This window comes from Oryx dammah, unplaced genomic scaffold (assembly GCF_014754425.2).
Source record: "Oryx dammah isolate SB20612 unplaced genomic scaffold, SCBI_Odam_1.1 HiC_scaffold_29, whole genome shotgun sequence".
In the NCBI taxonomy this organism is placed as follows: Eukaryota; Metazoa; Chordata; class Mammalia; order Artiodactyla; family Bovidae; genus Oryx; species Oryx dammah.
Genome location: NW_024070213.1, coordinates 18,592,949 through 18,737,127, shown reverse-complemented (window position 1 = coordinate 18,737,127; position 144,179 = coordinate 18,592,949). Strand labels below are relative to the sequence as shown.

Genomic DNA, 144,179 nt, shown 5'->3' with positions numbered 1-144,179 from the left:
TCTATACAGTATGTTAAAACTGAAGATGCTTTGACATAACTCTTAAGTGATTCTCACAGCTTTAAGGTGATGCAGTCAAGACAGACATAATTATTTCCACTATATACTTGACTTAGAAAGGTTACAGAATTTGCTTGAATTCATAGAATAATTGAATAAGGTAACTGAAATTTGAACCTAATTCAGTTCTTGTGCTAAAGTCCTGTTTAATCCAATGTATTATACTGCCACCAAGGGGTACGAACTTTTATTAACATACATCTGTAAATAAACAGGTTATTTCCATTCTTATGAATTTGGGAATATTGACAATCTCTTTACTTGTCTATTAGCAAAGTAATTTTTTCCTGTGTACCAGGGATGCTCTTCTTTAACGTTCACATATTTCTGAATTTGTATGATTTTATGCTTTAGATACACAAGGAGAACTTAATTATATGAAAAGTTTAACATGTATAGTATTTATTTTATCCAAGGTATTGTATCCTAAAATTTATTAACCTATTATTATCATTCTTACTTTAATAGGAATAATAATCAAGATTTCCAGGAGAAATATTACTAACCTCAGATATGCTGATGACACCACCTTTACAGCAGAAAGTGAAGAGGGACTAAAGAGCCTCTTGATGAAGGTGAAAGAGGAAAGTGAGAAAACTGGCTTAAAACTCAACATTCAAAAAACTAAGGTCATGGCATCTGGTCCCATCACTTCATGGCGAATAGAGGGGGAAGCAATGGAAAGAGTGACAGACTTTCTTTTCTTGGGCTCCAAAATCACTGTAGATGGTGACTGCAGCCTTGAAATTAAAAGACGCTTGCTCCTTAGAAGGAAAGCTATGACTGATCTACACAGCATATTAAAAAGCAGAGACATTGCCAACAAAGGTCCATCTAGTCAAAGCTATGGTTTTTCCAGTAGTCTTGTATGGATGTGACAGTTGGACTATAAAGAAAGTTGAGCGCCGAAGAATTGATGCTTTTGAACTGTGGTGTTGGAGAAGACTCTTGAGAGTCCCTTGGACTGCAAGGAGATCCAACCAGTCCATCCTAAAGGAAATCAGTCTTGAATATTCATTGGAAGGACTGATGCTTAAGCTGAAACTCCAATACTTTGGTCACCTGCTGTGAAGAACTGACTCATCTGAAAAGATCTTCATGCTGGGAAAGATTGAAGGCGGCGGGGGTAGGGGAATGGGGTGGGGGAGAACGACAGAGGATGAGATGGTTGGATGGCATCACTGACTCAATGGACATGAGTTTGAGCAAGCTCTGGGAGTTGGTGACGGGCAGGAAGGCCTGGCGGGTTGCAGCCAAAAACAACAAAAGAGCAAATGGACTCAATATTGTAATAAATTCAATAAAGACCTTATAATCAAAAATATCTTAAAAAAAGAGAGACAGAACTTGAATACAGGAGAGCAATATCATGTGTGTACTCATTTTTTAATACTTTGCTGAAATCAGGTAAATACCCTTAAAGTAAATAACAACACATGTCTCAAAATGATAGAGACTTTTGGTGAAGAATGATTTGTCTACTCTTAGAATTTCTCAGTAAAATACTCCTGAATATATATGACTTATGGAAAGTCCAGTGTGTTAGTCACTCAGTCATGTCTGATTCTTTGCAACCCCATGGACCGTAGCCTGCCAGGCTCCTCTGTCCATGGAATTCTCCAGGCAAGAACACTGGAGTGGGTTGCCATGTCTTCCTCCAGGGGATCTTTTCAACCCAGAGATTGAACACAGGTATCCTGCAATACAGGCAGATTCTTTACTGTCTGACCCAGCTGAAAGTCCTGGAAAGTCCAGCATGGTGCCATAAATTAAAATTTAAATTGCATATGTGTCACAATATGTCAGAAATTTCTAGAGTTATGCAGTTGATGGGATATATTCATCAAGTTCCTTCATGACTGGCAGTTTTCCCACTTGAACCATGTCACACAGAGTTTGGGGAAGTGACCTAAAAGTAGTTTTTGAGCACTTCTAACCACAGTCTTTAAACTAGGCCTGGAGGATTGAAGGAGAAACTGCCCAGATGAAAAAAGCTTTGTTGACTTAGGAAATGGCATAAGGACAGTGCAGAAAGTCAGTGAAGAGCCCCTGCTTGAACTGAGGATTCCTTTGCACACTTGCTTCACCACAACTCTGAGATGGAATAAGTAAGTCATAGAATTCTCACAACTGAGTGTAGAAGACAGCTCATACCTCCATTTAGAGAGCTGGAATATAGATTTCAGCAAAAAGCCCCTTTGCTTGGGCTTGGTCTTGTCTGTGCTACCTGCCTCCTTCTCTGAACTGAATCCACAACTTATGGTCTTCTACTGGCCTCAAGAGGCTGCTCAAGTTTACCTGTGGAGAAGAGTAGCAACATTTGGTAACACCATCAGTAAAAATTTTCATATCACTACATGATCAAACTGTTCTCCAGTTTTATATTAAAGAAGGTTGACAGCTCTTTAATGAAAACATCCAAAAACTGAGGGCTCTCCTTTCCAATTTAATAGCATCCCATTTCGTAGCAAGATATAACTCAATTCAATGATGAGGAAACAGAAAAAAATATGCATTTTGTGAATACACTTTTCTGTGCAGATGACAAATAACATTATAAAAACAAAAAGAAGAGATATGTTACTCTGAAAAGTATGTATTTCAGCTAACCCCAAATTTGAAATTTTTGAGTGTTTGGAATACTTGAGATTAAAAAGAATAGACATCAAAAATTTCAAAGATAATGCTGAAAGGAATAACAAGTGAACACTCTCCTCAGATACTAAACATGTTTCAATATTTAAGCAAGTTTTCTATGTGAATCTGACATGAGATAGATAAATGAAACAAAAGAGATAATCTATAAATGTGTTATTTTATATTACTATTAAGTTTCTTTTAAAGATGATTAAATAAATTGATGGAGAATAAAGACGTTGCTCAGTGTCTTGAGTCAAATGGGTGAAAAATCTGTGAAATAAAATATTTTAATTTTTACTAAACACCAAAGTCATTTCTGGAGAAGGCAATGGCACCCAACTCCAGTACTCTTGCCTGGAAAATCCCATGGACAGAGGAGCCTGGTAGGCTGCAGTCCGTGGGGTCGCTAAGAGTCGGAAATGACTGAGCGACTTCACTTTCACTTTTCACTTTCATGCATTGGAGAAGGAAATGGCAACCCACTCCAGTGTTCTTGCCTGGAGAATCCCAGGGACGGGGGAGCCTGATGGGCTGCCGTCTATGGGGTCACACTGCCGTCTATGGGGTCACACAGAGTCAGATACGACTGAAGTGACTTAGCAGAAAGTCATTTCTGAATGAATGAAATCTATACATGGCTATAAATTTAAAAGGAATATTCTAGGAATACCAGTGCCTTATACTTGTCAAGGGAAAGGCTACCCACTCCAGTGTTCTGACCTGGAGAATTCCATGGACTGTATCGTCCATGGGGTGGCAAAGAGTCAGACAGAACTGAGCAACTTTCACTTTCACCGATGCCTTATAAGCTAAGAAAACATTAAAAAAAAAAAAAGTTGATGTATGGCAAAACCAATACAATATTGTAAAGTAATTAACCTCCAATGAAAATAAATAAATTTATATTTTTTAAAATTGCATAATAGAAAAATGGCTCACTTAACCTCAGTATATTGAACTATATAGATGAAAATAACTAAATTTTTAAATGGAACAAAAAGTATCAAGAATTTTCAGGACTATTGACAACGAATTAATACTTCAATTTTTTTTAATTTATTTGTCTACTTTTGGCTATGCTAGGTCTTCATTGCTGCAGGGGCTACTCTCTCATTGCAGTGCAGAGGCATCTCACTGTGGTGGCTTCTCTTGTGGAGCATGGGCTCTAGGGCAGGAGGGTTTCAGTAATTGCGGTTCCCACGCTGTAGAGCACAGGCTCAATAGTTGTGGCACATGGGCTTAGTTGCTCCGTGGCATATGGAATCTTCCTGGATTAGTGATTGAACCCTTGTTTCCTACAGGCAGATTCTTTACTGCTGAGCCAGCAGGGAAGCCCCAGTACATCAGTTATATAAAGAACTCAGGCAGGATATGAAGGGACCAGGGGATTCCCTGATAGCTCAGTTGGTAAAGAATCCACTGGTAATGCAGGAGACCCTGGTTCAACTCCTGGGTTGGGAAGATCCTCCAGAGAAGGGATAGGCTACCCACTCCAGCATTCTTGGGCTTCCCTTGTGGCTCAGCTGGTAAAGAATTTTCCTGCAACGTGGGAGACATGGGTTCAATCCCTGGTTTGGGAAGATCCCCTGGAGAATGGAAAGGCTACCCATGCCAGTACTCTGACCTGGAGAATTCCATGAACCGTGTAGTCCATGGTGTTGCAAAGTGTGGGGCACAACTGAGCAACTTTCACTTTCACTTCATTTTCTGTGATATCAGTGTTATAAATGTGTTAAGATTCATTTTGGCCAACCTGGATGCTCAGACAATTGCTCTTTTTGTTTACAACTCTTCCATGATCTCCCTCCCAAAGATTTATGTTTAAAGAGAAAGTTTCTCTGAGTTAAAAAAGATTTTCTTTTAATGTTAAATATTCTGTCCTTGCACATTATTCTTCTGCTTCTGGAACCTCAAAACAAAGTTTCTAAATAACACTTACAAACTGAAAAGAGAAAATTAACATCCCAATAGATTTATGGGAAAAAAGTAAAAACAGAAAAAAAGAATAAAATGGGAAATACAAATAATAATTCAATTGATGAGGTACAACTCAATTTTATTAATCAAAGACAATAAATCATACTCTCAGTGAAGTTATATCTACAATGTTCTATCAAATTAACATGAAAATGATGCTAAATTGTATCCTTTAACTGTTCTGAAATAGTTTGTGGTCATGTAAGTTGTTTTAAAAATAATTTGGCAATAACTAAAGTGATAACAAATCATTACTTATTGTTTAAGTAATAACTGACTATTAGTTACTTAGGATTTTAAATGTTTAAATAATTTGGCCAAGAAGTTATACTCTTAGGAATGTGTATCTTTGTAAAGATTTATTTGTTTATTGGCTGTGGTGGGCCTTTGATACTGCACCCAGACTTTCTTTAGTTGTGACGCGTGGGCTCAGTCATTGCAGCTCAAGGGCTCTATAGTGCTGGCTCAGTAGTTGTGGCACATGGGGTTATTTGCCCCACAGCATGTGGGATCACCCTGTACCAGGGATCAAACCAGCGTCCCCTGCATTGCCAGACAGATTTTTAACCACTTGACCACCAAGGAAGCCCAGGAATCTATAACTTTAAGAAATCATAAATATAAAAACAATTTGCACAGGTACATTTATTGTCTCAATAATTATAAAAATAAACACATGGAAATACTCTGTATCCAACAATAAGAGAATGATGAAGTAAACTATGGGAAATTCAATTGATAGAATATGATGCAATAAAATAAAATTATTGTTTCTGTTCAGACACTCAGTTGTGTCCAACTCTTTGAAACCCCATGGACTGCAACATGCCAGGCTTCCCTCTCCTTCACCATCTCCTGGAGCTTGCTCAAACTCATGTCCATTCAGTTGGAGATGCCATCCAACCATCTGATCATCTGTCATCCCCCTTTCCTCCTGCTTTCAATCTTTCCCTAACATCAGGGCCTTTTCTAATGAGTTGGCTTTTTGCCCCAGGTGGCCAAAGTATTGGAGCTTCAGTTTCAGCATCAGTCCTTCCAAAGAATATTCAGGATCAATTTCCTTCAGGATTGACTGGTTTGATCTCCTTGAAGAGCAAGGGACTCTCAAGAGTCTTCTCCACCACCACAGTTCAAAAGCATTAATTCTTAAGATAACTACCCACCCCCCACTGTAGAATGATGAAACTTAGAAATTAAAAATCAAATAATGTTGTGTCCAATTAGAAAATTATAAGATGGCCTTGGCTTTTTTGTCACTGTTTTGGAGATTTTCTTTCATTTTCTTTTGGTCACAGAGTGGCTTTGATGAGGTTGATGTCCTCTGATGTTCCCACCTCTCCAACAGAAAAATATCCAGTCCTGACTGTGACTGCCACGTCATCTCCTAGCAATGTCAAGGTCTAGCTATTCCTGTCAGCTGGGGGCAGCATTTCATACATTTCGAAGGCAGCTTTTGTCCTTCTCACAATAAGAGAAAACTAGCTCCAGGCGAACTGGACACCCACATCAAGAATCTGACTATCTGACTGGAAGATATAAAAGACTGTGTACAGGACATCTAACTTACTAAAAGTCTCTCAGCCAATATTTACAGAGACACTTTCCAATGAGATAATGTATGTCTTTGGTCAAGATTCCCTTTTCCCTAGAAAACACTGATTGACCACCAAATAAATTTTCTATCTTTTCTTACTTTCTCACTGGACTATCCTCCTTTCCTGCACATTTATTTTTTCCCTTAAATACTGAATGTTAGAGTAACATTCTTTTTCATGAAAAATTTCATATTTGACTAGTTTCAAAGGCTGTGACACTGTATTTTTCTTGCTTTTAATGTTTGAACCCTAGTAGATGAGGCTGATGTAGAGGCTTGTGCAGGATTCCTGGTGGGAATACTATTTATGATTATTCTAAAGAAAATGAAGTAAGTAGAAATCTAACAATATGTCTATAAGATGTGAGTCCTAATAATTACAAAATGGTAATAAGAGATGGGGCTTCCCTCGTAGCTCAGTAGTAAAGAATCTGCCTGCCAATGCAAGAGTCGCAGGTTCGATGCTTGGGTCAAGAAGATCCCCTGGAGAAGGAAGTGGAAACCCATTTTGGTATCCTTGCCGTGGATAGAAGAACCTGGTGGGCTGTAGTCTGTGGGGTCACAAAGAGCCAGACATTACTGAGCAGCTTAACAACAATAGCAATAAAAATATATAAGAAGACTTCAATAAAGAGATAGATCAAGTTCATGGAATTTTGTCAATAGTCTCCAGTAGCATGAGGTGGGCTCATGAAATATTTAACAGTTCTCTTGTACTTCAGGAGGCATGTGTCTTAATCATCTATTCATATATTTTATTTAAAGGAAAGTAACTTCTTTTGATTTGACAGGATGGGATTCTTTAGAATGGACTGTAATAAGGAAAAAAAATACATTTGAATATGTATTAGGTCAGATTTTTGAAATGTAAAAGAAATTTGTCACAGAAAGACTGTGACCTTTCCACTACAGAAAGGGTAAAAATTGAAGGCAAAGAAACTCCGAATGGTCATGGAAGAGCAGTTTTTAGAGTTATTGGAGGGATATAGATGTCTACAGGTTTCCAACTGATGCCATCATTAGTTTGCTTTTTCCTATTTTATTTTTTTTTAATATGAGAATGGGGAGGAAAATTAGTTGTTCAATGAATTAATGAGAGAGAAGGAGTTTACCCCGGTGAAAACAACACGTTTCTTCCCACTACTGTATTTTATTCATTTTGAGTAGGGTTAGGAGGAGTATTGACACCTTGAGCAGCTGTGGATGTCACATTGTCTTTTCTGCTTCCACAAGACAAGGTAAAAAACAAACTTGATTTGTCCTGGTAATTTGAAAACTTTGATCTAAAGTGTTGGTTCCAAAATATTGTTTCAACATCGTTTTTGCGTCTTCCAAATTTGGCACAAATGGACTTTGGAACCAGCATCTCTAAGTGACCTGGAAGTTGATTTCAGAAATGAGCCACTTTGCCATTAGTCATGCTCATGGCACTGTGCTCCTGAGACCCCATGACATTTCTGTTTAAATGAGTAGCCATTCTGAATCTGGATGTATACTCTCTTATAATTTCCTTTGAACGTCTTACTTGGGTTTGTAGTCTTGTCTATAAAATGAATGCTTTTTCATATAAGAAGCAGCTGGTATTTTTTATCAATTCAATTTAAAGGAGTCAAAAAATCGTTATTATACAGTGCATCTTGCCTTATGTCCTTTCTACTTGGAGTTGATTCCATTTTTTAATCCAGTACTAATGAAGCTGCTAGAATGTTTTCCTTGTAACAATTGAAACATCAGTTTTACATGTCTGATAGCTTGGTAGGCTGTCAACTTCATGACCACATGGTTATTTTCTCCAACATCCCTACACTGGTTTCTGTTCTCCTTGCTCCATTTGTCATTTTATCTTCTGTGTTAATTGAAAAGAAACAATTCATTTTATCATTTTCTTGGTTTGGTTTCAATAACTTCTATTTTCTTACACAGCCAACTGCCATCTTGTCATATCATAACATGTGTGCATTCTCTATCTATATTTCTAGTTTCTTGGTATTTTTCCCATGGAGTTTTGTAAGGACTCTCCAGTGTAATTGCCAAGGACTGAGTCAGATCATTTTGACATATATCTTACAAAGATACAAAGGGAATACCTTGTGGTATTGTGTCAGAGAATGTTTTCAGCCTCATTTAGGCTTTGCACTTAGCTTATTTTTAGCTACCTCTTAAAGCCTGGATAAGAGCTTATTCCAGATTTCAGCATGCAATGCTAAAATTGTATCAGTCATTTCTGGGCAATCAGAAACAGAAGTAGCACTTGTCATTGTGGACACTGGGCACCTTTCATGATTTGTTATCCCATAAGCCAAGGCAGACATCTGTGTTGGGTAACTTTTCAGGATAATTTGTTTCCAAGTCATCCACAGATTCTACAGACTGAAAGAGAATTCACATGGCTCTTCATTCATGAGTAGTATTTCAGAGGATGGAGATGATGCTTTTTGCTTTGTTCTTCTCAAAGATGAATTTTTTAAAAAAAGATGAATTTTCTAAGAATGTGGTATTGCTTCTGGGTTTTCTTTTCTTTGAAACTTTGTGATGACTGTATTTCCATGAGAAGTAAAGACAAAACATTTCTGAGGTTGGGGTGGACAAGGGTAGACAGTAAAAGTCAGAAAATCATTTTGAAATATGTCATTTTCAGTTTAACAAAGAATCTGTTAGATTGTTAAGAGTTACAGGGAATGAAAAAAAAAAAAGGCTTCTTTATAGATACAGAAATATCAAGCATTAGAAACCATCAATAGTATTCCAAACAACCACAGTAAAATATCCCTCATCAGTTCATTTAGCCTTCAATGAAAATGAAATGTCTGTCAATCAGTCATGTCTGACTCTTTGCAATCTGATGGACTGTAGCCTGCCAGGCTCCTCTGTTAATGGGATTTTCCAGGCAAGAATACTGAAGTGGGTTGCCATTCATTTCTCCAGGGAATCTTCCAAGGGATCAAACCAAGGTATTAATTATTCCACTGGACTTTTGATCAGCAGTTTCATGAAGTTGTTTCTTAATTAAAAAGAGTTCTGGAAATCTTGATCAACACACTAGAAAGATTTGAATATTATCCAAGTAAGCACATTAGAAGCCTGTCCCCAAAAGTCTATTGTTTGGAGGGGGAGTTTGGGGACTTTGAGGTGTCTGGTTCTGTGTTCTTCCATGGGGCTCAAAGGTGCTACTTCTTCAATTCTGGCCTCTAGCTGATTTCAGGCCCTTTGTATAAGCATCAGAATAAAACAGAACTGCCTGTAGATGGATGCTGCTGCTGCTAAGTTGCTGCAGTCATGTCCGACTCTGTGCAACCCCATAGACGGCAGCCCACCAGGCTCCCCCATCTCTGGGTTTCTCCAGGCAAGAACACTGGAGTGGGTTGCCATTTCCTTCTCCAATGCATGAAAGTGAAAAGTGAAAGTGAAGTTGCTCAGTCGTGTCTGACTCCTAGCGACCCCATGGACTGCAGCCTACCAGGCTCCTCCGTCCATGGGATTTTCCAGGCAAGAGTACTGGAGTGGGTTGCCATTGCCTTCTCCATAGATACATTTTTTTTGCTCATTTTACAACAGGTAGAATTGGAGTGGGGCTTCACAGGTGGTACAGTGGTAAAGACTCTGCCTGCCAATGCAGGAGATGTGGGTTCTATCTCTGGGTCAGGAAGATGCCCTGGAAAAGGAAATGACAACCCACTCCACTATTCTTGCCTGGGAAATCCTGTAAACAGAGGAGCCAGATGGGCTATAGTCCATGGGGTTGCAGAAGAGTCAGACACAACTTAGCGACTGAGCACACACAAAAAAATTGGACTACATGGAAGTTGAGTAGTTTGCCCAGGGTCACAGAAGCAATAAGCAAAGAGTCAAGAATTCCCACCAGAAAACCTGGTTCCTATACTATTATCCCAAACAACTAACTGTAAGATGTACCACTACCACCTCCTACACACACACACAGACACACACACACACACATGCTGGTGCTCTTGGCAAAGCCACTTATCTTCAGAGGAGCCTTCCCTGTCTTAATTGAAGCCCTCCCTCTGGCATTTTGAGGTGCTGTTGTCGATGTATCTGCCTCAAGTAAGCCCTGGGAGGCCCATGGTTTGAAGTTGTTCCAAATATGCCTGGAACAAATTTATCTCCAAGGCCAACCCTGTGAACACTGAGGGGCTGAGACAAGATCCCTGCTAGCCATGAGGTCCCCTTTGTACACATGAGAAGAAGTACTTCTTTGGTGGTGAACGTGCTTTTTAAAGTGTGTGTCATCTGTCCCTTCAGGGCTGAGACAGAGCCACCCCAACCCACGGAGATACAGAATCTCTCTGAGTTTTCTTATAATAGATCATGCCTACCACAGTTTTCTTCTATTATGGGTGCAGGGCACTTTTTAAATCCAACATTGTTTGCTTAAAAATTACCTTGTCCACTTCCAAAATTCCAATTGGAGTATTTGGCTTAGAGACAGATAGTGAGGTTTACAACTGGCAGAAGATCAACCATGCAGATTGAAAGATTTAATGATGCTGGGCATACAGGAGTGTCAACACGTCTTTACTGCTTGGAGGGATAGTAGGTTTTCAGTGCTTCCTGTAGAGAGGCCAATGTCTATCTCGTTGACCTTATTTTTCTGGTGAAAGGAGATTTCACAGAACTTTCAACAAAAAATACAACAGGTCAACTTCAGCTGGAAAGAGTGGTGGCTGTGGCTGGGGGCTGCTGTAGTTCAGTGCAGATCACAAGGTTCTCACACATTTGCAAGGCACTGTGAGGGCTTCCCCAACCGTAGCATTTTCTTATCAGAACTCAAGATGTGATCACACTTCCTCCAACCATCAGTCAGAAGGGAGGGTGAGGTTGATTTCATCCCACCAAGGGATACATCTGGCCAGAGAGAGGGTCAGAAGTTAGGGGAGGTCACCCGTGACTCTGACAGGAGGAGTTTTGGGGAAGTGGTAGAGAAAAAGAAGAACACCATACACAAACAAACAAAACCAGACATTCATGTGGGTTCAAGGAAGAGACTAAGAGGAGTAAGTCGAGAGGGGGTTATAGACAACTCTTTAGAAGACATATTTTGTAAAAAAAGAGTACCAAGATAGCTGAAAATTGTAATCATTACAGTGAAATTGTGGTTAAAGGTGTTTAACTCAAAGGGATCCTTAATTTTAGTTCCAGATGCTATTTTTTGTTAACTTATTTAGGAGTTAAATCAGATAGTTTGAAACCATTGACTGTTTTATTCTCACTAGAGAGCCAAGGTCCTAGGTAATGAGACAGGTGAGTTTGGATGGAATGGTCAATGACGGACCAGGAGCTGATGCAGGCACACAGGATCATTGGAAAGAGTGGGCCTGGGATTCAATCTTTGGCTCTGAGTGGCACCTGCCCATTGCCAGCAGTAGGTCTAGTTCTAGGGGGGAGATACCATGTGTCCTGAAATCAGACTGAGGAATTCAGACTACACCGAGGCCCTGCAGAAGGCACTGGGGATTAGAGCAGTGAGGAGCCAGAGGAAATGAGAGCAAGACCAGCTGGCTACTCCTGAACCAAGATCCTGAACAGAAAGAGGTAGAGCCAGCACCAGTGGGTGACGGAGAAGATGTAGTTGCTGATATCCAGGATCAGATCCATGTGTGATAGAGGAGGCATTGTTCCTGAGCAGATGGAACTGGAGTCCCTGAAGGCCCTTAACTGTCTTCTCTGGCTCTGCAAGCCCTGGGGCTTCATTCGTCAGACCCACCATTAGAAAACAAAGATGAAGATGAGGAGTGAGCCACAGCATGGAGCAACCACAGGTCTGTTCCCATGGACTTAGGGCCCAGAACACACAGAACTGATGAAGAGGAGAATGGCTGGAGTACATCTGTCTGCACCAGGGGTTCCTGCCTGGACTCAGAAGATTATCAATTGTCCAGTGGGAAGATGTGGTACAGTAGGTCCTCCAAGCTAGGCAGAATGGCCTGCCTGGAAGCGACCACCCTCAGAGTGGCCATATCTACCTGCATTCCAAACCAGAACCAGCACCGTACTGAATACATCTTGGTTGAAATGTCCATCTCCATCCTCCCTATAGATACAGCCTATGGACCATAGCCTGCCAGGCTCCTCTGTCCAAGGGATTCTCCATGCAAGAATACTGGAGTGGGTTGCAGTACCCTCCTCTAGGGAATCTTCCTGACGCAGGGATCAAACCAGAGTCTTTTTAAGTCTCTCATATGGCAGGCAGGTTCTTTATCACTTGCACCACCAAGGAAACCCATATATATGTATGTATGTCAATCCTAAACTCCCAATCTATCTCCCTCCTCTCCCTCTACTCTTTCCCCTGGTAATCATAAGTTTGTTCTCTAAGTTTTTATGTTTCTGTTTTGTAAATCAATTTATTTGTATCATTTTTTAGATTCCACATACGAGAAATATCATATGATATTTGTCTTTCTTTGCCTGATTTACTTTACTTAATATGATAATCTCTAGTTCCATCCATGCTGCTGCAAATGGCATTATTCATTCTTTCTAATGGCTGAGTAATATTCCATTGTATATATGTGCCATATCTTCCTAATGCACTCATCTGTTGATGGACATTTGGGTTGCTTCTACGAACATGGACTTAAGACAAATAGAAATACCTACTACTATACACCTCCAAAGGAAGGGATTCAAAATGACAAGATTTTTTGTTAAATACCTCTTCTTTACATTGTTTTTTCTCTTTTTTCCCAACTGTCATTTCCTGCTGTGTAGTCTTATGTTTCACCCTAGGCATATTTTCATCCCTTATTCTAATCTACCATTTATAGTTTGTGAACTACTCAAATAATCCAACCCATCAGAATTGTGCATAATGTAACTACATAACTGATTTTGAACCAGGATCAGAATGGTACACACTTCTGAATAGTACTTATTTTAAGAGCTTTATTCTGAGCACAATGTTTCAGCAGGTCTTTATAAAATTAATAAATTCTTTGATGGACTTAAGTATTATTCATATACTTGATTCTTAACTCTATTAATGAGGTTTTCCTCTCAGTTAAATTAATTAGCATAGTGATTAATTTTTGAGTTGTACTCTGTCTCCCATGATGAAATGCAGATCTCCTAATGTGTGAAAGCAGAGTATGTCAGGAGATTGCCCCTGTGGAAGACTCAGCCAATGCAGTTCTATAATTTCTCTGCTACAAACAAAGCTGCAAAGTACATTACTGAACAGGTGCTTATTCTGAGAATTTCTTTCCAGTAGAAAACTACAAGTTTATAAAACATGCACATTCTTCAACTTCATTAGATATTGACAAATTTTTCTTAGAAGAAATTGTAGCAACTTATATTTTCATTAGCCAATAATGAGAATTCTAGAAAATTATTTGTCAGTGACACCTCAAAAACTGGGCTTCTCTGGTAACTCAACAGTAAAGAATCTGCCTGCCAGCCCAGGAGAGGCAGAGTGGATCCCTGGAGAAGATCTCCTGGAGAAGGAAATAACAACCCACCCCATCATTCTTGCCCGGGAAATCCCATGGACAGAGGATCCTGGTGGGCTACAGTCCATGAGGTCTCAAAAGTGTTGGACATGACTTAACAACTAAACAGCAACAACCTCAAAGATTGCCTATCTTTTTATTTCACTTATTTCTTATGGGATGCTTATTAAATGTTTTCTGGCATCTTCTCATTCTATCTTCCAACTTTTTTAAATGTCTCACATTTTTAAAATCTCTTTATTATCCTCAGCTTTAAGTTGCAGTACTTTAATTACCCCTTCAGTTCAATTAGCTATTTATTTGATTTATTAAAGAGTTAATAGATTGTTCATTTCTAAAAGTTCCATTTAGTTATTTTAAAAATGTGAAGTCAAGGTGTCACAGCTGGAGTCTGGTCCAGGAATTAAGCCCTTGAATTCTCCTTGAAAAAAAAAAAAAAAGTTCTGCTTTTGTTTCCTTTATTTTGTAATATATTCTTTCAGGTCATTCCTTACATAATATTGGGTCCTTCTGATTTGAATCTTCCTGTTTGTTGCTTCATTTGACTCTCTTAAACAATATATATATTTAAAATTTCTATTGTGAAATCACCTCAAACGTGGATTTTCCCACATTGCAGAAGTGCCACTCTGGAGGAGTTTTTTTTTTTTAATTTTAAAATAAAATTGGAATGCAGTAATACCTCTACATACAGACAAGTTCTGTTCTGAGAGCATATTCATAAGAATAATTTGTTCAGAAGTCAAAAAAAGTTAGCATAGGCACCCAACAAACATAAGTGGCTATATGATGCTGAACTGTAATGGGTGTATAATATTTTTCAGACAAATAATACATAAAAAACAAGGCTGGTGCACTGAGACGACACAGAGGGATGGTACGGGGAGGGAGGAGGGAGGGGGGTTCAGGATGGAGAACACGTGTATACCTGTGGCAGATTCATGTTGATGTATGGCAAAACCAATACAATATTGTAAAGCAATTAACCTCCAATTAAAATAAATAAATTTATATTAATAAATAAATCATAAAGCAAAAAAAAATTAAGAAAATAATCTTAGTCTTATAGAACATTACCTTGAAAAGTTTAGTAGTACAGTACAACAGCTGGCATAGAAGGGCTGGCATCAAGTGAAACCAGGCAAGAAGTGTTACTGGCTGGAGTGGGGAGAGGAGGTGGGAAACGGTAGAGCTGAAGGATTGCCAGCAATAGGAGATGGAGGGCAAACTGCAGCTTCACGAACACCTGGCGTTCATGGTACAAGTTCTGGTTCCTTGCTGGATTCAATTCTCTCTTCCCTCTTAAAAAAAAAAAAAAACAGTTCGGTGGTGTCTGGGTAGTAATTCTTTTATCATAGATGATATGGTAGCACTTTATTTCCTTCTGAATGGCTGCTACAAACTTCATGTCCCCTTCTACATTTGGGTCCATGCTAATAAAAACTAACAGTGCTTCCTCAAATAAAGAAAAACCTCTTCCCATTTTCTGTGTCATGAATCTCTTAATTTCTTAAGTTACTTCTTCTTCTTGTCTCTCTTCATCCTTACTCCGGGCCTCTGGTTTTATCAGGTCTTCAGTGCGTGTTCACATCTTTGAAAGTTCACAATTTAAAAGTTGGTATGCAGGGGAGTTACTGTAATGTAAAATTAGATCTTTTAAACCGAACAATTTAGTGGTATGAAGTATATCCACTTATACAACCACCATCTCTGTCTATTTCCCAAACGTTTTAATCACCTCAAGAAGAAACCTCATACCCATTAAGAAGTTGCTTCCTATTCTCCACCAGGACATCCAGCCCCTGTCAAATCCCCATCTGTTTTGTGTCTACTGCTTTGCCTATTCTGGATATTTCATACACGTAGAATCATATGATGTGTGACCACATATGAGAAAAAGCAAATACCTGAATAAGGACTAAAACAAATCTAAGTGAGATTAAAATTTGTCTAATGAATTAACTTTTATTAATAACCACATATTTTCTGTTAAAAAATTCTACAGATACAAAAACAGATACTTTAATTAAAACATGAGCAGAGGAGCTGAATAGACATTTTTCTAAAGAAGATATACAGATGGCCAACAGACACATGAAAAGACATTCTACATCACTAATCATCAGAGGAAAATTTCAAAAGCACCATGAAATACTGTCTCATAGTTGTTAGAATGGCCATTATCAAAAAGACAAGAGACAAGTATTGGCAAGAATGTGTAGAAAAGGGAACCCTTGCGCACTGTTTGTAAAAGTGTAAATTGGTACAACCACTGTGGAAAACAGTATGGAGTTTCCACAAAAAGATATAAAATAGAACAATCATATGACCAAGTAAGTTCCTCAATGTCTTGTAGCTCTTTCCATGACAGCATTACAGTTTAACTTTAATGCTGCATATTATTTTCACTTTATGGAAGTATCACTTTTTATTTAGCAGCACTTCTATTGATGTAGATTATGTTTTTTGTAGTTTGAAATTTTATACAGTTAAATGCATAATGAATATGAATAAATCTAACAAATAAGCATATAAATAGATAAATTTTTAAAAGATAAGTTGTTTAATGTTATGACTTTAGAAAGAGCTAAGCATTCTTTCCAATGTTTCCAGCGAGCCTCTATCAAACACCTATGCTTTCAAATCATCCAGCCAAAGAAGCAAAGGAAATAGAGAACACATGTTGCATTCTTGCTGTCTCCTATCCCCTTTAGTAAGTTTTCTTGGTAGGGAAATAATTCCCCATAACAGTTAGGGTTCTCCAAACAAAAGTGATAGTATGTGTATGAGATTTACTTTGAAGAATGGTTCATGTGATTACAAAGGCTGGTAAATTTAAAATCAGCAGGGAAGGTCAACGGACTGGAGACTCAGGGAAGGGTCAGAGTTGCAGTTCAAGTCCGAAGACTGTCAAAATGAAGTAAGAGTTGATATTTCAGTTCAAGCTCAAAGACCATCTGCTGCCAGAATTTCCTCTTGCTTGGAAGTAGTCAGTCTTTGTTTTATTAAGGCCTTCAACTGATTGGATGAGACCCATCCACATTACTGAGGGCAATCTTTACTCAGTCTCCACTGATTTAAATCTCATCTTAAAAAGTCCTTACAAAACTATCCAAAACAATGCTTGACCAAATACATTTGATTTAAATATATTTGGCTGAGCCAAGTTGACACTAATTTAAGCATCACACTCTGTAATAGTGATGGGTCTTCTCACTTCAACAGAGTAGAAAACATAAGTCAAATTCCTTGCCATGAATCATAGCGCTTTCTCCAATTTGAAAAGCAATGGAAGAAGAAAGAAGCCCCAGGTTGAGGCCTCAAGTGACAGACATGTGCAAGTATACACAGAATGCCTCAAGAAGACAGCTGGGTAAAACCCAACACACATTGTCTCTTTTGCTTTGTGTGACAAAAGGGGTTCACTAAAAAAACAATAATTACAACAGACTTTCAGCTGACAATCAGGATTATAAACCTAGAAATCTGAAAAAATTGAAAACACTGAATTTCAAGGAAAGTAGCACTGAATTTCAAGAACAGAAGAATTGGTGCTTTTGAACTGTGCTGTTGGAGAAGATTCTTGAGAATCTCTTGGACTGTAAGGAGATCAAACCAGTCAATTCTAAGGAAAGCAATCCTGAATATTCATTGGAAGGACTGATGCTGAAGCTGAAGCTCCAATACTTTAGCCACCTGATGTGAAGAGCCAACTCATTAGAAAAGACCTGTTGCTGTGAAACATTGAAAGCAGGAGGGGAAGGGGGTGACAGAGGAAGAGATGGTTGTTGGCATCACCAACTCAATGGGCATGATTTTGAGCAAGCTCTGAGAGAAGTGAAGTACAGGAAAGCCTGGCATGCTGCAGTCCATGGGATCACAAAGAGTCGGACACAACTGAGGGACTGAACAATAAAAACAAATGGAAGAAAGATTGAAAACAGGAGCTAAACAGTGTCTTTACTTAGAAACATTATCAGAAACATCTTTATTTATTTGTCAGTGTATAAGAATGGAAATAGAAATTAGCAAGAGGTTCCCTTTTCTCCACACCCTCTCCAGAATTTATTGTTTGTAGACTTTTTGATGATGACCATTCTGACCGGTGTGCGGTGATATCTCATTGTAGTTTTGATTTGCATTTCTCTAATAATGAGTGATGTTGAGTAGCTTTTCATGTGTTCGTTAGCCATCTGTATGTCTTCTTCAGAGAAATGTCTGTTTAGGTTTTTTTCCCACTTTTTAATTGGGTTGTTTGTTTTTCTGGTATTGACCTGTATGAGCTGCTTATATACTCTGGAAATAAATGTTGATCCTTTGTCAGTTCCTTCATTTGCTATTATTTTCTCCTCTTCTGAGGCCTGTCTTTTCACTTTGTTTATAGTTTCCTGACAGACGAATGGATAAAGAAGCACATATATAATGGAATATTACTCAGCCATAAAAAGGAATGCATTTGAGTCAGTTCTAATGAGGTGGATGAACCTAGAGCCTATTATACAGAGGGAAGTAAATCAGAAAGAGAAAAACAACTACCATACACTAATACATATATATGGAATCTAGAAAGATGGTATTGATGAAATTGTTTGAAGGGCAGCAATGGAGACACAGACATAGAGAACAGACTATGGACATGGTGTTTGGGAGAGGAAAGAGAGGGTGGGATGTATTGAGAGAGTAACATGGAAGTGTATATTACCATATGTAAAATAGACAGGCAATGGGAATTTTCTGTATGACTCAGGGAATTCAAACCAAAGCTCTGTAACAACCTAGAGGGGTGGGACAGGGAGGGAGGTGAGAGGGAGGTTCAAGAGGGTGGGGACATATGTATACCTATGGTTGATTCATGTTGATATTTGGCAGAAACCAACACAATTCTGCAAAGCAATTATCCTTCAATTTAAAAATAAGTAAATGTTTTAAAAAATTAGCAATTTACTCTGTATCTTATTTGTGTGTCTGAAAATCAGTTAGAGAGCTTTACTTCCTCATCTGGGCATATACATTTTGTTTTTTAACAAATCCACTTCCTCCCAGTAGTGCCTGGCACTACTGGCCCCCTTGTCGTTCAAATAGGCACATTTGCCCCTCCTTATATTGGAAAACTGCAATGATTGAAGCAGAGTCAATTGGCTGGCCACTGGATACTTTCTCGAGAGTGGAGAGAATAGAGATGGGAAAATAAGCAAACGTTAATTCAGCCTTTAAATATAAGATGCATTACACATGGGGCTTCACTGGTGGCCCAGCGGTTAAGAGTTTACCTGGCAATGCCGGAGATGCAGGGTCAATCCCTGGGTAGGGAATGAAGATCCCACATGCCTCAGGCCAACTATGCTCACACTCTGCATCTACTGAATCTGTGCACCTCAACTAGAGAGCCTGTATCTTGCAAACCACAGAGCCCATGTGCTCTGGAGCCCACACAAGCAGGAAGAAGTCTGTGTCCACAGCGAAAATCCCACATGCTGCAATTAAGATCCAATGCAGCCAAAAATAAATAAAAATTTAAAAATTTAAGTTTATTAAACAAGACACACAAATCGTCTCTTTAATATTAGTGACTATCCTGTAAGATATGTATTATTATCTTTTTTATAACCAATTAGAAACTGAATTCCCCAAAGTGTCATTAAAAACTAAAACTAAGATTCATACCTAACGATGAAACTATAGAGACAGGGCTATATCTATCTTCTTTACTCTGGGAAAGAGAAGAGTGAAGAAATCTTGCTGTGTTGCAGGTCATTTTTTATGTTCATAGACTTAGATTTTCTCCTGGCCTATACATTTACCACTAACTAGTTGATGGGCTTTAATAATCTGGACATATAATAAATCAATCATAGGGACAGTGAATCAAATCTGTCTTACATCTGTAACCATAGTGTTTTTTCAACTACATCCAAAGCGCTCATGGAAATTGTCTTCAGACACGTGTTTTCTGTCCAGAGTTTCAGCAGTATTCTATTTCCTTAAATAACTGAAGACTTCAGCAGCTTTTTCTAAGCTTTTTCCTTTAAAAATTGATGATCTCAATAGCTTCTTCTTATGTTTCATTATAGTCTTCTTACTTCCCTATATTTCTAGTCCTAAAAATTCAGTGTTTTCAGCTGAATTTCAACAGCATGACACAAACATTTGGGTCAGCATTTAGACTCTAAGTTTCTCCTTTTGCTGGTTAAAATAGTGATAGTCTAATATGGTTTGCTAATTATTGAGACATGCTAGTTCTTAAGAAATATAATACTTTTCTTTTCTATAGTAATGATCCCTTTTCAACAACTCACTAGTTAATAATGTATTTGAATCTTACAACACTTTAAGAATTAGACAGACTAAATATTACTATCTCAGTATTGTAAAGGAAGAGATAAAGGTTAATTTTAAGTACTCATCAAGTATCAGGCTTCCCAAGTGGTGCTAGTGATAAAGAACGTGTCTGCCAATGCAGGTAGAAAGAAGATACGGTTCAATCCCTGGGTCAGGAAGATCCCCTGGAGAAGGGCATAGCAACCCATTCCAGTACTCCTGCCAGGAGAATCCCATGGACAAAGAAACCTGGTGGGCTACAGTCCATAGGGTCACAGAGAGTTGTACATGAATGAAACAACATAGCATGCACACATACAAGTATCCACCATGTGTTAGGCAGTGCAGATACCACGGTGTATAAGTTCTAATTATTAAAATTTGCCATCTGTCCAAGGTCAAAGAGCTAATGATAAGATCTAGTTTTCAAAACCTACCAATGTCCAGTCCAGGGCCCTTCAGTTCAGTTCAGTCGCTCAGTTGTGTTCGACTCTTTGTAACCCCATGGACTGCAGCACACCAGGCCTCCCTGTCCATCACCAACTCCTGGAGTTTACTCAAACTCATGTCCGTTCAGTCAGTGCTACCATCCAACCATCTCATCCTCTGTCATTCCCTTCTCCTCCTGCCTTTGATCTTGCCCAGATCGGGGTTTTTCCAAATGAGTCAGTTCTTCTTTCAGGTGGACAAAATGTTAGAGTTTCAGCTTCAACATCAGTACTTCCAATGAATATTCAGGACTGATTTCTTTAGGATTGACTGGCTTGGCCTCCTTGCTGTCCAAGGGACTCTCAAGAGTCTTCCCCAACACCACAGTTCAAAAGCATCAATTCTTTTTTTTTTGTTTCTTTGTTTTCTTTTTTCTTTTTTTAAAATTTACTTATTTTAATTGGAGGTTAATTACTTTACAATATTGTATTGGTTTTGCCATACATCAGCATGAATCCACCACAAATGTACATATGTTCCCCATCCTGAACCCCCTCTCCCCCCTCCCTCCCCGTACCATCCCTCTGGGTCATCTCAGTGCACCAGCCCCAAGCATCCAGTATCATGCATCGAACCTGGACTGGCGATTCGTTTCATATATGATATTACACGTGTTTCAATGCTATTCTCCCAAATCATCCCACCCTCTCCCTCTCCCACAGAGTCCAAAAGACTGTTCTATACATCTGTGTCTCTTTTGCTGTCTCATATACAGGGTTATCATTACCATCTTTCTAAATTCTGTATATATGCATTAGTACAGTGTTCAGCTTTCTTTATAGTCCAACTCTCACATCCATACGTGACTACTGGAAAAGCCAGAGCCTTAGACAGAACTTTGTTGGCAAAGTAATGTCTCTGCTTTTGAATATGCTGTCTAGGTTGGTCATAACTTTCCTTCCAAGGAGCAAGTGTCTTTTAATTCATGGCTGCAATCATCATCTGCAGTGATTTTGGAGCCCCCCAAAATAAAATCAGCCACCGTTTCCACTGTTTCCCCATCTATTTGCCATGAAATGATGGGACTGGATGCTATGATCTTAGTTTTCTGAATGTTGAGCTTTAAGCCAACTTTTTCACTGTCCTCTTTCACTTTCATCAAGAGGTTCTTTAGTTCTTCTTCCCTTTCTGCCATAAGGGTGGTATCATCTGCATATCTGAGGTTATTGATATTTCTCTGAGCAATCTTGATTTAGCTTGTGCTTCATCCAGCCCAGCGCTTCTCATGATATACTCTGTATATAAGTTAAATAAGCAGGGTGGCAATATACAGCCTTAATGTACTCCTTTTCCTATTTGGAACCAGTCTGTTGTTCCATGTTTAGTTCTAACTGTTGCTTCCTGACCTACATTTAGGTTTCTCAAGAGGCAGGTCAGGTGGTCTGGTATTCCCATCTGTTTCAGAATTTTCCACAGTTTACTGTGATCCACATAGTCAAAGGCTTTGGCATAGTCAATAAAGCAGAAATAGATGGGGTTTTTTTTGTTTGTTTGTTTGTTTGGAACTCTCTTGCTTGTTCAGTGACTCAGCAGATGTTGGCAATTTAATGTCTGTTTACTCTGCCTTTTCTAAAACCAGCTTGAACATCTGGAATTTCACAGTTCACATATTGCTGAAGCCTAGCTTGGAGAATTTTGAGCATCACTTTACTAGTGTGTGAGATGAGTGCAATTGTCCAGTAGTTTGAGCATTCTTTGGCATTGCCTTTCTTTGGTATTGGAGTGAAAATGGACCTTTCCAGTCCTGTGGCTACTGCTGAGGTTTCCAAATTTGCTAGCATATTGAGTGAAGCACTTTCACAGCATCATCTTTTAGGATTTGAAATAGCTCACATCCACTAGCTTTGTTTGCAATTCCTGAAACAGTATCCAGGTAACTTACTATCAGCCAATCAGAGAACAGTGTAGGAGCTGATCATGCACCCTGCAACCTCTTTCTGTATCTTCTCTGAAAATATCTTCTCTGAAAGTGTCTTCTCTGAAAGCATCTTCTCAGAAAGTGTTTTCTCTGAAAGTGTCTTCTGTGTCTTCTCTGAAAGGGGTCAGGAAGTTCAAGTTTGAGCATCAGTTTCTCATTCTCCTTGCTCGATGTTTTGTAGTCTACACTACTTTCCTTCACCACAAGGTGATGTCAGTAGGTTGGCTTTGCTGTGCATCAGATGAGTAGACCCAAGTTCAATTCAGTAACACAAGGCCTTTACAGTAGTCTAATAGTCTTGTGAAATATTAAAAGTACCATCTGATCCGCTCTTATTCACACTGCATGTGTATTGTTGAAGTAAAATAAAGTCTTTAACTCTGTCTCTGACGGAGTAGAGAATACTACAGATAACAAATGACAAACATATTGGCCAAATCCAAACACATCTTTCCTTTTCATATTTGTTTTTGAAAAATTCAAGTTTTGCTAGAGAAAGTAATGAGTAATCACTCTGCTCCAGATTTCTGTCCAGAGATGACTCTGAGAAAATATCACATTGAGAAATCTTTGATAGCTAACCATGAGGATGACCATAATGAGTTAAATATTACTTCTATTTATTAAATATGTAAGCGACTTAGCAGCAGCAGCAACTTTATATTATTTCTACTAAAAAAGATAATGGGGGTGGTGATATTGCTTATGGTAATAAAAATAGCATAAAATAGTTTTGGAGGCTTTATTTTTATTCAGGGTGGTATCATCTATTGTGTGGATCAAAATAAACTATGGAAAATTCTGAAAGAGATGGGAATACTAGACCACCTGACCTGCCTCTTGAGAAATCTGTATGCAGGTCAGGAAGCAACAGTTAGAAGTGAACATGGAGCAACAGACTGGTTCCAAATAGGAAAAGGAGTACATTAAAGCTGTATATTGTTACCCTGTTTATTTAACTTATATGTAGAGTACATCATGAGAAGCGCTGGGATGGAAGAAGCACAAACTGGAATCAAGATTGCTGGGAGAAATATCAGTAACCTCAGATATGCAGATACCACACTTATGGCAGAAAGTGAAGGGGAACTAAAAAGCCTCTTGATGAAAGTGAAAGAGGAGAATGAAAAAGTTGGCTTAAAGCTCAACATTCAGAAAACTGAGAGCATGGTATCTGGTCCCATCATTTCCTGGCAAATAGATGGGGAAACAGCGGAAACAGTGGCTGACTTTATTTTGGGGGGCTCCAAAATCACTGCAGATGATGATTGCAGCCATGAAATTAAAAGACCATTACTCCTTGGAAGGAAAGTTATGACCAACCTAGACAGCATATTCAAAAGCAGAGAGATTACTTTGCCAACAAAGGTCCATCTAGTCAAGGCTATGGTTTTTCCAGTAGTCATGTATGGATGTGAGAGTTGGACTGTGAAGAAGGCTGAGCACTGAAGAATTGATGCTTTTGAACTGTGGTGTTGGAGAAGACTCTTGAGGGTCCCTTGAACTGCAAGGAGATCCAACCAGTCCATTCTAAAGGAGATCAGTCCTGGGTGTTCTTTGGAAGGACTAATGCTAAAGCTGAAACTCCAGTACTTTGGCCACCTCATGCGAAGTTGACTCACTGGAAAAGACCCTTATGCTGGGAGGGATTGGAGGCAGGAGGAGAAGGGGATGACAGAGGATGAGATGGCTGGATGGCATCACTGACTCAATGGGTGTGAGTTTGAGTGAACTCTGGGAGTTGGTGATGGACAGGGAGGCCTGCCGTGCTGCAATTCATGGGGTTGCAAAGAGTCAGACACAACTGAGCGACTGAACTGAACTGAATCACTGCAAACACATGAAGTATATAATCATTTAATTAAATTTTAATACACTAAATTTACAAATTTATTCCATTACCTTTTTATGCTAAAGCTAAGTATAGACTCTGTAACCCTTGTCTACTAGTGGCCTTTTATAAAAAAAATAGATTTTTTTTCAATTCTAAAATTGCAAAATCTCCTACTGACACCAAAGGGCAGAGTCACAGATTTCAAAGTTTATGGTGTAACTGAACGAAAGCAAAAGTCACAGATACTATTAGGAAGTTGTTTTGCATGACATATCTTGCTGAGGTTGTCCCATATGTCCTACTCTACATAAGAAATTTGAGACACAAATAAGCAACAGTATAGTCTACACAGGATTAGACAGTTAGCTCCTTGAAAATCAGCCATAATGGTTTTACAGACTATGCCAAAGAAAGCCAAAGAAAAAAAATGACAAAAATTGTCTTTTAAGTGTATTATTAGATGTCAGGCATTGTCTGTGGCAGACTTCCCAAGTGCCTCGTTAGTAAAGACTCCACCTGCAATGCAGGAGATGTGGGCCTGGCCCCTGAGTCAGGAAGATCTCCTGGAGAAAGAAATGGCAACCCACTCCAGTAATCTTCCGTGAGAAATCCCATAGAGAGAGAAGTCTGGTGAGCTATAGTCCATGGAGTCACAAAAGAGTCAGACACAAAAACAACAGCAACATTATCTATATACTTTATTTATAATAGCTTATTTATCCTCAAAACAACCCTATGGAGTCTACTTATCATGCTCATTTCACAAAGAAATTAGGAATAAGAGTTTAATTAATTTTCTCAAAATTCCACAGTTCACACTTTAACTGAGTGGTAAAGTGTACATATGGCTAAATACTGGATTACAATCTTTTTCTAACTCTAGATGGGAAAAAAATGACTGAACACGTAACACAGTATGGTCAGAGAAACTGAAAACTAAAGTACAGATTTTTTAAATTGTATTAAAAAGGATAAAATATTAGATACTTTTTCAATTGGTGATCATTTATTGAATGTTTAGTCTGTGCTAGGGACTAGGCTAGAGACTAAGGATATAGAAAAATATAATACTTTTCCCTCAAATTGCTTATAGCAAGCATAATAAGCTCAAAGATAAATAGAAAATTACACTATCAGGTAACAAATGCTATGATAACTCAGAGGCTGCAACTAATATTCATTAATTTTTTTTCTGAAATATAGAAGTACTTTATAAATTTGTTGGAAAATAAATTTGCTTTGCTAAGTCACTTGAGTCGTGTCCAACTCTGTTACCCCATAGACGGCAGCCCAACTGGCTCCCCCATCCCTGGGATTCTCCAGGCAAGAACACTGGAGTGGGTTGCCATTTCCTTCTCCAATGCATCAAAGTGAAAAGTGAAAGTGAAGTCACTCCGTCTTGGGAAGCAAATTCTAGTGCATTTACAATAACAAGCCCAAAATATTTTCTATGTTGTATATGAACTATATGGCTTTGGGCCAATTTTTGCCATTCCTGATTTTCATCAGATTTCATTATTCTTTGGATTCACATAATTTTAGAAAATTTTGACTTTTTTAGCAATATGCCAATAGCTTCAGTACTGTGTTTTAACTAAAAACAATTTGAGTTTCCTGACCAGTAATAATATTCACTACATACTTAATTGTAGTGAATGGACTCAATGGACATGAGTTTGAATAGATTCTGGAAGCTGGTGATAGACAGGGAGGCCTGGCGTGCTGCAGTTCATGGGGTCGCAAAGAGTCGGACACGACTGAGTGACTGAACTGAACCGAACATACTTAATTAGGCTTCCCAGGTGGTGCTAGTGGTAAAGAACCTATCTTCTATTGTCCAACCTCATTCATATACAAATTCATTTAATCATTACAACAACAATGACTAACCTGAAGCACAGAGTAGTTATTAGAGCTGTCCAAGGTAACAGGGCATCACAAGCAAAAGAGCTGAAATTCAAGCCGAGGCAATGTAAATCTAGAATCTACACTCAAATCTGTGTTCTCAAACTCTGTACTCTCTCATTTATAATTTACCTGGCAACTTAGTGACCTAAGAAGAATTTGATAAAGGATGAACCTGTATGTATTTAGGTGTGATAAGGATAATAAAAGGCATAAAAATATGGGAAAGCCTGAGCATGCATTTCCATAAGCTATTATGGATTTTGTCTTAAATTACCCAAAGTTATACATTTCTGAATTATTCTGTTAACATCAAAACTTCTCAAAAAAGTGAAAGTCTGTAGATAAACAAAAATTGAAATTCACTGACCAAAAACAGTACCCATTACACATATTGCAGCTGTCAGACATATGATTATAGGAGAAACCAAAACTGGATTCAGGATAAATTTATCCAAATGCTTTTTTGAAATCAGACAACTTGAAAAAAATATTGGAAAACATATTTGCATTAGTTACAGACTACTAGAAACATTAACCATCAAAATATTACTCCCACCTAATTCTTCCCTTTTGACCAGGGAGTCAATTATCCTATCATTTTATGAATTTAAAATTGCATCTCCAAAGTTTAAGTGTTCATGGAGGCCAAAACTGACCCCAAACACACAAACTATGGATTAACCTTGCTACACCTTGAACTAGTTTGGTACATTTGTCACAAATCATGAGAAATATCAACACATTTATTCTTGCTATCCAGTTGCTAAGTTGTGTTGGACTCTTTGTGACCCCATGGACTGCAGCATGCCAGGATTTCTTGTCCTTCACTATCTCCCTGGGTTTTCTCAAACTTATGTTCAGCTTGTACATCTGGAAGTTCTTGGTTCATGTACTACTGAAGCCTAGCTTGAAGGATTTTGAGCACTACCTTCCTAGCACGTGAAATGACTGCAATTGTATCATATTTTGAACCTTCTTTAGCATCATTTTTCTTTGAGACTGGAATGAAAACTAAACTTTTTATTCTTGTGGCCACTGCTGAGTTTTCCAAATTTGCTGACATATTGAATGCTGCACTTTATAACAGCATCATCTTTTAGGATTTGAAATAGCTCAGCTGGAATTCCATCATCTCCACTAGCTTTGGTCATAGTAACGCTTCTTAAAGCCCACTTGACTTCAGACTCCAGGATGTCTGGCTCTAGGTGAGTGATCCCACCATCTTGGTTATCTGGGCCATTAAGATCTTTTTTGTGTAGTTCTTCTGAGTATTCTTGCCACCTCTTCTTAATATCTTTTGCTTATTAGTTGAAGTTCATTAGGGTCTTACCTTGTAGCTCAGCTGGTAAAGAATTCACCTGAAATGCAATAGAGCTTGGTTCAATTCCTGGGATGGGAAGATCCCCTAGAGAAGGGATAGGCTACCCACTCCAGTATTCATGGGTTTCCCTGGTGTCTCAGACAGTAAAAAATCCACCTGCAATGCAGGAGACTTGGGTTTGATCCCTGAGTTGGGAAGATCCCTTGAAGGAAGGTATGGCAACCCACTCCAGTATTCTTGCCTGGAGAATCCCCATGGACAGAGGAGCCTGGTGAGCCCAAGTCTATGGGGTCACAGAGAGTCAGACGTGACTGAGTGACTAAGACTGCACAACAGTGCCCATTAGAATTCACTCTTCTGGTTGCATATTCTGAGTTTTGACAGATGAATAATGACGTGTGCCCACCACTACAGTATTATACAGAATGGTTCTCGGAAAGGAGTATGTCAAGGCTGTATATTGTCACCATGCTTACTTAACTTATATGCAGAGTATATCATGTGAATGCCAGGCTGGATGAAACACAAGCTGGAGTCAAGATTGCAGGGAGAAATATCAGTAACCTCAGATATGCAGATGACACCACCTTTATGACAGAAAGCAAAGAGGAATTAAAGAGCCTCTTGATGAAGGTGAAAGAGGAGAGTGAAAATGCTGGCTTAAAACTCAACATTCAAAAGAAGATGATCATGGCATCCAGTCCCATCAGTTCATGGCAAATAGATGGGAAAACAATGGAGACAGTGACAGACTTTCTTTTCTTGGGCTCTAAAATCACTGTGGATGGTGACTGCAGCCATGAAATTAAAAAACACTTCCTTCTTACAAGAAAAGCTATGGCAAACCTAGACAGCATGTTAAAAAAGCAGAGACATTACTTAGCCTACAAAAGTCCTTATAGTCAAAGCTATGATTTTTTCCAGTAGTCACTTACGGATGTAACAACTGGACAATAAAAAAGGCCAAGTGCCAAAGAATTGATGCCTTTGAACTGTGGTGCTGGAGAAGACTCTTGAGAGTCCCTTGGAGAGCAAGGAGAGCAAACCAGTCAATCTTAAAGGATATCAACCTTGAATATTCTGATGGACTGATGCTGAAGCTAAAGCTCCAATACTTTGGCCACCTGATGCAATGAGTCAATTCATTGGAAAAGACCCTTAAATGACAGCAAAAGAGACACAGATGTATAGAACAGTCTTTTGGACTCTGTGGGAGAGGGCGAGGGTGGGATGATTTGGGAGAATGGCACTGAAACATGTATCATATGAAATGAGTCACCAGTCCAGGTTTGATGCATGATACTGGATGCTTGGGGCTGGTGCACTGAGACGAACCAGAGGGATGGTACAGGGAGGGTTGGAGGAGGGGGATTCAGGATGGGGAACACGTATATATCTGTGGCTGATTCATGTCGATGTATGGCAAAACCAATACAATGTTGTAAAGTAATTAACCTCCAATTAAAATAAATAAATTTATATTTAAAAAAAAAGAAAAGAAAAGTCAGTTCATTGAAGGAGAAGAAGGGGACGATGGAGGATGAGATAGTTGGATGGCATCACCGTCTCAATGGACATGACTTTAAGCAAATGCCAGGAGATGGTGAAGGACAGGGAAGCCTGGCATGCTGCAGTCCATTGGGGTTGCAAAGAGTCAGAAAAGACTGAGTGACTGAACAACAGAATGTTTCCACTGCTCCCAAAATCTATGTGCTTAGGACTTATGCATTCTTCTCTCTCTCTCTCTTCCCAACCCAAAACCTTGGTAACCATTAATCTTTTTTAAAAGTATTTATTTATTTATTTTTGCTGCCTGGGTCTTTGCCATTATGTGCAGGCTTTCTCTAGTTTCAGGAGAGCAAGAGCGACTCTCTAGCTGTGGTTTTCAGGCTTCTCATTGCAATGACTTCTCTTGTACAGCATGGGCTCTAGGTGTGCAGGCTTCTGTAGTTGCTGCATGCGGACTCAGTAGTTCTGATGCACAGACTTAATTGCCTTGTGGCATATGGAACCCTCCCAGACCAGGAATCGAACCAACGCCCCCTACTTTGCGAGGCAGATTCTTAAACCATTGGCCTATGAGGGAATAATCTTTTTACTATCTCCTTTGCCTTTTCCAGACTATCATATAGCTGGAGTTATACTGTACGACTTTTCAAATGGCCATCTTTCCCTTAGCAATAGGTATTAATATTTAAAGTTCCTTCATATCTTTTTGTAGCTTGACAGTTTATTTCTTCGGAGAAGGCAATGGCACCCCACTCCAGTGTTCTTACCTGGAGAATCCCAGGGATGGGGGGGCCTGGTGGGCTGCCATCTACGGGCTCACACAGAGTCGGACACGACTCAAGTGGCTTAGCAGCAGCTGCAGCAGCAGCAGTTTATTTATTGTCATTTAACATACTCTATACTATAGATGCACTAGCTTATGAATTCATTTATTGAAGGACATGTTGATTGCTTCTAGGTTTGGCAATCATGAATAGTGACTATATACAATCATGTTCAGATTTTTGTGTGGATGTAGGTTTTCAATTCATTTGGATAAATACCAAGGAACGCGATTTTCCAGTTATATGATTAATATGTTTAGTTTCGTAAAACACTACCAAACTATCCTCCAAGGTAACTGTGCACTTCACCAGCAGTTAATGAGACTTTCTGTTGCTCTACATCATCAGCATTTGGTAATTTGGATTTCGGCTGTTCTAATAGACATGGAGTGGGTGCTTTGTTCTTTCAGTTGCAATCCCTTAATGTAGGTGTCCTCAACCCCCAGGCCATAGACAGAAACCAGACTGAGAGCATACATTGTGTGATTTGAAGCTCAAAATCGGTCTAACTTGGCAGATGTTCAACGTGAAATAAAGTAGCCTATAAATGTCAATGATTTTATATACAGTTTGCTGGTGGTGCTGTTAATACAACTACCTTCTTTTGATTTTGTCTGCTGGATCTGTCCATTTCTAATAGAGGGTTATAGAAGTCTTCAATGATTAATATAACAGCAAATTCACCTGTTTCTCCTAGCAGTTCTATCAGTTTTTGCCGTACATCTTGACTCTATTCTTAGATGCACATATGTAAAGAATTCTTAGGTCTTTTTGGAGAATTAACTGTTTTATAATTATATAATGTCCCTGATAATTTTATCCCTGATAATTTTTCTTGTTTAGGAGTTGCTCTGCATGAAATTAATAAAGCATAGCTACTCCAGCTTTCTTTTAATTAGTGTTCATATGGAATATCTTTCTCCATCCCTTTCTTATTTTTAAATCTACATGTGTCTTTATATATTTAAAATGGATTTCTTATAGACAACACATAATTGGATCTTATTTTTATTCAACTCTGACAATTTTTGCCTTTTAGCTGGTGTATTTAACCATTGACATGAAGGTGATTATTTATAGAGATGAATTAATATTGAATATGTTTGTAAGAATTTTCTATTTGTTGCTGTTGTTCTTTGTTTCCATTTTTGTCTTCATTTTTTCTGCCTTACATGGTTTTAGTTGGGCAGTTTAGATTATTTCATTTTCTCTCCTATCTTATATTCACCTGACTTATTTCTCTTTCAAAAAATATTTTTATTGATTGTCCTAGAGCTTGTAACACAAAATTACAGCTAATTCAAGTCTGCTTTCAAGTAACATTATAAAACCTTGAGTGGTGTAATATCTTATAATAACAAAATAATCCTAATTATATTCTTGTCCCTTATATCATAACTGTCATTCATTCCACTGATGCATAAACTACAAGAAATACAGTTACTATTATTATTTTGAACAAGCTTTTATTAGTTTGATCAATTAAGAACAAAAGATACATTTTTAATTTTCTCTTCATTATTCTTTCTTTAATATTCTTTAAGTAAATCTGAGTTTCTGACCTGTATCATTTTCCTTCTCTTTTTCCTTCTTCTTCCTTCTTTTAGTAATTCTTTCAAGACAAGTCTCCTGGCTACTAATTCCCTTAATGTTTGTTTGTCTGGGAAAGTCTTTATTTCTTCTTAACTTTGAAGGATGATTTCACAGGACATAGAATTCTGGGTTGGTGGATTTTTTTCTTTCAAAGTTTCAACATTTCCCTTCACTCTCTTCTTATTTACATTGTTTCTTAGGTAAAGAAAAGTGGTAAGACGTCTTTTTCCTTTAGTCTTCTTTCAAAAATTTTTCTTAATCTTTGATTTTCTGCAGTTTAACTATAATATACCTAGGTGTATTTGGTTTGTGTTTTCTTGTTTTTGTTTTGTTTTTTTGACAATTGTCCTGCTTGGTGTTCTCAGAGCTTCCTGGATGTATGGTTCAGATTAATTTGGAGAAATTCACAGTCATTATTGATTTCAAATATTGCTTCTATTTCTTTCCTCTCCTTTTGGTGTCCCCATTATAGATGCTGCACTTTTTGTAGCTGTCCCACAGCTCTTGGATTTTGGGGCTTTTTTCTTAATCTTTTTCTTTTAACTTTTCAGTTTTGGAAGTTTCTCTTACTATAGTCTAAACTCAGAGATTCTCTGCTCAACCATGTCTCATCTATTAGTGAGCTCACGAAAGACACTCTTCATTTTTGTTAGTGTTTTTATTTTCTGGACTTTCTCTATTTTTCTTTCTTATAATTTTTATTTCTCTCCTTACATTACCTATTTATCCTTGCATGGTCTCTATTCTTTTGCATTGAAGTCATTAGCATATTGGTCACAGTTTTTTAAATATTTCCAGTCTGATAATTCCAATATTGCTGCCATATCTAAGTTCTGATACTTTTCAAACTGTGCTTCATTTTTTTTGTTTTGTTTTTGTGCTGTAGTATGGCTATAATTTGTGGTTGAAAACCTGCGTTGCAGTAAATATACCTGGTTTTTACCCCTTATTCCTGGCAAAGAACTTCAAACAGCATTATAATTTCTTGAGTGATAGAGAAGTATCTTTGTTATGCTAATATGATTACTCATTGTGGAGGTTTTAAATAGGTTTAGGAGGTTTAGCGTGGGGGCTAATCCCCAGGAAAACCAACTACCATGTGATTAGAGGGTAGAGTCTTTCACCCTCCTGATCTGTGACCTTCAAAGAGAGAGGGAGACTGAATATTACGTTTAATCATGTGACCAATGACCTACTCAGTTATGCCTATACAGTAACACTTGGATAAAACTCCAGACACAGACTCCATGCTGGCATTCTCATGCACCTGGATTCTGCCAAGAAAGGGCATTTTATCCAAGTATTACTCTAGAGTGAAAGTGAAAGTGAAGTTGCTCAGTCGTGTCTGACTCTTTGCGACCCCATGGACTGTAGCCTACCAGGCTCCTCTGTCCATGAGATTCTCCAGGCAAGAATACTGGAGTGGGTTGCCATTTCCTTCTCCAGGGGATCTTCCCGACCCAGGGATCGAACCCGGGTCTCCTGTATTGGAGTCAGATGCTTTAACCTCTGAGCCACCAGGGAAGCATGATTAAATCATTACCCCCATCTCAAACCTAGCTTCTTGTGCCTCTTTCATTTGGCTATTCCTGAGTTGCAGTCTTTATAATAAAACTATTATCACATGTCTAGTACATTCAGTAAGTTCTGAGAGTTGTATCCATGAATGATCAAACCTAAGGGGTTGTGGGAAGCCTTAAATTTGTAGTCATCCAGACAGAAGTGTGAGTAGCCTGTGGACCTGACTTGTGGCTGTCAGTCTTGTTAGGGACATTGGTCTTTAATTTGTGGGATTTGGTACAAACTACAGTTAGTGTCAGAATTGAATTGGATTGAGTTATAGAACACCCAGTTGTGTAAGAACACAAAGCTAGAGAAGATATGCTATAAAAGGAAGCTGGTACTTTCCAGTTCCCAGGCTTCTGCTCCAGTGAGTTGTGGTCTCTGTATCCACCACTGTCTCTCTTCAATTTGTCAGCAATGGTTTTCCATGTAACAGTCCTCTGTTCAATCTAAGAAGAGATACTGATTTTTGGGTTTTCAGATTTTTTCTTATTGTATATATGAGCTGTAGTTCCAGCAAGGTTGGATCAAATCCTCTGCTTTTTTCCCCTCCTTTCTTTCTTTCTTCCTGTGATATGGTCTTACAGATGCAGCCACAATTGAAAAGTGCATGGTAGACCAGGATAATTACAGTCACAAACTTCTAGCAGGAGGATGAAAAAAAGAAGTTTCTGGGAACAACTGAGTATTGGGCAGATAATGAAGAGAGAGGAACTTTGTAAAGAGATCTCTGAATCTTATTAACAAGCTCCTGTGCTCCCCCTGCTCACAGATGCAGAAGTTGCACATTTTACTCTAATGTGCCAAGACATTGAGACCTGAACTCTTCATATTAGACCATTGCTTAAATTCCATATTGGTCATTGGGTGAAAACCCACTTGCGATAAATATCCCCAAACACTATAAAGACTCTGAAAACTGAACTGGAACCAGAGTCCCCAGAAGGCCTGAACCTAGCCAGAGTGACTGCCTGCTTAAGCAAAAAAATTGAATATACTGCATACATTTAAACAAAATCAAGAGTCTCATAGCAAAATGTCCAAAAGACAATCCAAAGTTGTTCAGCATATGAATAGCCATGAAAATTTGGACTCGCATGGGGAAAGACAATCAACAGAAGCTGTGATGAGGTGACACAGATGTTGGAATTATCTAGCAAATATAAGCAGCTTTTATAGTTACTCAAAATACCAGAAGAATGAAGAAATAAATCATTTAACATGAATTGGAAATAATTTTTCCCCTCATCTGAATTGCAGTTCTATCTACTTTTATCAAGGAAAAATAAAAATTTCCATCCTAAATTATGACACCTCAAATTTCCCCAACAGGCAAAAATCACTTTTTCCATTCATTAAATCATCATAGAAAATCTCCAATACAAGTTTCTTCTTTTAATTTCAAGTATATATATATATACACACATACACACACACACACACACACACTAATATTTTTTCTTTTTATAGTACCTGGAATATATTTCATTCTTCTAAGTTTTTACTTGGACTTGCTCACTTTTCTTTTTCTGTAACTGTTCTTTACTTACCTGGTAATGTTTTCTCTCCTATAATCTTCCATGATAGATTTTTCTACCTTATTTCATAATAATAATATGTTACATCTGTATAACACTTTACAGTATGTATTGTTCTCAGTGAAATTAATCATTTCATTCTCAGTTATAAATTTAACCTGATTATATCCTCTTTCTCTTAATAGTCCCCTTTCCTTCCTTGTTAGGACAAGAATTTCAATATCTGCCTATTTTTACACAAATTATAAGCATATATATGACTTCTAGCACTCCATCTCTCATCTTTGAATGCTCTGTACCCATCAACCATTTTCCCTGTGTAGAAACTAGAGTCCATCAGCATCATTACCTTATCACCGCAAATCCCACCTTCATTCCATACAGCCCAACTTAGCTCAATTTGCAATCCATACAGACGGAAGAAAGTCTTTCCTCTACAATATTCATGTCGTTCATTTTGCGTCAGGTTTTCATGAGAGAACTAAGACCACAGTTAACCATTTGATTCAGAACTTTCCAAGTAACTAAAAATGTCAAGTGAAGTTAAATTGATCAAAGACTCACGTTTTTATAAGGTCACTTTCCACACAAAAAATGTATATATATATACATAGCAGAAGGCGATGGCACCCCACTCCAGTACTCTTGCCTGGAAAATCCCATGGATGGAGGAGCCTGGTAGGCTGCAGTCCATGGGGTCGCTAAGAGTCAGGCACAACTCAGCGAGTTCACTTTCACTTTTCACTTTCATGCATTGGAGAAGGGAATGGCACCCCACTCCAGTGTTCTTGCCTGGAGAATCCCAGGGACGGGGGAGCCTAGCGGGCTGCCGTCTATGGGGTCGCACAGAGTCAGACACAACTGAAGCGACTTAGCAGCAGCAGCATACATATATGTAGTAAGTCCCCTATAAGATCTGCTTGAGAGCATGTTCATCCAACTTGTTCATAAGTCAAACAGCCTAGGTACTCAACCAGCACAAATAGCTTTATAGTACTATACTGTACTGTAATAGATTTAGAATAATTTTCAGACAAATAGTACACACACACAAAAAAAAAAAAACACACACAAAAAATAAAGAAAACAATTTTAACCTTATATTATAGTACCTCGTGGGCTTCCCAAGCATGCAATGGTAAAGAATCTGCCAGCTAATGCAGGAGACTCAAGAGATGCAGGTTTGATCCCTAGGTCAGGAAGATGCCCTGGAGTAGGAAATAACAGCCCATTCCACTATTCTTGCCTGGAAAATTCCATGGATACAGAAGCCTTGCTGGATACTGTCCATCGGGTCACAAGAGTCAGACATGACTGAGAGTGACAATATATGATGAACATGTGAACTAATTTACATGATTAGACATGTCAACACGTTTGCATCTTTGAAAGTTTGCAACTTGAAGTTTTGTATGTAGGGGACTTACTGTAACTCATTTATTTTGTAACTAGAGGTTTTATCTCTCAATCTCTCTCACCTATGTCTTCCCTTCTGTGCACCCCACCCCCCATTCTTTTTTGGAAAACACTGTGTTTTTTATTTTTTTCTCAATATCAGTAACACTATACAGAATTTATAGCTGTTTATGTTTATGTTTTGTTATGCTTGTTTTAGATTCTATATAAAAGTGAAGCCATCCAGTATTTGTCTTTCTCTAATAACATTTATCATCGTACCCTCTAGGTTCACCTATTTTATTATAATTGACAATATTTCATTCCTTTTATGACTGAGTAATACTCCATTGTATTCTATATATCACGTCTTTTTTATCCATTTATCTATCCATACTCTTAGCTTGCTTCCATATCTTGGCTATTGTAAATAATGGTTCAATTAAACTAGGGGTGCATGTATCTTTTCTAATTAGCATTTTTTTCCTTCAGATAAGTACGCAGGAATAGTAATGATGGATCACATGACAGCTCTATTTTAAATTTTTTGAGCAATCTCCATACTGGTTTTCATGGTGGCTGCACAAATTTACGTTCCCATAAATAGTGCATGATATTTCCCTTTTCTCAGTCTCCTTGATAGCACTTGTTATTTGCTGTCTTTGAGAGGTGTGCTGCTGCTGCTGCTGCTGCTAAATCACCTCAGTCGTGTCTGACTCTGTGCGACCCCACAGACAGCAGCCCACCAGGCTCCGCCATCCCTGGGATTCTCCCAGCAAGAATGCTGGGTTGCCATTTCCTTCTCCAATGCATAAAAGTGAAAAGTGAACGTGAAGTCGCTCAGTCGTGTCCGACTCTTAGCGACCCCATGGACTGCAGCCCACCAGGTTCCTCTGCCCATGGGATTTTCCAGGCAAGAGTACTGGAGTGGGTTGCCATTGCCTTCTCCACTGAGAGGTGTGAAGTGATATCTAATCTTTGCTTGACTTGCTTTTCCCTGGTGATTAATAATGTTGAATATCTTTTAGTGTACCTGTTGATGATTTGTATGGTTTTTTTTAAATGTTGAGTTGTGTTTTGGATATTAATCCCTTATTTATATTTTGCAAATATCTTTTCCCAATCAGTAGGTGTCTTTTTCATTTTGTTGATAGTTTCCTCTGCTTGCAAAAACTCTTTAGTTTGATGTTGTCCTGTTTGTTTACTTTTGCTTCCCTTGCCTGAGGATACATATGAAAAAATATTATAAAGATCAGTGTCAAAATGTATATTGCCTATGCTGCCTTCTAGATTTATCACTTCAGGTCTTACACTTAAGTTTTTAATCCATTTCAAACTTATTCTTGTGTGTGGTGTGAGAGAGTAGTCTAGTTTGATGCTCTCACATATAAATGTCCAGTTTTTCAAACACCATTTGTTGAAGATGATGCCCCCCCACCATGGTATATCCTAGCCTCATTTGTCATAGATTAATTATCCATATAAGTATGCGTTAATTACTGAGATCTTACTCTATTTAACTGATCTATGTGTCTGTTTTTGTGCCATTGACATACTGTTTTGATTACTATAGCTTTGCAGTACAGTTTGAAAACAGAGAGTGTGATACTCTTGTTCTTGCTCAAAATTGTTTTTACTATTTAGCAGGTGGCTTTGTGCTTCTGAACAAATGTTAGAACTATCTATTCTAGTTCTGTGTGAAAAAAAATGCCATTCATATTTTGATAAATATTGCATTGAATGTGTAGATCATCTTGGGTAGTTTGGTCATTTTAACAATACTAATTATTTTCATTCATACACATGGTATATCTTTCCATCTGTTTGAGTCATCTTCACTTTCTTTCATCAGTCTCTTATAGTTTGCCAAGTACCATGTTTTATAATCTTATTTTGTTGTTGTTTGTTGCTTTTATTTAGTCACTAAGTAGTGTCTGACTCTCTTTGTGACCCCATGGACAATAGCCCACAAGTTTCCTCTGTCCATGGGATTTCCCAGGCAAGAATACTGGAATGGGTTGCCATTTTCTTCTCCAAGGTATCTTCCTGACCCAGGGATAGAAACCTGTTGTTTTCTTTCACCACTTAAAAAAAAAAAAAAAAAAGTCATTTCCTCATTGTTTCCATTGTGAAGGCACTGGTCATTCTTACTATACCTACACTTTTGCTGTTTTTTCTTTTAATTTTGCAGTAATTTTACTATAATTTTCCTAGGTAAGATTTTCAAAAGTCTATCTTGTTTTTAATTTGCCAAGCTCTTAAATTTATAGCTTGATGTCTTTCTTCTCTTTTGAAAAATTATTGGTTGCTATCTCTTAAATTACTGCTTTTGCCTTCCTCCAATCTTTTCACTTCTGAGTATACAATTGCATCTATATTAAGATTTTTTTAATTTATTTATTTTAATTGGAGGTTAATTACTTTACAATATTGTATTGATTTTGCCATACATCAACATGTATCCACCACAGGTATACACGTGTTCCCCATCATGAATCCCCCTCCCTCCTCCCTCCTCGTACCATCCCTCTGGGTCATCCCAGTGCACAAGCCCCAAGCATCCAGTATCATGCATTGAACCTGGGCTGGTGACTCATTTCATATATGATATTATACATGTTTTAATGCCATTCTCCCAAATCATCCCACCCTCTCTCTCTCCCACAGAGTCCAAAAGACTGTTCTATACATCTATGTCTCTTTTGCTGTCTCGCATACAGGCTTATCGTTACCATCTTTCTAAATTCCATACATATGTGTTAGTATACTGTATTGGTGTTTTTCTTTCTGGCTTACTTCACTCTGTATAATCGGCTCCAGTTTCATCCACCTCATTCAAAATGATTCAAATGTATCATTTTTAATGGCTGAGTAATACTCCATTGCATATATGTACCACAGCTTTCTTATCCATTCATCTGCTGATGGATATCTAGGTTGCTTCCATGTCCTGGCTATTGTAAACAGTGCTGCAATGAACACTGGGGTACACGCGTCTTTTTCAATTCTGGTTTCTTTGGTGTGTATGCCCAGCAGTGGGATTGCCGGGTCATAAGGCAGTTCTATTTGCAATTTTTTAAGGAATCTCCACATGTTCTCCATAGTGGTTGTACTAGTTTGCACTCCTACCAACAGTGTAAGAGGGTTCCCTTTTCTCCACACCGTCTCCAGCATTTATTGCTTGTAGTCTTTTGGATCATAGCCATTCTGACTGGTGTGAAATGGTATCTCATTGTGTTTTTGATTTGCATTTCTCTGATAATTAGTGATGTTGAGCATCTTTTCATGTGTTTGTTACCCATCTGTATGTTTTCTTTGGAGAAATGTCTATTTAGTTCTTTGGCCCATTTTTTGATTGGGTCATTTATTTTTCTGGAATTGAGCTACAGGAGCTGCTTGTATATTTTTGAGATTAGTTGTTTGTCAGTTGCTTCATTTGCTATTATTTTCTCCCATTCTGAAGGCTGTCTTTTCACCTTGCTTATAGTTTCCTTTGTTGTACAGAAATGCCCCAATCAAAAGACAAAGACTGGCTGAATGGCTACAAAAACAAGACCCCTATATATGTTGTCTATAAGATTTTTTATTATTGTCCTTATATCTGAATAATATTTTCTCTATTGCTTCTCTGTGCTTCAGTGTGGAATTTTTGCTGACCTACCTTACATTTTTGTAATTGTGTCTTCTGCTGAGATCAATCTGCTTTTAAACCTATTAAACCATCAATTTTATTGCAATTTTTGTTTATAAAATTTCCATTTGATTTATATTTAGGGATTCCACTTCTCTAGTAAAATGCATCATTTTTGTTAACTACTTTCTAGAATGTGTTAATCATAGTTATTTTAAAGTTTGAGTTTGGTGATTCTTATACCTGAGCCATCTATGTGTCTATTATTTATTTATTTGTCTGTTTGTTTTAGCTGTTGGTACAATAAGAAAATTTTTGCTTGAATGTTGTCAGTGTACCTACACATGTATGAAATATGAAACCTGCTTCCAGGAAGTATTCACATTATCCTCTGCTAAGTATTACATTCATTGATATTGAAGCCAATAAAGTTGGCTTTGAGTTGATTTGCATCTATTGCAGTTTCTGCAAGATTTTATCTTCCATTTTTCAACCATTCCACCATTTCTTATTTATCCTAGCACCTGTGGCTAAACCCTCTAGAAATTCCATCTCAGAGCATGGACTATTACTAAAGTTCCTTGTCTTGTTGGAGAGTGAATCTGATTTTTTTTTCTTCTCAAAACTACATGATGGTCAAAATGCCACTCTGCTTGTCACATTTTCTTCTTAGCCTCTTTCCCTGTGAAGTTTAATAATTTGGCAAATGGCTTAAAGGAAAAATATCAAGCTTTCTTTGACCCACTTTTCACTTCAGGATTTTGGTCCTTCAAGTTCATTGGTAGCAATTTTTATCTCACCTAGCAGAGTGCGTGCTGGCCATGGCCCTGCTCAGATTCTGAGCAGGTGATCCTTCACCAAGACACTGCTAGGAGAAGAGTGACCCTCAAAATCTTTATTCACTTTGAATCTTTACTGCTTCTCCAAATTACCTTGAAAATTTTCCAATGCCTTTTTAAAAACTTGTTTGTTTGAATCTAGCTCCTCTAATTCTTCTCAGCATCAGCTTGGCCTCTCTCAGCTTGCTTTATTATAAACAGAAGTACATATGAGCTTTCAAGTTTATCCCTTTTACATATTTCATCATTTTGCTGTCAAAGAGAAATGGAACAAACCCTAGTAAATTTCATATTCTTGGAATTCCCAAATAATTGACAGAACTAATAACATTACTTTTACCATTATTATCATGACATGGTAACATAAAGCTACAGTTTATCATCATTATCAGCCAGAAACATTGATAAAATATTTAAATGTATCTCATATAATTGGTTCAACTACATTGAAGATGAGCTCCTTGAGTGAGAAACCAAGTAAATTTGTTGTAAGTTGACAGCAACAGAGTAAATGGTCTGTTTTGGAAATTCCATTAAGGCAGTAAAAGGTCAGTGACTAAACCAGGTCATGGGATTTCTGAATTAGACACACAGCACATTTATCATGAAAGCGCTGCTTAACTTCTCTCTATTTTGAGAACAAGGAACTGAAAACTAAGTACTTGAATATTCATATGGTTACTCACTTGCCATTTAGAGCATATTTTTGAAAATAATACCTTTGAGTCACCAGGCCTCACTGAGCAGTTTAATAGGAAACTGCCAAGTTAACAGGGTATAAATGATTCATTGTGACAAATTGCAAAAGACAGTGGAATAAGTATATTATGAGAGAACTTAATGAGATATATCTACCCAGTGGAAAGTCTTCCAAGGAAGTGTTAAATAAATTTCCAAACCAATAACTTGAGTAGACATTTGCTATATGAAAGGGCAAGGCAATTGAGTTTGAAGGAGGAAATATTCCATCTGAAGGGAACTGCAAAAGAGAAGAGAATGTATCTGGCTGTTAGGAAACCCCCTAAAATTAAAAATAACTCAACCACACATTAGGAAAGAAAACACATGAGAACATAACTTTCCAAATAACCCAGAGGCTCTTTATTAAATATGTGAATTTTATAATTCCTAAATCTTATTGTCCTGTTTACTTTGTTACTTGTTACTTGTTACTTTGTTATGAAACCCTATATCTGATACCTGACATGACACATAAGATGAAGTGACATTGTTTTACATGGTTCCTGGGGGGCTGCAGTGTGAGGGGAGAAAGTACACAGAGAGTTATTTTAATTTTATTGAGGATAAAAACTTTTTTTATTTTCCAAAAGAATTTAATTGGGCCTACATTTAGGAGACGGAAGTGAGTGACTAATTGAGTGTGAAAAGGTAAGAAAAAGTTCTTCAAGTTACACATTACCACCTGAGAAATGGAAGATTTCCTGCCAGATCAGTAAAAAAGAATGTCACAGTTGTCAGTGATTGTAGCCATCCAATGTGAGCCTGTGAGCACTAAGGGAACTCAGGAAGGAGAAGAATACCTGCCCTCTAACAGCCGTCAGGCTGCTGCCACATTTCCTAAGGTGAACTCCAAGGAACCTCAAGATGTTAAAACACAAAATACTGGTCCCAGAGAGCTGAAACACATTTGAAAGGAATGATTTCAGTTGAGCCCAGATTCTTGCATCCTCCCAGACATAGAAAAACATCAAATTCCTCATCTTGGAATATCTTGTTTTCTTTAATTAACAATAATCTTTGGATGTTCTGACTACCTGCCCTTTGTTGTAAAACTTCTATATAACCTGGCCCTTCTCCTCACCTCCTCAGAGCAGTTCTCTCAGGGTTACTTGAAATGCTGTCTCCTGGGCTTGAAGTCCTAAAAATTCCCACCAACTAAAACATAACTCTCAACTTTTAGACTGTGACTATTTTTTAAGTCAACAAACCCAACAGAAGTGATTGTCTAAATGAGTAACATAAAAATAAAATAATCAGTGAGATGTGATTACTTAGAGCAGTGGACTTTCCTGGTGGCTCAGATGGTACAGCGTCTGCCTACAATGCGGGAGACCTGGGTTCAATCCCTGGGTCAGGAAGATCTCCTGGAGAAGGAAATGGCAACCCACTCCAGTATTCTTGCCTGAAAATCCCATGGATTTTTAGCCTAGTGGGCAATAGTCCAGAGGTCACAATGAGTTGGACATGACTGAGCACAAAGGGCATGAAAATTTACTCCCAGTTTACCTCTGCCCTGCTTCCCTTGGGCCTTTCTAACTTGGACAACAGAATGGATGGTTAATGTAGCTGATGAAAGAGGAATATACTCAATGAAAGAGACAGGAAAAAAACAGTCTTTGGAGCAAAATAAACTCAATGTAAGTAACAAATCTTCAGCTTGTTAAATGTTTGACTTTACACATATGTGGTAGACAAAGCAATGGATGCCCGTCATCAAAGATACCATGTCCCAAGCCCCTAAACATGTGGATTTGTTACCTTACATAAAAAAATAAAAAAGAATCTTTGAAGATGTAATTAATTAAGGCTCTTGAGATGGGGAGATTATTCTGGATTACCTAGGTTGGTCACATTTAGTCACACAGCTCTTTTTAGAGGAAGACAGCAGTGTCATAGTCATGGAGAGATTTGATGATGCTCTGCTGATGGCATTGAAGATGAAGCAAGAGGCCAGAGGGATGCAGGTGACCTCTAGAAGCTATAAGAAACAAGGAGACACATTCCGTCCTAAAGCCTGCAAAAGGAACTCAGCCCTACTAATATATCTTAAGCTTCATTCAGTAAGATTCATTTTGAACTGCTGACCTCCAGAACTGTAAAATAATAATTAGTGTAGGTTTGAAACCACTAAATTGTTGCAACTCATTAACTTTCTAAGGTTAATTAATTTATTTTTGGCAGTGCTGTGTGGCTTGAAGGATCTTAGTTCCTCCTTCAAAGATTGAACTCAGGCCTTCTGTAAAGGCAGTACAGAGTCCCAACCATTGGACCATCAGGGGCGTCCTGGTAATTTATTATTGCTTAAATTGTTACAGGATTCCCAGGTGGCTCAGTGATAAAGAATCTGCCTGCCTAACAGGAGACACAGATGTGTGATCCATCTCCGGGATGGGAAGATCACTTGGAGTAGGAAATGACAACCCATCCCAGTATTCTCACCTGGAAAACTCTCTGGACAGGGCACCCTGGCGGGCTACAGTCCATGAGGTCGCAAAGAGTCTGACATGACTGAGCCACAGAGCATACATGCAAATTATCACAGCACATTAAGTTCTTTCACTCTCATGATCTGTATGGTGACAGGAGTGTTCTGAGAAAGAAAATTATGATTTTGTTAAAGGTGTCCAAAAAACTTTAGCTGTTAATACATTTATTATTCAGTTACTAATAATGTTACCAAACCATACCTGAGTCTGCTCACCCATATGCAATAAAGCCAATTTACTGACATCAGGTTGTGAGGAAGGAAAGTATCATGTTTATTGCAGTCACCAGACAAATAGTCCAGGGCAGTTAGTGCTCGGAAAACCCAAATTCTCTGATGCATTTCAGAAAAGCATTTTTAAAGGCCAAGCAAGGGAGGGGAGTAAGGATGTGTGAGCCTCTCAATTCTCTGATTGATGGTGAGGAGCCAGGGTGGCATCACAGGGGTTAACATTATCAACTCCAGAGCTCCAGTAGCTCTGGGGGCTACTACTCATGGGCATCAAGCAGTTAACTTCTATTTGGTAGAGAGTTAAGCATCTGTAAAAGCAATCAGGATATGGGGTCAGATGTTACTACCTAGGTAATTCAGAGAGGACGTAAGATTCTGTGACCACCATATGGCTGATTACTGGCCAAGCGCGAGCGGCTGCGACCTGGCACGCCAAGCACGGCCGAGAGGAGTTACCCCACGTTCAAGGTCAGGGGCAGCGGCCGTGCCAGGATGTGACAGCGCAAGAACGGGCGAGAGGACCTGCCGAAGTCCGAGGTCAGGGGCGTTGGCCGGAAGGAGCTACCCCACATCCGAAGTCAGGGGCGGTGGCCGAGAGGAGCTACCCCGCATCCGATGTCAGGGGTTGCTGGGAGGAGCTACCCCATGTCCCAGGTTAGGGTCGGCGGCCGAGAGGAGCTACCATGCATCGGAGGCCAGGGGCGGAGGCTGAGAGCAGCTACCCCGCGTCTGAGGCCAGGGGCGGAAGGGAGAAGCCATCTTGAGCCCAAGGCCAGGGGCGGTGGCCCTGAGGAACCACCCCACTCCTGAGGCCAGGGGTGGCAGCCCTGGGATTTCTTTGGAAGGAATGATGCTAAAGCTGAAACTTTAGTACTTTGGACACCTCATGCAAAGAGTTGATTCATTGGATAAGACTCTGATGCTGGGAGGGATTGGGAGCAGGAGGAGAAGGGGACGGCAGAGGATGAGATGGCTGGATGGCATTACTGACTCGATGGACGTGAGTCTGAGTGAACTCTGGGAGTTGGTGATGGACAGGGAGGCCTGGCGTGCTGTGATTCATGGGGTCGCAAAGAGTTGGACACCACTGAGCGACTGAACTGAACTGTTTTAAATTGTTATCCGTTCCTTCCACCCAAAAGCTGTTTTATCACTAAATGTTTACGTCTATTCAATCATTTATCCTTGATCCAGGCTTTTGTGACTCGGGAAGGCTTGGAGACTACACCTTTTCTGCAAAGGAGATGTGGGCAGAGGACATAAGGGGAGGGTCTGTCCCAGGAAGATACCATAGGGTCCTGTGCATGTGTGCACACTCAGTCATGTCCAACTCTTTGCAACCCCATGGACTGTAGCCTGCCAGGCTCCCCTGTCCAAGGAATTTTCCAGAAAGAATACTGGAGGGCGTTGCCATTTCCTGTTTTCCAGGGGATCATCCCAACCCAGAGATAGAACCCAGGTCTCTTGTGTCTCCTGCTTTGGCAAGTGGATTCTTTACCACTGTGCCACCATAGGGTCCTGCTCAGTTACAATTATTCATGCCTGCTTAAGGAAATATTATGAACTTTATTATCTAAAATCCCAGTGAAGTTTGGTCTGGGGAATACCTACAACCTTTTTTTCTTCAGGGCTCAGATAAAGCTATAACCCTCAGGTTAGAACACAGACTAGAGACTCTTCTGATTGACAAGTGCCTGTGTTTAAATATTCTGAACACTAGCAGCAGCAGCAGCAGCAGCAGTGTTTCTTCAAGGGTAGGAGAAATGGTATATTTCACCCTAGTTCCTCATGAAAAGAATTTTAGAGAAATGAGCAAAGCCCACTTGATCTCAGAGAGACAGCAGTAACTGATGGCTTGAAACAAGCGAGATCTTACGTCCCCGCTCAGTAATTGAACCTAGGTAGCCCTACCTGCCAATGCAGAAGACATAAAAGACACAGGTTTGATCCCTGAGGTCAGGAAGATTCCTTGGAGGAGGGAAAGGCAACCCACTCCAGTATTCTTGCCCAGAGAATCCCATAGACAGAGGAGCTTGGCAGGCTACATTACATAGGTTTGCAAGAATAGGAAACAACTGAAGCGACTTAGCACACAGCACAGCATGGATGGAAACCTGGAATCCTGGCTGATAGTCCACTAGGGGTTAGAAGACAGAAGCAAAATTCCACTTACCCTCAATGAAAAATGTGTTTCTCAAGGAGGCAAAAACTGTAAAACCAGGTACAAAGTCTAATTAGAGACACAGCACAAGTGGAAAACCCTCAGAAAAACAGTTTAAGGGAGAAACAAGGCAGAGATATGCACCCAAAGAGAGAGGGTGTAGACACCCCCCTTCATGAGGAGGAGTTCAGTAAAGAGGTGGTTAAACGATTTATACAGGGCAGTTCTACTGGGTCTTTGATTATCTTTGGTTAATTATCTTGCTTCTTTTTGCACAGCTGACATACCCAAGGCCCGTCCCCAACATGAATGCACAACTTTTTTCCAAGATGGATTCTCACCCAGAGGCCTGGGGAGGGGAGGGGCTTAGCATCACATATTTTCTGGTGGTGCTCCCTCCTTTTTGAACTGCAAGGAGCCTTTCTGCACATGTGTAGATGGGGAGGTTTTTCCCTCTTCAAGGATGGGAAATATGTGATCTCTTGATCTTTCACTCAAACAGGGTTTAGCCCTTCTTTATCTCTGCCATAATTGTTATCTTAAGGTGAACATGAGAAACAAAGCCCAGCTATTCAGCCTTTTCCTGTGGCTATTATTATCTCAAAATGCAGACAGAAAGTTGATCATAAATATGTAGTCTGGAGACAACTTGTTTCTTGTCTCAGCAAGTTGGAATAGAAGGCTAGTTATACACCATACACAAAAGTAAACTCAAAATGGATTAAAGATCTAAATGTTAGGCCAGAAACTGTAAAACTCCTAGAGGAAAACATAGGCAAAACACTCTCTGACATAAATCACAGCAGGATCCACCTCCCAAAGTAATGGAAATAAAAGCAAAAATAAACAAATGAGACCTAATTAAACTTAAAAGCTTTCACACAATGAAGGAAACTATAAGCAAGGTGAAAAGGCAGCCTTCAGAATGGGAGAAAATAATAGCAAATGAAGTAACTGACAAAGAATTAATCTCAAAAATATACAAGCAGCTCCTGTAGCTCAATTCCAGAAAAATAAATGACCCAATCAAAAAATGGGCCAAAGAAGTAAACAGACTTTTCTCCAAAGAAGACATATAGATGGCTAACAAACACATGAAAAGATGCTCAATATCACTCATTATCAGAGAAATGCAAATCAAAACCACAGTGAGGTACCATCTCACGCTGGTCAGAATGGCTACTATCCAAAAGTCTACAAACAATAAATGCTGACGAGGGTGTGGAGAAGAGGGAACCCTCTTACACTGTTGAGAGGAAGGCAAACTAGTACAGTCACTATGGAGAACAGTGTGGAGATTCCTTAAAAAACTGGAAATAGAACTGCCTTATGACCCAGCAATCCCACTGCTAGGCATACACACCAAGGAAACCAGAATTGAAAGAGACACATGTACCTCAATGTTCATCGCAGCACTGTTTATAATAGCCAGGACATGGAAGCAACCTAGAGGTCCATCAGCAGATGAATGGATAAGAAAGCTGTGGTACATATACGCAATGGAGTATTACTCAGCCATTAAAAAGAATACATTTGAATCAGTTCTATTGAGGTGGATGAAACGAACCTATTATATAGAGTGAACAGTATACTAAAGTATATATATGGAATTTAGAAAGATGGTAATGATGACCCTATATGTGAGACAGCAAAAGAGACACAGGTGTATAGAAAAGTGTTTTGGACTCTGTGGGAGAAGGTGAGGATGGGATGATTCGAGAGAACAGCATTGAAACATGTATATTATCATATATGAAACAGATCACCAGTACAGGTTTGATGCATGAGACAAGGTGCTCAGGGCTGGTGCACTGGGATGACCCTGAAGGATGGGATGAGGAGGGAGGTGGGAGGGAGGTTCAGGATGGGGAACACCTGTACACCCGTGGCTGATTCATATCAATGTATGGCAAAAACCACTACAAAATTGTAAAGTAATTATTAATTGTAAGTTAGTTGTAGTTATAAATTAATTAGTAATTAATTTATTTTTTTTTAAAAGAAGGCTAGTTATAAATGACAACCCTAAGTCCATTTATTTCCTGCCTCTTGCTAAGCCAAACAACTCTTGTTAGGTAGCTTAGCAGAGAAAAGTACACTCTTCAAGAAGCAAGAATACTAAAATTTCGCAGAAAATGGTGAACTGCAACTGGACATAAAAATAATTCTGTGTGCACCATCAGCTATGTGGACATACAGACCATTCAGGAGCACAGTTCTCTGTGCTGAAAAGGGTTTCATACTTGGCTTAATGCCCTACGATCAATATCTTGAAATTATTAATGATTTTTTAAACAAAGAACTCCAATCTTTTTATTTTGCACTTGCAAATTAAGTAGCAGGTTTTGACTATATGATCATCTGTGCTAAGTGGCTTCAGCTATGTCTGACTCTTCATGACCCAATGGACTGTAGCCCGCCAGGCTCCTCTGTCCATGGGATTTTCCAGGCAAGAATTCTGGAGTGGGTTTCCATGTCCTCCTCCAGAGGATCTTCCCAACCCAGGGATTGAACCCATGTCTCTTATGTCTCCTGCATTGGCAGGCAGGTTCTTTACCATTAGCACTACCTATAAGCTTGAAAGTTTGAAAGGGGTTTATCTAGTTGTTTTTTTTTTTTTTTGTAAGCATCTTTTGGCAGGAAAGAGTTCTTTGCAGAAAAGAGCTCTCAGCAAGTTACCAACTGAATTGAGGGTGACTGCTCATTGCTTACAAAAATCAAACTCATGGACATTGGTACAGGGACAAGGTGTCTTTAGTCAGAATGCCGACAATCTGGGAAGTCTGTGGGCTCAGTCCCCTTAGAACCACCTCCAAAGATGCTGCTATCCATGAAAGTCTTAAAGAAAAAGGGGGAAGTAACCTCAGTTAATCATTGAGGAAGTGGATGAGAGTCATCACCATCCTCCACTGAATGCAGGCCTGTCTCTTCCTGACCTTTCTCTAGACCTGCTCCTTTATCTTGATCACAGGTTAGTCACATGGTTTGTTTGGGAGGTCACTTAATGGGAAGCTACAGAAGAGACCTGGTCATCTTATTCTTCATATCTACTTCTTTGATCTATGGGAAGAACCGACAAGCTAGGCAAGCTGTTGTGTGATTAAAAGATTTGAAAGTTGGGCTTAGGTCAGAAATGAGTAGAACAGTGAAAGTGAAAGTGAAGTCACTCAGTCACCCCCGACTCTTTGCAACCCCATGGACTGTAGCCTACTAGGCTCCTCCGTCCATGGGATTCTCCAGGCAAGAATACTGGAGTGGGTTGCCATTTCCTTCTCCAGGAGATCTTCCCAACCCAGGGATTGAACCCAGGTCTCCCACTTTGTAGGCAGACACTTTACCGTCTAAGCCACCAGGGAAGTAAGGGGGTACCCAATTAAATTTAGTTATAATAAGGCTTGCTAAAAAGACAAGGAAAGGAGCCTCCTGCTGTCACCTTAGAGAAATATTCACAACCTAAAAGTTGAGAGTTACGTTTTATTTGGTGGGAACTTTTAGGACTTCAAGTCTTGGAGACAACATGTCAAGTGGCCCTGAGAGAACTGCTCTGAGGAGAGTAAGGAGCATGGTTAAATGGAAGTTTTACAACAAAGGGCAGGTAATCTGAACCTCAAACGATTGTTGTTAATTAAAGAGAACCAGATATCCCAGATTGTTGTTAATTAAAGAAAGCCAGATGACTTCCCAGGAGGTGCAGTGGTAAAGAATCTGCCTACCAGTGCAGGAGACCCAAGAGACATGAGTTCGATCCCTGGATCAGAAAGAACCCCTGGAGTAAGAAATGGCAACCCACTCCAGTAGTCTTGCCTGGAGAATCCCCAGGAGTTCTATAAGCCAATCATAGAAGCACAAACTGCATGATTCCAGTTACCTGAGGTATCTACAATAATCAGACTCATAGATTCCAAGGATAGAATGGTGGTTGCCAGAAACTGGAGGGAAGGAAAAACGAGTTGCTAATAAACATGCATAAAATTTGAGTTATGCAAGATGAATAAATTTTAGATATCTGCTATATAACATTGTACCTATAGATTAAAATGCTATGTTATGTATTTAAAAATATGTTAAGAGAGGAGGTCTCCTTTTAAGTATTCTTATCACAATTTAAAAAAATTGTCAAACTATTTCCTTGAGTATCTGTAATATTTTATACTCCCATCAGCAATGCAGTTTCTCTGCATCCACATCAGAATTTCGCATTGTCTTTTCTTTCTTTCTTTCTTTCTTTCTTTCTTTCTTTCTTTCTTTCTTTTTTGTAATTCTGGCAAGTTTTATCTACTTATCATGTGGTTTCAATTTTTACTTCTATAGTGATTAATGGACATAAGCATCTATTCTTGGTTGTTGCTCTCTGGATATTCTCTTCTAGGAAATGTCTGTTCATGTCTTTTCTGGAAAATGTTTACTATGTCTCTTCTGGGAAATGTCTGCTCATGTCTCTTGCCCATGGTCTGGCCTTTGTCCCAGTTCCTGGAGGTAACTTCAAAATCTTCAGATTTTCCCAAGTAACAGGAACATCCTGGTTAGAGTAGACAAAGAATGACACCTGCCATTTCAGTAAACAAAGGATGCTGTGGCCATAACTCTATCAGTCACAACAGTTGCCTAAAACAGTGCTTTCTGATAGAAATTCAAGGAGAAAAATAGGACACTGGTCCTACATAGTTTAAATGCCTATCAAAGGAATCATTTCAACGAGTCCAGATTCTTGTATCTTCAGTTCAGTTCAGTTCAGTCGCTCAGTCGTGTCCAACTCTTTGCAACCCCATGAATTGCAGCATGCCAGGCCTCCCTGTTCACCACCACTCCAACCCGGAGTTCACTCAGACTCACGTCCATCGAGTCAGTGATGCCCTCCAGCCATCTCATCCTCTGTCGTCCCCTTCTCCTCCTGCCCCCAATCCCTTCCAGCATCAGAGTCTTTTCCAATAAGTCAACTCTTCTCATGAGGTGGCCAAAGTACTGGAGTTTCAGCTTTAGCATCGTTCCTTCCAAAGAAATCCCAGGGTTGATCTCCTTCAGAATGGATTGGTTGGATCTCCTTGCAGTCCAAGGGACTCTCAAGAGTCTTCTCCAACACCACAGTTCAAAAGCATCAATTCTTCGGCGCTCAGCCTTCTTCACAGTCCAACTCTCACATCCATACGTGACCACAGGAAAAACCATAGCCTTGACTAGACGGACCTTAGTCGGCAAAGTAATGTCTCTGCTTTTGAATATACTATCTAGGTTGGTCATAACTTTTCTTCCAAGGAGTAAGCGTCTTTTAATTTCATGGCTGCAGTCACCATCTGCAGTGATTTTGGAACCCCCCCAAAATAAAGTCTGCCACTGTTTCCACAGTTTCCCCATCTATTTCCCATGAAGTGATGGGACTGGATGCCATGATCTTCGTTTTCTGAATGTTGAGCTTTAAGCCAACTTTTTCACTCTGCTCCTTCACTTTCATCAAGAGTCTTTTTAGTTCCTCTTCACTTTCTGCCATAAGGGTGGTGTCATCTGCATATCCGAGGTTATTGATATTTTTCAGAGCAATCGTGATTCTAACTTGTGCTTCTTCCAGCCGAGTGTTTCTCATGATGTACTCTGCATATAAGTTAAATAAGGAGGGTGACAATATACAGCCTTGACGTACTCCTTTTCCTATTTGGAACCAGTCTGTTGTTCCATGTCCAGTTCTAACTGTTGCTTCCTGACCTGCATACAGGTTTCTCAAAAGGCAGGTCAGGTGGTCTGGTATTCCCATCTCTTGAAGAATTTTCCACTGTTTATTGTGATCCACATTTGGCATAGTCAAGAAAGCAGAAATAGATGTTTTTCTGAAACTGTCTTGCTTTTTCGATGATCCAGAGGATATTGGCAATTTGATTTCTGCTTCCTCTGCCTTTTCTAAAACCAGCTTGAATATCTGGAAGTTCACAATTCACGTATTGTTGAAGCCTGGCTTGGAGAATTTTGAGCACTACTTTACTAGTGTATGAGATGAGTGCAATTGCACAGTAGTTTGAGCATTCTTTGGCATTGCCTTTCTTTGAAATTGGAATGAAAACTGACCTTTTCCAGTCCTGTGGCCACTGCTGAGTTTTCCAAATTTGCTGACATATTGAGTGCAGCACTTTCACACCATCATCTTTTAGGATTTGAAAGAGCTCAACTGGAATTCCTTCACCTCCACTAGCTTTGTTCATAGTGATGCTTCTTAAGGCTCACTTGACTTCACATTCCAGGATGTCTGGTTCTAGGTGAGTGATCTAACCATCATGATTATCTGGGTAGTGAAGATCTTTTTTTGTACAGTTCTTCTGTGTATTCTTGCCACCTCTTCTTAATATCTTCTGCTTCTATTAGGTTCATACAATTTCCATCCTTTATTGAGCCCATCTTTGCATGAAGTGTTCCCTTCGTATCTCTAATTTTCTTGAAGAGATCTCTAGTATTTCCCATTCTGTTGTTTTCCTCTATTTCTTTGCATTGATCGCTGAGGAAGGCTTTCTTATCTCTCCTTGCTATTCTTTGGAACTCTACACTCAGATGCTTATATCTTTCCTTTTCTCCTTTGCTTTTCACCTCTCTTCTTTCCACAGCTATTTGTAATGCCTCTTCAGCAAGCCATTTTACCGTTTTTCATTTCATTTTTGGGGATGGTCTTGATCCCTGTCTCCCGTACAATGTCATGAACCTCTGTCCAGAGTTCATCAGGCACTCTGTCTGTCAGATTTAGTCCCTTAAATTTATTTCTCACTTCTATTGTATAATCATAAGGGATTTGATTTAAGTCATACCTGAACAGTCTAATGGTTTTCCCCACTTTCTTCAATTTCAGTCTGAATTTGGCAATAAGGAGTTTATGGTCTGAGCCACAGTCAGCTCCTGGTCTTGTTTTTGCTGAGTGTATAGAGCTTCTCCATCTTTGGCTGCAAAGAATATAATCAATTTGATTTCACTCTTGGCCATCTGGTGATGTCCATGTGTAGAGTCTTCTCTTGTGTTGTTGGAAAAGGGTGTTTGCTATGACCAGTGCGTTCTTTTGACCAAACTCTATTTGCGTTTGCCTTGCTTCATTCTGTACTCCAAAGCCAAATTTGCCTGTTACTCCAGGTGTTTCTTCACTTCCTGCTTTTGTATTCCAGTCCCCTATAGTGAAAAGGACATCTTTTTTGGGTGTTAGTTCTATAAGGTCTTGTAGGTCTTCATAGAACAGTTCAACTTCAGCTTCTTCAGCATTACTGGTTGGGGCATAGACTTCCATTACTGTGATATTGAATGGTTTCCTTGGAAAGGAACAGAGATCATTCTGTCGTTTTTGAGATTGCATCCAAGTACTGCCTTTCAAACTCTTTTGTTAACTACTATGGCTACTCCATTTCTTCTAAGGGATTCCCACCCACAGTAATAGATATAATGGTCATCTGAGTTAAATTCACCCATCCAGTCCTTTTTGGTTCACTGATTCCTAGAATGTTGATGTTCACTCTTGCCATCTCCTGTTTGACACTTCCAATTTGCCTTGATTCATGGACCTAACATTCCAGGTTCCTACACAATATTGCTCTTTACATCATTGGACCTTGCTTCTTTCACCAGTCACATCCACAACTGGGTGTTGTTTTTGCTTTGGCTCCATCCCTTCATTCTTTCTGGAGTTATTTCTCCACTGATCTCCAGCAGCATATTGGGCACCTACTGACCTAGGGAGTTCATCTTTCAGTGTCCTATCTTTTTGCCTTTTCATACTGTTCATGGGGTTCTGGAAGTATACTGAAGAATACTGAAATGCATATTACTAAATGAAAGAAATCAATCTGAAAATGCTGTTTGACTCCAGGAGACAAGATTAAAAAACTGATGATTATGGGGTTGTGGAATGGAAGGATATTAAACTGACAAAAACCAAAAGGATTTTTACCACAGTGGAAATGTTATTATGCCTATATTGGTACATTGATATATTTTGCCAAAATCCATAGAATGCACAACACCAAGAATGAACCCTAAACTGTAGAGTTTGTGTGATTGTAATGTGTCAATGTAGGTTCTTCCTTCATGAAAAATGTACCATTCTAGTGGGTATTATTCATAATGAGGGAGGCTATGTATGTGTTATTTTAGGGCATATATGCAATAACCGCAAGCTGGCCCACTAAGTGCAGGCAGCTGCGAGCCGGCCCACTAAGCATGGCTGAGGAGCTACCCCACGTCTGAGATCAGGGGCAGCGGCCTCCGGTGTCAGGCTGCGATGGCGCAGGAACGGCTGAGAGGAGCTACCCTGCATCTGAGCTCAGGGGCGGCGGCCGAGAGGAGCTACACCACGTCCGAGGTAAGTGGCGGCCAGGAGGAGACACCTGGCCAGATCAGGGGTGGCCAGGAGAAACCACCTCACACCCGAGGCCAGGGGCGATGACCTTGAGGAGCCACCCCGAGCCCGAGGCCAGGGACGGCAGTTAAGAGGAGGAACCTACGCCCGAGTCTAGGGCCGGCGGCCGGGAGGAGCAAACCGAGGAGTGGTGGCTGCGCAGGCAAAGGAGGGCCTAGAGGAGCTATCCCACATTGAAGGTCAGAACGGTGGCGGTAAGGAGATACCCCTCGTCCAAGGTAAAGAACAGCAGCTGTGCTTAGCTGGAGCAGCTGTGAAGAGATACCCCACGCCAAGGTAAGAGAAACCCAAGTAAGACGGTAAGTGTTGCAAGAGGGCATCAGAGGGCAGACACACTGAAACCATACTCACAGAAAACTAGTCAATCTAATCACACTAGAACCACAGCCTTGTCTAACTCAATGAAACCAAGCCATGCCCGCAGGGCAACCCAAGACGGGTGGGTCACGGTGGAGAGACTTGACAGAATGTGGTCCACTGGAGAAGGGAATGGCAAGCCACTTGAGTATTCTTGCCTTGAGAACCCCATAAACAGTAGGAAAAGGCAAAATGATAGGATACTGAAAGAGGAACTCCCCAGGTCATTAGGTGCCCAATATGCTACTGGAGATCAGAGGAGAAATAACTCCAGAAAGAATGAAGGGATGCAGCCAAAGCAAAAACAATACCCAGCTGTGGATGTGACTGGTGATAGAAGCAAGATCCGTTGCTGTAAAGAGCAGTATTGCATAGGAACCTGGAATGTCAGGTCCATGAATCAAGGCAAATTGGAAGTGGTCAAACAAGAGATGGCAAGGGTGAACGTCAACATTCTAGGAATCAGCGAACTAAAATGGACTGGAATGGGTGAATTTAACTCAGATGACTATTACATCTACTACTGCAGGGAGGAATCCCTCAGAAGAAATGGAGTAGCCATCATGGTCAACAAAAGAGTTCGAAATGCAGTACTTGGATGCAGTCTCAAAAACCACAGAATGATCTCTGTTCGTCTCCAAGGCAAACCATTCAATATCACAGTTATCCCAGACTGTGCCCCAACCAGTAACCCTGAAGAAACTGAAGTTGAATGGTTTTATGAAGACCTACAAGATCTTTTAGAACTAACACCCAAAAAACATGTCCTTTTCATTATAGGGGGCAGGAATGCTAAAGTAGGAAGTCAAGAAACACCTGGAGTAACAGGCAAATTTGGCTTTGGAATGTGGAATGAAGCAGGGAAAAGACTAATAGAGTTTTGCCAAAAAAATGCACTGGTCATAGCAAATACCCTCTTCCAACAACACAAGAGAAGACTCTACACATGGACATCACCAGATGGTCAACATTGAAATGAGATTGATTATATTTTTTGCACCCAAAGATGGAGAAGCTCTATACAGTCAACAAAAAAAAGACCAGGAGCTGACTGTGACTCAGATCATGAACTCCTTATTGCCAAATTCAGACTTAAATTGAAGAAAGTAGGGAAAACCGCTAGACCATTCAGGTATGACCTAAATCAAATCCCTTATGATTATACAATAGAAGTGAGAAATAGATTTAAGGGTCTAGATCTGATAGATAGAGTGCCTGATGAACTATGGAATGAGGTTCGTGACACTGTACAGGAGACAGGGATCAAGACCATCCCCATGGAAAAGAAATGCAAAAAAGCAAAATGGCTGTCTGGGGAGGGCTTACAAATAGCTGTGAAAAGAAGAGAGGTGAAAAGCAAAGGAGAAAAGGAAAGATATAAGCATCTGAATGCAGAGTTCCAAAGAATAGCAAGAAGAGATAAGAAAGCATTCCTCAGCAATCAATGCAAAGAAATAGAGGAAAAGAACAGAATGGAAAAGACTAGAGATCTCTTTAAGAAAATTAGAGATACCAAGGAAACATTTCATGCAAAGATGGGCTCGATAAAGGACAGAAAAGGGCTGGACCTAACAGAAGCAGAAGATATTAAGAAGAGGTGGCAAGAATACACAGAAGAACTGTACAAAAAGGATCTTCACGACCCAGATAATCATGATGATGTGATCACTAATCTAGAGCCAGACATCTTGGAATGTGAAGTCAAGTGGGCCTTAGAAAGCATCACTATGAACAAAGCTAGTGGAGGTGATGGAATTCCAGTGGAGCTGTTTCAAATCCTGAAAGATGATGCTGTGAAAGTGCTGCACTCAATATGCCAGCAAGTTTGGAAAACTCAGCAGTGGCCACAGGAATGGAAAATGTCAGTTTTCATTCCAATTCCAAAGAAAGGCAATGCCAAAGAATTTGCAAACTACCGCACAATTGCACTCATCTCACATTCTAGTAAAGTAATGCTCAAAATTCTCCAAGCCAGACTTCAGCAATACGTGAACCGTGAACTCCCTGATGTTCAAGCTGGTTTTTGAAAAGGCAGAGGAATTGGAGATCAAATTGCCAACATCCGCTGGATCATCGAAAAAGCAAGAGAGTTCCAGAAAAACATCTATTTCTTCTTTATTGACTGTGCCAAAGCCTTTGACTATGTGGATCACAATAAACTGTGGAAAATTCTGAAAGAGATGGGAATACCAGACCACCTAACCAGCCTCTTGAGAAATCTGTATGCAGGTCAGGAAGCAACAGTTAGAACTGGACATGTAACAACAGACTGGTTCCAAATAGAAAAAGGAGTACATCAAGGCTGTATATTGTCACCCTGCTTATTTAACTTCTATGCAGAGTACATCATGAGAAACGCTGGACTGGAAGAAACACAATCTGGAATGAAGACTGCCAGAAGAAATATCAATAACCTCAGATATGCAGATGACACTACCTTATGGCAGAAAGTGAAGAGGAGCTAAAAAGCCTCTCGATGAAAGTGAAAGAGGAGAGTGAAAAAGTTGGCTTAAAGCTCAACATTCAGAAAACGAAGATCATGGCATCCAGTCCCATCACTTCATGGGAAATAGATAGGGAAACAGTAGAAACAGTGTCAGACTTTATTTTTGGGGGCTCCAAAATCACTGCAGATGGTGACTGCAGCCATGAAATTAAAAGACGCTTACTACTTGGAAGATAAGTTATGACCAACCTAGATAGCATATTCAAAAGCAGAGACATTACTTTGTCGACTAAGGTCCGTCTAGTCAAGGCTATGGTTTTTCCTGTGGTCACGTATGGATGTGAGAGTTGGACTGTGAAGAAGGCTGAGCACCGAAGAATTGATGCTTTTGAACTGTGGTGTTGGAGAAGACTCTTGAGAGTCCCCTGGACTTCAAGGAGATCCAATCAGTCCATTCTGAAGGAGATCAACCCTGGGGTTTCTTTGGAAGGAATGATGCTAAAGCTGAAGCTCCAGTACTTTGGCCACCTCATGCAAAGAGTTGACGTATTGGAAAAGACTCTGATGCTGGAAGGGATTGGGGGCAGGAGGAGAAGGGGATGACAGAGGATGAGATGGCTGGAGGGCATCACGGACTCGATGGACGTGAGTCTGAGTGAACTCCGGGAGATGGTGATGGACAGGGAGGCCTGGCGTGCTGCAATTCATGGGGTCACAAAGAGTTGGACACGACTGAGCGACTGAACTGAACTGAAGCAATAACTGTCCCTTTCTCTCAATTTCATTTTAAACCTGACACTTATCTAAAAAAAAAAAAAAACTTAAAAATAGTTATTTATTTTCTAGTTGGAGTTTTTATTACTGAGTTTTGAGAGTTCTTTCTATATTCTAGTTACTAGTTCTTTGTCACATACTAGTTCTTTCTCTATGTGCAAATTTTTCTCCCAGTTTCTAACTTGTCTTTTCATTCTCTCCTCAGGGTATTAGGCAAAAAAAAAAAAAAAAAAGTAGTTTTGATGAAGTCTAGTTTATTAATGTTTTCTTTTATGAGTCATGTTTTTCGTGTCAGGTCTAAGAATGTATTGAAATGAGAGTGTTAGTTGCTCAGTCATGTCTGACTGTTGCGACCCCTGTGGACTGTAGCCAGCCAGGCTCCTCTGTCCATGGAATTCTCCAGGCAAGAATACTGGAGTTGGTAGTCATTCCCTTCTCCAGGGGATCTTCCTGACCCAGGGAGCGAGCCCGTCTCCTGCATTGCAGGCAGAATCTTTACCATCTAAGCCACCAAGGAAGCCCAAGAATTTATTGTCTAGCTCTATATCCAAAAGATTTTATCCTATATTTTTTTCTAATAGTTTTCTAATTTTATATTTTAAATTTAAGACTAGAGTCTCTTTGGGGGCTAATACTAGTTTCAGATGTAAGGTTTAGGTCATAGTTCTTTTTTTTTTTTTTTTTAATTTTTGGCCAGTGGATGCCCAAGTCCTCCAAATCATTTAGTTACTGAATTGCTTTGGTATGCTTGTGAATATTTAATTGGTCATATTTGCAAGGGTCTATTTATTGGTTCTCTATTCTGTTGTATTAATCTATGTGTTCAGCACTTTGCCAATATTGTATAATAACCTTAAAAATACAGTAAGACTTATCATATAAAATGATTCTTCCCGATTTTCTCTTCTTTTTCAAGGTTGTTTTGTTATCCTAGGGCCTATATCTTTCCATTTGAATTCAGAAATAAGTTTGTCTATAGTCTATGTCTATGAAAATCCTGCTGGATTTTGAAAAAAAGTTGCATAAAACCTATAGATCGCTTTGAGACAAACTGATATTTTACTACCAATTAAGTCTTCAATGGACTGGTTCAAAATTGAGAAAGGAGTATACCAAGGCTGTATATTGTCACCTTAGCTTATTTAACTTGAGTACATCAGGCAAAATGCCAGACTGGATGAACTACAAGCTGGAGTCAAGATTTCCAGGAGACATATCAACAACCTCAGATATGCAGATGATACCACCTTAATGGCAGAAAGCAAAGAGGAACTAAAGAGCTATTTGATGAGGGTGAAAGAGGAAAATGAAAAAGCTGGCCTAAAACTCAAAATTCACAAAACTAAGATCCTGGCAACCGATCTCATCACTTCATGGCAAATAGATGGGGAGAAAATGGAAACAGTGGCAAATTTTATTTCTTGGCCTCCAAAATCACTGCAGACAGTGACTGCAGCCATGAAATTAAAAGACATTTGCTCCTGGGAAGAAAAGCTGAGAAACCTAGACAGCATATTAAAAAGCAGAGACATCACTTTGCCGACAAAGGTCTGTATAGTCAAAGTTATGTTTTTTCCAGTAGTCATGTATGGATTATATGAGTTGGATCATAATAAAGGATGAGCACCAAAGAATTGATGCTTTTGAATTGTGGTGCCAGAGAAGACTCTTGAGAGTCCCTTGGACAACAAGGAGATCAAACCAGTCAATCCTAAAGGAGATCAACCCTGAGTATTCACTGTAAAGACTGATGCTGAAGCTGATGCTCCAAACTTTGGCCACCTGATGCAATGAGCCAACTCAATGAAAAAGACTCTGATATTCTGAAAGATAGAGGTCAGGAAGAGAAGGGAGTGACTGAGGATGAGATGGCCTGGATGGCATCACCAACTCAGTGGACATGAGTTTGAGCAAACTCAGGAAAACAGTGAGGGACAGGCAAGCTGGGCATGCTGCAGCCCATGGGATCGCAAAGAGTTGGACACAACTTAGTGACTGAACAACAGCAACAACAAAGCCTTCAAATCCACAAGTACAGTCTTCAGCTCCATTTATCTAGTTTTGTTTCATTTTTTCATTGGCATTTTAAAATTTCAGCATTCATATCCTGAAAATGCTTAAGTTTTGTACATAAGTATTTCATTTCTTAGGAATGATTATAGATACTATTGTGTTTTTCATTTGTTTCTAAATGGCAACCCACTCCAGTACTCTTGCCTGGAGAATCCCATGGACGGAGGAGCCTGGTGGGCTACAGTCCACGGGGTTGCAAAGAGTCGGACACGACTGAGGGACTTCACATTCACATTCACATTCACTATTAGTATATAAAATCTGACTAATTTTTTGTGTCTTGGACTTGTATCCTGTAATCTTGCTGGGCTCACTCATTAATTCTAGGAGACTTTTCTTTTTTATATTTGGGGGAGGCAGTGACATAACTATATTATATGACTGTGATTACCATTAGGAGTTTGGGTGGTATACTGAGAGTAAAGGAGAAGTCATTAAAATATTTTATCAAAGGAGTGACCAGATCACACTTTGGATTGGGATAATCCCTCTGGTTATAAGATAAAGAATGAATCAAAATAAATTTACAGAGGAAGAATCAGTAAGTCTCAAATCATGTAGATGTGTTTCTGTGTAATTTTACAAGCTTGTTCCTACATGATGTTTGAATGATTAATTCAATCAGTAGTTATTTCCACTGATGTGTTAGAAACTGATTCATTCCATTCCTTGACTTTCTGCTAGCACCAGTAGGAAAGTGTCAATGGACTTGTCATCACTTAGACGTTCCAGAATAATTGCTGTTATTTTCAATTTTATTTCCATAGAGCAGTGATGGAAGAAAACTATTTATTTGACTTCTCTTGTGGCCCAGTGGTTAAGAATCTGCCTGCCAAGACAGGGGACACAGGTTTGATCCCTGGTCTGGGAGGATTCCATGTGCCTTGTGGCAACAAATCCTGTGCACCATAATTATTGAGCCCTGGTGCCCTAGAGCCCACTTTCTGCAACAAGATAAGCCACTGCAGTGAGAAGCCCACACACCACAACTAGAGAGTAGCCCCCATACTGCAACTAGAGAGGAGCCTATCCTGTGAAACTAGTAATTGTATTTATTTTTCATGTGAAGAAACTCTGCTTTGAGTGGCTCTTTAATTTATAAAGTTCATAGCTAAAAGAAGGAATGTATGCTTTAGATACATGGCTTGAAAACTAGTTTCTGAAAGAATACTAAGTCAATTAGGGTCACAATTTGACTCAAACATCATTTGTAAGCTAATCACATCAAGTTTATCAATACAAAAATCTACCGGGGTCCAGCCCCAGTTGGATCCAGGGTATCCGAAGCATGGACGGCAAGGTGAGAGAGATGTATAGATATAGAGAGAGATAAGGAAAGAATTTGCAGTTAAGAGAATAGAGGAGAGAAAGAGGCTGATATTCCTTGGTTTATGCAGAAAGCCAATAAAGTCTCAGACAAGAAACTTGCTCTGTTCATGTAGGCCACAGGGGCCCTCTCAAATAGCGGAAGGTGCCCCCACCTTGGGCACCTTCTCGAGTGGGTCTTAGAAGCCCAGGCAAAAAAGTGAACACAGACAGCCTCTTCGTTCCAAGGGATCAGCCTGAAAAAGAGAGGGAGGGAGAGGGAGAAAGAGAGAGAGAAAGAAAGCACGACATGGAGGAGGCCAAGCTTGTGCAAAAACCCCATAACTTTATTTTCAAAAGGTGCTTATATACCCTAAGTTTTACGTAATGGAAGATGCAGAGTCATACAGGTGCAGCAGTCCTGACCCTTATCGATACCAGGCTTTCTTTCTGCATACCTTTCCGTATACAAAAGGTCTCAGGTGATTTACATTATCTTCTGGCCAAGAGGCCTGTTAACATTTTATGGCTCTTTTCCTTGATAGATGTTTAGTTCACTTCAGTTCAGTCACTCAGTCGTGTCCGACTCTTTGCAATCCCATGAATCGCAGCATGCCAGGCCTCCCTATCCATCACCAACTCCCGGAGTTCACTCAGACTCATGTCCATCGAGTCTGTGATGCCATCCAGCCATCTCATCCTCTGTCATCCCCTTCTCCTCCTGCCCCCAATCCCTCCCAGCATCAGAGTCTTTTCCAATGAGTCAACTCTTCTCATGAGGTGGCCAAAGTACTGGAGTTTCAGCTTTAGCATCATTCCTTCCAAAGAAATCCCAGGGTTGATCTCCTTCAGGATGGAGTGATTGGATCCCCTTGCAGTCGAAGGGGCTCTCAAGAGTATTTCTTATATATTGTATAAAAAATGTATGCAATATATAAAAATAAATACAAAACTAAATATTATCAAATTTGCATAGAATTACAAGAATTACAAAGCCTCATGTTCTGCAGTCTCTGCCATGCCAAGCCAAGTGATTACAGTCGTGCCCAACTCTTTGCGATCCCATCAGGCTCCTCTGTCCATGGGATTCTCCAGGCAAGAATAATGAAGTACGTTGCCATTTTCTTCTCCAGTTCTGCAGTGCATGGGGTCGTAAAATGTCGGACACTTCAAGAAGAAACTGATAAGACAAACATCATACGATATTGCCTATACATGGAATCTAAAAAACGGTACAAATGAACTGATCTACAAAACAGAAATAGAGTCACAGGTGTATAAATCAAACTTCTGGTTACCTGGTGGTAAAGAAGTGGAGAGGGATAAATTGAGAGATTGAGATTGATGTATACACACAACTCTCTACAAAAAAGATAATTGTTAAGGACATACTATATTGCACAGGGAACATTACCCTATATTGTGTGAATTCTTATAGGGGAAATAGTCTATAAAAGAGTGCACACATGTACATGCATAGCTAATTCACTCAGCTGTATACCTGAAATTAATACAATTTTTATTGTAGTTGTAAATCAAAATTTTTTTATAAAAGAAGAAACTGAGAAATATACAAGTGAGATGGGAGAAATGGAAGTATTGGATTGGCCAAAAAGTTCATTCACGTTTTTCCATTCCATAAGATCTTATGGAAAAACTAGAAGAAACTTTTTGGCCAACCCAATAACACAGAAAGAGAGAATGCATTATAAATTACTATTTCATCCTTTTGGGGACTCATCAGTACAGTGTAGCTAATGCTGTAAAAATTTAAAACATTTTGTTTCTTAAAACTCAATAATATGTAACAGTTCTGAGATTTAGTAGAAGTATTTAACTATTTGTGATTTAAGTGGGATAAAACCAGGATGTTTTAAATCTAGTAAAGTTAAATAAAAAATTGATATTTATATACATTTATTTAGCACACTGTAATTATAAACATGAATACTGAGAATAAGTGTAAAATGCTTTTTTTCAGTGTTTCTAATTCTACTGTTTTAAAATACAAAATCTAAAAGAAATGTAGTCCTGGTAATTAAAAAAAAAAAATTATTTGGCTGTACCACATGTTAGTCATGGCACATGGGATCTTCAATTTTCCTTGCAGCATGTGGAATCTTTTCTTTTCTTTTTTGCCAATTTCTGTGATTTTTTTTCTTTTTTCTGCTTTTTGTGGTAAAGAGTTGTTGTTGTTGTTGTTTTTCCATTGGAGTATAATCCCACATGGTGCAACTAAAGATTTCATGTGCTGTAGAGCTGATTCACTTTGTTGTACAGCATGTGGGAATCTTTAGTTGCAGCGCAAGGGACCTTCTAGTTGTGGCATGTGGGATCTAGTTCCTTGACCAGGGGTCAAACCCAGACCCCTTGCATTGGGAGCATGGAGTCTTAGCCACTGGACCACCAGGGAGTCCTTAGTCTTAGTGCTTTTGAAAATTTCCCTATATATTTGTAACTGATAGTAAGAGAATTTTGAATATGTTAACCAGTTATAAATTTCTCATTATCATTTTGCATGGGTTCAACTATCATAGTTATTTTTATGGTCCCAAGTGTGCAAAGAAAAGTGCTGTCTGTCTAACAAAAGAGGAATTCATTCATATTTTGTTGTTTGGTCGCTAAGTCATGTCCAAATCTTTGTGACCCCATGGACAGCAGAACGTCAGGCTTCTCTATCCATTCACAATTATCAGGTTCAAATATAAGTATCAACTTATATTATTCAACCCCTGGAGGAGGACATAGAAACCTTCTCTAGAATTCTTGCCTGGAGAATCCCATAGACAGAAGAGCCTGGTGGGCTACTGTCCATAGGGTCACAAAGAGTCAGACACGACTGAAGCAACTTAGCACATACAATATTTAACACTTAGAATTATGCTCTTTCAAATCCCTATATCATTCAAGAATAGCTTACTTCTTCGCTGTTAGCAAATATTATAAATGAATTTTGATGATAAATTTTCGGCAGATCAGGCAGTACAGCAGCAACTGTATATAGTAATTCATAATGCATCTCTTGGAAATGGTGTGTGAAATTCCCTAAAAAGGTCTTGAAGTATTTAAGGATATGGAGACATTACCATTTGTCTTGCTGCAAATCCAATTTCTACTTCCATATTTCCTGCCACTACTAATTCCAGTCATACTCAGGTAGGCATATTCCCCAACACCTCCTATGACAGGCCTAAAACCAAACACAAAAATATTAAAAAGCATGGGTTGGACATCTGCATTCCTTCCTCCTCATATTCTTCCACAGCTCTACTCCAGGTATTTTCAATGTGAACCAGAGAAAAGTGAAATTCTGTCTTCATATGGCTTCTTAATATAAGATACATACATCATTTTTGTATTTAGTTCCTTATATACTCTCAAACTCCCTACTTGAATATCAGAAGATTATCATCACCCATCCAAAATCCAGTTATGTTGTTGACCAGTTATTTAGCGTTTGCTGTTGCGGCCAAGTGAACTGCCGCCATGAGTGGCTGCCGCTGCTGCTGCTAAGTCGCTTCAGTCGTGTCCGACTCTGTGCGACCCCATGGACTGCAGCCTACCAGGCTCCTCCATCCATGGGATTTCCCAGGCAAGAGTACTGGAGTGGGTTGCCATTGCCTTCTCCGGCCATGAGTGGAGATAAAATAAATTTTCATATATTGAAATATAGGGAAGTCATTCTGGCTTATACATGAGTAAACTTGAATTTTAGGCCACCTATAACAGCCTGTTTGTGGCCTAGCAAACATATATTGTACTTTTGCTTTAATGACTAAAGAAAAGGGCACACTGATCAGAAGTAAAAAAAAGTCCATGTTAAAAATAAAGATTAAAAGTCTCTCTTCTGGGGACACTAGTCCTGGTCCTCCTTCAATGATAAGACTGCCTTCCCAGGTGCCAAGGCCATACTGACCCGCTCTGTATGTGCTGGTCTGTTTTTTTCATCTGGGTTCATGTTGATGTATGGCAAAACCAATACAATATTGTAAAGTAATTAACCTCCAATTAAATAAATTTATATTTAAAAAAAAAGAAATATCCTTGAAATCTTGAAGGAATGTGACCCTGACTTGTTTAATGTTCTCTCTTCTGACAAAACATAAAACTGGGCTAGAAACCCTGTTTCTATGAGGCAGTTTCTCAGAGTAATCTGGGATGTGGGCTTCCAGGCTAGTCCTCAGCTTGGCTCAAATAAAACTCTTTTCTATTCTTTTATTTTTGATCATTTATTAATTATTTTCATTGGCCTTCAATGAAGATGATTTTCAGTGTTCTCCTGACCTGTTTCATAAACGTGTGAAAATAAAATTATGTACTTACTAGTAAATTATTAAATGGGCTTGGCTTTGATTGAGGGAAGCTATTGCCCCTTTTTATTCTGTCTCCTCCAGTGTAATGGTTACAGTTAATACTTCTCCACTGAAGTGTTCAGAATCCAAGATGTGTTACTAAGTTTCTTCCAGGGATAAATTATCACAGGAGGGATTCCCTCTGGGTTCCTGACAACATTCTTTTTAGGAATAAACACAGCAGCTGGCAGAGTGGACTAAGGGTCTGTGGATACCAATTCTTCAGTGGCTTTCCAAGACTATAGGACCCCAGAGTACCTCAGCTGTTCTCTCTACATTCTAAATATGGATTTCAGCACAGCTTAAGTCAGTGGGTGAATGCAGAACTATGTCTAATGTCATCCTTATGCTAAAGATTTCAATTGAAAACACGATATGTAAACTTTTCCCAAAGGCACTGCTAATAAACAGAAGATTATACAAAGGATTTCTATTTCTTACATCATAGTGCAGGAAACCTTCCATGATATTAAATTTACATTCCCATATATACAATTCACACCCATAACTATATAGACTAGAAGGCAGTCTAAAAACTTACGAGGCATTATATTTAGAGTTGTCTGTCCACTTCCAAGCATGATGTGATGATTCTCTGCTAAGGCCAATCCAATGGTCAGAAGGGCCTTTGTATCTTTTCAGAAAGTTCTATTATAAAACACAGAAAGCAAAAACACTTGTCTCCTTTATTTTACCCTTGAGTCCTCTTCCCCCCTAGCCTTCTCTCTTTGGATGACAGCCTAGTAAGATTGAGAAGCTTAGACATTGAAGGGAGAAGACTAGTCCCCAGTTCTCAGCTTAAGTCACTCAAATGTCTCTGACCCTAAATTACGTTAAAGTGATCACACATCTCAATTTGACCGGGAAAGTCCCAGGTTATGGCTGTGGTTCCAACATACTATTGTCACTTTCACTCCCCAAAATGTCCCAACTTGGATGATAAATTACATGATCACCATACTTCTTTTTTACAATGGGAACAATATATCTAATTTGAAGATTAACTATGAGGATTACATGAGAGAATGTGTCCAAATCGTCTCACAGGGTTCCAGGCAGAGAACATACCCAAGAAATATCAGGCACTAATATGCACTCCAAGCCCCCAAGTCTGCCTGGAATGAGAGCCTTCCTCTTCTTTCAGCTGTCACCCTGTGCGGCCTATAGCCTTCTCAGGGGCTAAGTATTTAACAAAGAACATGGTGCAAAAATGTTCCTTACCAGCTCCTCCTCCGTTTCAAACTGAGCAAGAACAGCTCCCAGTGAAATACAGGATGTCTGACTGAATGTCCAATTCTTTGATTTTTCAGAAAAATAAAAACACTTATTCCCAAATCCAATCCACCCTTCTGGGCAAGTGGCATACAGAACTTGTAAGTCTGTCGCTCTGCTTCTCACTAAAAGTTGGGCAGACACAGTGAAGCACAACATATAAATTTTCTCATCCCTTTTATCTATTTTTCCACTTACCATCCTGAGGTTAGTCTTTTTTTATACATGTATGTATTAATATATACATATATACATGTGTGTACATGTATATGTAGGTACAGTATAACTAAATTCCAAAATGAGGGGTTTGAAGAAAAGCATGCCAAAGAACAGCTAGACTTGTACTTTTATGGCCTTGGCTAATAACCTTTTGCTCTTCTCAAAATCTGAACAGGGGCTATTTTCTATAGGTAGACAGACTCTTAGAAATGTTTTCCAAGCCCAAATTTGTCTGTTTTTTTCAAATGAATAGTTTTCTTTTTTATGTATTTTGGCACCATCAATTACATAATTTTCTCTCATTTTACTTCCAGGAACATATTCTCAAGTGCATTTCTAATGCCTCTTAGAATGCTATCAGCCTTAGTCATTTATAAAACACCAACTGTTACTCAATACTTGGAAATGTGATTGCACTTCACTTCACTGCTTGCCAAAACAACGACTCTCTTGAGGTCGTTTTTTCTTTTTGGTTTCCGGGAAAATGGAATATTGAGATCTGTGATCACTTGCTGAGTACAAACTAGTGGCAGTTGCTTTTCCCAAGTGATTTTATTATATTGAGGATTTGCTTTAGAATAGAATGTTCTACAAAAGCTATTATGTTAATAAATATACACATTACATGATTCTCAATGTAGCAGTCAAAATATTATTCTACAATGAAATTCAGATCATGGCATTCCTCTCCTACAATTTCCCTCTTTCTGATACCCCCTACTGCACTCAGATTAAAAGCCAGAGTTTTTACCTGACTCATTAGGCTGTGACATCTCTGACCCCCAGCCCGTTACTCTTCCTCATTCTCAACTTGCTTCAGCTGTAGAAGCCTCCGTGCTGTTCCTCAAACCTACCAGGAGATTCCTCCTTTCATTCTACTTGTTTCTGCCCTCTGGAATGCTTTCCCCACAAACCCAATGGCTTCTTCATCTCCTTCAAGTTTGCTGAAAAGTCGTTTTCTCAAGGAGGCTTGCGCTGGACACTTACATTCAACTCAATATTTTACCCTATATTATAACATCTGCATCTTCCTGCTATTAATAGAATAGGAGTGTTTTGTTCACTAATACACCTCAAGCATTTCACACGCCCTGGCACATAATGGAGCTCAATAAATATTTATTGACAATGTGAATGTGCAAGGAACATGGTACGGTTTGGAGAACAGGTAACTCACCTGCCGCAAGAGTGGAAAGGGTCACCACATTTAGAGCCACAAGTACAAAGATAACCAGGATGCAGCAGCAAAGCTTGGCAGGTGTAGCAGGAGAGGCAATTGCTAGGCATTTCTTTTGGAGATCTTTACCTGTAAATACAAATGTCAGAATGTCAATCTCATGGAGGTATTAGAAAGAAAAACTTAAATTTATCACAGAATCAATATGTAAAGTCAGCTGCACCTCACCTCCCCTATTGCCAAACTCTCACAAAAGGTCCATGTCCAGGAGAGATGACCACAGCCCAAAAGCAACTAGAGAGAAGCTTTTTACCCTGGAGAGTCTTCCAGTTATTGGAAGAAGAGCTAATAAGAGAGTAAGAAACAAAAAGAGTAGAAATCAGAATGAAAACAAAACATATAAACAATCCAGATTTACCTCCTTAAATAACAAATAGAAATTCTGAGGAGAGCATTAGAAAATTAATCACTATAATTCATCATATTAACAGAATAAGAGAAGAGAAATGGATATGACCATGTTGGTAAGTATGACATAAAATATGTCATAAAACGTAACAGCCTTCCAAAGTAACAAAGCCCAACAAATTATGAACTGAACTTTCACTTTTCGTAGAAATAGTACAGCTAACGTGATACTTAATGGTGAAAAAGTGAAGGCCTTCTTCCAAAGGTCAGGAACAAGGCAAGGATGTCTGTTCTCACCAATCCAATTTAACATTTTACTAGGGTTTCTATGAGTGCCAATAAGGCAAGAAAAGTAAATAAGGCAAAAGTTTAAAAGGCAAAGAGATTAGAAAGAAGTGAAACTGTTTCAAGAAGTCACAGCCACTCTCCTCCCAGTAGAAATATCAATTTGAAAATTATCTGTGCATTAAAATACCTTCCCCAGAGCCAAGGAGCACCAGGTACACCCACCCCCTGCCTCATCCCAGCTCCTGTGTACTCTAGCAATTCCAGGCAGACAATGCAGCCTTCGACAGCTTCCACCCAGGGCTTCCTGTGGGCTCCTGTCTCCCCCTTGCACCTGCCAACCCCAGCAGCTCCAGGTGGGGCTCCTGTGACACTTGGCTCCTAGTGAACTCCTGGGGACCAGGCCCCCAAAACCCTTCCCTCAGGACTGGGCAGTCCAGCACAGAGATAGACCCATTCCCCATGGGAAAAGGGGAGTAAGACAGCACCTGCCTTCACTACACATCCCAGATCTGCCTTTCCCAGCCGTCTGACTCCTGCAGCCCTGTATGACTCCCTGCAAACTCACCAACCAAGGCCCCCTCCTCCCAGGTGCCTGCCAGCTCCAGTGACCCAAGTGAGTCCTGTGACACCAGGTTCCCAGCAGGCTTCTGGGAGCTAAGGCCTCCTTTCACCCCAGTGACTGCTGACTCTAGCAGCCCTAGGCAGCTCCTGTGACTTCCCTGCTGGCTGCCACCAATCAAGAAACCAACATAACTAGTCATTAGGGAAACAGTAAAATACAGTGAGCTGCCACAATATGTGCATCAAAGTGGTAGGTTAAACAAAATAACTGACAGGGAAAAAAAAGATACAAATGGAATTCTAATGAATTGTTGGAAATATAACTATATAGCCACTTTGGAAAACAGCTTGGCAGTTAGGTGTGGTGACCATATCCTTACAATATGCCCTAGCAATGTAAGAATCCCTTGGTGTCTATGCAGAGGAATGAAAACTTCCATTTACACAGAAACCTAGACTTGAATATTTATATTAACTTTATTCATTATCGGGCTTCCCTCGTGGTTCAGCTGGTAAAGAATCCACCTGTAAATGCGGGAGACCTGGATTCAATCCCTGGCTTGGAAAGATCCCCTGGAGAAGGGAAAGGCTACCCACTCCAGGATTCTGGCCTGCAGAATTCAATGGAGTGTGTAGCCCATGGGGTCACAAAGAGTCAGACACAACTGAGTGGCTTTCGCTTTACCTTTTTATTCATCATCACCAAAACTGGCAACAATTCAAATATCCTTCAGCTGATAGAAAGATTAAATAAATACCACTTGGTAATATGAGAAAAGAAAAACTTGACTTTATATTCACAACTGCTCATTTCTTCTTTTTCTTTGGCTTGCTAAATTTTAGTGAGGCTCACTCTCCCCCCAAAACTCCCAAACTCTGGCTTGCCTGAAAATGTAAACAAGCTCTTAAAAGAGAAGTGAGATGCATCATAGCTCACGTGTGACCATGAGTTCTAACTTCAGGATATCACCTACTCTTTACATTTCATGCTCTCTGTCCCCACAAGTGTCCAACCCACTTCTTGACCTATTTATAAAATGAGAACCTTTTTTAGAGCATTCTTCCTATTGCAGGAGTCCTTGTAAATAATATCTCTCCCTCTTAACACTACGCTATTGATAACACGGTACAATATGGATGAATTTCAAATGCATGAGGCTTAGTGAAACAAGTCAGACCCCCTCGACATTCTTCTAAAGAAAGAGTATAAGAGAAGATAACAGATCAGTTTTTATTAAAGGGTGGACAGAGAGGAAAGCAATGTTTACAAAGGTGTGGGTGCGGGTGGAACTGTTCTTTGTAATGATTGTGATGTGGCTACAAAACCATATGTATTTGTCAAAACTAGAAGTGTATACCAAAAGAATGACTTAAAAAATTTTATTTCTAATTGAAGGATAGTTGTTTTACAATGTTGTGCTGGTTTCTGCTATACAACAGCATGAATCAGCTATAATATACATATATCCTCTCCCTCTTGAGCCTCCTCCCACCCTCCCATCCCACCCCTCTAGATCATTACAGAGCCCTGACCAAAGTAAGACCCTCATGCTGGGAAAGATTGAAGGCAGAAGGAGAAGGGGATGACAGAGGTTGAGATGGTTGGATGGCATCACCGACTCGATGGATATGAGTTTGAGCTAGCTCTGGGACTTAGTGATGGACAAGGAACCCCCATGCTGCAATCCATGGGTTCACAGAGTCAGACAAGACTGAGTAACTGAGTTGAACTGAATAGGCAAATATATAATTTAGCATTAGAATTTTTTTTATAATTTTTCTCCATGGTATTTGCCAATAACTTATGAATTATTATTTGCTTTCAAGTATATTGTTTCAAGTGTATTTTTAGATGATTTTGATATTGTTGTCCATGGAGTTGAAAGAGCACTGGTGAGGAATTTAAGGAATCCTAGAAAGAATTTTGTCTCTATCACCATCTGCTTGTGTGGACTTGAACAAGTTATTCTGTCTGTTAGTATTTTAACTGGTCACTATTTTTCAAATCTTAGTAGCAGAATGAACAATGGTCTCAAAAGCTTCACAGTTATATTAAATTCTAAATATAATTGTCCTCACAGCGATGAGCAAAGTCTTTCCTGAATTTATGATGAGTAGTGCATGCGTGGTTAGTGTTAGTGGGGTGGGGACAGGTTAGAAACATAATATTTATTTCTTCTTCCTCTTTCTTACTTAATTGTTCCCCTTCTTTCTTACTTTAGAGAGATCAGTTAGTACTCTTGCCTGGAAAATCCCATGGATGGAGGAGCCTGGTAGGCTCCAGTCCATGGGGTGGCTGAGAGTTGGGCACAACTGAGCATCTTCACTTTCACTTTTCACTTTCATGCATTGGAGAAGGAAATGGCAACCCACTCCAGTATTCTTGCCTGGAGAATCCCAGGGACAGAGGAGCCTAATGGGCTGCTGTCTAGGGTCGCACAGAGTCGGACACGACTGAAGCGACTTAGCAGCAGCAGCAGCAGTTCCGTTAATGTGCTCAATGCCTTGGCAACAAATTCGAGATAAATGCTTGTATTTTCATGAAACTTCCAAACCTTGGGATGATAGTCTAGCTGACTGTTCCACAAGAGAATCCAGTCTGCTGATTACTCAAGATCAGGAAGAATTGGTAAATAAATAAGTAAAATACTTTAATACAACTTAGCACTGACTTCTAGCCATATCAAGATCTTTGTGCAGATGGAAATATCAACCTTGACTTCAAGAAGTTCACAATCTGAGAGACTAAATAGACATGAAAACAAAATAAGTATAATTTAATGAATACAAAAATATAAACATAAACATTTGTATATATTAATATATAAATGAACAAATAGAAGTATCACAAATAAGGATTAATTAACTCCAAGAGGGAGTCAGAAAAGGCCTCATAGAAGAGGTGATACTTGAACTGGGTTTCAGAGGATGAGCATAAGAATGCAAACCAGCAACAGACAAACAGGTATAATATTCAGTCATTTCTTCTGTTTCATTTACAGAGACTCATACAAAATCTGATAAACAAAGAAGCAATTCTGTTTTGGATTGGATTAAATTTTACGTTATCAGAGAAGAACTGGAAGTGGATAAATGGATCCTTTTTAAACTCTACTATGTGAGTATTAGATAAGCTAATTTGAATATTCAATTTGCTTCCCACTAGCTATCCATTTTGCAGATGGTAGTCCATCTCTCTCAGTTTGTCCTACTCGCCTTCCCCTGCGTCTCTATTCCTGCTCTGCAAATACATTCATCAGTACCACTTTTCCATATATATGCATTAATATATGAGATCCAAACCAGTCCATCCTAAAGGAGACCAGTCCTGGATGTTCATTGGAAGGACTGATGCTGAGGCTGAAACTCCAATACATTGGCCACCTCATACGAAGAATTGACTCATTGGAAAAGACCCTGATGCTGGGAGGGATTGGGGGCAGGAGGAGAAGGGGACGGCAGAGGATGAGATGGCTGGATGCCATCACCGACTCAATACACATGAGTCTGGGTGAACTCCAGGAGTTGGTGATGGACAAGGAGGCCTGACGTGCTGCGATTCATGGGGTCGCAAAGAGTCAGACACGACTGAGTGACTGAACTGAACTGAATGATGCTTGCTTTTTAAATTTATTTATTTATATTAATTGGAGCATAATTACTGGTCTACTGGTTTTAACTTTTAGTTTCATGTCCTAGAAAACTTATTTAACTTACAGGGACAGTTTAAATTTAAAAGAAAATAGATTTCACCTTTGCGCTGCTCAAGTAGTTTCACCTACGTGGCTTAGCTAGTAAACCATTAATATTTGGCAAGAACTTTTGCTTTCATTAAGCATTAAGCATGAGCCCTGTGTTTCAGGAACTTCAATATCTTATTGTCTCAGATAAAAAGTAAAGTTCAGGGAGAGGGAAGAATGGAAGAAGAAAGAAGGAAATGCAAATTTTTAGCAGAAAATAGAAGTTCAGTAAAAGCTATAAAAAGTATTCTTTCTACTGGACTGAAGAACAAACATGCATAAGCTATGTTCTTTCTCTTTACATCAAATTTAATATAAACTAAAAAGGCTAAAGAATTTGCTGGTGGATAGATTTAAGTCCAATTCCTACTTTCAAACTCTACATCTGCTTTTAAATTACCAAAGACTAAAATTTTTAAAAATAGAAACTGAATTACAAAGGATCTATATACGAATAGTCTCAGTTTTTGCAGGTAACTTTTTAAATGTCAATAATTATTCATGATTTTATCAAACAAAGTCTCTTTAGAGAACAATAAGAAATTAATTCTCAGCTCCCAAGTTGCACTAGTAGTAAAGAACCCACCCGCCAGTGCAGGAGACATTAGAGACACGGGTTTGATCCCTGGGTCCAGAAGATCCCCTGGAGGAGGACATGGCAACCCACTCCAGTATTCTTGCCTTTAGACTCCCAGAAACAGAAGAGACTGGTGTCTTCTTCCAGGGGATTTTCCAGACAAGAATACTGGAGAGGGTTGCCATTTCCTTCTCCAGGGAATCTTCCTGACCCAGGGATCAAACTTCGGTTTCCCACATGCAGGCAGACTCTATACTATCTGAGCCACCAGGAAATCCCTTAATTTGACTAAAATGGTTATGTTTAAAAGATGCTCATTTCATTTTTATGATCACTTCTGAAAATTTCTGGTAAGACACATTATATAAACTACTTTGGTAATGTATTCTAAATAGTATGATATAATGCTTAGCTGAAGATGTGCTATAATCAAAAGTCCAGAGAATGAAAAAAAAGAGAGAGAACACAGAAGTACACCAGAGCCCATGAGACAGAGAGAGACATAAAGCAAGAGAGAGACAGTGCATGCATGCTCAGTCATTTCAGTCATGTCTGACTCTTTGTGACCGCATGGCCTATAGACTACCAGGCTCCACTGTCCATGTGATTCTCCAGGCAAGAATACTGGGGTGGGTTGCCAGGCCCTACTCCAGAGGATCTTCCTCACCCAGTGATCAAACCTGCATCTCCTGAATTGTAGGCAGATTCTTTACCCACTGAACCACTTGGGAAAGCTGGAGAAAGCCAGAGGGAGAGACAAAAGGGAAAGTCATTTGAACACATAAATGAGCCTCAATAGATTTCATCTGAAACACTTAATGATATCACTGAAAATCACATTTACCCTTAATTCCAAAAGAAAATTGTTCAGGACAGTTTTGTGCCCAAGGGTAAGAAAATATATATTTGTTTAGATTTTTTTTTGAACACAAAATTGTGATGTTTTCTCATATTTCTTCCAGAAAATGTGACAACTCATTCAAAGGCCAGATCAAAAGTCACTTCACAAGTAAAGCCATCACCAATTCCCTAGGTTTTATTAAATACCTTGTAGTACAAATCACATCAAATTGTAGTAACTCATTTGTCTGTCCCTGACATGATGAAGCCCTGCAGGCAGAGTCTAAATACAATTCATCTTTGTAGCTCTGTGTCTAACAAATAACAGATTCCAAATATATTATTATTAGTTTCAAACAGACTACAGCATAGGTGTCATGGTTAATTTTTTTTTTAACATATACATGTGTTTATTCTTTTTCAAATTCTTTTCCCACTCAGGTTGTTACATAATATTGAGCAGAGTTCCCTATGCTATATAGGAGGTATGGGTAACTTTTATTAGTTTATACATTACAAAAGTATTGGTGTCTGTTTGCCATCACTCTGGGATATAATCATCTGTTATTTAACATCATAATGTGAGTTGCCAGAATGCAAGTAGCCGGCAACCTGGAGAAAATACGAAGAGTAATTGAAAACAAAACCCAGAGACCATTTTTCTCTTAACCTCCTATAACATAATTCACTGTGTAGTAATATTTAAGTAACATATCCAGTAGCAGAATAACTAACATAACAATTACACACCTGCCTTCTCACCCACCTCTAGTCCCTCAAAACATCTCTCCTTCTATGGAGGTTAACTGTAAAGTACTGATACCTCTGAAGCACAATTTCTGCTATGCTGTCAGTGATCAGTAGTATAAGAACTCCCCTCCCCAGCTCCTGTTTTGTTTTGTCAAAGTTTATCAATTTTACCTTACCAGATCTCCACTCCTCCAAGTTCGCTCTATAGGTAGGGTCTGTCTCTAAGAACTTTAAAGACATCTCTGTTGTTGTCCTGTTTCCGTTTGAAAAAAGGAATTTGGTGGTACCTTTTCTCAGTAGTTGCAAAGCAGGAAATGTGAACTGAAAGAAACTTCTGTTAACATTTGACTGAAAAGGAAGCTAGCAACCTCTCAGTTTAGACTCCACCTCTCGTTGCAAAAGAGCCTCTTGATGAAAGTGAGTGAAAAAGCTGGCTTAAAATTCAACACTCAAAAATCTAAGATTATGGCGTCCAGTCCCATTATTTCATGGCAAATAGATGGGGAAACAATGGAAACAGTGACAGACTTTATTATCTTGGGCTCCAAAATCATTGCAGAGGTGACTGCAGCCATGAAATTCAAAGATGCTTCCTCCTTGGAAGAAAAGCTATGACCAACCTAGACAGCATATTAAAAAGCAGAGACGTTACTTTGCCAACAAAGGTCCATCTAGTCAAAGCTGTGTTTCTTCCAGTAGTCATGTATGGATGTGAGAGTTGGACTATAAAGAAAGTTGAGTGCCAAAGAACTGATGCATTTGAACTGTGGTGTTGGATAAGACTCTTGAGAGTCCCTTGGACGGCAAGATCAAACCAGTCAATCCTAAAGGAAATCAGTCCTGAACACTCGTTGGAAGGACTGTTGCTGAAGCTACAATACTGTGGCCATGTGATGTGAAGAACTTACTCATTGGAAAAGACCCTGATGATGGGTCTTTTCAGAAGGCAAAAGGGGACAGGGGTGCCAGAGGATAAGATGGTCAGATAGTATCACTGACTCAATGAACATGAATCTGAGCAAACTCTGGAGGATAATGGAGGACAGAGGAGCCTGGTGTGCTACAGTCCTTGAGGTTACAAAGAGTTGGACGTGACTTAGCAACTGAACAGCATCATGTCACTATGTCACTGGGTGCTGACCTTCCAAAAATGTACATGTTTTTGTTGTTCAGTCACTCAGTCATGTCCAACTCTTTGTGACCCCATGGACTACAACACGCCAGGTTTCCCTATCCTTCACCATCTCCTGGAGCTTGCTCAAACTCATGTCTGTTGAATCAGTGATGTCATCCAACCATCTCATCCCCTTCTCCTCCTGCCTTCAATCTTTCCCAGAATCAAGGTCTTTTCCAGTGACTTGACTCTTCACATCAGGTGGCCATGTTTAGAGTCATCTCTTGTGCTGTTGGAAATGTACATGAGGCAGGAGCTAAATGGACCCGGGGCTGTACAGCTGGACTTTGTCCCCTGTGGATAGATACCCCAAGATAAAGAGGAGGAGGAGCTGAGCCCTGCCCAGATATGAGATAGCGCTTTTCTCATTTTCAAGGTCCAGAGGACCTTTCCAAGAATACACCTGCAACAAGGCTCTTTGTAGATCAAAAAGGGAGTAATGTCAACCTGTCCACAGGCCTCTTCACTAGAACCCATCTTGGCTAAGAAATGTGGGTACACACATGGGAGGACACTGATATATACCAAATACGGCATCAGAATCAGCTAAAGCAAGACGTTTGGCCAAAGGAAACCCAGAAGAAAATCACATAAAAGTGATTCGAACTACAAGGACCTGACGCTTTGGGCTTGCCAGTGTGTGCCTACGCACGTGTACTCTTTTCCCTCCTAATAAATGTTTCACTTGTTTCACTAGTTTTGGTTTCTCTGTGGAAATTCATTTTCTGGAAATGAATCCTAATGGCCAGGATTCAGCACTCAGCCTGACTTCAATCTCTGGCCAGAAACCAAAGTCCTGTTTCAAGTCCCTGCAGGTTGAGGCCACCCAAGCTCAGACATGTCTTCACAAAAACCTTTGTCTTTCTCTGTTTGTGAAAAAATAACAATAACAAGGAGACCTTAGAGGTAGCACAGCCTCAAGATAAAAGAAACTTATGGCCCTGAATTTCCATGTGGAAGAAAGCTGTGTTCTAACTAAAAACACCTATATTTCACAGCTACATGAGTGTTAAGTAAATATACACTGTGCTATCAACAAAATTTAGGTTATCTATTGTAGCAGCTGTGTAATGTATCTAGTCAGAGTGGCAGCCTCATTTTTTCCATAATTTTTTGCATTGCTAATCACTTCTTATCCAGTCACCAAATATCTGCAGATTGTTACTACTATGGTAGGTGCTGAGAAACAAAAGCTCTGCAAATTCTGATGAAGAGGATGAAGCAGGCACCTGGGTCTTGTGTGGGAGAGGTCTGGATGGATTTTCCAGAATGGCTGAGGCAAGGTTAATATCTTCTCTGGTGTCTAGTAAAGACAGGAACATTTTAAAAGATCACGATTTATAGTACCACCGAAAACCTGACAGAGCTAAGAGCAATGACAAATTGAAATTATAATAGAGTGATCATTATAATTATAATGTAATGGTCAGCATACAAAAATGGAGTTGGAAGGCAAGGGTCCGATTTCAGAATTCAAGAACTAGAACTTCTTTGTATCTTCGTATTGTGCCACACAGAAGGACAGAGCAACACCTGCCGATTTCTGTGGCCTCATGGGACCCCGAGAAATCTTGTCTCCCTAAAGATCTCTCTCCCTCCCTTCCCTGTGTTCGTGCAACAAGTTCTTGCTTAACACACTTCACTTCTCATCAACTGAAGTTTTAATGCTTGAGAAACAAGTTCTGTAATGAACACATGGCTTCTTGCATTTAAAAAAATAAACTTCCTCCTTTTATTTTTAAGTGCGTCAGTCACAACTCAGAGCTTCCTGCATCTGTGTCTCCAAGCTGGGGCTCTAACAATCCAGCCAAAAAATGCCTCTGCTCAATCAGGTCTTTGTTTCTGAAATTTCAGTTAATAAAAGCAATACATTATGAAAATGGTGACACACTTAACCTGCTTGACACCAGGAAGGGAACTTTTTTTTTTTTTTTAAACACACCCTTATTCTGCCACCAGGAGCTTAATGCTCTTCAGACAAAGCGGAAAGACAAGTCTCCCCAAGAACACTGGGACCTTTGTGTTTCTGGAAAGGAGCGGAATTCAGGCCAGTTCCAAAGGGATCTCAACTTTTCAATTAAGATACAATTCTGGGAGTGAGGCAGATGGAGACATAAAAAGGGGAAAGACCCTGAACCAGGTCAGTAAGAACACCTGCTGCCCTCTCTCAGCCTTTCAAAGCCCTTAATCCCTAGAGCACAGAGCTTACTCTAAGGAATCTCCCAGTCACCCACTAAAGTTCTGCAAACTCCTATGAAGAGGGCAGCTTAGGCGCACAGCCATCTGGAGAGAAATCAAGTCAAATATTTTTCAAATCATGCAACCAGGCCAGATGTGCACCCCGTATCGGGACAGCCCTGGGGAGTTTGCAACCTGCTTGAGACCAAGAAGGCAGTTTCTTCTTTCTCTTCTCCTCTCGGTAGTGGTTTCTTTTTCACTATGGCTTTGCTCTGGACCAGAGGTGGCCAAACAGGGGGATGTAGTGACTCAGGGCTGCGACCGCTGTGCTCTCCCAGCGCTTCCAGCGACCGCTGCGCTCTCCCAGCGCTTCCAGCTTACCTGTGGGGTGACCACATCCCTCTCCATCCGAGGCTGTCTCCCACATTCAGGTCCCAACCGTCTACCAAGGTCTAAGAGAGACACCGGATGCAGGGCGTAGGAAATTATGCCCATAGAGCAGATGGTACCCCAGATGGTACTAGATATGCTCCCTCCTCACCACCCTCCACCTTCCGCACTCCACCCTAGATGTTACGCCCCACTTCCTGTGTTTCATTTCTCAGGATGTTGAGGCAGAAAAGGAAGTCAGAACACTTGTAAACAGGATGCCTGCCGTTGAAGAGTCTTTGGCTCCTTTCCAACCCACCAAACGCCTGATGGAGACCTGGTGGACTAACGGTGCATGTAAGAGGACAGTCCTCTGCTCAGGCTGTCTGCCACACTGGGTCCCTTCCTAGCAGGGAGAAAGTCTGCATAAATCTCCACAGCCTGCTAGTCTGCCTGGCCTAGCAGAGATGGGGACAAGGCTCTGTCTGTCTCTCTGAGGTTCAACCTGTGGTAACCAAGACCCCTGAGAACAGAAACCCTGTGGTGTGTAGCCACCCACACACAAACCTCCTCTAAAAGGTGTTGATCTGTGGCTTGTTAGCACCACTGTTCTCAGGAGATCATACACAGATCAAAACCCCAGGCTAATATGTTCTGAGGCTACAAAATGAGGAAAGGTTATAAAGGCCAAAAACTACAAGGTTATATAAATGGTCAGGAATTAGGATTAGAGTTGGGAAGAAATAAGAATGCTTGTTTAAACAGGAGTTGTTTGGGGTTCAAAATGGTTACACATTTGCAGGTGCAGGAGGGAGGCGCTTTGAAACTGTGTTTGCACCTGGCGCTGCCTGCAGATACTATTTTGAAAATGTCTGGTGATGGTCTTGAGTTTGATATAATTCAGAAAGTTTAAGTTCTCAGTGATGCGTCTGCAAGTTCTCAGATGCAAGATTGCATCTGAAACTACCTCCACCTAAGGCCATCTGGCTCCATTTTGTATGTGTGAACTACAGTTACTCCATTTTTATTTTTGAAATATCTTAAATACATAATCAGGCTGCCCTGGTGGCTCTGTGATGAAGAACCTGCCTGACAATGCAGGAGAAGCAGGTTCAATCCCCAGTCCAGGAAGTTCCTTTGGTGAAGAAAATGGCAACCCAGTCCAGTATTCTTGCTGGGGAAATCCCATGGACAGAGGAGCCTGGTGGGCTACAGTCCATGCGGTGGCAAAAGAATTGGACAGGACTTAACGACTAAACAACTGCAGTACTTTGGCCACCTCATGCAAAGAGTTGACGTGAGTCTGAGTGAACTCCAGGAGTTGGTGATGGATAGGGAGGCCTGGTGTGCTGCGATTCATGGGGTCGCAAAGAGTCGGACACGACTGAGCGACTGAACTGAGCTGAACTGGCGACTAAACAACAGCAGCAGCAAATATATCATCACCTGTCTACATTACCAGTTTTTGGACTTTTGTGGGGTGATAAGATTTCAACCCTGAGGATCTGCTACAGTGAGATTGGTCCAGTTGGAACAGAGTTTACAAACAGATTCTTAAAACAAGACAGTAATGGCAGAAATCAGTCTTTGATGAACAAAAATTTTTTTCCTGGTGAATTATTTTGATCCTTGAAATGATTTAGAAGTTTCACCAAGTGGTGACAATAAAAAGCTGACTCTTTAGAAGATAGTTTGTCAGTCTCTTATTAAATTAATATACTTGCCAGGTGATCCAACAGTCTCACTTTGGGGCATTTACAGAAATGAGTTGAAAACTGATGTTTATGCAAACTTACACAGGTGTGTTTATAGCAGCTGTATTTATGATTGCCAAAACTTGGAAGCAACCAAGATGCCTGTTAATATATAAATGGCTAAACACACTGTAGACTCTCCAAACAATGGCATAATGTTCAGGGACTTTAAGAAAAGTTCTCAACTGAAGAAAAAAAAAAACATAAAAAGAACCTTTTATGCAGGTTGTTAAGTGAAAGAAGGCAATCTGATAAATCTATGTACTGTAAAATTGCAACAATTTGACACTTACATAAAGGTAAAACTATGGAGATGTTGAAAAGACATGTCTGAAGGGCCAAGGTGGAGAGATTGGGAGGGATGAATGGGGGAGGCCAGGGGGTTTTTAAGACAATGAAACTACACTCTGTGATTCTGTAATGACGGATTTAAAACTACTAGGTGGTGTTTGGGGGAATTCTCAAGATCTCTAGTTCTTTATGTCTCAGCACAGAAAGAATCCAGTGAGAGGCAAAGTGATAGATAAGAAGTGATTTATTAGAATAGGAGGTTTGTGAGGTTAACAAGTGGATGGATGAGAGGGTGCTGTGCCTGAGAACTTAGTGAGCTATCAGTTCAGTTCAGTTCAGTCACTCAGTCGTGTCCAACTCTTTGCGACCCCATGAATCACAGCACGCCAGGCCTCCGTGTCCATCACCAACTCCCAGAGTTCACTCAGACTCACGTCCATCGACACAGTGATGCCATCCAGCCATCTCATCCTCTGTCGTCCCCTTCTCCTCCTGGTCCCAATCCCTCCCAGCATCAGAGTCTTTTCCATTGAGTCAACTCTTTGCATGAGGTGAGCTATAGTTTTATATTAATAATCAAAGGAAAAATGGGGAGGGGAAAAATACCACTTTTTCCCTCATTCTTGAGTAGATGTCAAGCTTCCACAGTCAGCTCTGCCTTCACGTCAGGCTGGGGAGTTTTCTTGTCCCTACATGTTTAAGCCAGGACAGTCATGGCACTATGGAAAAATTGTTTCAAGTCTCAGTCCCATGAAGGTCTTTCACTTTGATTATCACCTTTCCATTTTATTTTATTTTATTTTTTTAATGTGTGCAAAGAGCTTTTCCTGGGGGCCATCAGCTTACTGAGCTCACCAGGTGGGATGTGGGTCTCATGCAGTCATTGTTCTGTTGTTTTCAGAGATGTCTCATGCTTCTGTTTTGCAGGATTTTGTTGTTAAGCAACCCTGATTGGTTTTGTAGTTAAGCAAACCTGCTTTCTTAAGCAATCATTAACATACAGGGGTTTCCCATTCTCATATTTTTTCACGTACAATCCCCAGCGGGATTAACCATTTAATTACCTACTTTGTCCCTTTACTCTATCCCTATCAAACATGTCATTGTGAAAGTGAAAGTGTTAGTTGCTCAGTCGTGTCTGACTTTTTGCGACCCCATGGACGGTAGCCCACCAGGCTTCTCTGTCAAGGAATATCTCCTGGCAAGAATATTGAAGTGGATAGCCATTCCTTTCTCCAGAGGCTCTTCCTGACCCAGGGCTGAACCCCAGCCTCCTGCTTCACAGGCCGATTCTTTAGTGTCTGAGCCAACAGGAAAGCCCAAGCTTGCCATAGCATATAAAACATAAAGAGTAAACCCTAATGTAGTCTATGGACTTCAGTTCATAATATTGTAGCAAAATTTGTTCATCAGCTGTAACCAATAAAACAAACTGTGGAAACTGCATTTCTGCTTTTTACCCGAACCTAAAAGTGCTTTTTTTTTTTTTTTTTGCATAAATCTAAAATGGAGTCTCTTAACTTAAAAGAGCAGTTGACTCTTAGTCAGCATGATCATGTTTTTAGCTCAGTGACCTAGGAACCCGCTCTCATCCTTAAACTAGAACTGGAAGTTAAACATGCGACATATACGGAGATCTAGTGTGTTCTGTGTGACATGAGTTAAGGGTCAATGATTATTTGCTGTCAGAATCCTTTAAACTTAAAGTGTAAGTCTGAAAAAGGCACCTTAGAAACCACTGGAGACAATGCTGAACAAATTAAAGTACTAAGCCATCAAGAGAAAAAGAGAGGCTGAAATCTCTAATTTTGCTTTGCTATGACCACAGTAACCTTTGAAACAGAATTGTTATCCATCCAACTACCCTTGCTGAAGGGTAAATATAATTGGGACTTTCCTAGTGATTTAGTGGTTAAGAATTCACCTACCAATCCAGGGAAAGCAGGTTCAGTCACTGCTCAGGGAACTAATATCCTACATGCTGTGGGGCAATTAAACCCTCAGGCTGCAACTAGAGAATAGCCATGCCACAAAAAAAGACCCTGCATGCTGCACCTAAGACTCACTTAACAACTAAACTACCACCACCATACAGCTTCTCCATCTTCAGCTGCAAATAATATAGTTAGTCTGATGGTGGTATCCATCTATAAAGTTGGGCTTCCCAGGTGGCACTTTGGTGAAGAATCCACCCGCCACTGCAGAAATTGTGGGTTTAATCCCTGGGTGGGGGAGATCTCCTGGAGAAGGTGTCTTTTGACTTAGGCAAACACCTGTCCAGAGCTTAAACAAGGGGTTTCCCTGGTAGCTCAGCTGTTGAAGACTTTGCCTGCAATGCGTGAGACCCCAGTTCAATTTCTGGGTCAGGAAGATCCCCTGGAGAAGGGATAGGCTACCCACTCCATTATCCATGGGCTTCCTTGGTGGCTCAGACAGTAAAGAATCCTCTTTCAATGCAGGAGATTTGGGTTAGATCCCTGGGTTGGGAAGATCCCTGAAGGAGGGCATGGCAACCCACTCCAGTGTTCTTGCCTGGAGAATCCTCATGGACAGAAGAGCCTGGCGGGCTGCAGTCCATAGCATCACAAAAGAGTCAGACATGACTGAATGACTAAGCACAAAGTGTATACAAAGTTAGGGAAATATCAAGGCTGTCCAGGTCACCATATACATATACATCAATCTTGTTCAGAGGTACCCTGGCACAATAAGCAACACAGTAAATATTGTTTTCATCCACTCGAATTTAGACAGACTATCTACTCAGGAGCAGAGCTACTGTTTGCAGTACAATTGCCAGCCTTGAGCAAAATTCATTTTAGCTTTTTTTTCCCTCTGTATAACTTGGTTTTGTAGGTATTACAGGAGCAAAATGTGGTGTGGTAGGTTGCAAAAGGAGCCTGGGTTTTGAGGTAGGAAACAGATGGTCAGTCTTGCTCCTTACTCATCCATAAATTCAAAAAAAATCCAATGCCTGGATAAGGCAGATATTAATGTATCAAATGAAACAATGTGGAGTGAAGCATTTACCAATAACTTGAGCTTTCTGATTTCAGTATACAGGTTTAAGGATATAAAAAAGAAAGGCCAGCAGCACCCCCTGGTAGGAACTGTTAGTAAATGAACTCAGATTTTTAAAAACATTGAACAACAAAAAGCAACCCCCAAACAAAAACCAACCAGCCAACCAGACAACAATAACAACAAAAACCTGCAAAGCAAAAACCACTTGGGTTTTTGGAGCAACTATGGAAGTTTCACTCTAGCAATCAATACTCCATTTATTTATGTGCATGCATGCATGGGTGCTCAGTTGTATCCTACTCTTTGCGACCCCATGGAATATATCCCGCCCGCCTTTGCTATCCACGGGGATTCTCCAGGGAAGAAGAATGGAGCGGGTTGCCATGCCCTTCTCCAAGGAATCTTCCTAAACCAAGGATCCAACCCACATCTGTTATGTCTTCTGAACTGGCAGGCAGATTCTTTACAATTGGCACCACCTGGGAAGCCCTAGACATAGGTTTATTCCATATCTTGGCAATTGTATAAGTAATGCTGCTACAAACATTGAGGGGTATGTATCTTTTCAAATTAGTGTTTTTGTTTTTTTGTGACATATACCCAGGACTGGAATTGCTGGCTCTTATGGTAGTTCTAGTATACATATGCTAACAATATTAATCTTCCAAGTCACAAACATGGGATGTCTCTTCATTTAGTTATGTCTTCTTTAATTTCTTTCAGCAATATTCTACAGTTTTCAGTACAAGTTTTAATTAGGTTTTTTTCTGAAGTATTTTATTCTTTTTGATACTGTTGCCAATGAATTTCATTTTCTTTCCAAATCATTAATCAGTGTATAGCAACTGATTTCCGTGTATTGACTTTTTATTCTGAAACTTAGACAAATTTATCTATTAGTCTAAATAGTTTGTGAGTGTGTGAGTCTGGAGTCTTGATGATTTTCTACACATAAGGTCTTCTCTGAACAGATGTAATTTTGCTTCTTTTTTTTCAACTTGGTTGACTTCACTTCTTTTCCATGTCTACTTGGTTTGGCTAGAACTTCCATACCTATGTTGAATAGGAGTGGTGAGAACAGATATCCTTGCTTGTTCTTGACCTCAGAAGAAAGCTTTTGTTTCTTTTTTCACCACTGACTGTGCCGTGGGCTTTTCATAAGTGGCCTTTATTACGTTGAGGTATGTTAGTCACTCAGCTGTGTCTGACATTTTGTGATCCAGCAGACTGTAGCCTGACAGGTTCCTCTGGTCCATGGGGTGGTCCAGACAAGAATAATGGGGTGAGTAGCCACTCCCTTCTCCAGGGGCTTTTCTTGTCCCAGGAATCGAACCCCTGTCTCCTGCTTTGGCCGGCGGCTTCTTTACCACTGAGCCGCCTGCGAAGTCCATTTTATAAGTATACAATAGTGATTGCATAGTAAGGGTCCTCTGCCCTATAAGATGGCTGTCAAGATGGTTGTAAAAAATGAAAACATACATCAATATGTTTTGCACTGCATATGCCCAAGTGAAAAGTCTCCTTTGGTTATATTTCTGGCTGGTTTGTACTTTTGAAGCTCACATAATTTTGCAAGCTTCTGGTTGAAGAGAATACTCTTTCCTCAGTCAGTTGTTTTTAACATGGCCATTGTGGACTCCTCGTGGTCATAGTCACGCTTCCTAACTTGAGGTTAAACCTCAGTGCACTGAAAGCATTCTTTTAAGCTAAGAATAGTCTGGATCTTTGGCTCTTTGCTTTCTCTGTTGTATTACTCACTGACCTTTTCCACACTTACAGCTCCTTTTCCCACATTTTGCAGCTCTTGGCAGGAGCACAAATATTTCAGGAAGATTTGAGAGCTTTAGAAAAGTCTCCTACAGTTTTTTTTTGTGTGTGTTAGTGCTTACTTTTTACAACCTGGCATTAAATATGGTTTATCTTGATTCTTGTTTTTTGTGTGTGTGTGTGTTTTCTTTTTTTTTTTTTTTTTTTTTTTTTTTTTTTTTTTTTTTTTTTTTTGAGCCAATTAAGAGTACTTTATTTCCTTCACTCTGGTCCTGGCCCAGAAAAAGTTGTTGAAAAAAGATACTTACAAAGACAATAAACAATCTTTCCAGAATATTGTTAAACAATAGGCCAATTAACTAAACAAAGTAGATATTGAAAATAATAGTGAAAAAGTTCCTTTGGAGTCTTCCATGTTATGGAAAACTTAAACAAACTTTTTGGTCAACCTAATATTACATGTCTAAGTACACTGGACACCCAGTAAGTGGACTTCCTCACTAATTTATAGACAAAACCCACAATAACCAGTGTGGTTAGGTGCTGATATAAGAGAGACAGCAAAACTTTTTAAATTGGTCACTTTCTTCAGCTGATCTTGCCTCACAGAAGTTGGAGTTTTCCTTTTATATGAGTATAGTACCACATTCTTCTGTTTGCAATGGAGAGTCAGGTGGTATATACTGATTTAAACTTACCCAGGAATTCTGGCATTGAAAGGTCATCACCCCCATCTCGTCTTCAGAGTAAGTGGCTTTAATTTTCCTTTTGGCATTTGTATATCTTCCAATAGTTAGATGTTCCTGTAAATTTGTGGTTTTAAATCATGACTTTGAAGATGAGCAATAGTCATGTATTAAGTTGATATAGCATGGCCTGTCTGTAGGTAAGCACAGATGTGGAAAAAAGTACATACCTTTAGATTTCTTTTTATGAAGATACTTTTCTGAAAAGTGAACATCATTCCTTGGCTAAAAGAACCTGAATAAATATTTTACAAGTATGAACAAAGGAGTATTTTTATTTTATTTGGAAATAAAAGGAGTTTTTCTATTTTTTTTCCATTCATTAAATATTTTATTAAGTGTATTTAACAGATTTTAATTTTTAAAATGTCTACCAGAAATTAAAAGACTCAGTTAGAGTAAATATATTTCAATATGATCAATTTAATGTAGATCAAGCTGATGGCTTTCAAAGTAGTTGCTGTAACGTTCAAATTATTATAAAATCTACTTGGTGGTAGATAACAATGAGAAGTGTGTCTACTGCAGAAGAATTTTTAAGTTAATTTTTAAATGTGATAAGATAAATATAACCTAAAATTTGCCATCTTAAACATTTTTTTTTAATTTTATTTTTACTTTATTTTACTTTACAATACTGTATTGGTTTTGCCATACATTGACATGAATCTACCACGGGTGTATATGAGCTCCCAATCCAGAATCCCCCTAAATTTATTTATTTTATTTAAAAAAATTTTTTAATTTTAATTTATTTTACTTTACAATACTGTAAAGTATTTACAAACTATTCAGTTATCAACATTCTAAATTGGAGACTGAAAAGTCTTAGGGTTAGCAAATAGTTTCATGATACCCTTCAAATGGGGGTTATGGAAAATTGGAGAATTTTGATAACTACAGTGACAGTTTGGTCAAGCTATAGTTATTTTTTGATGGGAAATGGCAAAGCTTTCTGTTCCCTATTCAAATTTAGCAAAAGTGGAGAGAAAGGAGGATGGGGTTGAAAGGAGATGTGGGAGGATGAATATAGAAAAAGCAAGATTTTCCTCAACAGCTATGATCTAAGATCCCAAATCAATGGGGTCAGAAAATGTGTCTATTCTGCTCATAATCATTATTCCTCAAAATATCATTATAAAAGTAAATCTGAAAAACAAAGCAGAATAAAGTCAGAACAAAATATGTGGTTACGAAACACTTGACTGCAAAAAATGTATAACCTACAAGTTGAGAATTTTGTATTTGGTGGTTTTACCGAGGACCATAGCTGGGAAGGCAGCCTCTTAGATAACTCTGAGGAACTGTTCCCAAATGGTAAGGGAAAAGCCAGGACATGTAGGAGTTTTTGCTGCAAATAAAAAAAAACATATAGTTGACTACCAAAAGATAACTGCTAATCACAAAAACAGACATATCGAGTAAGAGTCTGGGCTTACTGAAATCATTCCCGTGAAACGCATTTTAACTATCTAGCGCTAGTATCCTGTTTTTCTTCACTCTGAATTCCACTCGGGTTTCAACATCGGGGCAGCTGCCCTGGCTGATGGCTTTATGGTCACAACATCTCTTGTTTATTGAAATGGCAGGTGACATTCTTTCTCCACAGATTGACCTGTTATTACAATTATTGTGAAACTATCCCTGAGCTCTTTGGCTGAACTGTTCAGGCTGTGGGAACTGTAGAACAGTGATTATATCAAAGGCATTCAGGTAAACCAGAGATGTGAGTTGTGAACTATTTATGGCCCAGCACTTGATTTCTTAAAAAAGTAGATAAGTGTTCACAAAATGCCTCTAGAGTCTACCTGTTCATCCAAAAATAATCACCTGTGCCAGGCATGCCCTGGTGCTGAGGTTAAGACAAGTGAAAAAAATAGTGGAAAAATATTTTCTTTTTTTGTGTTTATGTTATACTGCTAGGAAGACACACAAATAAACAAATAACTAAGTATATACATATATATGGGTTAGATAATATTAAACACAATAGAGAAAATTTTATCTATATTTTTCACTCTCTTATATTCACCCCTCTGCTTTTTTTATCCTTTGTTTATTTATTTATGGCTGCACTGGGACTTTGCTGCTGCCTGTGAACTTTATCTAGTTGTGGACTAGTCAAGGGCTCCTCACTAGCTGTAGTACACAGGCTTCTCATTGTGGTGGCTTTTCTTGTTGCAGAGCTCAGACTTGGTACCAGATGTGCACTGCTTAGTCGTTCCACAGCATGTGGAATCTTCCCAGATCAGGGATAGAATCCCTGTCCCCTGCTTTGGCAGGTGGATTCTTAACCACTGGACCACTAGGAGAGTCCTGAGAAACTGTTTTTTATTTGTGATGGAATTGAGAGTTAACTTCAGAGAGGGTATGATATCAAGTAGAAGAAGGCCTGCCTCACAAGATGACATCTGAGCCAAGACCTGAAAGAATTAAAGGACAAAGATATGTTTCCTTGGAGAAGAGTTTTTTAGAAGATGGACCAGGGCAAGTGCAAGTTCCCTGGGATGAGAACGTTCCTCTCCTTTTGTAGGAGGAGCACATAGGTTGGGTGTGAGATGATGTAGCATGTCTGTGTTGAAAGTAGCAGGAGATAAAGTCAGAGATTTAATGGGAAATGGATTGAACAGGAATTTGTAGACTCTTTTACAGATATACAGTCTTAAATCTGCTTGAGAGAAGGCCAAGGAAAGGTTTCGAGCAATGGAGTGAGATGATTTGGCATACTATTTATTATTTTTTTTAATTTTATGTATGTATGTATGTATTTTTGGCTGCACTGGGTCTTCGTGGTAGTCCAAGGGCTTCTCATTGTTATGGAGCACAGCTTCAGTAGTCGCAGAATGAGGTCTCAGCAGCTGGGGCTTGTGGGCTCTAGAGCATGGGCTCAGTAATTATGGCAGAATCTTCCCAGACCAGGGATTGAACCTGACTCCCCTACATTAGCAGGCAGATTCTTATCCACCACACCACCAGGGAAGTCCTTGGCATCCTGTGTGGGTATTTCCAGATGACTAAAGGAGGAGAGGGGGATGACAGGATAAGATGGCTGGATGGCATCACCGACTCAATGGACATGAGTTTGGGTAAACTCCAGGAGTTGGTGATGGACAGGAAGGCCTGGTGTACTGAGGTTCCTGGGGTCGCAAAGAGTCAGACACAACTGAGCAACTGAACTGAAGTGAACTGAAAATTTACCTGGCATCTTCGATTTGTTGTAAGTTTGTTAGTCTAAAGTCATGAAATGTTACAGAAAAACAGCTCAGAAGACTCATAAGACCCTCCTCTCAATTCCATAAATTTTAAATGAACAGTTATTATGTACCAGACTCCATGTTGAGAAGAATTTTTTCATATAAACCTTTCCAAAACCTCACAAATTAACTATAATGTTATGTTTCACAAGTGAGGAAGTTAGTATTTTATGAAGGTTACAGGCTTAAAATAACATGCTCAAATACAAATCTGTTACATTTGAGAGCCTTTGCTCTTAACCACTGCTGTCCTTCAGTAATAAATAAGATAGTGACTATATGAAACTTTCTCCAGTTTTCAAAATTTCAAGGCAGGAAAGAACAAGGAAGAAAAGAGACAGAAAGGTAAAATACCGTACAGCTGTCAGGAAAGTTCACCTAGGACTAAGTCTCAGGCTCACTAAGTTTAGCTGCTCTGTGTCACACAGGATCACAGTAGAAGTTCTAGGTCAATATTCTCCAGTGTGGTTTCTCTCATTTTCAGATTACACCCAGGACCTTGGAGCTCCTCTAGGTGTTATATTTTCTCTCTCTCCTCCACATGATTATCCAGGTGTCATTATCTAAAATTTAATACATTCTGTTTTCTACCTTAATCTTTTATCACATTTAGCTATCTCAAATTCCACCTCCACAAGGATGTTTTAGAAAGGGCTAACTCTTATACTCACTGGAAAAGACTCTGATGCTGGGAGGGATTGGGGGCAGGAGGAGAAGGGGATGACAGAGGATGAGATGGCTGGATGGCATCACGGACTCGATGGACATGAGTCTGAGTGAACCCCGGGAGTTGGTGATGGACAGGGAGGCCTGGCGTGCTGCGATTCATGGGGTCACAAAGAGTTGGACACCACTGAGCAACTGAACTGAACTGAACTGAACTCTTACACAAACGTCGAAGTACTAACAGGAGAGATCGGTAGTAGTTGGCTGAAAACTGGGTCACACAACTCAGTCGCCTTGGGGAGTGTAAAAAACTAAAGTAGAAATAAATGGACTTGCAGGTCACTCTGGAACATTTTTTAATCAATTAATTAATTTTATTTATTTTTGGCTATGCTGGATCTTTGTTGCTGCATGGACTTTCTCTAGTTGTAGTGAGCAACTCTTCAGTTGCTTCTCATTGCAGTGGTTTCTGTTGTTGTGGAGCACAGTCTCTAGGGTGCTTGAGTTTCAATACTTGTGGCCCACAGTCTTAGTTACCCTGCCACGGCAGGTGGGGTCTTCCTGGATCAGGGATTGAACCTGTGTCCCCTGCATTAGCAGGAAGATTCTTAACCACTGGACCACCAGGAAAGTCCTTAGGAGCCTACTTTAGGATAACTGATAAAAGTTCTTTCCTGCCCCTAACCCCCAACCTGAATCTAGCTCTTTCTTATGTGATCCAAACAGCCTTTACTTTTTGTACCAGATGAACTCAACTGAGTTAACCAAGCATGTTTTCTTAACATCTCAGATTTTTATCAGGGTCCATGTTGGCATAACTTTGCCCTGAAATTTGCTTGTGCTGTGATTATACTTCTTGCCTTGACTGTGACTGGGTTGAGTGTTTCAGGTAAGTGATGCAAGATCATTTATTTCTTGTTCTACTTATTCTCCTTCTGCCATAAATAGTAAAGTATGTTAAACATCTTTGGCCACCCCAAACTTAGTGGAAGACTGATGAAAAAAAAAAAAAAACAATTACAAAACAGTGCTCTAATAGTGCCCAGCCCATATCCACTTTCCAAACCCTAGGCTTTCATATTTCTCTTTCTAATTGTCCTGAGAATCTTCATAGGGGATTTACATGTGCTCCAAGAACTTTTTTTTAAATTGTAATTATGATAAAATTTTGATAATATCAAAGAAAATAAGTTTACAATTGCTTAGAGTTTGTTTTTTTTTTTTTTAATGTGGACCATTTTTAAAGCTTATTGAATTTGTTACAATACTGCTTCTGCTGATTTTATGTTCTGGGGTTTTTGTTGTTGTTGTTGTTGTTTGTTTGTTGGCCCCAAAGCATGTGGGATCTTGGCTCCCCAACCAGGGATCAAACAAGCATCCTCTGCATTGGAAGGCGAAGTCTTAACCACTGGACTTCCTGGGACATCCCTACAGTTTCTTAGGTGCCTTCTAAATTCCAGATTGTCCTAGACAATGTCTCCCATAGGACAGACACAATTATACTCATTCTGAAAATGGAACATGTAGACAGGAGTGTAAGTAATTTAAGAATTTAAGTAACACCTGGGAGTTTACTTATATAGTGGGTGTGTGCATGCTAAGTCACTTCAGTCATGTCTGACTCTTTGAGATCTTAGGGACCATAGTCCTCCAGGCTCCTCTGTTCATGGGATTCTCCAGGCAAGAATACTGGAGGGGGTTGCCATTCCCTTCTCCAGATTGCTGGGATCCAGCCCCAGAGGATCCACGGAATTCAAAGCGGGGATGGAGTTGGTGTCTAGGAAGGAACTATTTAGTTAGGGATATAAAGAGAGATTAGAAAAGAATAGTGTAGTAGGAAAATTAGTGGAGAACAGATGCTGAATAACTTGGACTTGGTTTACGCGGAAAACCAATAAAACTCCAAGACAAGGAGTTTGCACCACCTATGTAGGCCACAGGCGTCTTCCCAATCTCCCAAAGGAGTGGAGACACAAAGTGCCTCCCTGTTCTAATCTTAGAAGCCCTGGCAAAATTAGTAGGCCTGGTGAACCTCCACGCGCCAGATGGGAATTCAGCCAGAAAACGAGAAAAGACGACACGGGGGAAACCAGTCTTTCCAGGAACTGGTCCATTTCTTTATTGTCCAGATCCGCTTTTATACTTTTAGTTGTACATAGAGATAAACAGAGTCACGCAGGGTCAGCTGCTCTGACCCTTATCCGAAGACAGTGTTCTTTGCATATCTTTGTTCTTACAAGGGTCTTACGTTTGTTTACAATATCTTCTGGTCTGGAGACCGATTAACATTTTATGGCCCCATCTTTCTTTCTATTGATAAAGGTTAGTCAATCAGAAAACTTGCTTTCCCTTAAGATCTGCTTAGTCTTAAGATAGTGAAAAGTTACATTCTTACATAGCAAGGATACAACGATTTATAACAAAGAAAGAGAAGTACAGTGATTTATAACAAAGAGAAAAATCATTAACTCAAAAGTCTAGTATTGCTAACATCAAAACTACTATTTCTTTTTCTACATTCCAATTACATCGATTAAAATACTCCCAGGTGCCTAAGGATATGGAGGCCTGGTGGCAATCATTAACTCAGCAATGAAACCCTTCACCAACATGATTTTTATCTTTAGAAAAGCCCTATGCTAACTAAGACTTTCAAAATACTCCAAACTCTCTGTGCTGTTTATGGTTGAGAGGTTGTAAACAATCATGTAGGTAGCAGCAAGAGTGTGGATAATCCTGTCACACAAGTTAGTCTGCCAGCAGAGAGGTTTGACCTGAGACACTCCATGGGAGCTCTAAGTTAATTTTCCAGAGAAAGGTGGTCAGAGATAGCCCCCCGTTAATATCAGAGGTGTGGGTGAGAGACATAAAATAATAAAACAGACAGATTCTGGTTTCGGGGTAGATGCTCGGGCAGAGGACCCCTTGAGACCTGATCTGCCTTGCCCTGTCAGGCTCTGCCACATGACCTTGTCATGTGGGATCTCTCATGTTGGCTCCCAGCACCAGATTACTTATATATTAGATGTAAGTAACTCAATGTTTCTCTGTGTTTACTTATGTGTTTGTTTATGGTGTCTTCTAAGCAGAACCACTGTTACTAAATTGCTATTGCTCTCATCTTCTGTTCATTTCAAGCTTGTTGAGATAGTACTGAGATGACCATTTCCTGAAATGATAAATATAGCATATCCATTTCATTGCACCTTTCAGCATTTTATCTTCTTAATGGTGTTTCTTTATTTACCAGTAATATTCATAAGACAAAACACATCAATAGAAAAAACCAGCATGGATGCTCAAGAGAACTGGAAGGAAGGAACAGGTATATTTTGTGGCTTGAATTTTCTAAGACTAATGGCTAAAACTTGATAGTTATCATTGTATTATTCTCGTTAAGGCTCATTACAACCCATATGTTAAGATTAGTTTTATCACTCTGATTTTATGTTTGACAAAGCTGAGGCATGGAAAGGTTAAGCAACTCATTTGGGGTCATACATGTGATAAGGGGTGAACACTGAGAATTTTACTTCAGTGGTCTATCATCAGAGCCTATTATCTTAACTACCAGATAATACTGCCTTAGGAGTACTCAGGCTAGGAGAGCCCATAATTATTAGTCCAAATCCAAGCTATAAAGTAAAATATACATTAAGAGAGATATTTGGTGATTTTAATATGTTAAGCAGCTAACCTTTGACTAAAGCTAATAAATAGAACACAAACATGTAATGAATTATTTAATATTTATTTATTAATCATTAAGATATTGATCTTGTCCTTGTACTTACTAAGCAGTGCGTGTTAATACTCTATTGTTGAGAGACTATAGCAAAACGTGATCATTTATTATATACATTTGTACAGAGGAGAAATTTTAAGAAAATGAGAATATCCCTCTAAAAAATGCTATCCAATAGATCTCATTATTAGGCAAATATATAATTTAGCAGTTAGAAACTTTCTAATAATTTCTCTCCATGATACTTGCCATTAATTGTGGGTACGAATTATTATTTGCTTTTCATGGTACATGTTGTCTCAAGTAGACTTTTTTTAAAGAGCGTTTGATACAGTTGTCCATGGAGTAGGAAGGGCAATGGTAAGGAATTTAAGGAATCTCAAGAAGAGTTTTGGCTCTATCACCACCTGCTTGTGTGGACTTGAACAAGTTATTCTGTCTGTCAGTGTTTTAGCTGGTCACTAATTTTCAAATTTTAATAGCAGAATGAACAGTGGTCTCAAAACCTCAGTTATATTAAATTCATGAATTGTTCTCACAATGATGATCAAAGACTTTCCTGAACTTATAATAACTTGTATGAGATCCAACCAGTCCATCCTAAAGGAAATCAATCCTGAATATTCATTGAAAGGACTGATGTTGAAGCTGAAACTTCAATACTTTGTCCACCTGATGCAAAGAGCTGACTCATTTGAAAAGATCCTGATGCTGGGAAAGTTTGAAGGCCGGAGAAGAAGAGGACGACAAAGGATGAGACAGTTGAATGGCATCACCGACTCGATGGGCATGAGTTTGAGTAAACTCCAGGAGTTGTTGATGGACAGGGAGGCCTGGTGTGCTGCCGTCCATGGGGTCACAAAGAGTTGAACACTACTGAGTGACTAAACTGAACTGTATATGTGTGGTTAGTGTTAGTGGGATGGGGACAGGTTAGAAATATAACATTCATTTCTTTTCTTCCTCTTTCTTACTTTATTTTTATTTTCCCTCTTCTTTGTTACTTTAGAGAGATCAGTTCTGTTAAGGTGTCCAATGCACTGGCAACAAATCCGAGATAAATGCTTATATTTTATTGAAACTTCCAAACCTTGGAATGACAGTCTAGCTGACTGTTACACAAGAGAATCCAGTCTACTGCTTATTCAAGATCATGAAGAATTGGTAAATAATTATTAATAAGTAAAATACTTCAATAAAATTCAACATTGGCTTCTAACCATATCAAGATTTTTGTGCTCTAGTCTCGAGGGTTCTATGCAGATGGAAGTATTAACCTTGACTTCAAGGAGCTCACAATCTGAGAGACTAAATGGACATATAAGCAAAATAAATATTATTTAATGAATACAAAAATATAAATATTTGGATGTATAAATGAATGGAATAGAAATATCACAAGTAAGGAATAATTAACTCCAATGAGGTGTCAGGAAAGGCTTCATAGAGGAAGTGATACTTGAACTGGGTTTCAGAGGATGAATAGAAGAATGCAAACCAGCAATAGATAAACAGATTCAATATTCAGTCATTTCTTCTGTTTCATTTACAGAGACTCATACAAAACCTGATAAACAAAGAAGGAATTCTGTTTTGGATTGGATTAAACTTTACATTATCAGAGAAGAACTGGAAGTGGATAAATGGATCCATTTTAAATTCTAATATGTGAGTATTAGATAAGCTAATTTGAATATTCTATTTGTATCAGGTTTGCAAGGCAAGATAGTAACATTGTTATTGAAGACTGAGATTTATAGTTTTAACTTAGTTTAGAAATTTTCAAAAGAAGCAGTATAGTCTAAGAAGAAGAATGATTTTTGAAGTTAGTTGAAAATCTCCATATATGAAAAGACATCACTCTTTGTCACAATATATATTTTTAATTGCAATGGAGTTTTAGGAAACAGGGGATAGACCAACTCCTTTGGGAGGGACACTGAAAAAAAAATTTTAATAACAAAATTTAAAAATAAAGAAATTTCTAGCTGGATGCTATTGGAAAAAGAACTTTTGTGCCAGTATTATTAAATACAAAGAGTTTAAGTAGAACTTTTCAAACTGTGGGACCAAGTAAGTAGGCTACATACAGCATTGAAATATGAATATGAGAAGAAAAATGTATAGTAAATATCAGATTGTGGAATCCAGGCATTTGAGAGAATTGGCCAACTTGTGACAAATATTGTAGCCTACTTTAATCAGTGGTGTAGAGAGAGAGTTGTTTGAGGAGATGCAATGAAACTGCATAAGCCACAAAAGAGCTATTTGCTATTTCTTTTAAAAAATTATTTATTTATTTTCGGCAGTGCTGCGTCTTCACTGCTGCTCAGACTTTTCTCTAGTTGCTCAGAGTAGGGGCTGCTCTCTAGTTGTAGTGTGTGGGCTTCTCATTGTAGTGGATTCTCTTGTTGCAGAGCACAGGCTCTGTAAAGAAATTCTGATGAGCGTTTCAGAACAGATGATATCCTGTTATGATTTTTGAGTCTGTGAGTGATTTATTTACATTTGTATAAAGTACAGTTAAAATTGATCTTTTTTATCATTCAAGAAAATAAGACATTAAAATTGAAGACACAGGAACAGGTAAAAATGTATCTAAAACAGAGCAGTAATTTGTTATGTGGAAAATTACAAAAAAATTGAGAGACATATTGCTTTAATTAGCAAATTTTTATGTTGTTTTGCTCATGTTCTAAAATATAATGTTTTTAAATATAGTACTTTAAAATGAATATCACTTTAAAATAAAGGGTCCTGGACAAGAATAAGTGTATGAAAGGAAAATATATTTTGTTAAATAAAATCTATTCTGATTTTTTATTTGTTTTCCAGGCATTATAGTCTATATTTACATATAAATGCAACTCTGATATTAACTTATTTTTTTAACATTAAAAGGTTTATTTTGGTTTCTGCATGGGTATGTTTCTTATTGGGCCATTATGTTTATTTTATTAAGGTTTATGATAAAATTGGAAATCTCTGAAGTGTCTATGAGCAGAAATATAGGCAAAGTTGATGAACTAAATTCAATTAGCGTTCTATTCTATTCTGAAGACTGAAAGGATGCTTTGATTAAGACAGTGATCAGGTAAACCTGAAAGGTATCATATGATAGTAGAAAGAGTAGCAGTTAGACTCTGCTTTTATTTAGTTCTCTACCCTGGTTTTCAGGTAATGAAAAACATAAACAGTAATAATTTTTTTCACTGTTTTGGGGATTAAAGAATATAACACTAAAGAACTAGTCAGAGATCTGTTCAAAGAAGGCCTGGGAAGTCACTGAGGGTCTTTTGAAAAAGGGCTTGCTCAAATGAGCATTTTAAAAGTTATCTTGAAAGTTGAAGAAGGAGACCGGAAGGGTGAAAGAGATAAAATACAGGGGACTTTTGCTATTACTCGCTTGAAAGAAATGCTGATGTGACTAGACTGTCAGGCACTAGGAGGGAATCAGGTAGACTTCTCAGGGCCAAGGGGCTTTATGAAGAAATGAAACAAAGGAACAGAGAAAATCTGTGATGGAGCCCTGCCCAGTGTACCACTTCACTTTCAATTTAGGACAAACAGGTGAACGTCTTGCGCATACCCCCTCCTGGCACACCAGTTCTGCGTTGCCATCCTATTGTTTGACTGTTACTCACACCCCACCTGCAATGAGCCACAAGACTCCTGCGTCTTTGGAACTGAGAGAACATTGATCACAGCAGACACTTCTAAAACTGTTTGGAACAGGAAAAAAAGGAACCTTCCACTACGTACAGCATGAACTGAGCCTCCTTTTCTGGCCACATTCAAATTCTGAGACTCTGTGTATCTATCTACATACTTACTACATTTCCTGAGCGCATACTCTGTTTAAGCCTGATCACACTTCTATAGGTATCATCACAATGCCTCCCCAAATACTTGGTCGTTATATCCTAAATATTTAAGAAAATCAAAGTTCAGTGAAAGCATAGGATATTCAGTTTCCAACTTTCAAAGCTTCTTTTTTGTGTATATCATGATGATGTTTCTATGTAGAGTGCTTCTCTTCCAGTGAAGATAGCTTGCAAGTTCCAGACGTTTATATGAGCTTTCCATTAAAAGCTTATATTTGTGACTGACTGTGTAGTCATTATTGTTCAGTTGCTAAGTCGTGTCCAACTCTTTGTGACCACATGGACTGCAGCTCGCCAAGTTCCTCTGTTCTCCAGTATCTCCCAGTTCGCTCAAACTTATGTCCATTTGAGTCAGTGATGCTATCTAATCATCTCATCCTCTGCCTCCCCCTTCTCCTTTGGCCTCAGTCTTTCCCAGCATCAGGGTCTTTTCCAATGAGTTGGCTTTTCCCATCACGTGGCAAAAGTATTACAGCTTCAGCTTCAGTTCAGTCCTTCCAAGGAATATCCAGTATTGATTTCCTTTAGGATTGTCTGGTTTCATTTCTGTGCAGTGCAAGGGACTCTCAAGAATCTTCTCCAGCACCACAATTGGAAAGTATCAATCTTTCAGCACTTACTGTCTTTATGGTGCAACTTTCACATCAATACGTGAGAAACCATAGATTTGACTACACTGACGTTTGCCAGCAAAGTCATGTTTTTGCTTTTGAATATGCTATCTAGGTTTGTCATAGCATTCCTTCCAAGGAACAAGTGAAAAAAAGGGGAAAGTGTTAGTCTGTCAGTCCTGTCTGACTCTTTCCCACCCTATGGAGTTTATCCCACCAGGTTCCTCTGTCCACGGAAATGGAATTCTCCAGATAAGAATACTGGAGTGGGTAGCCATTCCCAGGAGCAAGTGTCTTTTAATTGCACGTCTTCAGTCATTGTTTCCAAAGATTTTGGAGCCCAAGCAAACAAAGTCTGTCACTGCTTGCATTTTTTCCCCTGCTATTTGCCGTGAAGTGATGGAACTGGATGCTAAAATCTTAGCTTTTGGATGTTGAGTTGCAAGCCAACTTTTTCACTCTCCTCTTTCACTCTCTTTCAGACTTTTAGTTCTTCTTCACATTCTGCCACTAGACTATTTACCCAATGCTTAATAACTGAGCATCTCGTTGTTTCCTGAAAGTTACAGAAAATACTGGCTGGATGAGGAGAATTATGTGAGAAAATCATGAACACTAAAGAGAGTCTTTTCTTTTGCTCCGCAGATTACCCGTTTCAGGTGATGTTACAGAAGACAGCTGTGTTTGCCTATCAAGGACACAATTTATATCTGATTACTGTACTGCAGAAAATAGATGGATCTGCCAAAAAGAATTAAAACCTGTCAAAAGTTAATATGTTCTTCCAGTTAACTAGACATCACCCTCCATCTCTTTAATTTCCATTTCAGATTTCTACCATTTTACCTGTATATATTGTCATAGTGGCTCCATGCACATTTTGTGGTACAAAGTGAACACACACTGAGAATTCTAACTTTTGTGAATTTTACAAAAGTTCGTGTCTAACCTCCTCATTAAATAACTGAGAAAACATATACCTAAAGAAAAGATGTCTCAGGGCATGTGCTCAGGAGTCGGATAGGTGGATCATATGGTAGTTCTATTTTTCAGTTTTTTTAAGGAACTGCCATACCGTTCTCCATAGTGGCTATATCATGGGACTGGATGCCATGATCTTTGTTTTCTGAATGTTGAGTTCAGCCAACTTTTTCACTCTTCTCGTTCAATTTCATCAAGAGGCTCTTTCGTTTTTCTTCACTTTTTGCCATAAGGCTGATGTCTTCTGCATATCTGAGGTTATTGATATTTCTTCTTGCAATCTTGATTCCAGCTTTTGCTTCATCCAGCTCAGCATTTCGCATGATGTAATCTGTACATAAGTTAAATAAACTGGGTGACATTATACAGCCTTGACGTACTCCTTTCCCAATAAGGAATCAGTCCATTGTTCCATGTCCAGTTCTAATTGTTGCTTCTTGACCTGCAAACAGATTTCACAGGAGGCAGGTCAGGTGATCTGGTATTCCCATCTCTTTCAGAATTTTCCACAGTTTGTTGTGATCCACACAGCCAAAGGTTTTGGCATAGTCAATAAAACAGAAGTAGAGGTTTTTCTGTAATTCTCTTGCTTTTTGATTATGCAACAGATGTTGGCAATTTGATCTCTGGTTTCTTTGCCTTTTCTAAATACAGGTGAAACATCTGGAAGTTCTTGGTTCATGTGCTATTGAAGTCTGGCTTGGAGAATTTTGAGCATTACTTTGCTAGTGTTGTGAGATTAGCGCAATTGTGTGGTAGTTTAAGGAATTTTTGGCATGCTTTTTTGGGGATTGAAATAAAAACAGACCTTTTCCAGTCCTGTGGCCACTGCTGAGTTTTCCAAATTTGCTGGCATATTGAGTGCAGCACTTTCACAGCATCATTTTTAGGATTTGAAATAGCACAGCTGGAAATCCACCACCTCCACTAGCTTTGTTCATAGCAATGCTTCCTAAGGCCCACTTGACTTTGCATTCCAGGATGTCTAGCTCTAGGTGAGTGATCACACCATCGTGGTTATCTGGGTCATGAAAGTCTTTTCTGTACAGTATTAGTTTTTACTGTACAGGAAAATGAACCAACCATACATATACATATATCCCCTCCCTTTAGGACTTCCTTCCAACAGTGCATTAAGTACTGTTCCATGCGCTATGCACTGTGCTATACCTTTTTGGCGCCAGGGACCAATTTCGAGAAGACATTTTTTCCACCAACCAGGGAAGGGGGTATGTTTCAGGATGATTCAAGTGCATGATTTGTATTGTTCATTTACTTCTATATTATTATATCAGCTCCACCTGGTTTTACATCAGATCATCAGACATTAGATCCAGGATGTTAGGGACCCTGCCATACTGTATATCCACATTAATTATCTATTTGCTACATAGTATCAATAGTGGGTATATATCAATCAAATCCCTCATTTCCTCCCACCATCCCCTTTCTCGTTTGGTGTCTAAATGTCTTTTCTCTATGTCTGTGTCTCTACTTCTGTTTTGCAAATATGATCACCTGTACCATGTTTCTAGATTCCACATGTATGCAATAATACAAAATTTATGTTTCTCTTTCTGACTTACTTCACTTTGTATGACAGCCTCTAGGTCCTTCCACGACTCTAAAAGCAACCCAACTTTGTTCCTTTATATGAGGGAGTAATAGTCCGTTGTAGATATGCACCACATCTTCTTTATTCACACTTCTGCTGATGAACATTTGGGTAGTTTCTGTGTCCTCGCTACTGCAAATAGTGCTGCTATACACATTGTACTGCATGTGTCTTTTTGAATTATGATTTTCTCCTCAATGCTTGCTTATTTTTCTTCAATGTTTACTTCTTTTTTTTGTTTACTTCTTTCTATGGTTCATGATATAGGAAATATGTAATCAAAATTTTCATTGCTATCGTGGAAAATGTGACTTTTTTTTCCCAACTCCACAGTTGGGGAAGCTAAAGTTACAGAAAAGATATGCTTATTCTGATAGATCTCTTGAGCATTCTGTTTTTAAAAAATACATGGCAAATTTTCTGTAGAAATCAAATAAATGCTAATATTGAATTTATCCTTTAAGGAGACTCTTAATAAAATTCCTGAAAAATAGATATCTACTTACTCTGGTAAGTCACTGCCAACCTGAATCATATAAATTCGAATAAGAGTATAATCACCAAGATGAAATTTGAGTTTCTGCTTTCCATGCATGTTGATTTATAACAATTATTAATATAAAATTTTGAACACATCAAAAATTCAAAGTATGACTCATTTTGTTCCAATTGCTTAGGGAATAACAATAAGTTTTTAGAAACAGATTCTAGACAAGAGTATCATTACAAAGTAATATATGATAAAAAGTGAGATTTTTGAAGTGCTTGATACTTTGGGGGCAAAGATCTATAAAGAACAGATGCTTTAGGAAAAATGTTCCCACAGTTGACAATATACATTCCTACCTCCTTGGAATGACGTTCAAAGCAACCTTCTAAAGCAGATCAGGGTAAAGCTAAGTTCATTCTCCTATACTTCTGAGACTTGAAATCAAGAACCCCTAAAGCACACATCTGTATGAAACTTTTACAATGAAACTAAGCCCAAGAAGTTAGGTTCTCACACTGTCATTTGCTATTGCACTATTAGATAATCACGTGAATTCATTCTTGGATATATTAAGGCTGAGGTCATCTCTGAAACTCAAACTATAAAGATGCAATTCCAGGAGGAAGGCAAGTCTAAACCATATTATAGACAGATTAAAAAATATCAGATAAGAGAACATGTTTTTGTTTGCAGTATTGAGTCAATGTTTCCTGACAATAAACTCACTGCAAAGCCAAGTCATGTCAACCTATTACGTCATTCAGGATCGGCCATCTACACTTCCTCTGTGGAGCCCATGCTTCAGATGCAGGGTCCTGACCACTCTCCAAATGGATCCTGATGTTTTAGGATTTCACTTTTGCCCCATAAGTGTGACAGACTCCTTTCATATAATCCTTTGATTCTTTGCTTAGAAAAAGCCTAGGAACTGTAGAAAGAGTGAATCGAAGGTTCATTTCTTTCTGAACTTGTCCTCAAATCTCCCTGGTTCTCACCATTTTTAATCTTTTTCTTCCCACTTTTCTAAAACAGGATTTAGCTTCTTCTTTGCCATGTTATATGGACTTCCCTGGTGGCCCAGACAGTAAAGTGTCTGTCTACAATGTGGGAGACCTGGGTTCCATCCCCTGGGTCGGGAAGATCTGCTGGAGAAGGAAACGGCAATCCACTCCAGTCCTATTGCCTGGAAAATCCCATTGACAGAGGAGCCTGGTAGGCTGCAGTCCATGGGGTGGCAAAGAGTCAAACACGACACTTTCCTTTCACTTTTGCCATGTTATAACTAGTTCATTTTATGATTGTGAGACTGGCTCTGCTTCTCTCCTGGCTAAAGTTGGACAAATATCATGATAGAACAATGAAGGGAGGTCTCTGACTCAACTGCAAGAGGAAGGGCTTAACAATGGTCTGTTTATGCTGCACTGAATCACCCTTGAGACTGGACCGGTGACATATCTTCCGTTTATTTTCTATGCCATGTATTTGAATTTGAAATTCATTTCCCACTATTTTACCTTCCTGTTCTACCCATTGACAGAGCTCCTCAATATACACAGTCTGTGTTAAAGCAAGTATCATGGTTAACATATATACATTATTACATGTAAAATAAACAGCAAGGACATCCTGTATATCTCTTTGCTGTACACTGGAAACTAACACAGCATTGTAAAGCAACTCTGTTTCAATTTTTTTTAAAAATCAATTATCATGGGAAAAATTAAAAATAAAGCATAGCACATTAGCTTAGCTTTTTTAATGCCATTTTTTCCGATCTATTATGTGTAAGTAGCCACCAATCAAATTCTGTTTCAGGTATGGATGAACAAGAATAAGTTTTTACTTTCATACCATGCAGTGTGGGAAAGGAAAATCTAAGAATTACAAGGTAATTATAAAATAGTTTTGAATTCTAAACATCTAGAAACTCTTGAAGCAACTAAAGTAACCAGGTGTGTTGGGCATAGTTTTGAATTCACCCCTTGACAGCAGCTGGTTTGCATCTGCAGGTGTTTGGTAAACTCCATTCTGTCCTCTTGTGGGCTTATTGGGTTTTGTTGTTGTTGTTGTGTGTGTGTGTGTGTGTGTTTAAGTATGCTTGTTCCCTTCCAACAAAGCAAAACCAAACAAAGTAAAAAAAAGAAAACAAAGTTGTATATCAATAAGAAGTGCTTAATCTGTTTTGTCCTTTTGCACAGCTTATTTATTTCCTTCATCACATATGAAATTTGATAATTTATTTATCTCTCATTTTACTATTGTTAGTATTGCATACCACTATTGCCATTTGAGCTCCATGAGATCAAGTACCTTTGTAGTATTGTAAGTCAATGCATGGTTTTGTCACATAGGAGTTGTTCAGTAAGTATTTCTTGAACAACAAACACATAATTATCAGATGGAATTTGTTTACTGAATGAGCTCTCCTAGATGATTCTTGCTTGAGGTCTCTCGTGCAACAGGAGTAAGGTTACTGGACTGGGGTTAGTCAAAGTCTGTGTTGCTCGTATATGTGGTGACTGATTACTTGAAACCTCAGGAGGATGACTGAGTTACAAGAGCAGTTTTCTGAAAGGATCATTCTTCAAATAATAAGCAGTATAGAATGATGCGTCAGCCTTTAGGAGGTGATCTGAGTCTCTCCAGGTGGTGGTGCTAAAGAATCCACCTGCCAATGCAGAAGATGCAAGAGATGAGGGTTTGATCCCTGGGTCAGGAAGACACCCTGGAAGAGGAAATGGCCACCCACCCCAATATTCATGCCTGCAAAATTTCCATGGACAGAGGTGCCTGGAGACTACATTCCATGAAGCTGCAAACAGTCTGACACAACTGAGGATGTGAGCACAGGAGGTGAGCCACTAACAGGGTTAGAACCCAAATACAACCACCCAAGTGTATGGATCCAACTGCACTCCCTATCAAAACAATCTGCAAGGGTCCTTTCAAAATAAACTTAGAAGGCTGCATAATCACAATGTGCTTTGGATTTGCTCTCTGTGCTTCATGAGAAATTGTCAATGTTATACTTTAAGAATTAGGTAACTGCTACGTGGCTAAAAATTTCTAAGCAAAGTCCTCTAATAAGCATAATTTTTAAAGGCAATTCCAATTCTAACTGAAGTCACTCTCCAAGTTTTTCTTCAGATATGTTCCTCATGTTTCACGTGACAGCTACTCATTTCCGACTTGAGTAAGGCCACAGAATGAGACATTAATGAAGCCAGGACTAAAGACTAGGTTTTCTCTGAAGCAAGTATCCCTTCTTCCTACTTCAGGGTTTCTTCCACTTTCCAGCACTTAATTCAATGTTAACTACTCAAATAAGGCGTGAATTTTCTTAATGATTTTTGCCTTCTGGGATTTTCACATTTCTCCTCATAGACCCAGCATTTAAGGATGTTATGTTGAGAAATATTTCTTTCTGGACTCTCCTTTCACAGGAGTGTTTCTGTACGAATTCATAAGGGAGCCTATCGCCACCTTGTGACTATAGTGTGTAGTTGCAACCATAGAAGCAGGTTCACGTGCACAAAAAGGTTCAAGAATAGTTTGTTCAATACCAATGTTTTCCTCACCTAGATCGAACAATTATTACAGCTTTCCCGTATAGCCTTTGCCTCTTCTCATTTGCTTTCTATTACCTTTTTTTCTGAATGTGGTGATTAGTAAGTTGCATATATACATAAAATTCCCTGGTGGCTCAGAGGTTAAAGCGTCTGCCTGCAATTCAGGAGACCTGGGTTCAATCCCTGGGTTGGGAAGATCCCCTGGGGAAGGAAATGGCAACCCACTCCAGTATTCTTGCCTGGAGAATCCCATGGACAGAGGAGCCTGGTGGGCTACAGTCCACGGGGTCGCAAAGAGTCGGACACGACTGAGCAACTTCACTTTACAAGGAAATCAAAATAATTTAATATATATTCTAATATATATTTTACATCCTAGTCCTTCCAAAATGTTTTCTTAGAACCCCTTTCACCCTCAATGCAGGAGCTAATCAAAGTTTACACTTTGCATTTGGTTACTGTCACTGTTTAAATGAAACCTAGGAATAAGCTGTAATTAAATCCTGGTTTAGTGGCATGGTGCTTAGCACAAGTGAATCCATTTGGATTTTTCTTTACTTGTCTCCAACATCACTTTGGTGTGTTTTATTAAAGAATTGTCCCTCTACTCTTGCTCGTTTTACCTTGGAATTCATTTATTAAGGAGTCTAGGCAACATTATTGTCAATAAAATTGCATTAAAATAAAAATGCATTATTGCATTATGGATAGTGATTTGATTGTTTCCTTAAATTTTAGCATCAATTTAAAAATGTAACCTCCAGTTTCTTTGACATTTGCTATTGAGAATAGAGGTCTGTGCCCACTGCCCTTGAATGTGTTTTCAACCAACATAACACCTCTTGCTAGATCATGAAAATCAGTATTGCTTCAACCTACACTGAGAAGTTGCTGGGAGGCTTGCTGTTGGAAGTCAGCCTCTAAGCTTATAAGCGAGACTGAAATGGATCAGGGCCCTATCGTCCTCCTCTCCCAGGACCCTTAGCTCATCCTCCAAGGCTGTAGATATTATTCTGAGCCATATGCTGTGAGCTGTGTTACATACCCTGAAACCCCAAGTGGAGAAGTGAACTACATGAGGAGCAGACTGTAGTCACGACATAAGCTGGCACAGTTCTGAAAAATGGCCTCAAGGAAATGGAAACAATCCAACCCTGGAACTGAAGATGAATGGTCTTTGAAACAATCAAGGTGACACTGGTCAGACTGCAATGACCGATTTCATGATGACCATCAGAACTGACCGCACTGTTCCTGCATGTAGTACCTTCCCTCCATCTATAAAAGCCCTTTTCAAGTAATTGTCAGTAACAAGGAGTCAGCCTTTGAACAGGAGTCTCCCCACCCCCACCTCCACCCCCACCCCTACCCCGTTGCCTGGTAGCTGGCCTCTGAAATAAAGAAACTTCCCTTTCAACAAACCTTGTCTCTTTACTGACTTTTGCTCAACAAAACAAGAAAATAAGTCGGTTCAAGTCCTAATCCAGCCAACTGAACTGTGTGATGCTAAATAAGTGTGTAGATCTCTTGGAAATTTAACTTGCTCATCAATAATAAAAGCATTTGAGACAGTGATGTTTGTTCTGGGTAAGACGTAGGTCACAAGGCACATATTTAGATTATAATGACACTATCATTTTTTATATAAGTACTCAGTTCAGTTCAGTTTAGTCACTCAGTCGTGTCCGACTCTGCCACCCCATGAATCCCAACATGCCAGGCCTCCTGTCCATCATCCCGAAGTTTGCTCAGACTCACTTCCATCGAGTCAGTGATGCTATCCAGCCATCTCATCCTCTGTCGTCCCCTTCTCCTCCTGCCTCCAATCCCTCCCAGCATCAGAGTCTTTTCCGATGAGTCAACTCTTCACATGAGGTGGCCAAAGTACTGGAGTTTCAGCTTCAGCATCATTCCTTCCAAAGAAATCCCAGGGCGGATCTCCTTCAGAATGGACTGGTTGGATCTCCTTGCAGTCCAAGGGACTCTCAAGAGTCTTCTCCAACACCACAGTTCAAAAGCATCAATTCTTCGGTGCTCAGCCTTCTTCACAGTCCAACTCTCACATCCATATATGACTACTGGAAAAACCATAGCCTTGACTAGACAGACCTTAGTCGGCAAAGTAATATCTCTGCTTTTGAATACGCTATCTAGGTTGGTCATAACTTTTCTTCCAAGGAGTAAGCGTCTTTTAATTTCATGGCTGCAGTCACCATCTGCAGTGATTTTGGAGCCCCCAAAAATAAAGTCTGACGCTGTTTCCACTGTTTCCCCATCTATTTCCCATTAAGTGATGGAACCGGATTCCATGATCTTCGTTTTCTGAATATTGAGCTTTAAGCCAACTTTCTCACTCTCCTCTTTCACTTTTATCAAGAGGCTTTTTAGTTCCTCTTCACTTTCTGCCATAAAAGTGGTGTCATCTTCATATCTGAGTTTATTGATATTCCTCCCGGAAATCTTGATTCCAGCTTGTGTTTCTTCCAGTCCAGCTTTTCTCATGATGTACTCTGAATAGAAGTTAAATAAGCAGGGTGACAATATACAGCCTTGACGTACTCCGTACTTATCATTTGAAATTGTTCTCAGTTCAATAAATATTTAGAGGAGTGATTTTTCTTTCTTCCAACTACTGAGGTTTTTATTTGAACTGTTTTAGTAATTTCTAAAATAATTACAAAATATTTAAGTCTATATTTGAAAGAAATTATGTGCTCTATGCAGTGCACAATTCACAAAGCTCATAAATGTGCTCATAAAAATGCACAATTCACAAAGCTCATAAATATTTGTTTAGTCTGTTATATCCTATGTCTGTCTAGTCAAGGCTATGGTTTTTCCAGTGGTCATGTATGGATGCGAGAGTTGGACTCTGAAGAAAGCTGAGCACCGAAGAATTGATGCTTTCAAACTGTGGTGTTGGAGAAGACTCTTGAGAGTCCCCTGGACTGCAAGGAGATCCAACCAGTCCATTCTGAAGGAGATCAGCCCTGGGTGTTCTTTGGAAGGAAGGATGCTGAAGGTGAAATTCCAGTACTTTGGCCACCCATGCGAAGAGTTGACTCATTGGAAAAGACTCTGATGCTGGGAAGGATTGGGGGCAGGAGGAGAAGGGGACGACAGAGGATGAGATGACTGGATGGCATCACCGACTCGACGGATGTGACTTTGAGTGAACTCCGGAAGATGGTGATGGACAGGGAGGCCTGGCGTGCTGCGATTCATGGGGTGGCAAAGAGTCGGACACGACTGAGTGACTGAACTGAACTGAACTGAACTGATCCTAGTAAATCTTTTATCAAGTGAACCTCACAAGTATAACGTGTGCTAGAGCAAAGCTTCCCACCATAATTTTGTCCCCATATGTTCCACATATATTTTAGAGCAACATTTCTGTAGATATTCTTACTCTATACTTGTGTTCCTTTGAAGTTCAGAAGCAATTATTCATTGAATAGCTATTGACATACAATTTACACCAATATTTTTGTCTCTTGGGATACATCAGTGAGGAGAATACATGAAGATCCCAAGTTTCATAGAGTTTACATTCTCAAACAGAGTAACAATAACAATAAGTAAACGTGTAAAAGGTAATAAGTGTGAAAGTGAAGTCGCTCAGTTGTGTCTGACTCTTTGTGACACCAGGGACTGTAGCATAGAAGGCTCCTCTATCCGTGGAATTTTCCAGGCAGAAGTACTGGAGTGGGTTGCCATTTCCTTCTCCAAATTAGTGCAAAGGACAGAAAAAAAAAAAAAAGGCAAGAAAATGTGAAAGATGTGGAGGATGGAGGTGTGGACTGCTGTACTAAGTAAAATGGTGAAGATCAGACATAGTAAGCAAGGACTAGGAGTGGGTGAAAGATTTAGCCAACAGAATATCAAAAAGATAAGAGAGTTAGGCAATATCCCCCTATGAAAGAGAGTTTTAGGGAGAAAGATGAGCCAATGAAAATAAAAATATGGCTGGTATGTTCCAGAAACAGGGAGAAGGTGAAAACCAGTGGAGCTGAGTAAATGACACAGCAAGGCGACAAGGTGAGACCATACAATACATGTAGGTCATTGTAAGGACTTGGGTTTTTCCTCTGAAGAGAATGGAAAACCTGTGTGGGGCTGAAGAACATAGTAAGAACTTGATCAGGCTTGTATTTTAGATTTAGAGGATCAGTTTGGTTTCTGTGTTGACAAAAGACTGTGGAGGGCAAAGTTGGGTTTAAGGGGGGAAATTTTACTTATAGGGTTTCCCTTCTCTAGGAACTTCCCTGGGGGTCCAGTGTTAATACTCTGTGGTCCCACTGCAAGGACAGGGGTTCCAACCCTGCTGGGGAACTAAGATCCCACATGCTACGTGGCATGGACCAAACCAAAAAAAAAAATCAAGGTGAAGTTTAGGGTGCAATAATAATCAAATAAGGAGGAGATGATTGAGGTTCCAAGCAGTGTGATAGCCTTGGGGATCATCAGAGGTTCTTGGGTTAAGGATGTATTTTGAAGACAAAATTAACAGCATTTGCTGACAGACTGGTGTGGGATATGAGAGATAATGGACAGCTGAGAGTGAGTCCAGATGTTATGGAGCAGGAGAAAGGGAGACTTATCAAGTGAAACATGGAAAGGCTTTGGTTAAAGCAGTTTTGGAGATACATTAGCACCTCCATTCATTCATTTGAATGAAATCAAGATATCCATTAGATACCCAACTCCAGATTCCTAGGATGTAACTCAATGCATGAGTTTGCAGTTAGGGAGAAAGCTCTGGGCTGCAGGTGAGTTTATGGGGGTTAACATAGCTCAACTGGTAAAGAATCCTCCTGCAATACAGGAAATCCCGATTCAATTCTTGGGTCAGGAAAATCCACTGGAGAAGGGATAAACTACCCACTTCAGTATTCTGGGCTTCCCTGGTGGCTCAGATGGTAAAGAATCTGCCTGCAATGCAGGAGACCGGGTTCAATCCTGGCTGGCTTGAGAAGATTCCCTGGAGAAGGGAACAACTACCCACTCCAGTATTCTAACCTGGAGAATTCCATGGACAGAGGAGCCTGGCTGGCTACAGTCCCTGGGGTTGCAAAGAGTCAGAAACGACTGAGTGACTTTCACTTCACTTCACTTCAATAGCATATAAAACTAAGGAACTAAATGAGATCATAAAGAGAGAGAATATTGATGGACAAGGGGCATTGGACTTAGCCCTGGTGGTACCCCCAATACTGCAAAATTGGGGAGAATTGAAGGGATCAACAAAAAAGACTGTGGATAAGACACCACTGAGGAGAAGGAAAACCATAAAGGCCGGTGTCCTGCTGGGCAAGGGAAGAAGTGTTACCAAGAAGGAAGTGCATCAAATGATGATTTTTTTTTCCCAAGGAAAGCTGTTATATAGCATACTTTATTAAGCCTATTGACAACTTGATAACTAGGTTGAGTCTAGCATTCAAGGTCAAAATTTTCAAAAACAAATGGAAACTCTATATTTTCCCTTGTTGTTGTTGTGTCCCACTCGTTGCAACCATGCCCGGTTTCCTTGTCTTTGAACATCTCCCAGAATTTGCTCAGACTGAGCAATGCTATCTAACCATCACACCCTCTGTTGTGCACTTCTCTTCCCACTCTCAATCTTTCCCAGCATCAGGGGCTTTTCCAAAGATACAGCTCTTTGCATATGGTGGCCAAAGTATTGAGGCTTCAGCTTCAGCATCAGTCCTTCCAGTGAATATTCAGGGTTGACTTCCTTTAGGATTGCCTGGTTTTACCTCTCTACAGTCCCAGGGACTCTCAAGATTCTTCTCCAGCACCACAGCTCAAAAGCATCAGTGCTTCTGTGCTCAACCTTCCCTATGATCCATCTTTCACATCTTACATGACTACCTGAAAAACCATAGCTTTGATGTCCTGGACCTTTGCCAGCAAAGTGATGTCTCAGATTTTTAATATGCTGTCTCAGTTTGTTATAGCTTCCCTTTCAAGGAGTAAGTGTCTTTTAATTTCATGGCTGAAGTCACTGTCTTCAGTGATTTTGGAGTCCAAGAAAAGAAAATCTGTCACTGTTTCCACCTTTTCCCCTTCTTGCCATGAAGTGATGGCACTGGATGCCATGATATTCGTTTTTTGAATGTTGCATTTTAAGCCAACTTTTCCCACTCTCCTCTTTCACTCTCATTAAGAGGCTCTTTCGTTCCTCTTAACTTTCTGCCATTAGAGTATTATCATCAAAATAAATGCAATTCTAGACTATAAAAGTTATATTTAGGAATATTGATACACATTTTAGTGATTGAACTTTAGACAAATGTTAAATTAGGACTCTGTTCCCTGACACACTTATTGACCATAACTATGGAAAAGACTAGAGATTTCTTCAAGAAAATTAGAGATACGAAGGGAATATTTCATGCAAAGATGGGCTCGATAAAGGACAGAAATGGTATGGACCTAACAGAAGCAGAAGCTATTAAGAAGAGGTGGCAAGAATACACAGAAGAACTGTACAAAAAAGATCTTCACAACCAAGATAATCACAATGGTGTGATCACTCATCTAGAGCCAGACATCCTGGAATGTGAAGTCAAGTGGGCCTTAGAAAGCATCACTACAAACAAAGCTAGTGGAGGTGATGGAATTCCAGTTGAGCTATTTCAAATCCTGAAAGATGATGCTGTGAAAGTGCTGCACTCAATATGCCAGCACTTTTGGAAAGCTCAGCAGTGGCCACAGGACTGGAAAAGGTCAGTTTTCATTCCAATCCCAAAGAAAGGCAATGCAGAAGAATGCTCAAACTACTGCACAGTTGCACTCATCTCACATGCTAATAAAGTAATGCTCAAAATTCTCCAAGCCAGGCTTCAGCAATACGTGAACCGTGAACACCCTGATGTTCAAGCTGGTTTTAGAAAAGGCAGAGGAACCAGAGATCAAATTGCCAACATCTGCTGGATCATGGAAAAAGCAAGAGAGTTCCAGAAAAACATCAATCTCTGCTTTATTGACTATGCCAAAGCTTTTGACTGTGTGGATCACAATAAACTGGAAAATACTGAGAGAGAAGTGAATACCAGATTACCTGACCTGCCTCTTGAGAAATCTGTATGCAGGTCAGGAAGCAACAGTTAGAACTGGACATGGAAAAACAGACTGGTTCCAAATAGGAAAAGGAGTACGTCAAGGCTGTATATTGTCACCCTGCTTATTTAACTTCAATGCAGAGTACATCATGAGAAAAGCTGGACTGGAAGAAACACAAGCTGGAATCAAGATTGCTGGGAAAAATATCAATAACCTCAGATATGCAGATGACACCACCATTATGGCAGAAAGTGAAGAGCAACTAAAAAGCCTCTTGATGAAAGTGAAAGGGGAGAGTGAAAAAGTTGGCTTAAAGCTCAACATTCAGAAAACCAAGATCATGGCATCTGGTCCCATCACTTTATGGGAAATAGATGGGAAAACAGTGGAAACAGTGTCAGACTTTCTTTTGGGGGGCTCCAAAATCACTGCAGATGGTCATTGCAGCCATGAAATTAAAACACACTTACTGCTTGGAAGAATATTTATGACCAACCTAGATAGCATATTCAAAAGCAGAGACATTACTTTGTCGACTAAGGTCCGTCTAGTCAAGGCTATGGTTTTCCCTGTGGTCATGTACGGATGTGAGAGTTGGACTGTGAAAAAGGCTGAGCGCCGAAGAATTGACGCTTTTGAACTGTGGTGTTGGAGAAGACTCTTGAGAGTCCCTTGGACTGCAAGGAGATCCAAACAATCCATTCTGAAGGAGATCAGCCCTGGGATTTCCTTGGAAGGAATGATGCTAAAGCTGAAACTCTACTTTGGCCACCTCAGGCAAAGTGTTGACTCATCGGAAAAGACTCTGATGCTGGGAGGGATTGGGACCAGGAGGAGAAGGGAACGACAGAAGATGAGATGGCTGGATGTCATCGCTGTCTCGATGGACATGAGTCTGAGTGAACTCTGGGAGTTGGTGATGGACAGGGAGGCCTGGCATGCTGCGATTCATGGGGTTACAAAGAGTCGGACATGACTGAGCGACTGAACTGAACTGAACTGATAAATATTTTAAAGTATCTAGGAAGATATTTATAGCAAGTATCTTCTTTGCATAAAGGTAACTGGCCTAATTCTCTTGCAGTGGAAATTTTTGAACCTTAAACACACACACACAAGTCTGCAGTATTTTTTTCTCATTGTCATGTTGAATATGTTTTGAATATTGATATAATTCATTCTGAAACAAGCTAGAGTGTGTTGACAACATAGAAGAGTTTGTATTGATCTTGTGTCAATCAGGAGGTTTACTTGGTGTTCAGAAGACTTTAATTTTTACAATGTGATCTCCTCCCCAGTGCAAATAAGAAGCATGCGTATGTGATGAGTTGCTTCAATTGTATCCCACTCTTTGTAATTCTATGGACTATAGCTTGCCAGGCTCCTCTGTCCATGGACTTCTCCAGAGAAGAATACTGGAGTGGCTTGCTATGCCTTCCTTCTGGGGTTCTTGCTGCCCCAGGGTTCAAACCCACATCTCTTATGTCTAACCTGCATTGACAGGCTGGTTCTTACCATTAGTGCCACCTGGAGAGCCTAGAATATGAAGACTAGGCTACATCCAATATTCATTCATTCCTTTAGCATATATCCATGTAATCATGCTACTGAGTCTAAGTTTGTACTCTTCCCTATACAACAGGCCAGTAATCAAGAGATGAAGTGTTGGAGCAAGGAATAGTGACTTTGGAAAATGAGCTGTTTGAGAAGATGGAGGACTAATGTCTGAGAGAAGGATCTTGCCCTAGTTGGATATGAGACTTCTCATACAAAAAGTGGAGTGGTGTGGCTCTTTACTACAGACTTCTTGGTGCTGGTCAGAACCCAGAGACCATGTGACAATTCTTCGTTGTTGCACTCGCTGTCCACATGGGTCTGATCATAATGTTCCTCTAAACCTCAAACAAGACTAGTGTTACTTTCTGTTTTGTAGCTTTTAATCTCTATACCTATGAAAACTGCTGTGGCTTTAAAGACCAAAACTGGGAGGCAGTCCTCGAGAAGGGCTGTTCTTCAGGCAGCATTCTTTTACAAAGGTACAGAGCTCACATTAAGAGGCACACGCAACCGGACATAAGGTTAGAGCATAAAGAATAGAACCAATGCGAATTCAAGCTTGTCCTCTTGTTCAGCTTATTCTCTGGCATTAGAAAACAGTCATGATTCCAGAGAAAATTTCCTTTCAGTAGAAAAACAGATATAGTTTGATAATACCATAAGAATGCAGAGGAAGAAGGGATAAAATATATTTGATTTTACAATGCAATCCTGAGACTTAAACTAAAAGTTGATACTTAAGCAGTACAGCTATATGCTCATGAGTGAAAGAGACGGGAATACCAGACCACCTGACCTGCCTCTTGACAAACCTGTATGCAGGTCAAAGGAACATTATGACCAACCTAGACAGCATAATATAAAGCAGAGATTACTTTGTCAGCAAAGGTCCATCTAGTCAAGGCTATGGTTTTTCCAGTAGTCATGTATGGATGTGAGAGTTGGACTATAAAGAAAGCTGAACGCAGAAGAATTGATGCTTTTGAACTGTGGTGTTGGAGAAGACTGTTAAGAGTTCCTTGGACTGCAAGGAGATCCAACCAGTCCATCCTAAAGGAGATCAGTCCTGGGTGTTCATTGGTAGGACTGATGTTGAAGCTGAAACTCCACTACTTTGATGCTAAGAGCTGACTCATTAGAAAAGACTCTGATGCTGTGGAAGATTGAGGGCAGGAGAAGAAGGGAATGACAAAGAATGAGATGGTCTGATGGCATCACCGACTCGATGGATGTGAGTTTGAGTGAACTCCAGGAGTTGGTGATGGACAGGGAGGCCTGGCATGCTGCAATTCATGGGGCTACAAAGAGTCGGACATGACTGAGAGACTGAACTGAACTGAATTGCTTAAATTTAGCAGGAATCATTTTGTTTATGATTCCATACCTGGATAAGCTAGTCAAATGTGCACCGTTTCATGTGTCAATCTAGGACATAATGGGGTGACTCTGCTATACTCTCTAATCTTAGAGATTTTTCCTACATCTTCCATATCCATTGTCCCACTGTATTCCTCCAGCAATTGACCGTTTCCTATTCTCTGGTGTGGGACAGGAAAGAGATTCCGTTGAAAACAATCCTCTTACATTTTTACTATTTTCAAATAACATATCCTTCCTTCTTTTATTTATCATTACTGAACACTAGCTTTCCATCAGCTATGTAAATTTTCTTGTATTTTTTCCTATTGTAAAAACATCATATAAAATTACCTTCTTAATACTTTTTAAGCATACATTTAAGTAATGTTAGCTATATTCATATTCTGAGACTGAAATCCAGAATTTTTTCATCTGGCAAATCTGAAATTCTATAACGATTAAGCAACTCCTTCCCCACTTCCCAGCCAATAGTCTATTTTCTGCTTCTGTGAATTTTATGCTTTAGATACCTCTCATAAGTGGAATAATATACTGTCTTTTGATAACTGGCTTATTTCACATAACATAATATCCTCTAGATTCATTCCTATTTCTGAGTGTGACAGAAGCTCTTTCTCCTTTAAGGATGAATAATATTCTGTTATATGTATATACCACATTTTCTATAACCATTTATCTTTGATAGACATTTATATCGCTTCAGCTCTTGGTTATTGTGCAAAGTGTTGTTATAAACATGGGTATGCAAACATCTTTGAGATTCTGCTTTCAATTCTTTTGAATATATTCCTAAAAGATGGATTATTGGAAAATATAATAGTTCTAATTTTAAATTTTGAGAAAGTATGTTCTTTACCATAGAGAATGCATTATTTTGCAATTGAGCCAACAAGCCCAAGGGTTCCAGTTTCTGTACATCTTGCCAACACTTGTTATTGTCTTTAATTTTTTAATATTAATTATCCTAACATGTGAGGTAATATTGCATTGTGGTTTTGACTTGCATTTTTCAGATGGTTAGTGATGATAATCTTTTCATATGCTTGTTGGTCATTTGGATATCTTCTTTGGAGAAATCTTTATTCAAATCCTTTGCTCATTTTTTAGTCAGGCTCTTTGACTTTTTTTGTTGATGAGTCATAGAAGTTCTTAACATATGGGGTTACATACCAACCCCTTATCATGTATTTTCCAAATATTTTCTCCTGTTGAGTAGGCTGTCTTTTCACTCTGTTGACTGTGTTCTTTAATGCACAAAAGTTCTTAAGTTTAATGCTGCCCCATTTGTCTATTTTTGCTTTTGTTGTCTGTGTTTCTGATATCATATAAAAGAAATTATTGTCAAGTCATGAAGCTTTTCCTATATCTTTTCTTGAAGGAGTTTTACAGCTTTAGGTATTATGTCCTTATAGACCTTTGATTCATTTTGATTTAATTTTTGTGTGTAGTGTAAGATAAGGGTTAACTTTATCATTTGGCATGAAGACATCTAGTTTTCCCAATATCTTTTTTGGAAAAGATGGTTTTTTGCCCGTTGAATATCCCTAGCACTGCTGTTAAAGATCTTATGGCCATTATATGCAGGTGTATTTCTGGATTCTTTATTCTATTTCATTGATCTGCTTGTCTATTTCTAAGCTAGTACCATGCTATTTTGTTTACTGTTAATTTCTAAGATGTTTTCAAATCAGGAAGTTCAGTCCTCCAACTTTCTTCTTCATGTACAGAATTGCTTTGTTTATTTGAGGTTCCATAAAGATTCTGTGCGACTTTTACTCTTTTTAAGAATGATTCTTTTATATTTCTTAAAAATGCCACTGGGATATTGACAGGGATTGTACTGAATCTATAGATCAGTTTGGATAGTATGTACATCTTCTTTTTTTAATTGAGGCATAGCTGGTATAAAATATGTCTCATGTATACAACATAATGAGTCACATTTTTAAAGGTCATTCTCTATTTCTAGTTTTAAATTTTTGGCTATATTCTCTGTATTGTAAAATATATCTTGTTGTTTATTTTTATTTTATTCATAGCAATGTGTACCTCTTAATCCACTACCCTTATCTTGCCACTTTTTCCTTCCCTCTTCTTATTGGGAACCACTAGTTTGTCCTCTATCAGTCTGTTTCTTCTTTGTTATTTCCACTAGTTTACTCTACCTTTTAGATTACACTTGTAAGTGATCTCATACAGTATTTATCTTTCTTTCTCTGACTTATTTCACTTAGCACAATATCTTCCAAGGCCATCAATGTTGTTGCAAATGGCAAGAGCTTGTCTTTTTATGTCTGAGTAAAAAGACACTGTGGGCTTCCCTGGGAGGGGAAAAGGTGGAAGGAGTGACAAATTTCCTCTTCTTGGGCTCCCAAATCACTGCAGATGGTGACTGCCGCCATGAAATCAGAAGACAATTGCTTCTTGGCAGGAAAGCAATGGCAAACCTAAACAGTGTGTTGAAAAGCAGAAACATTACTCTGATAACAAATTCTCGATAGTTGAGGCTATGATCTTCCCAGTGGTCACATACAGTTGTGAAAGCTAGACTGTAAAGAAAGCAGAGCCCCAAAGAATCGATGCCTTCAAACGGTGGTGCTGGAGAAGACTCCTGAAATTCCCTGGACAGCAAGGAGATCAAACCAATCAACCTTAAGGGAGATCAACCCTGAATATTCACTGGAAGGACTGATGCTGAAGCTGAAGCTCCAGTATTTTGGTCATCTGATGCAAACAGATGACTCTTTGGAAAAGCCCCTGATGCTGGGAAAGATTGAGGGCAGAAGGAGAAGAGGGTGTCAGAGGATGAGATGTCTGAACAGCATCACCAATGCAATGAACATGGACTTGGGCAAACCTCGGGAGATGGTGAGGGACAGGGAGGTGTGCTGCAGTCCACGGGTTCACAAAGAGTTGGACACGACTGGGTGACTGAACAACAAGTATTCCATTGTATATATACACCACATCTTCTTAATCCATTCATCTGTTGATGGACACAGGTTGCTTCCACATCCTGGCAATTGTCATTAATGCTGCTATAAAAAATTGGGGGTATGTATCTTTTCATAGTAGTGTTTTCATTTTTATGAATACATAGCCAGGAGTAGGATTTCTGGGTTATATGGCAGATCCATTATGCACAAACTAAGACTATTAATCTTAAGTCTTTCAATCCATGAACATGGGATGCCTCTTCTTTTATTTATTTCTTCCTTAATTTTTTTCAGCAATATTTTGTAGTTTTCAGTATGCAAGTCTGTAACTTCCTTAATTAAGAATTTCCTAAGTATTTTATTCTTTTTGATGCTATTGCTAATGAACAAATTTAACTTCCTTTCCAGATCATTAATTAGTGTATAAAAATGCAACTGCTTTCTGTGTATTGACTTTTTATTCTGAAACCTAGCCAAATACATTTATTAGTCCAATAATTGTTTTTGTGTGTGGAATCCTGATGTGTTTCTCCATATGAAATTATGTTCTCTCCGAACAGAGATACAATAACTTCTTTATTCTTTTTTTAATTTAAGTGCCTTGATTTGCTTTTCTTGTCAAGTATTTCCAATACTAGGTTGAAGAGAAGCGGTGAGAGCAAGCATCCTTGTCTTGTTCTAGACCCCAGGAGAAAAGCTCTCAGTTTGATACCATTGATTGTGCTGGTGTTGGTTGTTCAGTCGCTTAGTTGTGTCTGACATTTTGCCAACCAATGGACTACAGCACACAGAACATCCCTGTCCTTCACGAACTACAGGAGCTTGCTCAATGGTTTGGTGGCATCATTGAGTTGATGATGCCACCAAACCATCTCATCCTCTGTTGGCCCCTTATCCTCTGTTCAATCTTTCCCAGCCTCAGGGTCTTTTCCAGTGAGTCAGCTCTTTGCATCAGGTGGCCAAAGCATTGGAGCTTCAGCATCAGTCCTTGCAATGAATATTCAGGATTGATTTCTTTTAGGTTTGACTGGTTTGACCTCCTTACAAATCGAGGGACTCTCAAAAATCTTCTCCAGCACCACAGTTCAAAAGAATCAATTCAGTGCTCAGCCTTCTTTATGGTCCAACTCTCACATCTGTACATGACTACAGGACAAACCATAGCTTTGACTACATGGACCTCTGGTGGCAAAGTGATGTCTCTGTTTCTTAATACACTGTCTAGGCTGGTCATAGCTTTTCTTTGAAGGAGGAAGCGTCTTTTAATTTCATGGCTGCAGTCACTATCTGCAGTGATTTGGGAGCTCAAGAAAATAAAATCCATCACTGTTTCCATTGTTTCCCCATCCATTTGCCATGAAGTGATGGGACCAGATGCCATGAACTTAGTCTTTTGAATGTCCAGTTTTAAGCCAGTTTTTTCACTCTCCTCTTTCACCTTCATCAAGAGGCTCTTTAGTTTTTCTTCACTTTCTGTCATTGGGGTGATATCATCTGCATATCTGAGGTTATTGATATTTCTCCTGGAAATCTTGATTCCAGCTTAAGATTCATCCAACTTGGCATTTCACATGATACACTTTGCATGTACTTTAAATAAGCAGAGTGACAATATATAGCCTTGAGATACTTCTTTCCCAATTTACAACCAGTCCATTGTTCCATGTCCAGTTTTAACTGCTGCTTCTTGATCTGCATACAGATTTCATAGGAGGCAGGTAAAGCGGGCTGGTATTCCCATCTCTTGAAGAATTTTCCACAGTTTGTTGTGATCCACACAGTCAAAGACATTACCTTAGTCAATGAAGCAGAAGTAGATGTTTTCCTGGAATGCTCTTGCTTTTTCTATGATCTCTTGGATGTTGGCAATTTGATCTCTGGTTCCTCTGCCTTTTCTAAATCCAGCTTGTATACCTGAAAATTCTGTTTGCATACTGTCAACGCCTAACTGGGAGGATTTTGAGAGTAACCTGACTAGCATGTGAAATGAGTGCAACTGTGTGGTTTGGACATTCTTTGGCATTACCTTTCTTTGGGATTGGAATGAAAACAGATATTTTCCAGTCCTGTGGCCACGGCTGAGTTTTCCAAATTTGCTGGCATATTGAGTGCAGCACTTTCACAGCATCATCTTTTAGGATTTGAAATAGCTCAGCTGGAATCCCATCACCTCTACTAGCTTTGTTCAAAGTAATACTTCCTAAGGCCCTCTTTACTTCATACTCCAGGATGTCTGGCTCTAGGTAAGAGATCACACCATCATGGTTATCTGGGTTAGGGGATCCTTTTTTGTACAGTTCTTCTGTGTATTCTTGTGCTGTCAGCTGTGGCCTTTTCATAAGTGATCTTTATTCCATTGAGGTAATTTCCTTCTGTTCCTAGTTTGTTGAGTGTATTTGTCATAAACACGTATGGAATTTTCAAATGGTTTTTTCTCCAACAATTAAAAAATTCATCTGGTTTTTGTCCCTCATGTTATTAATATGGTGTATTACATTGGCTGATTTTCCTATGTTAAACCATTCAACTACCCCAGAAATAAATCCACTTAGTCATGATATATAATCTTTTCATTGTGCTGTTGAACTCAGTGCATTTGTCGGTTGCTGCAATTTTTATCAGTGTTCATCAGGAATATTAGTATAGTCTTCCTTTAGTGTCTTTATATGGCTTTGGTATCAGGGCAATGCTGTTCTCATAGAGCTGAACGTGTTCCATCTTCTTCAGATTTCAGGAGAACTGGTGTTAATTTTTATTTAAATGTTAGGTAGACGTTTCCAACCAATTGATCTTTTCTTTGCTATGAGATTTAAAAATACTATTTACTTCTTAAATAGTGTTTAAATCTTACCCATTGTTGAATTGTTCACATTTTCTGTTTCTTCCTGTTTCAGTCTTAGTACATTTCTAGAGCTATATCCATTTCTTCTAGATTATCCAACTTGTCGATATTCAATTATTCATAATATTCTCTTCTTTAATATATATCCCTATATCCTCATCAATTGTTTTAAATTCTTTGCCAGGTAGTTCATTGATCTGACTCTTTTAGAATCAGCTCCTGGAGTTTCTCTTTTCTTGCTTTATGTGTTATCTCTTGTCATATTTGTCATGGTCCTCTGCTGAATGTGTGTGTGTATCATCTGTATTTATCTTTCTACCTCTACTAGTGCCAGTAAATTTCTAATTTCTAAGAAGCTGTAGAAAGGGTTACAGAGGAGATTAGATGCTCAATGAATTCAATATCACAACTAAAAAAGTCTCCAAATGTAACTTCTCTTGAGGAATTTATTTTATATGTATATAAAGGTAATTGAATAATAAGGGTCTTTACAATTACATAAATGTGAAAATGGTTAAACAAAAACATCCATCAATATGCTTCACACTACATATGGACAAATGAAGACTCTCCTTTGGTTTATATTTCTGGCCAGTTTATGCTTTTGAAGCTCACATAATTTTGCGAGATTCTGGTTCAAAAGAATACTTTTTCCTCATCAACTCTTTTTAATGTGGCCATTGTGGATTCCATGTGGTCATAGTCATGCTGCATAACTTGAAATTAAACTTCAGCGCTCAGCATGCTTTTTTTTTTCTCTCTCTTTTTTTTTTAATTAAAAAAAATTTTTTTTTTTTACTTTACAATGCTCTATTGGTTTTGCCATACATCAACATGAATCCACCATGGGTGTACATAAATTCCCATGTACAGAACAGACTTTTTGACTCTGTGGGAGAGGAAGAGGGTGGGATGATTTGGGAGAATGGCATTGAAACACAGCATTCTTTTAAGCTAAGAATAGTCTGGATGTTTGGCTCTTTGTTTCCTCTCTTCTATTACTCAGTGGCCTTTTCCACGTTTACAACTTCATTTTCCACATTTCACATCCTTGAGGGGAGAGGACAAATATTTAAAGAAGATTTTAGAGGTTTTGAAAGGTGTCCTGCAGGGTTTTGGTTTAGTTTGGTTTTTGCATTAGTGTTTATGTTTTACAACCTCGTATTAAATATTATTTATCTTAATTCTAACTTTTTTTTAGCCAAATGAGAGTGCTTCATTTCCTTCACTCTGCTCCCAGCACAGAGAAAGGTATTCAAAATGGATGGCTATGAAGACAACAGCAAAGCTTCTTAGAATTTGTCAAACAGGCCAGTTAATTAAAGAAAGTAGATATTGGGTTGGCCAAAAAATTCGTTTGCATTTTAACTCAAATGAACTTTTTGGCTATCCCAATATTGGGTGTCTAAGTATGCTTGACACCCAGTAAGTGGATTTTCTCACTAATTCATAGAAAACCCACAGCTATGTGGGTAGGTGTGGGTAGGTGATAACATAGGAAGACAAAAGAGCTTTTCATGAATGGGCACTTCTTTTAGCTGATCTTGCCTCATAGAACTTAGAGTTTTTTCTTTTATACAACATTAGTGCCACATTCTGCCATTTGCAATGGATAATCAGTCGATTTATGTAAATTCAACCCTACCCAGGGATTCTGCCATTGAAAGGTCATCACCCTCATCTCTTCATCAGAGTAAGTGACTTTAATTTTCCTTCTGGCATTGGTATATCTTCCAATACTGAGATTTTTCGCTAAGATTTGTGGTTTTAAGTCATGAAGTTGAAGATGAGCAGCAGTCATATGCTAACGTTAAATAGATATAGCATGGCCTGTCTATAGGTAATCACAGATATGGGAAAAAACCCACATCTTGTAGGTTTGATTTTTATCAAGATAATTTTGTGAAAAGTGAACCTCACTCTTATCACTGAATCTCGGCAAAAAGATTCTTTAAGAAATGTTCTACATCTATGAACATAAGAACAAAGAAGTATTTTTCTTTGTCTTGTTGGTTTTTTTGCTTCACCATGCATGATGCATGATCTTTGTTCCCAGACCAGGGTTCAGATCTATGCTCCCTGCAGTGGAAGCTCGGAGGCTTAAACACTGAACCACCAGAAAGTCCCCTTTTGTTTTTTAGTTTGTTTGTTTTTTAACAAAGGAGTAGTTTGGAGATACTTTACTACCTTGCTGTAATAGTAACCTACTTTATTCCAAATTCCTTTATAAATTACTGTAAGTTCCAATGTATTTGCATCCATGATGTTCCCTTCAAAACACTGGAGTGTAGTCTTAATGGTTGACATCTTTCACTCTACAAAAGGAAGGGAAAAACTGTTCTGAAAAAAATGATATTCAAGATCAAAGACTTGAATATAATCACAACCTGATGATTTTTAAATTAAAATGTGTATCAGCTTAGAAGGAGGTAAGCCACAGGACATGGGAGAATATCACTGATGAAACTATTTGACATTTGTTGACGTTGGCAATTTTGTGTATGTGTGATCTAGTATTCTGAGTGAAGGAGGTAGGGATTCTAACATGAAGTAATGGATTCCATGGGCTGGGGATGGATGAAAAGAAACTAGAAAATAAGAAGAAAAATGTATAAAATTATCATAATATAGGACTGCCTTCTCGTGTCAAACCAAATTTCCTAATATTGCAATTTTTATCCCATGTGATATTCATTTCATAGTGTGCTTAGCACATGGGTTATATCTTTTTAAGATCATTTGGTATAATTTGAAACTGTTAAATTTTCAGCATTCTAAATTGGAGATTGAAAAGTCTTAGGGTTACAAAAGAGTTTGATGATCCTTTCCTATGGGGTAATGGAAATTTGGGGAATTTTGATAACTACAATGAGAGTTTGATTAAGCTATGGGTATTTTTTGCTGTGAAAGAGCAAGGCTTTCTGTTCCTTATTCAAATAAAGCAAAAGTGGAAGAAAGGAGGATGGTGTTGAAAGGACATTTTGGAGAATGAGTATACAGAAAGATGGGAAGATTTTCCTCAAAAGCTACTATGTATGATCCCAAATCAATGGGGCCAGAAAATATATCTCTTTTGATTGCAGTCATTATTCCACAACATATCATTCTAAAAGTAAATTTGAAAAACAAAATAGAATAAAATCAGACAAAAAATGCGTGATTATAAAACACTTGACTGAAAAAAATACATAACCTAAAAGTTGAGACTTATGTATTTGGTGAGTTTACTGAGGACCATAGCCAAGAAGGTAGCCTCTTGGATAACTTGAAGGAACTTTCCCCAAAGGTGACAGGGGAGCCAGGATTTATAGGAGTTTTTGCTTAAAACAAAACGGAAAACATGTAGTTGACTATCAAAAGACGACTGCTGATCACAAAAACAGACGTCTCAAGTTAATGATTTTAGTGCTTTTCTACATGTGGGAAGACACAAGAAATCAATCATTCTTATTGAAATCAATCATCCACATGTATTTTAAATACCCAGGCTTTTATCCTTTTTTTCCTTTATCCTGAATTCCCCTCAGGCTTCACCATCAGGGCAGCTGCCCGGGTAGATGGCTTTATGGTCGCAACACCTCTTGTTTCTTGAAATGGCAGGTGACATTCTTTCTCCTCACATTGACCTGGTATTACAGTTATTGTGAAACTACCCCTGAGCTCTTTGGCTGAACTGTTCAGGCTGTGGGAACTGTGGAATAGTGATTATATTAAAGACATTCGGGAAAACCAGACAGAGATGTGAGTTGTGACTTATTTAGTTTATAATTTCTTACAAAAGTAGATAAGTGTTGGCAAAATGCCTCTAGTGTTTATCTTTTCATCCAAAACTAAGCACCTGAGGCAGATGTGCCCTGGTGCCGGGGTGACTGTAAGTGAACAAAATAGTGAAAAAATATTTTCTATTCTTGTGTTTATATTATACTGCTAGGAAGACATACATATAAATGAATAGGTATGTTATGTCTTAGATGCTATTAAGTGCAAAAGAGAAAACTTAATATGTATTTACATTTCCACCCCCTTGGTCTCTTGCTTGTTTATTTTAGCTGCACTGGGGCTTTGTTGCTGCATGCAGCCTTTCTCTGGTTGTGGTAAGGGGAGCTACTCTTCACTTGCAAAGCGTGGCCTTCACACTGTGGCGGCTTCTCTTGTTGTGGAACATGGACTTAGTTGTGCCGTGGCACGTGAAATCTTCCTGGACCAGAGATCCAACTCCAGGCCTTGCATTGGCAGGCAAATTCTCAACCACTGGGCCACCAGGGAAGTCTTCAGCATCCTACTGTAAGATGATTAGTAAATGTTCTTTCCTGCCCCTAGCCCTCATCCGAAATCTAGTTCTTTCTTATGTGATCCTAACAACCTTTGCGTTTTGTACCAAATGAACTCAACGGAGTTAATATGGTATATGTTCTTAACCTCTCAGATGTTTGTCAGGGTCCATGTCAGCATAGATTTTCTTGGAAACTTGGATGTGCTGGGATTATTCTTCTTGCCTTGACTCTGATTGGGTTAAAAATTTCAGGTATGTGGTACAAGATCATTTATTTTTATTTTTCTACTTATTCTACTTGTACCATCAATATGACTACCCCAAACTTACTGGAAAACCAATGAAATTAAAAGAGTCACCAAACAGTGCTCTATTAGTGCTCAGCCCATATTTATTCTGCAAGCTTTGCCTCGGGTATTTCTCTTCCTAATTGTTCGAAGTCATTGCGAGAGATTTCACATGTGCGCCAAGAATTTTTTTTTTAATTGTAATTACGATAAAAGGGTGACAATAACAAAGAAAATTTCCAATTATTTACAGATTCTTTATTTTAAAATATATTTTATGTACTACATCAGGTTTTTCAACACATAGTAATACAAACATTATTGAGTTATTTTACATTCTTTTTACAGATTGTTTGAGATCTTTGAAATCTAGTATGTATGTTTTATATCTACAGTACATTTCAAATTAGCCACCAATATCAATAACCTCAGATATGCAGATGACACCACCCTTACGGAAGAAAGTGAAGAGGAACTAAAAAGCCTCTTGATGAAGGTGAAAGGGGAGAGTGAAAAAGTTGGCTTAAAGCTCAACATTCAGAAAACTAAGATCATGGTATCTGGTCCCATCACTTCATGGGAAATAGATGCGGAAACGGTGGAAACAGTGTCAGGCTTTGTTTTGGGGGGCTCGAAAATCACTGCAGATGGTGATTGCAGCCATGAAATTAAAAGACGCTTACTCCTTGGAAGGAAACTTATGACCAACATTGATAGCATATTAAGAAGCAGAGATATTACTTTGCCAACAAAGGTCCATCTAGTCAAAGCTATGGTTTTTCCAGTAGTCATGTATGGATGTGAGAGTTGGACTGTAAAGAAAGCTGAGCACCGAAGAATTGATGCTTTTGAACTGTGGTGTTGGAGAAGACTCTTGAGTGTCCCTTGGGCTGCAAGGAGGTCCAACAAGTCCATCCTAAAGGGGATCAGTCCTGGGTGTTCTTTGAAAGAACTGATGCTGAAGCTGAAACTCCAATCATTTGGCCACCTCATGCAAAGAGTTGATCTTTTGAAAAGACCCTGATGCTGGGAGGGATTGGGGGCAGAAGGAGAAGGGGACGACAGAAGATGAGATGGCTGGATGGCATCACTAACCTGATGGACATGAGTTTGAGTCAACTCCGGGAGTTGGTGACAAACAGGGAGGCCTGGTGTGCTGTGATTCATGGGGTCACAAAGAGTCAGACACGACTGAGTGACTGAACTGAACTGAACTGATTCATCAGAAATACTTGATTTGTATTTAGATTTTGTAAAGCTTACAGTTTTAAAGTCTTTATTGAACTTGTTACAATATTGCTTCTGTTGTCCCTATATTCTGGGTTTTTGTTTGTTTTTGTTCTTTGTTTTTGGCCAAGACGTTTGTGGGATCTCAGCTTTCCAACCAGGGATCACACCTACTCCCCATGCACTGGAAAGCAGGCTTAACACTGGATGGCTTAGGAAGTCTCTATAGTTTCTTAAGTTCCTACAAAATTTCAGATTGTCCTGGGCAGTGTCTCACATAGGATAGGCACAATTACACTCATTCTGAGGATGGAGCATGCAGACAGGAGTGGAAGCAATTTAAAAGTTTAAGTAACACCGGCTTACTGAAAGCAAGTAAAAAAATGTGAAAGTGAAAGTCGCTCAGTGGTGTCTGACTCTTTGCAACCCCATGGACTATATAGTCCATGGAATTCTCCAGGTCAGAATACTGAAATGAGTAGCCTTTTCCTTCTCCAGGGCCTCTTGGATTCTTTGCCAGCTGAGCCACAGGGAAGCCCAAGAATACTGGAGTAGGTAGCCTATCCCTTCTCCAGCAGATCTTTGCCACCCAGGAATCCAACTGGGGCCCCCTGCATTGCAGGCTGATAAGCAAGCAAAGAAAGTCAGTAAATAAGTAAAGTCTTATTTATAGTAGAAGCAAGTAACTCAATCTTTCTGTGGGTTTACTTGTTATGTGTTTGTTTACATTGTCTTCTAAATGGATTCTCTGTTACTACATTGCTATTACTTTTATCTTCTGTTCATTTCAAGCTTGTTGAAATCATTTCCGGAAGTGATATATATAGTGTATCCATTTCACTGCAGCTTTTAGCATTAAACTTTTTAATAGTTTCTCTTTATTTACCAGTGATATCCTTAATACTAAACTCACCAAAGGAAAAAAAGCAGTGTTGATTCCCAAGAAAACAGGAAGGAAACAACAGGTATATTTTGTGCCTTGAATTTCCTAAGATTAATGGCTAAAATTTGATAGATATCATTGCCTTATCTTAGTTAAGACTAGTAACAACCAATACATTATGATAGTATTATCACTCTGATTTTACCTTTGACAAAACTGAGACATGGAAAGCTTAAGCCACTCGTTCAGAGTCATGCAAGTCCTATGAGGTGATACTGAGACTTTGGTGGTCTATATTCAGAGCCTATGATCTTAACCAGATAATACTGTCTTAATGAATACTCCTGCCAAGAGAGTCAAGAATTAATTAATAGTCAAAAACCAAGCTATAGTCAAATATTCATTTATATGGGCTATTTGGTGATTTCAATGAATATGTCAAGCAGTTAACTTTTACCTGAAGTTAATTAATGAAACACAAATGTGAAATTAATTATTTAAATTTATTGTATTAATCATTAAGACATTGATCATGTTCTTATAGTTTCTAAGAAGTGTGTTTTAATATACTAGTGATGAGTGACTGCAGCAGAAAGTGATCATTTATTACATACCTTGTACAGAACAGAAATGTTAAGAAATGGGAAATCCTTCTAGGAAATGCTATCCAATAGATCCTGTTCATAACCCATCCCCAAGAAGAAGAAATGCAAAAAACAATGGACTGATTCCAATTTTGGAAAGGAGTACATCAAGGCTGTGTGTTGTCACTCTGCTTATTTAACTCACGTGCAGAGTACATCATGTGAAATGTCGAGCTAGATGAAGCACAAGCTGGAATCAAGACTACCAAGGAGAGATATCAATAATCTTCAATATGCAGATGACACCACCCTTATGGCAAAAAGTGAAGAAGAACTAAAGAGCCTCTTGATGAAAGTGAAAGAAGAGAGTGAAAAAGTGGGCTTAAAACTCAACATTCAAAAAATGACGATCATGGCATCTGGTCTCATCACTTCATGGCAAATGGATGGGGAAACAATGGGAACAGTGACAGACTTTATTTTCTAGGGCTCCCAAACCACTGCAGATGGTGTTATAGCCATGAAATTAAAAGACATGTGCTCCTTGGAAGAAAAGCTGTGACCAACCTAGACAGCATATTAAAAATCTGAGACATTACTTTGCCAACAGAGGTCCTTCTAGTTAAAGCTATGGTTTTTCCAGTAGTCTTGTATGGATGTGAGACTCAGACCATAAAGATAGCTGAGTGCTGAAGAATGATGTTTTTGAACTGTGGTGTTGGAGAAGACTCCTGAGAATCTCTTGGACTGCAAGGAGATCAAACCAGTCAATCCTAAAGGAACTCAGTCCTGAGTATTCACTGCAAAGACTGATGCTGAAGATGAAGCTCCAATACTTTTGCCACGTGATGCAAAGAGCTGACTCATCGGAAAAGACTCTGATGTTGGGAAAGATTGAAGGCAGGAGGTAGAAGGGGATGACAGAGGTTGAGATGGTTGGATGGCATCACCGACTCGATGGACATGAGTTTGAGCTAGCTCTGGGAGTTGGTGTTGGACAAGGAAGCTCCATGCTGCAATCCATGGGTTTACAGAATCGGACAAGACTGAGTAACTGAGTTGAACTGAATATTCAAATATATAATTTAGCATTAGAAATTTATAATTTTTCTCCATGGTATTTGCCATTAACATAAATTATTATTTGCTTTCAAGTTATATTTTTTCAAGTGTATTTTTTAGATGATTTTGACATTGCTGTCCATGAAGTAGAAAGAGCACTCTTGAGGAATTTAAGGAATCCTAGAAAGAGTTTTGTCTCTATCACCATCTGCTTGTGTGGACTTGAACAAGTTATTCTGTCTGTTAGTGTTTTAACGGGTCACTATTTTTCAAATCTTAGTAGCAGAATGAACGATGGTCTCAAAAGCTTCACAGTTATATTAAATTCTAAATACATAATTGTCCTCACAGCGATGAGCAAAGTCTTTCCTGAATTTATGATGAGTAGTGCATGCGTGGTTAGTGTTAGTGGGGTGGGGACAGGTTAGAAACATAGCATTTATTTCTTCTTCCTCTTTCTTACTTTATTGCTCCCCTTCTTTCTTACTTTAGAGAGATCAGTTCCATTAACATGCCCAATGCCTTGGCAACAAATCCGAGATAAATGCTTGTATTTTCATGAAACTTCCAAAACTTGGAATGACAGTCTAGCTGACTGTTCCACAAGAGAATCCAGTGTGCTGCTTATTCAAGATAAGGAAGAACTGGTAAGTAATTAAGTAAAATACTTTAATACTACTTAGCACTGACTTCTAACCATATCAAGATCTTTGTGCTTTAGCCTTAAGGGTTCTATGCAGATGAAAATATCAACCTTGACTTCAAGAAGCTCACAATCTGAGAGACTAAATAGACATGTAAACAAAATAAATATAATTTAATGAATACAACAATATAAACATTTGTGTATATTAATATATAAATGAACAAATAGAAGTATCACAAATAAGGATTAATTAACACCAAAAGGGAGTCAGGAACAGCCTCATAGAAGAGGTGATACTTGAACTGGGTTTCAGAGGATGAGCATAAGAATGCAAACCAGCAACAGATAACAGATTCAATATTCAGTCATTTCTTCTGTTTCAATTACAGAGACTCATACAAAACCTGATAAATGAAAATGGAATGCTGTTTTGGGTTGGATTAAATTTTACATTATCAGAGAAGAAATGGAAGTGGATAAATGGATCCTTTTTAAAATCTAATATGTGAGTATTAGATAAGCTAACTTTAATATTCAATTTACAGCATTTACATCAATTGGCAAGATAGTAACATTGTTATTGAAGACTGAGATTTATAGTTAATAGCCTGAGAAGAAGAATGATTCTGAAGTTGGTTAAAAAGTTCTATATATGAAAACACACCAACTCTTTGTTACAACGTATATTTTATCTGAAATGGAGTTTTAGGAGACAAGGAAGAGACCAATTCCTTTGGGAGGGACACACACAAAAAGGTTTTTCAGAGAATAAAATTTAAAAATAAAGAAATTTCTAGCTAGAAGATACTGACACAAAGAATTGTTAAATAGTTTTTCAACCTGTGGGACCACATACCTTAGTGGGCCATGCTGGAACGATAAATACGAGAAGAAAAATATAGCATATATCAGAGTATGTGGAATCCAGATATTTGGGAACTAGCCAAACGGTGATAAATATTGCAGCCTATTTTAACCAGTAGTGTAGAAAAAGAGTTGTTTGAGGAGATGTAGTAAACCTGCATAAGCCACAACAGAGCTATTTGCCATTTCTTTTTCTTCCACTTTATTGATTTATTTTTGTCTGTGCTGGGTCTTCATTGCTGCTCAGAGTTTTCTTTAGTTGCTCCGAGTGGGGGCCGCTCTCTAGCTGTGGTGTGCGGGCTTCTCACTGTGGTAGCTGCTCTTGCTGCAGAGCACAGCTTCTAGGGCACTTGGGCTTCAGTAGGTGCAGTGTACGGGCTCTAGAGCACAGACACGATAGTTGTGTTGCACAGGATCAGTTGCTCCACAGCATGTAGGATCTTCCCAGATTAGGGATCGAACCTGTGTCTCCTGCTTTGGCACGTGGCTTCTTTACTGAGTCGTCAGGGAAGCCCTTGCAGTTTCTTTCTGGTTGTCTCACTATAGTCTCTTATTGCAAGATGGCCAGGATAACCGTGAGTGTTTTAGGATTGATGTTACCAATTAAATTACAAATCTGTAACGGACTTCATCTTTTTTGTACATCAAAGGGCAGGACACTAATTTCCCTAGAAAATGAAAGTGTGCAGGCATCCAACCCAGTTTCTGAAAAGAATTTTTGTTGAGTTTTTCAGAACAGATGACATTGTGTTATGCTTTTTTGAGTCTGCAAAAGACTTATTGACATTTGTATAAATTACAGTTAAAATCAATTCTTTTTCTCATTCAAAACATCAAGACATTGAAGTTTAAGACCCAGGAGCATATTCAAGTTTATCCAAAATATAGTAATACTTTATTGTGTGGAAAGTTACCAAACATTGAGATATGTTGGTTTAATGACCAAGTTTTCATTTGTTTGATTCATTCTAAAATACAGTATTTTTTAAGTGCAGTACTTTAAAATCAATATTATTTTTTTTATTTTACTTTACAATACTGTATTGGTTTTGCCATACATGAATATTATTTTTAAATAAAGTGTTCTGGACTAGAATAAACATATTAAAAGGCAAATGTATTTTGTTAAATAAAATCTATTCTGAATTTTTATTTGTTTTACAGGGATTATTATCTATACTTCATTGACATATAAATGCAACTCTGATATTAGCTTACTTTTATTTCTTTGTCATTAGAAAAGATTAATTTTGGTTACCTGTGTGTATGTTTCTTACTGGGGCATTATGTTTATTTTATTAAGGTTTTTTTATATAATTGGAAAACTCTGAGGTGTATGACAAGAAATACAGGCACAGTTGATAGATTAAATGTGACTGAACATTCTCTTTTATTCTGAAGAGTAAAGTAATGGTTTTATTAAGACTGTGATCAGGTAAATCTGGAAGGTATCATATGATAGTAAAACAGCAGCAGTTAGACACTGCTTTTATTTAGTGCTCTAAACTAGACAGCATGTTATAAAGTAGAGACATTACTTTACCAACAAATGTCCATCTAGTCAAAGCTATATCTTTCCAGTAGTCATGTATGGATGTGAGAGTTGGACTATAAAGAAAGCTGAGTGCAGAAGAATTGATGCTTTTGAACTGTGGTGTTGGAGAAGACTCTTGAGAATCCCTTGGACTACAAGGAGATTCAACTAATCTACCCTAAAGGAAATAAGTCCTGAATATTCATTGGAAGGACTGATGCTAAACCTGAAACTCCAAAATTTTGTCCACCTGATGTGAAGAACTGACTCATTTGAAAAGACTGTGATGCTGGGAAAAGTAGAAGGAAGGAGGAGAATGGGACGACAGAGGATGAGATGCTTGGATAGCATCACCAACTCAGCGGACATGAGTTTGAGTAAACTCCGGGAGTTGGTGATGAACAGGGAGGCCTGGTGTGCTGCAGTCCATGGGGTCACAAAGAGTTGGACATGACTGAGCAACTGAACTGAATTGAACTGAACCCTGGTTTTCAAGTAAAGTAAAAGATAGAGTGATAATTTTTTTCACAGGACTGCTTTGGGGATTAAAGAAGTTAACACTAAAGAACTAGGCAGAGATCTGGTCAAAGCAGGCCTGGGAAGTCACCAAGGGCCTTTTGTAAATAGGCTTGGTCAGTTGAGCATTAAAAAAGTTATCTTGAAAGTTGAAGGGACCAGAAAGGTGAAAGAGATAAAATAGCAAAAGAGACTTTTGCTATTACTCTCTTGAAAGAAATGCTGATGTGACTAGACTGTCAGGCACTAGGAGGGAATCAGGTGAACTTCTCAGGGCCAAGGGGTTTTATGAAGAAATGGAACAAAGGAACAAAAAAAATCTGTGATGGAGCCCTGCCCACTGTACCCCTTCACTTTCAATTTAGGACAAGCAGGTGAACGTCTTGTGCATACCCCATCCTGGCATGCCAGTTCTGTGTTGCCATCCCATTCTTTGAGTGCTACTCACACCACATCTGTAATGAGCCACAACACTCCTGCATCTTTGGAACTAAGAGAACATTGATCAGAGCAGACACTCGTGAACTGTTTGGAACGGGAAAAAAGGAACCTTCCACTATATACAACATGAACTGAGCCTCCTTTTCTGGCCACATTCAAATTCTGGAGACCCTGTGTGTCTATACGTACTTAACTACATTTCCTGAGCACATACACTGTATAAGTCTGATCACACTTCTATAGGTATCATCTCAATGCCTCCCCAAATACTAGGTCGTTATATCCTAAATATTTAAGAAAATCAAAGTTCCGTGAAAGCAATACGTTTTTCATGTGATATGTTAATAGGAGATTCAGTTACCAATTTTCAAAGCTTCATTTTGTATATATCATGATGACATTTCTGTTTCGAATGCTTCGCTTCCAGTGAAGATGAACTTGCAAGTTCCAGATGTTTATATGAGCTTTCTATTAAAAGTTTATCTTTATGACTGACTGTGTAGTTATCACTGTTCAGTTGCTAAGTCGTGTCCAACCCTTTGTGACCCCCATAGACTGCAGCTCTCCAGGTTCCTCTGTCCTCCAGTGTCTCCCAGTTTGCTCAAATTCATGTCCATTTGAGTCAGTGATGCTATCTAACCATCTCATCCTCTGCCTCCCCCTTCTCCTTTGGCCTCAGTCTTTCCCAGCATCAGGGTCTTTTCCAATGAGTTGGCTTTTCCCATCAGGTGGTCAAAATATTGGAGCATCAGTCCTTCCAAAGCTTCAGCATCAGTCCTTCCAAGGAATATTCAGGGTTGATTTTTTTTATGATTGACTGGCCTGATTTGCATGCAGTCCAAGGGACTCTCAAGAATCTTCTCCAGCACCATGATTTGAAAGCATCAATTCTTTGGCACTTACTCTCTTTATGGTATAAATTTCACATCAGTACATGAGTAATGGAAAAGCCATAGCTTTGACTATACTGACATTTGCTGGCAAAGTGATGTCTTTGCTTTTGAATATGCTGTCTAGGTTTGTCATTGCTTTCCTTCCAAGGAGCAAGTGAAAAAAAGTGAAAGTGTTAGTCCCTCAGTCCTGTCTGACTCTTTCCCACCCTATGGACTGTATCCTGCCAGGTTCCTCTGTCCACGGAAATGGAATTTCTCCAGACAAGAATACTGGAGCGGGTAGCCATTCCCACGAGCAAGTGTATTTTAATCTCAGGGCTTTAGTCATTGTCTGCAGAGACTTTGAAGCCCAAGAAAACAAAGTCTGTCACTGCTTGCATTTTTTCCCCTGCTATTTGCCATGAAGTAATAGAACCAGATGCTAAAATCTTAGCTTTTGAATGTTGAGTTTCAAGCCAGCTTTTTCACTCTCCTCTTTCACCCTCTTTCAGAGGCTTTTTAGTTCCTCTTCACTTTCTGCCATAGACTGTTTACTTACCCAATGCTTAATAACTGAGCATCTCGTTGTTTTCTGAAAGTTACAGAAAATACTGCCTGGATGAGGAGAATTATGTGAGAAAATCATGAACTCTAAAGAGAGTCTTCTTTTGCTCCACAGATTACAGTTTCTGGTGATTCTAAAGAAGATAGCTGCGTTTGCATATCAAAGACACAATTTATTTCTGAAACCTGTGCTGCAGAAAATAGACGGATCTGCCAAAAAGAACTAATACATGTCAGAAATAAAGTAGTATGTTCTTCCAGTTGACTAGCCATCCCCCTACATCTCTTTAATTTCCACTTCAGATTTCTGTCACTTTAACCATATATATTGTCATAGTGGCTCCATGAACATTTTATGAACACACACTGAGAATTCTAATTTTTGTGAATTTTACAAAAGTTCATGTTTAACTCCCTCACTGAATAACTGAGAAAAAATATACCTAAAGAAAAGATGTCTCAGGGCATGTGCCCAGGAATCGGATAGCTGTATCATATGATAGTTCTTTTTTTTTTTTTTTTACTTTACAATACTGTATTGGTTTTGCCATACGTTGACATGAATCCACCACGGGTGTATACAAGCTTCCAATCCTGAATCCCCCTCCCACCTCCCACCCCATATCATCTCTCTGGATCATCCCCATGCACCAGCCCCAAGCATCCTGTATCCTGTATCGAACATAGACTGGCACTTCATTTCTTACATGATAGTATACATGTTTCAAAGCCATTCTCCCAAATCATCCCACCCTCTCCCTCTCCCTCTCCCTCAGAGTCCAAAAGTCCGTTCTATACATTTGTGTCTCTTTTGCTGTCTCGCATAAAGGGTCATCATTACCATCTTTCTAAATTCCGTATATATGTGTCAGTATACTGTATTGGTGTTTTTCTTTCTGGCTTACTTCACTCTGTATAATCGGCTCCAGTTTCATCCATCTCATTAGAACTGATTCAAATGTATTCTTTTTAATGGCTGAGTAATACTCCATTGTGTATATGTACCACAGCTTTCTTATCCATTCATCTGTTGATGGACATCTAGGTTGTTTCCATGTCCTGGCTATTATAAACAGTGCTGCGATGAACATTGGGGTACATGTGTCTCTTTCAATTCTGGTTTCCTTGGTGTGTATTCCCAGCAGTGGGATTGCTGGGTCATAAGGCAGCTCTATTTGCAATTTTTAAAGGGATCTCCACACTGTTTTCCATAGTGGCTGTACTAGTTTGCATTCCCACCAACAGTGTAAGAGGGTTCCCTTTTCTCCACATCCTCTCCAGCATTTATTGCTTGTAGACTTTTGGATCGCAGCCATTCTGACTGGTGTGAAATGGTACCTCATTGTGGTCTTGATTTGCATTTCTCTGATAATGAGTGATGTTGAGCATCTTTTCATGTGTTTGTTAGCCATCTGTATGTCTTCTTTGGAGAAATGTCTATTTAGTTCTTTGGTCCATTTTTTGATTGGGTCGTTTATTTTTCTGGAGTTGAGCTGCATAAGTTACTTGTATATTTTTGAGATTAGTTGTTTGTCAGTTGCTTCATTTGCTATTGTTTTCTCCCATTCAGAAGGCTGTCTTTTCACCTTACTTATAGTTTCCTTTGTTGTGCAGAAGCTTTTAATTTTAATTAGATCCCATTTGTTTATTTTTGCTTTTATTTCCAGTATTCTGGGAGGTGGATCATAGAAGATCCTGCTGTGGTTTATGTCGGAGAGTGTTTTGCCTATGTTCTCCTCTAGGAGTTTTATAGTTTCTGGTCTTACGTTTAGATCTTTAATCCATTTTGAGTTTATTTTTGTGTGTGGTGTCAGAAAGTGATCTAGTTTCATTCTTTTACAAGTGGTTGACCAATTTTCCCAGCACCACTTGTTAAAGAGATTGTCTTTACTCCATTGTATATTCTTGCCTCCTTTGTCGAAGATAAGGTGTCCATAGGTGTGTGGATTTATCTCTGGGCTTTCTATTTTGTTCCATTGATCTATATTTCTGTCTTTGTACCAGTACCAGACTGTCTTAATAACTGTGGCTTTGTAGTAGAGCCTGAAGTCAGGCAAGTTGATTCCTCCAGTTCCATTCTTCTTTCTCAAGATTGCTTTGGCTATTCGAGGTTTTTTGTATTTCCATACAAATCTTGAAATTATTTGTTCTAGTTCTGTGAAAAATACCGCTGGTAGCTTGATAGGGATTGCATTGAATCTGTAGATTGCTTTGGGTAGTATACTCATTTTCACTATATTGATTCTTCCAATCCATGAACATGGTATATTTTTCCATCTATTAGTGTCCTCTTTGATTTCTTTCATCAGTGTTTTATAGTTTTTGATAAATAGGTCTTTAGTTTCTTTAGGTAGGTATATTCCTAAGTACTTTTCTTTTCGTCGCAATGGTGAATGAAATTGTTTCCTTAATTTCTTTTTCTACTTTCTCATTATTAGTGTACAGGAATGCAAGGGATTTCTGAGTGTTGATTTTATATCCTGCAATTTTACTATATTCATTGATTAGCTCTAGTAATTTTCTGGTGGAGTCTTTAGGATTTTCTATGTAGAGGATCATGTCATCTGCAAACAGTGAGAGTTTTACTTCTTCTTTTCCAATTTGGATTCCTTTTATTTCTTTTTCTACTCTGATTGCTGTGGCCAAAACTTCCAGAACTATGTTGAATAGTAGCGGTGAAAGTGGGCACCCTTGTCTCGTTCCTGACTTTAGGGGAAATGCTTTCAATTTTTCACCATTGAGGATAATGTTTGCTGTGGGTTTGTCATATATAGCTTTTATTATGTTGAGGTGTGTTCCTTCTATTCCTGCTTTCTGAAGAGTTTTTATCATAAATGGATGTTGAATTTTGTCAAAGGCCTTCTCTGCCTCTATTGAGATAATCATATGGCTTTTATTTTTCAATTTGTTAATGTGGTGAATTACATTGATTGATTTGTGGATACTGAAGAATCCTTGCATCCCTGGGATAAAGTGCACTTGGTCATGGTGTACAATCTTTTTAATGTGTTGTTGGATTCTGATTGCTAGAATTTTGTTGAGGATTTTTTGCATCTATGTTCATCAGTGATATTGGCCTGTAGTTTTCTTTTTTTGTGGCATCTTTGTCAGGTTTTGGTATTAGGGTGATGGTGGCTTCATAGAGTAAGTTTGGAAGTTTCCCTTCCTCTGCAATTTTCTGGAAGAGTTTGAGTAGGATAGGTGTTAGCTCTTCTCGAAATTTTTGGTAGAATTCAGCTGTGAAGCCGTCAGGACCTGGGCTTTTGTTTGCTGGAAGATTTCTGATTACAGTTTCAATTTCCATGCTTGTGATGGGTCTGTTAAGATTTTCTATTTCTTCCTGGTTCAGTTTTGGAAAATTGTACTTTTCTAAGAATTTGTCCATTTCTTCCACGTTGTCCATTTTATTGGCATATAGTTGCTGATAGTAGTCTCTTCATATGATAGTTCTATTTTTTAGTTCTTTTTATAGGACTGCCATACCATTCTCCATAGTGGCTGTATCAATTTACATTCCCACCAATAGTGTAAGAGGGTTCCCTTTCCTTCACACCCTCTCCAGTATTTCTTATTTGTAGATTTTTTCATGATGGTCATTCTGACAGATGTGTTAGCTTTGACATAAATACACGACCATATGTAAAGTGGATAGCTAGTGGGAAGCTGCTATATAGCACAGGGAACTGATCTCGGTGCTCTGTGATGACCTAGAGGAGTCGGATGGGTAGGGGGGCAGGCAGGAGGCTCAGAATGGAGGGAATATATGTGTACTTATAGCTGATTCATTTCATTGTACAGCAGAAGCTAACACAACACTATAAAATAGCTATACTCTAATGAAAAGTCTCATTTTAAGAGACAGTGATGCGCTATGGATAAAAGTCCAGACCAGCTAAGGGGAATGGTTTCTAATCCTGCAGCTTTCATCCACCCCCTCTGTGCCTTATCTCACCTCTGAAAAGTTTTATTCAATATTTCTAAAGTCTTCTGCTTCTTCCACAGCCTCTATTTTTTGTTTTTATGCTTTGTGGCAGAGCATTGATTAAACTCCATTCTCTTGACTTTTATATCAGAGCTCCCTTACTAAAGGAATTTGAGGAAGGGAACTTAACTCTTCCCCATCATTGTAAAGTTCTTCCCATTTTAATTGTATCCTTGGTTCTTTAAAAAATAATTTTATTGGAGTATAATTGCCTTATAATGTTGTATTAGTTTCTACTGTACAGCGAATTGAACCAGTCTTACATATACATTTATTTCCTCCCTTTAGGACTTCCTTCCCACAGTGCATTAATTAGAGTTCCATGTGCTATATGCACTGTGCACCAGGTATCAATTCCTTTGGAGCACTAGATACCAATTTCGGGAGGACAATTTTTCCACCAATCAGGGAGTGGCTTACGGTTTCAGGATGATTCAAGTACATTACATTCATTGTACATTTGTTTGTTTATTTCTATTATCATTATATCAGCTCCATCTCAGATCATCAGGCATTAGATATGGGAAATTTGGGACCCATGCTATACAGTACGTTCTCATTAGTTATCTATTTTATATATGTACATAGTATCAATAGTCTATATGTGTCAGTCAAATCCCCCAATTCCTCCCACCACCCCGTTTTTCCTTTGCTATCCATATGTTTGTTCTCTATGTCTGTGTCTCTATTTCTGTTTTGCAGATAGGATCACCTGCAAATGATGATTGCAGACATGAAATTAAAAAACGCTTACTCCTTGGAAGAAAAGTTATGACCAACCTAGATAGTATATTCAAAATCAAAGACATTACTTTGCTGACTAAGGTCCGTCTAGTCAAGGCTATGGTTTTTCCTGTGGTCATGTATGAATGTGAGAGTTGGACTGTGAAGAAGGCTGAGCACTGAAGAATTGATACTTTTGAACTTTGGTGTTGGAGAAGACTCTTGAGGGTCCCTTGGACTGCAAGGAGATCCAACCAGTCCATTCTGAAGGAGATCAGCCCGGGGATTTCTTTGGAAGGAATGATGCTAAAGCTGAAACTCCAGTACTTTGGCCACCTCATGCAAAGAGTTGGCTCATTGGAAAAGACTCTGATGCTGGGAGGGATTGGGGGCAGGAGGAGAAGGGGACAACAGAGGATAAGATGGCTGGATGGCATCACTGACTCAATGGACGTGAGTCTGAGTGAACTCTGGGAGTTGGTGATGGACAGGGAGGCCTGGCGTGCTGCGATTCATGGGGTGGCAAAGAGTCGGACACGACTGAGCGACTGAACTGAACTGAGCTGAACTGATACGATTTTTCTAGATTCCACATATATGCATTAATGCTAAATTTATTTTTCTCTTTCTTCCTTACTTCACTCTGTATGACAGACTCTAGATCCACCCACATCTCTACAAATGACCCAATTTCATTCCCTTTTATGTCTGACAAGTCAGTGCCAGCCTGAATCATATAAATTCAAATAATACTATAATGATCAAAATAAAATTTTAGTTTCTGTTTTCCATGCCTGTTGATTTATAATAGTTATTAATGTAAATCTTTGAACACATCAAATATTCAAAGGGTAATTCATTTTGTGCCAGTTACTTAGGAAACATCAATACGTTTTTTAAAAAAAACATTCTAGACAAGATTATCTTTACAAAATAATATATGATAAAAGTGAGATTTTTGAAGTGTTTGTTCCTTCGATGGAAAAGACCTATAAAGAACAGATTTTAGAAAAAATGTTCCCACAATTGACAATGTATGTTCCTACCTCCTTGGAATGATGTTCAAAGAAACCTTCTAAAACAGATCAGGATAAAGCTAAGTTCATTCAGTTAGTTCAGAATTCATTCCAAATATAACACATTTTTTCTATGTTTGTGTGATCTGAAATTAAGCACCCCTAAAGCACACATCCGTAAGAACCTTTTACAATGAAACTAAGCCCAAGAAGTTAGGTTCTTGAACTGTCATTTGCTATTGCACTATTAGATAAAGATAAGTGATAAAGTGAAGTCACTCATTCGTGTCCAAATCTTTGAGACCGTATGGACTGTAGCTTACCAGGCTCTTCTGTCCATGGGATTTTCTAGGCAATAGTACTGGATTGGGTTTGCCATTTCCTCCTCCTGCACTATTAGATAATCACGTGAATTCATTCTTGGATATGATAAGGCTAAGGTCATCTCTGAAACTCAAACTATAAAGATGCAATTCCAGGAAGAAGACAAGTCTAACCATATTCTAGACAGATTAAAAAATATCAGATCTAAGAGAACATTTTTTGGTTGAAGTATTTGAGTCAATGTTTGTGTAGCTCAGCTGGTAAAGAATCCGCTTGCAATGTGGGAGACCTGGATTCGATCCCTCAGTTGGGAAGATCCCCTGAAGAAGGCAAAGGTTACCCATTCCAGTATTCTTGCCTGGAGAATTCCATGGACTCTGTAGTCCATGGGGTCGCAAAGAGTTGGACACAACTGAGTGACTTTCACTTTTTACTGACAATAAACTCACTGCAAAGCCAAGTCATATCAACCTATTATGTCATTCATGATCGGCCATCTATACTTTCTCTGTGCAGCCCACTCTTCAGAGGCAGGCTCCTGACCGCTCTTTGAACACATCCTGATGTTTTAGGATTTCATGGTTGCACCATACATGCAACAGGCTCCTTTCATATAATCCTTTTATTCTTTGCCTAGAAAAAGCCTAGGAACTGTAGAAAGTTTGAATCAAATGTTCATTTTTTCTGAACTTTTCCTCAAATCTCTCATACTCTCTTTTTCTTTCCACTGTTCTAAAACAGGATTTAGTTTCTTCTTTGCAATATTATAATTAGTCCTTTTTTTATGATTGTAAGACTGCTCTGCTTCGCTCCTGACTAGAGCTGGACAAGTATCACAATAAAACAATGAAAAGAAGAGAAGCCTCTGATTCAGTTAAAAGAGTAAGGGCAAAAAACTGGAAATAGAACTGCCATCAGTTCAGTTCAGTTGCTCAGTTGTGTCCAACTCTTTGCGACCCCATGAATCACAGCACGCCAGGCCTCCCTGTCCATCACCATCTCCCAGAGTTCACTCAGACTCACATCCATCGAGTCTGTGATGCCATCCAGCCATCTCATCCTCGGTCGTTCCCTTCTCCTACTGCCCCCAATTCCTCCCAGCATCAGAGTCTTTTCCAATGAGCCAACTCTTCGCATGAGGTGGCCAAAGTTCTGGAGCTTCAGCTTTAGCATCATTCCTTCCAAAGAAATCCCCGGGCTGATCTCCTTCAGAATGGACTGGTTGGATCTCCTTGCAGTCCAAGGGACTCTCAAGAGTCTTCTCCAACACCACACTTCAAAAGCATCAATTCTTTGGTGCTCAGCCTTCATCACAGTCCAACTCTCACATTCATACATGACCACAGGAAAAACCATAGCCTTGACTAGACGGACCTTAGTCGGCAAAGTAATGTCTCTGCTTTTGAATATGCTATCTAGGTTGGTCATAACTTTTCTTCCAAGGAGTAAGCGTCTTTTAATTTCATGGCTGCAGTCACCATCTGCAGTGATTTTGGAGCCCCCAAAATAAGGTCTGACACTGTTTCTACTGTTTCTCCATCTATTTCCCATGAAGTGATGGGACCAGATGCCATGATCTTAGTTTTCTAAATGTTGAAGTTTAACCCAACTTTTTCGCTTTCCTCTTTCATTTTCATCAAGAGGCTTTTTAGTTCCTCTTCACTTTCTGCCATAAGGGTGCTGTTATCTGCATATCTGAGGTGATTGATATTTCTCCCAGCAATCTTGATTCCAGCTTGTGTTTCTTCCAGTCCAGCGTTTCTCATGATGGACACTGCATAGAAGTTAAATAAGCAGGGTGACAATATACAGCCTTGCCACACTCCTTTTCCTATTTGGAACCAGTCTGTTGTTCCATGTCCAGTTCTAACTGTTGCTTCCTGACCTGCATACAGATTTCTCAAGAGGCAGATCAGGTGGTCTGGTATTCCCATTTCTTTCAGAATTTTCCACAGTTTATTGTGATCCACAGAGTCAAAGGTTTTGGCATAGTCAATAAACCAGAAATCTATGTTTTTCTGGAACTCTCTTGCTTTTGCCATGATCCAGCGGATGTTGGCAATTTGATCTCTGGTTCCTCTGCCTTTTCTAAAACCAGCTTGAACATCAGGGAATTCATGGTTCACGTAATGCTGAAGCCTGACTTGGAGAATTTTGAGCATTACTTTACTAGCATGTGAGATAAGTACAATTGTGCAATAGTTTGAGCATTCTTTGGCATTGCCTTTCTTTGGAATTGGAATGAAAACTGACCTGTTCCAGTCTTGTGGCCACTGCTGAGTTATCCAAATTTGCTGGCATATTGAGTGCAACACTTTCACAGCACCATCTTTCAGGATTTGAAACAGCTCAACTGGAATTCCATCACCTCCACTAGCTTTGTTTGTACTGATGCTTTCCAAGGCCCACTTGACTTCACATTCCAAGATGTCTGACTCCAGATGAGTGATCACATCATCATGATTATCTGGGTGGTGAAGATCTTTTTTGTACAGTTCTCTGTATATTCTTGCCACCTCTTCTTAATATCTTCTGTTTCTGTTAGGTCCAGACCATTTCTGTCCTTTATTGAGCCCATCTTTGCATGAAATGTTCCCTTGGTATCTCTAATTTTCTTGAAGAGATTAGTCTTTCCCATTCTGTTGTTTTCCTCTATTTCTTTGCATTGATCACTGAAGAAAGCTTTCTTATCTCTTCTTGCTATTCTTTGGAACTCTGCATTCAGATGCTTATATCTCTCCTTTTCTCCTTTGCTTTTCATGTCTCTTCTTTTCACAGCTATTTGTAAGGCCTCCCCAGACAGCCATTTTGCTTTTTTGCATTTCTTTTCCATGGAGATGGTCTTGATCCCTATCTCCTGTACAATGTCACGAACCTCATTCCATAGTTCATCAGGCACTCTATCTATCAGATCTAGGCCCTTAAATCT

At 39.1% G+C, this 144,179-nt stretch overlaps 4 protein-coding genes across 10 annotated transcripts; 3 read left to right on the top strand and 1 right to left on the bottom strand.

Annotated features, from left to right (window-relative positions):
- Positions 1-40,176: 40,176 nt before the first annotated feature.
- LOC120858817 (C-type lectin domain family 2 member D11-like) lies at positions 40,177-79,410 on the bottom strand. Of its 7 annotated transcripts, none has more exons than XM_040235145.1 (6): positions 75,731-75,998; positions 68,391-68,519; positions 66,944-67,119; positions 66,264-66,370; positions 64,457-64,560; positions 40,177-40,675 (listed from the first exon to the last, which is right to left on the bottom strand). In XM_040235145.1, the coding sequence occupies exons 1-6, from the start codon at positions 75,792-75,794 to the stop codon at positions 40,668-40,670; spliced, it is 588 nt and encodes a 195-aa protein (XP_040091079.1). In that variant the 5' UTR covers positions 75,795-75,998; the 3' UTR covers positions 40,177-40,667. The 7 variants fall into 7 exon arrangements, 5 of the variants coding, with proteins under 5 accessions (XP_040091079.1, XP_040091080.1, XP_040091078.1 ...); XM_040235144.1 differs by lacking the exon at positions 40,177-40,675 and adding an exon at positions 62,259-62,550 and having other exon boundaries at positions 75,731-75,996; XR_005719946.1 differs by lacking the exon at positions 40,177-40,675 and adding an exon at positions 68,619-68,735 and having other exon boundaries at positions 64,279-64,560; positions 75,731-75,806.
- LOC120858833 (killer cell lectin-like receptor subfamily B member 1) lies at positions 71,724-72,847 on the top strand. The gene is made up of 3 exons (XM_040235173.1): positions 71,724-71,878; positions 72,131-72,276; positions 72,650-72,847. Exons 2-3 carry the CDS (start codon positions 72,139-72,141, stop codon positions 72,767-72,769), a joined length of 258 nt encoding a protein of 85 aa, XP_040091107.1. The 5' UTR covers positions 71,724-71,878; positions 72,131-72,138; the 3' UTR covers positions 72,770-72,847.
- Positions 79,411-86,717: 7,307 nt separating the features above from the next.
- LOC120858831 (killer cell lectin-like receptor subfamily B member 1) lies at positions 86,718-99,818 on the top strand. Its single transcript, XM_040235171.1, has 5 exons — positions 86,718-86,857; positions 94,028-94,102; positions 95,532-95,686; positions 96,075-96,190; positions 99,663-99,818. Exons 1-5 carry the CDS (start codon positions 86,773-86,775, stop codon positions 99,790-99,792), a joined length of 561 nt encoding a protein of 186 aa, XP_040091105.1. The 5' UTR covers positions 86,718-86,772; the 3' UTR covers positions 99,793-99,818.
- Positions 99,819-122,999: 23,181 nt separating this feature from the next.
- Positions 123,000-135,476, top strand: LOC120857974 (killer cell lectin-like receptor subfamily B member 1). The gene is made up of 7 exons (XM_040233893.1): positions 123,000-123,145; positions 125,091-125,193; positions 128,158-128,204; positions 130,261-130,415; positions 130,804-130,919; positions 134,331-134,338; positions 135,328-135,476. Exons 1-7 carry the CDS (start codon positions 123,061-123,063, stop codon positions 135,468-135,470), a joined length of 657 nt encoding a protein of 218 aa, XP_040089827.1. The 5' UTR covers positions 123,000-123,060; the 3' UTR covers positions 135,471-135,476.
- The last annotated feature ends 8,703 nt before the right edge of the window (positions 135,477-144,179 follow it).

Bases quoted from the DNA above. Each gene is read 5' to 3' on its own strand.
- LOC120858817 (XM_040235140.1), bottom strand. From the start codon at position 75,794: ATGTCTTTAAAGTTCTTAGAGACAGACCCTACCTATAGAGCGAACTTG. The intron at 68,520-75,730 runs GTAAGGTAAAAT...TTGTATTTACAG, and splicing joins CTTGGAGGAGTGGAGATCTG to GTAAAGATCTCCAAAAGAAA. The intron at 66,371-66,943 runs GTAAGGAACATT...GTTTTATAATAG, and splicing joins TTGAAACGGAGGAGGAGCTG to AACTTTCTGAAAAGATACAA.
- LOC120858833 (XM_040235173.1), top strand. From the start codon at position 72,139: ATGTGCTCAATGCCTTGGCAACAAATTCGAGATAAATGCTTGTATTTT. The intron at 72,277-72,649 runs GTAAATAAATAA...TTTCATTTACAG, and splicing joins CTCAAGATCAGGAAGAATTG to AGACTCATACAAAATCTGAT.
- LOC120857974 (XM_040233893.1), top strand. From the start codon at position 123,061: ATGGATAATCAGTCGATTTATGTAAATTCAACCCTACCCAGGGATTCT. The intron at 123,146-125,090 runs GTAAGTGACTTT...CTGGTATTACAG, and splicing joins ACCCTCATCTCTTCATCAGA to TTATTGTGAAACTACCCCTG. The intron at 130,416-130,803 runs GTAAGTAATTAA...TTTCAATTACAG, and splicing joins TTCAAGATAAGGAAGAACTG to AGACTCATACAAAACCTGAT.
- LOC120858831 (XM_040235171.1), top strand. From the start codon at position 86,773: ATGGAGAGTCAGGTGGTATATACTGATTTAAACTTACCCAGGAATTCT. The intron at 94,103-95,531 runs GTATATTTTGTG...TTGTTACTTTAG, and splicing joins GAACTGGAAGGAAGGAACAG to AGAGATCAGTTCTGTTAAGG. The intron at 95,687-96,074 runs GTAAATAATTAT...TTTCATTTACAG, and splicing joins TTCAAGATCATGAAGAATTG to AGACTCATACAAAACCTGAT.